The 131,974-nt window shown below is 41.9% G+C and overlaps 1 protein-coding gene across 1 annotated transcript; it reads left to right on the top strand.

Annotated features, from left to right (window-relative positions):
* Positions 1–14,840: 14,840 nt before the first annotated feature.
* Positions 14,841–103,177, top strand: cps1 (carbamoyl-phosphate synthase 1, mitochondrial; the record flags this gene model as incomplete). Its single annotated transcript, XM_080412246.1, has 38 exons — positions 14,841–14,969; positions 21,306–21,415; positions 21,889–22,033; positions 22,711–22,800; positions 23,112–23,168; positions 23,574–23,666; positions 23,820–23,909; positions 24,313–24,441; positions 25,522–25,628; positions 26,353–26,494; positions 27,184–27,261; positions 28,240–28,347; positions 28,827–28,922; positions 29,280–29,469; positions 30,981–31,138; positions 31,655–31,783; positions 34,097–34,241; positions 34,663–34,873; positions 36,452–36,650; positions 37,953–38,129; positions 39,603–39,721; positions 46,165–46,310; positions 46,891–46,952; positions 47,644–47,707; positions 51,727–51,908; positions 58,547–58,741; positions 60,972–61,039; positions 63,008–63,083; positions 65,381–65,458; positions 70,874–70,981; positions 72,253–72,342; positions 73,252–73,422; positions 83,270–83,344; positions 83,608–83,706; positions 91,240–91,299; positions 91,703–91,812; positions 100,115–100,244; positions 102,160–103,177. The coding sequence occupies 38 exons, from the start codon at positions 14,841–14,843 to the stop codon at positions 102,274–102,276; spliced, it is 4,533 nt and encodes a 1,510-aa protein (XP_080268372.1). The 3' UTR covers positions 102,277–103,177.
* Positions 103,178–131,974: the final 28,797 nt, after the last annotated feature.

Below are 131,974 nucleotides of genomic sequence, written 5' to 3'. Positions count from 1 at the left end.
TAAACAGAGCTGATTGGAAGAAGTGGGTCAGGTCAGGTAGCAGATTTAGATTTCAGTCTCTCATGTTCATATTTCCCAAGCACTATTTATGGCAACAGTGAAAACCCAAGGCACCCACTTGGTCTTTTGATTATTACATATTTTTCTTGAAACACTTACTGTATACTGTGATGACAGACAAAGAAAACTGTGCCATGCTAACTGACACTAGTAGTGTGTAACAATAGTATTGTGTGACAATACTTTGCATCATTGGCATGCAGAAGATTTTCCAGTGAAAGAAATATAATAATAATAATACATACATACAATTTATATCGTGCTTTTCTAAGTACTCAAAGTCGTTTTACAAAACGGAAGCAAAATAAAAACAACTTTACTAGGAGAAACTAGTTAAAAGGTTAAAAACAATAGTAATAAAGGTAAAACGGGGGAAATATGATTTATTTTTTATTTGTTTTTCATACTCAAAGGACCCACAGATTTTCTCCAGCTATTTGGAACGTGCCCAGCCGTGGGTGATGCCTCCAACAGTTAATTGCCCCATGCAGTCCCTGTAGCTGTCTGATGGATATTGAGTGAGAGTGACGACCACCATCATCACATCACTATAGCCTCTGAGAATGTGGAAGTTACCAGAAGGATGAAATCTAATGTGGAGCGTTCAGCTGCCAACGACCACTGACCCAGGGCAGGGCTAACAGTGCAAATTCTGTCCCCCTTAATTCTTGTCTATATCTGTCTCCAAGTGGCAGTGCTGCCGCCCCCCACCCACCCCTCCTCCGTTCTGCCAGGGCCCGGTGGTGATGCAGGGACTGGGATACATTCCTCCACCCTTTTCCAGCCCATTCTCCCTCCCCACTAGGTTTTAGTGACCCCATCTCAAGGGGGGCACGCCAGAGAAAGCCTCATTCCCTCAGCTGTCAGCCAGGCTCGCCTCCTGGCATCCGACATCACCTTTTCCAAGACTGACTTTCCCTCCCCCCTCCGCCATAGAAACCTTGCCCCTCTTCACTGCACCTGTCCTTGGAGTCAAATGCTCCATTCTAGTATACTAATGGGTTCACCAGCTTTGAGCAAACAAGTATGGAGGTATAGCATGGATTTGATAAAGATTAGCTGACAGGATGTGATACTATATCAGTATGGATAATGTTAACTCTGTCATGGTTTGAATGGAGCAGGTTGGTTGGAAGGTTTAGCGTCAGTTATCCATTAAGGACAGCTTTTTCAATACAATGACATATTGTCATTTGTAATGCCAGTGTCTCGCAGTCAATACGAGTATGTCCCACAAGAAGTCACCCAAAAGCACTCTCTGGAGTGATATTCTATAGCCAATGTTTGTCCCAAACTTAAGTGACTTGATGCCAATGGTCTAAATACAGTATGCTTCATCACACTGGCAAGGAATCGTTCTAAGTATCACATTAGCCGGGACTGAATCGCCTACAGTAAGCGTCTTGAGTAAACATGTTACTTATTCATAAACAGCATTGCACACCCCTAGCGGCAGCTCCAGGCATGAGGTCAAATCTCGGACCCTCGTTGGGGGGGAGGTGACTTCAAAATGTACAGTAAAGGGCAATGCAGGTTTACAGTCGCATGTCAGCTGTGGCTCGATTTCAACAACCGCCCAGAAGATCCAACAGCCTCGATCCTTCCAAGGGGTGGTGAGAGGTCACACAAAGCTGTGCTTTTGGACACCCCCAACAATCAGTGGTGGAAACGTAACCAAGTACATTTACTCAAGTACTGTGACTAAGCATCATTTTGAGGTACATTTAGTTTACTTGAGTATTTACATTTTTTTTTTTTTTTGGCATCTTTAGTTACTAGTTCTTGATTTGGATGATTATTACAAAACATACATTAACCAGTTAAGCCCAAATTTTTCTTAGGTTATTCGAAAACAGCTGATCTACAAGTTTGAGCTTGTACATCAAATTTTGAAAACATTTAGTATGTTTACTCTTGGTACTCATTTTGATACCAATACTTTTGTACTTTTACTCAAGTACATTTTTGAATACAGCCTTTTACTTGAAACAGATTTTTTTATATTGTGGTAGTGGTTTGCTGCAGAGCTTGTACAACACAATGTCACACAACGCTCCTGTGGCAGCACTTTTTTATTGAATATTTTATTAAAATCTTTACAGCAGTACAACGAGTTAAAAACGCCAAATGGATGATCCATAGTTTGTGCTCCATGGAGAGACCCGGTCCGCAGACTCCGCAATCACACGCTGTCCATGGAAACCCATGCGAAATCGGAGACACAGAATATCCGGGAAGCGGGTCCCCAGACGCTGAGTTAGTGACAGGCCTATAGGGCAGGAGTCTTCAACAGGGGGGTCCGGGACCCCTAGGGCGTCCTCAGAGTTACTACAGGGGGGCCGCCAAATCTTTGTGTGATATGATTTATTTATTTTTTAATAGATCTACAAGTTCACAACGCCTAGCACTGCGAGGCGCTGTGAGCTTGTAGATCTGCTATTTTTGGCAAATAGGCATGGGTGTAGAGGGAAAAAAGAGCAGACCAAGTTAAAAAAAAAGTTTAATCTGAAACACTATTTTATACAATATGTAGTGGGGATCCCTGCTTCATCTCTCTCTCAGCTAGGGGGTCCTTGGCCTGAAAAATGTTGAAGACCCCTGCTATAGGGCATAGCAGTGGCTATACAGTAGGCCACTGCTTATATACTACAAAAATGGCCACCACTGCTATGCCCTATGGGGGGATAGGCGAAGGCGGGGGTTTGTCTAGGGGTTATTTTGCACACCAGAATGTCTGGGTCCCTTTTCTCTCACCTCATTACGGAGCGCTCTGGCCACAGAGGAGGAGCAAAGCGAGTGGATTTCATAACATTACTTCCAGGGCCAGTTAAGGACATATATTATTTAAGCGCTCTAGCTCTTTGCATTACTCTTCCACTGACAGCATTTATCGTTAAGATCTAGAACGGCGGTTTTCAACCCTTTTCATATGAAGGTCCATTATTTATTCGGCATTTGAGCCACAGAACCACCATTTGATGAGATTTAGACTCTCAGACCTAAAACTTTGAATATTTTGTTGTCATTGGATAAGCTTGTTTCCACAATTCCATGCTGTATTGATGTTGGTACCATAGGAGAGATAACAGGCAAATGTCTAATCGTGTAGACTTTTTGTAAATTAAGTAACGCAGATGTTTAACAATAATTTAATTCTTGAGAGCGTAAAATATCCCATTTTACGCTCTCAAGATTTAAAGATCTATAAGGGTCCATTTGGTTACCAACTAATTTAGCTGGGAACCACCTGGAACCCCCTCAAGGACCACTGATCTAGAAGCTTCTCTGAGTGTGTGTGTGTGGGCGGGAGCACAGAGACCTCTCATATTCTAGACGCGAGCTCCATAACATTGGCCCTGAGAATGGGAGCTGTGCCGTTAAGTTTGTGAGAAGCACCAGGCCATTAGGATGGACACACAGCCAGTCCACATTGTGTTGTCTTCCAGGCCTCATGTGACACTGGTTCTCAAACTGATTCAAAATGACGAACAGTTTAAACACGTATGCTCTATTTTTTATTTTATTTTTATTGAATAATTGCTGATCTACGTGTCGTGTATATTTTCGAAATATTTTGGCAAATCTTCTCTTACGGGAGTCATCCCTCCCTGGCACACAGTATTTTCAGATGGGGGTCTGCAGCCAAAAACATATACAAATGCGGAATTGTGCATTTGAGAACCACCGGTTGCAGGGTCATGTATATGAGTGCAGTATGGCATAAGACTATTAAGATTGTAGATGCTCCCAGGTCACTGGCCGATTGATTGATTGATTGATTGAGTGATTGATTGATTGATTGATTGATTGATTGATTGATTGATTGAATACTTTATTAGTCAGAAATCTAAACAGGATGTGGTACAGTCAGACATTAAAGCTAAAAGGATAACACAAAAGAGTCCTGGGGATTTGTTTCCGTGTGTGTGTGTGTGTGTGTGTGTGTGTGTGTGTGTGTGTGTGTGTGTGTGTGTGTGTGTGTGTGTGTGTGTGTGTGTGTGTGTGTGTGTGTGTGTGTGTGTGTGTGTGTGTGTGTGTGTGTGTGTGTGTGTGTGTGTGTGTGTGTGTGTGTGGCTGGCTGCGTGCGTGTGAAGGAGTGTGAGAGTGGTTGCTTTGCAGGCTCGCTGCAGGGAAGCCACTGGAAACATACTATGTGGCTTATCTTGTCACCCATCCCTACAGTCCATCTCCACTGTCACACGCGACAACGACAAGGGTCAGACAGTCAACTATGATGACTAGAGAGTATAGGATTTGGACTGGTTCTACACACACACACACACACACACACACACACACACAGGTTTGCGTTACCATACTCGTGAGGACATCACCTATTTAAGAGGTTACGACAGCAGCGTAGAACTACTGTAAGTATAAATCAAGCCTAAACATGTTTTTTAACCATAAAACAACCACTTTTCTTGTGATGACCACAGCAAATTATCCTCACAATGTCTTATGAACTCATGTTCAACTTCACTTGTGTGGGGCGGGTACTTTCGGACCTCGCAAGTATACAGTAGCAATCCAAGTACACACACTCACGCACTCCTTTGCTCCTCTGTTCCCCTGTCAAACCCATCCCCCCCAACGCCCCCCCCCTTGCCTGCCCCGTCCCCCCTGGAAGTCCAGGCTGCTTCCAAAAGGCATGAGCCTGTAACCTAGCCTGCAGGGAACAGATGGAGGCTATTAATAGAGCCCCAAAGAGAGGTGTGAAGTTTCTTGGGATTTCTAAGAGTGGGGCCATGGCTCCTTGAGGGGGGGCTGATGCAGCCTCTGTGGCCCGCGGGCCGCACACACACTCTGTCCGTCAAAGAAAGCCCTCCACCGGTACAGACAGGGGATTAGGCAGAGGGCAGGCTAAACAAAGGCCCTCGCTGCCCTTTTGCTTTGTGTGTGACCGTACATTACTGCCGAGGGAATCCCATACGACCTTCTCCCTCTCACCACCAGTGATTTCTGTCTTCCTCAAATGCATGTGGGTCTTCAAAAGGGGTTCCGGGACGCGTGTGTCCAAATGACGCCGCACTCGCCGGCAAAGCCTCGCCCCTTGAACCCAAACACGCCCCCCACGGCTCCCCCAGTTCTCTATAAGCCTATCTATTATAATGTTTTAACTCAACAATAGCTGCAATAGCAGAATGATGATGAGGCATGTTAATTAATTTGAAAGATGCGGGCGTTATATAGGCTATTCCATTCTGCATTGTATTATTACGTTGAGTGGCATATAGACCTATACTTAATATTATCCTACAATTTAGTGAGACTAAACAGCGGCGCAATTACTTCAGACTAAACTTGCATTCATTGGAAAATCGTCCAGAAGAGAAAAGGGGGAAATAATAACTGTGAAAGGCAGCAGTAAACAGAAGGGTGTTTTAAAAGGCGATCTAAAATAATTAAGAGTGGCAGCGACCTGGCGCTTATGTAATATAAGTATAAATATAAGAATTGCATCGCGTCATCACCTTGCTAACTGCATTAGCCTATGTTCTCATTGCAAACACTGAGGTCAGCCGTGGGGGCGTGTTTGGACGCATCGCTGTTACTCAAGACGGCCGTGGGGGCGTGTTTGGGCTCAAGGGGCGTGGCCTTGCCGGCGAGTGCGGCATAATTTGGACACACGCTTCCGGGACCCCTAGGCCTAGGGTCGGGTGTCCTCAGAGTTACCACAAGGGGTGCGCCAAATCTTTGTGTGATAGGAACTTTTTTTTTAATACATCAACTACTTAACCATCTACAAGCTCACAATGCATAGCAGCATGACGCATTGTGACCTTGTAGATCTGCTATTTAACGTGCAACCAAGTCAGGTGATTAGAAACAGTTCGTATTCACTCTCTGGATGTAACTTTGAGTGTCACGTTGATTGTACGAGAAGTGTTCTCTGCCAGGAGATTCAGTCTATTGAAATGTCTGTGTGTCTGTCTGTCTGTCTGTCTGTCCGCTGCTAATCTAGCAAACAACTAGGCCGGACAGCATCATAACATAACAACAACTGGTGATTTGACAAATTCATAATCACAGAGCAATCATCCTTCCAGGCTATGGGAGATGTGTTCCGCCAGGCTATGGACCGGAATTAGCCAATTACAGCAGGCTATGGGATAAGCTTCCCATTGCCCGAAGTGACGGTGGCGTTGCTATACTGTGCATAAACACACCCAGCCATAAATCATTACAGCAGCTGACTAAAGTGCCTGTGTTTATGGCCGTCAGCTATGTTTTACAAGTTGACCTATTGAAATGGATAACAGATATAGGCTGCAGAACATGCCAGCCTCTTCGTACTGATGCACACACACACACACACACACACACACACACACACACACACACACACACACACACACACACACACACACACACACACACACACACACACACACACACACACACACACACACACACACACACACACAAGGCTTGCAGTGTCTCCAGGACTTAGGAAAGAGTGACTAAGCTGATCTTCTCTGCTACTCTGTATAATTAAGCCACTTAAACTTCGTAGCGAAACCTGAGTTGCAACTGTTTGGTTTGCTGTTGTTTCCTTCTACACCGAATTTCGTCCCCAGAAATATCAGATCTACAAGATCACACGCCTTGTGAGCTTGTAGATCGGCTATTGAATGCCCCCCCCCCCCCTCCAGAATAGTGGGAGTTGGGGGTTCAAGTACCTTACCTGTCATACTGTACCTGTGCGACAGGTGCTTTAATAATGTATTGCCTTGAATACACAGGGAAAGGCAATAACCTCAGTACTGCCCTCTAGTGTTGTTTACTATGTGTTTATGTGTGCACTATGTGTTTATGCCCATAGCATCCTTGTCCTCAGAGGTAGGGCAATTCAACAATATCCTTGACAATCTCGACAATCTTTAAAAAACCGATGATCCCAGAGGCATCTCTCATCTGTTTCATCTTAAGGCACCAATCATGTGTTTGGAAACCTGGCAAAAGGAGAGCGACAGAGAGGCTGCCGTGTCTATTTTCTGCCTCTTCTCAAGCACTGTGAGCGCCCGAACCATGCACTTGCGACCGCGGACAATGTCCTCTCTCCCACCCGTGGTGCAGACAGACACTATAGCTCATTAAGGCCTTCGCCAGCCAATAGGCAAAGGCGTTTTTAAAAAAAGTCACTAATCACGAGACACCCAATAATAAAGGGCCATACATTGCACAGGCTTCTCATGTTCTCTCACAATCATCGCCCAGCAATGTTTCCATCTTGTGTGAGTGCCGTTATTATGGACAGAGAGCTTTTTGTGGGGCACTACTCTCTGAGAATAGAAACAGTTAGGGCCACCATGCAGCTAGCTAGGGACAGAGCTCATTAGCTGCTGGCATGTTTGTGTGAACTGCTCTATTGCCTTTGCCGCTGAGCCCTGTGAAACCTGTCATTTAGTGTGTTGACAGTCTCTTCCCTTCCTAGAAATCAGCTGTTTCAAGGAACACATTCTCTATGCATCCTACTGTATGTTGTTGCTGTCGGACAGAAACCTCTTATCTCCAAATTCTAACTTGTTGTGTTTATTTTTTTGTAAATTAACGCCCTACTTGATGATACTACAGTGTCACACACAAAAGTATCAAAAGAAGCAGTTATACAAGCTCGAAACCCTGCGCGAAACGCTGTGCGAAACGCTGCGCACCAAATCAATTTGCCACAAGGCCACAACTGCCATTTCTTCCGAATATTCCCACCAGACCAGAATGGGTCTAGGCTACAAGTGTCAAGTGGTTCATTTAGTATAAATAATGAGCCATTTTCAAATGGCTACATAAAAGGTATAGAATGACACAGTGTCGAAAATGACACTTCTATTCAAACGCTGTGTTTCAGTGTCAAACACAGAAGAGGAAGTGATCAATTCTTGGGGGGGAGGGGCTCCCAGCGGGGCCTCTCTGACGCATGTGTTACATGTCGTCGCTGTCAGGTGTCCAAAACCCTTTCTTTTCAAGAAATTGAAAAAAAAGAACCATGGATCAAATAAATGTAGTTATTATTTTTGTCACAAGCTCTTGTTTTTTCATTGGTTACATAAAACCCACGGACTAAAATTGACAGTCAGTGCCGCTTCTCACCTCTGTTTCACATTCATTTGTTCATTCATTTATTAGTTCATTCAATCAATGTTAGAATATCAATCATTCTAACATGAGGAATCATGTCTTGTGAATGTGCATCAAAAAAAAGTACACACTCATTTCACTGCTCTAGTGTAACTTGATCCTCGATCAATGGACCCTTGTTGTGCATTTTTAAACTCTCTGAGTTAACCCCTTGAACCCTACAGTCACTATTCTGGGCATGTCATAATAGGCAAACATTCTGTGAACATAGCAGATCTACAAGCTCAACAATGCGCTTTAATGCAAGCAACACATTGTGAGCTTGTAGATCGGCTATTTTGGGTGAAGAGATTTGAAAAAAGAAGGGGGACCAAGTATAGACCCCTGGGGGACCCCAGGCAACAAAGTATATTGGGGGTTCAGGCACCCCCTGCAGTGGTACTTGAGGGGGTTCCAGGTGGTCCCCACCAAAATGTGTTAGTATAGCATCAAAATCAGTTTAAAATAAGGTTAACTACTTTAACCTTATTTTACACATAGCCGAGCTAAAGATTTTAAAAATGTGGAATGTTTCTAATACATTTGAACGACACAAATCTTGTATGGGGGTCGTGGCACAAAATGTTTTTTAGATGGGGGTCCATGGCCTTGGTCCTTGACATGAAAAAGTTTGAGAACCACTGCTTTAAGTATTTCTCAAGTGGTTTAAGTAATTAACACTCTTTGCTGTGGAGCTGCTGAGTGGGTCTAAGGATACCCAAACACAGATCAGAAGCAGGCGTGACGCATTTTGATGCAGTGGGAATATTGCTTGGCTTCTCCTATTTCTTCATCCGCAGCCATTTGGATGCTCTCTCGGGCTCAGTCCTATAACAGATGGCTATACCCTCTGAAAAATTCAGTACTTTTACTTTGGTACTGTAAGTACATTTTGATGGCAATGCTTTTGTACTTTCACTAAAGGCACATTTTGAATACAGGCATTTTACTTTTTATATTGCAGTATTGATACTTTTTTACTTAAGAAAAAATATCTGGATCTAGATACAGTAGAAGGAAGAGAGGTGATGGCACACTCAAGTACTCCAACTGGATTTATTCAACAGATGCTCCATCATGCTACTCCCTCTCCTCACTTCACTGGAAGGAATTCCATTGGCCTGGGACTTTCGATCCATCATCCCCTGGGGCTATTGTATGAGTCGTGGCTTTCCATCCCCAATGCTATCTGTCACGCCAGAGGACATTTTGTCACTTCGCCTTTCATATCACATTATATAATTGCTACATTAGCCTGTAAGCTACACTAAATATCTTCGCCACAAATAGCCAATCTGCAAGCTTGTGAGCTTGTAGATCGGGCAATTTTTGGCCGAATGTTCTCTACAGAATAGGGACGCTAGGGTTCATGTGGTTGTCTCATCGCAAGGATAGTATGCCAACGATGTTTGGTCTGATCTCCACCTCTGTGCGAGCCTCTATTTTCCATGTTTCCCATACATATGATACCTTGTTAACATGTCACTTGTCACCATGTCTCTTTTCATCTGTCAAATGGAATGCATCAATTATTATTTGATTGCATTCCTGTTTCATTTGGCTGAGTCCTGACTCATGGAATTCACTGCAGCACTTAGTAAGCAGGCTGAAGAACGCTTTCTACATGCGTCACGTCTTAGTGTAAATCCGTCACAGTTTTTTTTTTTACTACAAGCATGGCATCTGAGTCATGCTGCAAGCCTCTTCTCCTTGTAACATACTGTATAGGCAGTGACGGCTCAGGGGGGCCCTGGTGAAGGCTTAGCCCCCCTAAGCCCACCCTCCCCACAAACCCAATTGTGATGAAAGATAGTTATGGAATAAACAAATAAAAAATATATAAATATGTGAAAGACAATTGACTGACTTCTATGTAAACCATACTATAAAATCATACTTTTTATTTACGGAATGATGGATAATGCTGATAAATGATCTTTGCTACTCGTTGTAGGATTATTGAATCTCGTTTGTCGTATTAGTATTATTCATTATTGTTTTTTCATTAGCCCCTGCTCTAAAAAAAGCCAGCCCCCCCAAAGCCCCCCAGTCACAATTCTCTGTAGCCGTCACTGCATATAGGCCTATATATAGTGTCACATAGGACACATGGTGGCCATTTTGCTCTCACATCATTGTCGGGTGGGTGGGTGGTAACCCCATGGGGTGGGGTTTCCCTCAACCCCCCTCCCCGAGTATGACGTCACGTGAGAGCAAAATGGCTGCCGTGTGAATATGGTCAACTACCACTTAGCACTTCACTGCTTACTCCCTGCAGCTGTGTGTGGCTGGCATGGGACCAGTGTTCTTTTGCCTAATTCCATTACACAATGAGACATTTCTGTAATAACGTTGTGCTTATACAGCACAGGTTTTCTCCTTCTGATATTGCTTGCAGTAAACATGATTAATTTAACATAATAATTGTATTTTGGTGTTTTCACTGTTTGTTTTGGTTGCCCAAAAACATCCCTGTATACCAGAACAAACTGTGAAAACTTCTAAATACAGGGAGAGGGTTTCTGCAGATGAACACCACCACACTACTCCAGTGGCTGATGACTGCTGGTATAGAGGGGAACAAATGTGTTTATTGTTTGTTATGTAAACACAGGCCAAAGTTACATACTATTCTTTTTCTTTTTTTATTGGTCTGACTATTGAGGGCCAACGTCTATATGACAATTTTGTGGTTGAGTGATACACAATAAAGTACTCTGAATTTTTATCGGAGGAAACATTATATTAACACTTGTGGCCTTGCCATAATTCCACAGTCTTGTTTCCTCCATTATTTCCAAAGTGTAGGAGCTGGAGTTGTAGGAACAGCGGTGGATACATTACAAGTACTGTACTTAAGTACAATTTTGAGCTACTTTTTCTTTATAAGAGCATTTAAAAATGTCAATACTTTATACTTCTACTCCACTTCATCTCAGTTTTTATTCTACTACAATTATTTGAAAACTTTAGTTACAAGTTACTTTGCAGGTTATTTATTATTACAACAACACATATCCTAAGCCCTATATTATACTTTCTACTATATATTTTTAATACTATTCAAAAATAGCCAACCTACAAGCTCAGAAATGTTGCACCTCTTGAAATGTTATATTTGTGGATCTGCTGTTTTCAAATAGATTTGAACAATTTGAGTATTTTTACTTTGGTACACTGTAATTGTGATGCCACTACTGTTGTACTTTTACTCATGTAAATTTTCAAATACGGAATCATTTCTAGATTGTGATATTGTTACTTTTACTTTTAAAAAAATCTGAGTACTTCTTCCATCACTGTGTAGGAATATAGCCATCATTGCTTCAACTTGTTGTGAAAAGTAACATAATCACTATAACTGCAGCATCCTAACTGATCACCAACCACTAGGATGGCATAATGGTGGGTACAGTCAGGTGCTCAGTCAGTCACAAAGCGTAATGCTGGCTTTACAGAACTTCTGACTGCAGTATTCAGGTTAGGTCAGCCAATGTCCACTAGGGGTCACCAGTGCTCTACAATAATAAAAAGAAAAGGGATAAATAATATTTAAATATAGATGGGGAGGTTGATCTTTTAGATTTGACTGACAGGAGGAGACCTACATGTGTAGGATTTCACATGCTAGGGTCTAGGGGCCCATACAAATAAAACTTAACACGCAGATGTGTAGAAGCCATGCATGCATGCATGCATACATACATATATACATACATACATACACACAAACATACATACATACATACATACATACATACATACATACATACATACATACATACATACATACATACATACATACATACATACATACATACATACATACATAGATTTGATTGATTGAATACTTTATTAACAGTTTGCAAAAAGTACAGATGTACAGTTATACGATCATGCTAAAAGGATAACACAAAAAGACCTGAGGGCTTGTTTCCATTGTGGTCCTGTGTATTCAATTCATCGTGACATATAAAGACATACAATACTATACAATATAGGAGCAATAAATGTATATTTACAGAAAACTGTTGGGGGGGGGGGTCATTTCTTTTGGCAAGCTAGAAGACTTGTCTAGGTCCAGTTGCAAATTGCAGACAGGTTCTCTTTTAGTGCGGTTTTGAAAATGTTCAAAAAGTGCAGTGTGAAGTATATGAACTAAACTAAAATTTAAGAGAATCAATAATACAATTTCATCATCTAAATTATTGTTGTGAATTTAGTTGACCTCCCACGAGGCCCTAAGAGTCTCCCTCTAACTAAGGTTGGTGAGTGATGGTTCAGTTGAGTCATCGCGGGCGTGCAGAACAAGATGATACCAGGCAGTATCACACGACAAGTTGCAAAGTTTAATACACTCATAGAGCATTCGTTCTCAAAGTGGGGTCCGGGGACCCCCAGGGGTCCTTGGGGGGTAACAGGGGGTCCCCAGCTAAACTAGTTAATATAACGTCACAATAATAGTAACCACTTTATCCATATTTTGCTTTGGCTATTCAAAAATAGCAGAAATACAAGCTGTGAACTAGTAGTTTTGAAAATTGTGAAAACAAATGTATGATTTTTGAATAATACAAAAATATCATATGCATATCATTGTGCACAGGACGTCAGTCTGTCTGATAACCCATTAAAACTGGGAAATCATCTGTCATGTTAGGTTTTAGCCATAGTAACTATAAGTTTTATCAGAAAACTCTTAGGATTTAGCAGGCCTAGCGGTCCGGGAACCTAGGCTACAAAGCAGCCTGACAATGCATCGCGAGTTCGAGTCCTGTTCCCGACGATCTTTACTGCATGTCTCTCCCCGTCTCTCTCTCCCTGTTTCCTGTCCATCTCTACTAAATCTATCCACAAATTTCCTAGGGAATTATGGGCATCACCTCCTGTCGTCAGTCTGTCTAGTAGAGTGACTGACAACAGGAAGTGATGCCCATAATTCCCTCAATGCCCCATGCAACACTGGAAACTTGTGGATAAATAAAGGCAGAAAAGCCCCCAAAAATATCAACAACAAAAAAAAAAGGATTTAGAACAGTGGTTTAGAACAATAGTTCTGAAAAATAGCAGATATATCTCACAGCATGTCACTTCGTGCCGCGATGCGAGCTTGTACATCTGCTATTTTTGCAAAATATTGAAAGTGTTTGAATAATTTCTTTGTTTTAACACAAATCTTCTCTTCTGGGGGTCCCTGGCACAAAACATTTTCAGATTGGGGTCCGCGGCCAAATATATATCAATTTGGTGGTCTTTGGCACAAAAAAGGTTTGAGAACTATAGATTTAGAAGGGATTTGTAGAATCGGCCTCAGGTCTTAATGGGGTAAAGCAGTTGATGCTCATGGCGTTCAAGTGCATCAGTAGGCCTATGTGCTGCTTACGCAGATGAGAGTAAAGTATTTACTGGCCAAGCAGATGAATGTCAATTCTGTATCAAACGAAAAGCTAAAAATCCAGTGGGCTGCATCCTCCACACTTTCTGCCACAAGTCATGGTATCAAAGGTTTGTTCAGGTCACAGACAATGGGGGGGGGGGCTGGCTGGCTGGCTTATGGTTCCAAGTCAATTGTAGTGTGGTGTAGAGAGGTATTTCCTGATGTGACCCCGGCAGGTCACAGCCGGTGCGTTCAGACTGCTGAACCCAGCAGAGTGGCAGCAGCCAGTCACATTACAGCCTAGTCTCCTCTCCACTGAGAGAGACACAGTCCTGCCACCGTCAGCAAATACAACAGCCACCAGCTCTAATCCCACTGCCATGGAGCCTCTCTCCATTGTCACACTGTCTGTCACTGGCTGCGACTGCTCCAGGCTCTCACTCAGTCACAAAGGAAAAAGACCCTAATGAGCACTTCACTCACAAAAAGTAAAGAGAAAAAAAAGTTTGCTATATAGGCATAGGGACTGTGCCATGTTTCAATTTATTTTGACTACCTCCATGTATGAGGTAAAAAAGTAAACTTAAGTAACTTGATAGCCTATACACCTCTTTCAGAGACTTATTTGAAAGCCACAAAGTTCATGGAACTTGGCCATTCTTGTTGCACCAGCCAGGAGACCCATTTTGACACTTGCCAGTTTATTGTAAACTAGGATCATTTTTTTTATGACTTGCCTGGATATTAAAATAAAATAAAATAAAATAAAATAAAATAAAATAAAATAAAATAAAATAAAATAAAATAAAATAGAATAGAATAGAATAGAATAGAATAGAATAGAATAGAATAAAAATAAAACGAACAAACAATTCGAATGTGCATTCGAATGTCCTAATAAAAAACATGAATCAGTTCTTTGACAAAAAGCTGCGGGCGACCCAACCAATCCAAACCAGATGCGCCACAAAACCGATGAGAAAAACAACTTCCTGTCAGCCACTCAGTCTGGTCTCCGCTGACCCTCCTTCCCACGTCCATCTGATTTGGTGTACACACGCTGTGTACACACAGTCATACACGCGGAGCAGCCCTGTAGCTCCAACAACCCCAATTCATTCATCAGACAAAAAAAATAACAAACACAGTTTATGCAGCAATTTGACGACTCGTTTGGGAGGAAAACTAACAACGACGCCAGCTTGCTCTAGTCGGGCAGCCAACTCAACCCCTGGCATAAAAAAGAAACATTTATTAAAGGTCAACTTCACCAGGACTACTAACTATGACCAAGATTCTCTCAGCTTGCAGCGTTGTGAGGTCTGTGAGGAGAGCATGTCTCCTGGGGAATGGAGCTGCTGCTGCTGCTGGGACCGCCTGGCGAAGACCTTCTGCTAGACTGTTCAGCGTAAAGGTATTTAATGACAGACTGACAGTACAAAACTTTGAAATGCTTTAATCTGTTATAGTTGGTTGAAAACTAGCCTGTCATGTCATGAGTGAACTTCAACCTGGTGTTTGCATTTTCTCCCCTTTTGGTCCGTACATCTACATAAACGTTCATATTCCAAATATAAAGTGCTTAGCCCATGGCCATGGATGTTAGAATTATGTACGGGTGCTTAGGAGTACCCGTATCTTCCGTATTGTTAAATAAAAAGCATTTTAATCCGATCGGTGGCCATTTCTCCGTATTTCCTCCATGTGCTTTCAACTACGTGACCCTATCGGTTGGGAGGTGTATTGCACTCTGATACATTATAACTCTGAGAAAATGTCCACCAATCGGATTAAAATGCTTTTTATTGAACAATACGGAACATAGGGGTACTTTTGAGGGCCCGTACAGTATTTTAACATCCATGGCCATTGGGTAAGCACTTTATATTTGAAATATGAACGTTTATGTAGATCTACGGGCTGTAAATGGAGAAAGTGCAAACACCAGGTTGAAGTTTATCCATGACGGTCGTGAAAGACGATCGTCGTGTGATCCATGGCTAGTTCAAAACAAACTTGTCTCCTGTTGCTTGCTCCACACAGACGTATAGGCTATAGGCAACGTGTTGTTGCGTCAGGGGGGGGGGGGGGGGGGGTTGTTAAATGGCAGCAGCCAGCAGTGGTGTCTCTACTGCAGATGTGGCCAGTGGTTCTCAAACCTTATAATTTCAAGGACCCACCACTTTGGTCTGTGGCTAGCCAGTCATTGTGCACATAGACAAAAGAAGTTGAAGGGTATTTTGGTATCCTATGCATTATGCCACAAACCCCCATAACTCAGAGAGTGTACAAATGGAACCAAATGGACCTGTGGGGGTCCATTTGGTTCCATTCGTACACTCTCAGAGTTACACACCTGTAGGGGTCCATTTGGTTCCTTCCTAAAGTTCTTACTTCCTAACTATCAATAATTTTCCCGGGGACCCCCTGGAACCCCCTCAAGGACCCCTGGGGGTCCCCAGACCAACACTTTGAGAACCATTGGCATATAGGCTGTCCACGTCTGCTCAAAAGGAAGGAAGCTGCACAAAAGTCTTTTAGTCCTTTAGTCTAGTTCACTTGGTAGACTCTTAGACCTGCCATTCAGGAGCGACAGTACTGGGTCCTTTGCATTCCTCTTTACACACATTGCATCATGTTTGATACAGAGACAACACCTGACTTTGTCTGGTGTGGCATATGATGGCTCAATGAATGGGTTATGGACCAAGGCCAGTGCCCAGCCAGAGGCCCTTTAATACCAGCGGCCCCTGGGCCAAGGCACATCGTCAATTTACTTAAAGCAGGGGTCCTCAACAGGGGGTCTGGGACCCCTAGGGGGTCCTCAGAGTTACTCCAGGGGGTCCGCCAAATCTTTGTGATAGGATTTTTTAACATTAATTGAACCCTAGCATCTCTATTCTGAGGAACATTAGCGGAAAATAGTCTAATCTACAAGCTCACAACGCCTCGCAGGCTATTTTCGGCAAAGAGGTTTGGTGTTGGAGAAAAAGAAGCAAATCAAGTGCCAAGTATTGAAGGTTTAAGTGGTTAAATGTCTGGAATGAACAAAAAACAACAATTTACACAGCACTGATGATAGTCAATGAAGCTATCTATGAAATCTATGTAAAAATGTTTAATCTGCAACACAATTGTATGCAATGTAGTGGGGGTCCTTGCTTCGTCTCTCTCTCAGCTATAAGGGGTCCTTGGGCTGAAAAACGTTTGAAGACTCCTGACTTAAAGGACCACTTCACACATTTTCAAACTTTACGAGGCTATTGCGTCTAGACTGCACCTCACAATCCCTTCTGGTGACGGCCCTTGTACTGACGGCCATTTACCATGTAAAGTTTTATACACGGCACATGCCTGTTTAAGTACTGATCAATTATAATGTTGAAAATAGGTGAAGTGCTCCTTTCAATTTAAAATAATGTACGTATATTTACATTAAATAGGTATTTAAATATAGATTAATGCTCAAATCATATTTGTACTGTTGGGTGAGAGGTCCACATAATATGTGGACCTCTCACCCTACTGTACAAGTGCCCTCCTATTTTTTACAGGCAAAAAAAACTTCATGTACATACTGTACGTTATAGACTGTTAATCATGTAAGATACAAATTTTGTGGCACAGGATTTGTGTTTGAAGAAAGCACCTGTGGACATTTATGTATACATTCTTGACCCACACATGCCTTACAACTCCAGGAGTGTTTATGTGTGCCCACTTGACTGCCAGTTCTGGGTAGCATGGGGTCAGGGAGGGGGGTCCCTAAAACAGGGGTTCTCAAAATGTATTGCGTCAAGGACCCCCAAATGAATATGCAATATTTTTCTGCGGACCCGCATCTGAAAATATTTTGTGCCAGAAACTACCCATAATACAAGATATGTATTGTTGAAATGTTAAAAAAATATTCCAAATGTTTCAAGTTGTTTTTGAAAATAGCTGATGTATATAGGTTTAAAAGGTTAAACTGCTTTGATGCTCAAAGGCATTATGAAACTTTGCTTCGCTGTATTTTGGTGTTTTCACTGTTGTTTTTGGTTGACGAGACGTTTTTTGGGGCAAAGGTTAGGTGAAAACACAGGGCAAAGCTACATACTAAACCTTTAACAAACCTAGCTGGGGACCCCCTGGAACCCCCTCAAGGACCTCTGGGGGTCCCCGGACCCCACCACTGCCCTAAAATCTAATTCACCTAGGGGCTTCTTAATCTGTCCCTGAAAGCTCATACTCATAGTCATGCCAGAGTGACAGATCCGCGTTTGCTGTTATAATGTCATAATGCTTTGCTGTCTCCCACCCTTTTCCCCAATTGTCCTCCCAGGCACATCATGCCAGGAACAGAACTGTCATTCACAACACAATAGCTTTCCCTCTGAGCATGACATCTGGGGTAGGGCTGGGCGAGATGACTTAATATTAATAATATATATATATATATATATATATTTTTTTTAATGGTTTTGCACCTTTCAAGTGCTTCACAGGCAAGAACGTGTTCAAGTAGCTTAAAAATTAAAATGGATGGAAGTCGGTCTCGTCAGGCTAGTCAGTCAATCATGGTCAATCAGTCAGAACAGTGTTTCTCAAACCTTTAAATTTCAAGGACCCCCTAGCGGGTCTATTTGGTTTAATTTGTATACTGTCAGAGTTACAGACTTGCAAGGGTCAATTTAGAACCCCCTTAAGGAACCCTGAGAGTCGCTGGATCCCACTTTGAGAACCAATGAGTTAGAACAAAAAGACCCGGGACGCTCCACACATCCCAGACTCTTCTCTCTTCTGGCTCCCAAACTGTGGTACAAACTCCCCTTGTAGTCAGAACATCAGACTCACTCCCAATTCTCCGCCGTAATCTGAAGACTCACCTCTTCAGATTCCACCTCACCCCCTTAGCCCTTCCTGCCAGCCTTCTGCTCGACTGATGCTAGCGACTACCATGCAGACATACCTAGGTCATTCGTTCACATGTTTTTGTTACTTGGGGTGTTTTTCTTGAATGTAATTTGGATAATTTAAACAGACGCTAGGTTCTTGGTTTACCTGAGGCACTACACTGTCTCTCTGCATTCTATGTACAGTATATGTGATTACCTTGATTATTGTAAGGCACTCTGGATAAGAGCCTCTGCTAAATGCCTACATGTATAGTAATTGTAAATTCAATTGGGCATACAATTAAAATGGCAAACACACACCAGGTAAAAACACAACATAAAACATGAGGCATAGAAAGACGGGCATACAATTAAAATGATAATAAGACAAAATCCCATCATAAAACACAGTGGTGAGAGAACATTCAGCTTCCATGGAACATGTTGAGGCCTTACAGCAGATAAAGAAACATTTTATTGAGTTGTGAGGAACCATATAATGTGCCAAGAGAAAGCTAGCCTAAAGATGTGAGGCTTTAGCTGTTGTGTAAACATTTCAGTGGAGTTGGCCTCCCTAAGTTCCACAGGGAGTGTGTTACACACTTTGGTGCATAGATAATTGAGAATGCTGCCGCTCCTATTTTCAGTAGACCTGCATGTGGAAGATCTCAGAGCTTTAGATAGAATGTAGGGCAATACGAAGTCGGTAATACTGTATAGGAAGGGCCTAGGCCGTTGAGTGCTTTATAGACAGTGAGCAGAAGTAACAACCTATTGTATGAGCGACCGGTCCCGAGTCAATGGGACGGGACTGGTGTGATGTGTTCTCTTTCTTTGGTTTTGGTTTATAATCACCACTGCTTTGTAAGAGTTGTAGTCTGTCTGTGGCCTGCTGTGGGAGAACTGTGAGCAGGGCATTGCAGCAGTCTAAACGACTGGTTCAATGCATTAATGAGTTTTTCTGTGTCTGGTTGTGACATGAAGGGTCGTACAATTGCTATGTTTCTAAGATGAAGAAAAAAAAACGGGAAAGCATCTGAATAATTTTAGATTTTTGCTATAAAAAGAAAAAAATTATCTTAGGATTTAGAACAGTGGTTTAGAACAGTGGTTCTCAAAAATAGCAGATATACAAGCTCACAGCGCTGCAAGCTTGTACATCAGTCAACTCAGACCACGTTTAGACGACAACGCTCTCTAGTGAAAACGTCAAAGCGCCGTTCTCACTTTTAATTTTGCCTTTAGACGGTGACGCACCAGTGATAGAAAACGCTGTAGTGTACGCAGCTGATCTGTGGGTTGCCATGTCCGCTTATTATAAGCGACTTTGGGCTTGTTTTTCCTGTAAAGTTGCTTGTAAATATTGGTTGTTGCGTGTTGCGGGTTTTTGGGCTTTTATTATTGTTTAACAGTCCTCAAACATGTGCATCTCAAATTATTGTATTTCTTTGCAGACCCCCATCTGAATTAATAAATATATATGGTGAAAATAGCAGATCTACAAGCTCACAGTGAGCTTTGTAGATCTGCTATATATATATATATATATATATATATATATATATATATATATATATATATATACATATACATATATATACATATACATATATATATATATATATATATATATATATATATATATATATATATATATATATATATATATATATATATATATATATATATATATATAATATACACGGTTGCCCGACTGCCCGTGGCGAGTAAATAAAACATTCGGTTCAGTTTGCTTTCAGGTTGCCCGACGCGCAAGTAAAGTAAAAAAAAAGAAAAGTGTTAAAATGAACCGTATTTAAAATTTTACCTATCACGATTTACTTTTCGCCTCTTTGGGGCTTGTTTTCATAGAACTGGCTGCTTACTTCTCTTACAACATCTGGCAACGACACACGTTTTGCCATTTCCTCCATCTACTGTACATGGAGACGAGACACAGAGCGTTGTCCAAGATTTTCACCCTGGAAGGTGGTTTCACTTAGTTGCGGATTCAAGCCCCACAAACACCGTTCCCGTGTAAACGGACGGCACATCTGATACTTTATTTTGCCGTTTTCTGTAGAGACCGTTGTCGTGTAAACAGGCCCTCAGTGCACAACCCCTTCGATGTTCAAAGGGATCAATTAAGAGCTCCGGCCCAGAGCCGTATAAGAGAGTTATGACACTAGCGTTGACTCCCATTGTAAGAATGGAATGCGGAAATGCTCTGCCTTTCTTAGTTCCAATGTTTGGAACTATAGCCCATAGCGGCCCGCTTTGCGGCGAGATCAAAGCATCAACATAAACAGTGGAACAAGAGGGATGTGTCTTTCTGCAGGAAAACACCCCAGCTTAATATAGTGGCTGATAAAGGGAAAAATTATATATATATATATTAGTTTAAAAAAAAACTCTAGGCTCAAAGTTACCTAATATGTATAAGTATATTAAGTATAATACAAGGCTTAAGTAGTTAATCAGACTAATACATTTAGTCGATTATAGAAAAATCTATTAAAATTGTTTCATGTCAATTCATTGCTCTATAAGAAAGAAAGAAAGAGAAGGAAAGAAAAAAATATATATAATATATATATTTATAGCCTATATATATATATATATATATATATATATATATATATATATATATACACTGTATATAAACCCTGCATCCCGTTTATTTGATTAACCTACACGAGCAAGATTTTGTGGGTTATTGGTTCTAAATGTCGGTTTCAATATATTTTCGGTGAATTGCCCAGTCCTAACCTGAGGCTCTTTAATGAAGGTATTTGTCTGTCCTAACTGGAATGTATGTTCTGTCCTGACTGGGAGGGTATGTTCTGATGTGTCTAGTCTTTCTCCACTCCCAGGCCCAGACGGCCCACCTTGTCCTGGAGGATGGTACCCGGATGAAGGGCTTCTCCTTCGGGCATGAAGGCTCCACAGCTGGGGAGCTTGTCTTCAACACTGGCCTGGTGGGGTAAGAAGGACAGGTGCCTGCCTACGTGTAACTTATTTCAAAGGTTCTGGATTTGTTTTCCACTTACGCTACGGCTCGGTTTCAGATGAGGTTCTCAGAACCTAATTTGGGCCCTGCTCAGGAGGTGGTACTAACCTGAGACCTTTTCTTTTCTAAAATAGTGAAAATAGTAGATCTACAAGCATTGTGAGCATGTAGATCGGCTGTTAAATAAATATATTGTTGCTGTCGGGCAGAAACGTCCTATATCCATATTCTAACTTTGTGTGTTTTTGCGTAAATTAACGCCCTACTTGATCATAATTCAACGTCACACAAAAGCACCAAAAGTAGCAGATCCACAAGCTCGTTTTGAGCTTTTAGATCTGCTACTTTAGCTGTTTTTGAATTTGAATCCTGAAAAGTGACAGTTTTTCCACCCGACAGAGACGATATCTATATTATTAATGTAGAATGGTTCCGTTATGTTCCAGGTATCCCGAGGCTCTAACTGACCCCAGCTATAGAGGTCAGATCCTGACCCTGACCTACCCCATTGTGGGGAACTACGGTGTGCCCAACACCCAGGAGGTGGATGAGCTGGGCCTGAGGAAGCATGTGGAGTCAGACCGCATCCAGGTGAGGCAGGCGCTAGGCTACCTGGCAGCCAAAGCATCTGAGGCCCTATGTCCACCAAGATGTTTTTTCCTGAGCGCAGCGCATGTTTTTAATTGTTTATAACGAGAGTGCCGTGTTTTTGGAAACTCCAGCAGCTTGGCGTTGCGCTGGCATTTACCTTTCGCTTTCCCCTTTCTGCCGAGAGCTCAAATATTCTCAACTCGGGCGCCTGAAAGCGCTTTTAGGCGAGCGCCTTGGCGTTTTCAGCCGAGAAAAAAAAAGCCCAGTGGGCACGGGGCCTTTTGCAGTGGTGGACAACGTACTCAACCCCAGTACTTGAGTCAAAGTATGGATACTCCTGGTCAAGAAATATCAGCAGAGTTAATCTTGCAAACTGCCAGACCGTTTAGCGCTTAAATTCTTGTGCACACTGCAGTAGGCCACACCTTCATTAAATATTTTATACTTTTTGAAATATTAAACTTTTCATAATGGGGCTGAAACGGTGTCCAAATTTGGAGTCATACTTTACATTATATTACATTCTATGTCTCTAGAATATAGTCTATACGTCTATGACGTATAAACTGATATAACAGGCTGGCCACATGCAGTCAGAGATCCGCACTGGAGCCTTGCCGTTCTTATGTGGATCCTGAGATCCACATGATGTTTGTTTTTTGTTTTGTTTTTTGTAGGTGTCTGGTCTCCTGGTACAAGACTACAGCATTGAGTACAGCCACTGGAACTCAGTCAAGTCCCTGAGTCAATGGCTCCATGAGGAGAAGGTAGGGATCCAACATACTATACTAATTATGATGCAGGGCGATTAACAAAAATCTATTGAAACCGATATTTAGAACCAATAACCTACTTAATCTTGGTTAATCAATCAGTTTTATTTTCAAAAATGTATATTGTTTAAATTTCTTAGTATCAATTCAAATACATATTTTTATTATCGATTTAAAATAATTGGGATATTGATTTGAAGTCATATCGCCCAGCCCCCTACTACAGTATGATGCTTGATTTCATATCAGAAATGGTGCATATGGCAGAGTTCATTTTCATTTTGTAATCTTCCTTTCATTTCAAGGTTCCTGCACTTTTCGGGGTCGACACTAGAATGCTGACCAAGCTGATCAGAGACAGGGTAAATACATTAGCGTCAGTACTATTAGTATGCATTAAAATAGCTTTGTAATTAGTGACATCTGTTCAAATAATAATCAAATATAAATATTAATATTAAAGTAGACCGCAGATATCGTCTGCATAGGGTTTACCTCATATGTCCAAAATTTTTACTTTCCAGGATTCAAATTCAAAAATGGCAAAAGTAGCAGATCGACAAGCTCATTTCAAGCGTGTGGATTTGCTACTTTTGATGCTATTGTGCAACGCTGTAGTATGATCAAGTAGGCTGTTAATTTGACGAAAAAAGTTAAAATATGGAGATGAGAGGCTTCTGCCCGACAACAACGATATATTGACTGAGGTGACCAAAAGACTGATCATTTGTTGAACTTGAACGGCTGCTTTCTGTTCCTCCCACCAGGGTACAATGTTGGGGAAGATTGAGTTTGACGGGCAGCCTGTGGAGATGTTTGACCCCAACCTAAAAAACCTAGTGGCTGAGGTCTCTACCAAGGTAAGAGCTGCTCACCATTATTAACATAGAATAGGGGTAAAACAGTTATATATAGATATCTTTGATTTTTTCCCCCCTCTCTTCTCCCTCCTCTGTTCTTTTCTCTTTCTGAAAACAACTAAAATGATGGAGCTTTTGTTTGTTCCCCCCCAGGAAACCAAAGTGTTTGGAAAAGGCAACCCTATCAAAGTGGTGGCTGTGGACTGTGGCATCAAACACAACATCATCCGGCTGCTGGTGAAGGTAAGGGAAGAGAAGGCAAAATGTTTGCAAAGCTAGCACATCCAAAGACATCTAATCTCAAGTGCTGGACAGAAGAACCCGTTAAAATAGATAATGAAATATAGCACACTGGGTTAATGCTCCCTAGTTACAGTAAGGTTGAGAATCACTATAATAATCCCAATTTCAATTCCTACCTAATTCTAACCTATTCCTAAAAACTGGTGTGGATTTGAATACTTAATGAATTGTGTGTGTGTGTGTGTGTGTGTGTGTGTGTGTGTGTGTGTGTGTGTGTGTGTGTGTGTGTGTGTGTGTGTGTGTGTGTGTGTGTGTGTGTGTGTGTGTGTGTGTGTGTGTGTGTGTGTGTGTGTGTGTGTGTGTGTGTGTGTGTGTGTTCTGGTGTGTGTGTACTACTGTGTAGCGGGGTGCTGAGGTTCACCTCGTGCCGTGGGATCAGGACCTGCTCAGTCTGGACTACGATGGACTCTTCATCTCCAACGGACCAGGAAACCCTGCTCTGGCTCAAACTCTGGTCGACAACGTACGCAAGGTACTGGAACACACTCAAACAATACAAGGTACTGGAACACACTCAAACAATACAAGGTACTGGAACACACTCAAACAATACAAGGTACTGGAACACACTCAATCAATACAAGGTACTGGAACACACTCAAACAATACAAGGTACTGGAACACACTCAAACAATACAAGGTACTGGAACACACTCAATCAATACAAGGTACTGGAACACACTCAAACAATACAAGGTACTGGAACACACTCAAACAATACAAGGCAGAGTCCTGCACGGGTCCAATTTTGAGAACCCGCGCCCGCCCCGCCCGTCAATCCGTGGACCGACCCGTCACCCGTGATTATTTCAAAATACGAACCAGACCCGCCCCGCCCGTCAAATAAACGACCCGTTGTCCGCCCGTTTACCCGTGTAAAATGTAAATCCTATTGAAAAGTGAGTTGAAAAAGATAGCAGCCTTCAACAACAGTGCTACATACAGTGGTCAGGTTTGTACAGAAATCAAGTGAAGACGGAGGAGCGAGCTTAAGCCACGCGCGCGAACGCGCATCTACGCAGCACACATGTGTCGTTGTTTACGTCATCATATGGTTTTAATTTGAAGGTTTAACAGGATGTTCAATGTGTTTTTGTGAGTTAAGATAACTGACCAGCATGCTCCATGCGGTTGTGCTGTGTTAAGTTACACAAGTGACGTTGTTTGGGCGGAAACGGTGCTCTCTGATTTTCACAATAAAATGATACCCGCCCGCGATTAGTTCAGTACCGCCCGTCCCCGTACCCGTGATCTTATCAAAGTAAAATTTTCACCTGTTTTTACCCGTCAAACGCGGGTACCCGTCGGGTATCCTCGGGTACCCGGCCCGTTGCAGGACTCTGATACAAGGTACTGGAACACACTCAAACAATACAAGGTACTGGAACACACCCAAACAGTACAAGGTACTGGAACACACTCAAACAATACAAGGTACTGGAACACACCCAAACAGTACAAGGTACTGGAACACACCCCGGTTGTTGTGAGCTTGTAGATCAGCTTTGCACTACCCTACCCAACTTTGTGTGGGTGTGGGTGTGTTGTGTAGGTGCTGGAGAGTGAGCGTCCCCAGCCTGTGTTTGGCATCTGTATGGGAAACCAGATCACTGCTCTGGCTGCAGGAGCCAAGTCTTACAAACTGCCCATGGGCAACAGGTACGCTGTACATACTGTACCAATGAACTATACTGTATATGAAGTCTCTTCTGTTTTTATTTTCTTCTTACTTCAGTTTTATCTCACTACATAAAATAAATAAATAAATATAAATTACATTTCTATCTCTGTCCTATGATTTACACCTACAGCACTGTTGCTGTGACCCTGAATTTATGCACAGGGATCAATACAAATCGATCCTGTCCGTCTTACCATTCTGTATGTCGATTCACTTATATCCCCATTCGATACCATCATGATACCTGGGTGCCAATTCAATATATATTGCGATTCTATGATTATTGCAATTCGATATCACATGTATTTATTTATTTATTTAGCTTTTTTTTTTCACTAGAACATTTTACAAAATTCTAAACAATTTAAACCATGGGAAACGTGGGAAAACCTGAATCATGCACTTCTAGAGACTGTATCTCATGAGTCATATTTCAGTCATATTTCCCAAAACAATGCAGCCAGATTATGTCAGTCAGCCTTTGTGAGATCAGCAACATACAGAGTGCCAGTGGTACAACATGCCACATTTAAATTACACACCGCCATCTGCTGGATGAAAGCGGTAACTTATTTCACGTCATCAGAGAATATGCACACACAACAAAAATGATTTAAAAAAATCTTGTCATAAAAAATCGCGATACTTAAGTGAATCGATTTATATCACATAGTAAAGTGTGTGTGAATCTCTCCTCTCCAGAGGTCAGAACCAGCCGGTGCTGAACGTGATGACGGGCCAGGCTTTCATCACGGCACAAAACCACGGCTACGGCATCGACAGCACGTCTCTGCCGCCGGGCTGGAGCCCGCTGTTCGTCAACGCCAACGACGGCACCAATGAGGTTGGTTGATTTAATGCTCTGTTTCTCAAAGTGGGGTCCGGGGACCTCCCTTAGGGTCCTTCAGGGGTTTCCATGGGGTCCCCAGCAAAATGTGTTGATATGGAGTCACAATCAGTTTCACCACTTTAACCCCATATACATCTGGAATTTTCAAAACATCTTGAAAAAAATAAATATTTTTGAAACATGGTAGTCTCAGATGGGAGTCCGTGGCCAAACACACAAGTTTGAGAACTACTGATTTAATGAGCCCTCTGTGTGTTCATAAGCCAATTTACAGAAAGATTGTAGGTGTGAAAGTCAACACTTTATTGTGGAATTAGAATAATCTTCAAGTGCTTTTTTTTAAACAGATTCTTTTATGATCGACTAAATCAATGAGTCTGATTAACCACTGAAGCCCTGTTTTATACTTCGTTGTACAACAGTGTTGTGCAACAATAGCCGATCTACAAGGTCACAGTGCTGAGCTTGTAGATTTCCTGCTATTTTTGTAGATTTTTGAAGATCTTTATTATTTTTTTACCCCCCCCCCCCCAATTCAATTTGTATGAAAATAAAAAAAATGCAACCCTTATAGTAATCATTGTGATAAAGACACAAATGAACGTTTTCTAATAGCATTGTGTTTTTCTTTTCTTTAAATTTGGAAGTGTTCCTTCTTATTGATTTTCTTTGTGTTGTTACAGGGCATAATGCACAGCAGTAAGCCGATATTCACTGCCCAGTTCCACCCTGAGGCTAAAGGAGGTCCCACAGACACAGAGGTGAAGTAGGGAACTTCTTCAGACCACTCACACACACACACACACACACACACACACACACACACACACACACACACACACACACACACACACACACACACACACACACACACATCCAACTATCTGTCAGTATGAAGCCCTTCTAAGCTACGTATTGATCTTAAGCCGGGCTTGATAATATCGTTGGTGTCGGCAGAAACCTCTTATCTCCATATTTAAACTTTTTGTGTTTTTTCGTAAATTAACGAAGCCCTACTTGATCATACTACAGCGTCAAACAAAAGCATCAAAAGTAACAGATCGACAAGCTCGAAACGCGGTGCGAAGCGGAGCTTGTGGATCTGTTACTTTTGATATTTTTGAATTTGAATCCTGAAAAGTAACAGTTTTGGACATATGAGGTTTCCACCCGACAGAGACGATTTACTTTGTTGCGCACTGTGTCACGCTCCGGAAACAGCAGAACTAAAGCTCACAACACTCAATGTTTTAGCTTGTCGAATTTCTGTCTTTTCCCAATGCACGAGAGTACGGTCTTACAGAAAATAACTTCTGATCACGGATAGCTTTCTTAAAAGCTCCCTAGGCAGTATGAACGTTGTTGTTTTGTTGTTTTTTTCATTGGATTCAATAAAAACAGCTGGTAACCCTTTGCTATACATCCCATGTCTATAATGCCTTATAATCCTACTCGGTGCAATGGTGCAACTCAGGAATGCATCATCTTTTATTTCTTCATATATCGTCGCTGTCGGGCAGAAACCTCTTATCTCCCCAATTCAAACTTTTTGTTGCACAAAAGTTTCAAAAGTAGTAGATCCACAAGCTCGAGCTTGTAGCTTGTAGATCCACAAGCTCACAGCGAGTCACTTTGTGCCGCGCTGCGAGTTTGTACATATGTAATTTTTGAAATGTTTAGCAAAATATCTAAAATGCTTGGAAACTTTTGAATAGAACTTTATTTTTTGTTTCCCGCAGTTCCTCTTTGATGCCTTCCTGTCTCTGATCCGGATGAGCAAGGAGGGCAAGGATGTCAACATAGTGTCAGTCATGCCCAAGAAGCCTGACATTCCTCCCAGAGCTCAGGTGGGTCACAGTGGTCCGTTTACCCACTCATACTGTAGGACGACACTCCAATGGACACTAAATCACTGAAAGTGCTCTTGTGGCTGTATGTGTAGGCCTGCAATAGTTAGTAGAACTTATCAATTCACTCGATTATAAAGAATAATAGATTTTAATCAAAATAATCAATTTGGGGGAATCGTTTTTTTAAATGTATCTTATTTTTTTCCTCAAAAGATTAAAAAAATAGCAAAAATAGCTGGTCTACATGCTCACAATGTGTCGCGAGCATGTAGATCAGCTATTTTCATACAAATCAATTTTGTCAATATATTAAAAACGAAACAAATTATCCCAAGAATGTGCTTCTCAATGAATCGAGAAAGTAATCGCTAAGAAAATAACCGATAGTTGCAGTTGCAGTTGCAGCCCTATGTAGGTGCATCAGCGAGGTTTGTTATATGCGTGTGTGTGTGTGCGTGTGTGTGCCTGGGGTGTAGGTGTCTAAAGTGCTAGTGCTGGGATCTGGAGGCCTGTCCATCGGCCAGGCTGGAGAGTTTGACTACTCTGGATCTCAGGCTGTCAAAGCCCTGAAGGTGAGGGGGAAATTAAGGTCTCTCTGCAATGTCTTTGTTCAGTGTTTATTTTAGAGCCCGACCGATGCCAGATGGGCTTGTTTTAGGCCGGTCTTTCTTAACCACAGTGTTAAATAAGATTAAGATTAATTAAGATTAATAAGAATTTAAATAGCATGTTATTTAAACAGATGCTCGGTTGAATTTGTTCTACTGCTATGCCACCAAAATATGGAATGCCAACCAACAGTCATAAAAACATGTGAATCCTTACTCTCCTTCAAAACCGCTCTAAAAGAGCACTTACAGGAGGTGGCTGCGATTTGGAACTGGTCCCTGTAAAAAGTCAAATCCTACCTAAATTGTAAACTTTTGCAGGAGGAGAACGTGCAGACGGTGCTGATGAACCCCAACATCGCCTCGGTGCAGACCAACGAGGTGGGCACCAAGCAGGCCGACTCCGTCTACTTCCTGCCCGTCACGCCGCAGTTCGTCACCGAGGTCATCAAGACGGAGCGTCCGGACGGCATCCTGCTCTCCATGGGGGGGCAGACCGCACTCAACTGTGGTGAGGAGGACGGGGGTTTCACCTGTTCGTGTGTCGAGAGAATGTGGCATTTGTGGCCATGAGTAAGTCAGTATAAGTTTTTACCAACATGTTCTCACTCCCAACTTGTCACATAGGGCAGTGGTTCTCAACCTTTTCAGGCTGTGACCCCCCCAAAATAATCATATTTGAACTGGGGACCACCGCACCCTGACAAGCACTTGGATTGTAGGAGTTGAGGCATTACATTTAGTTTGATTCGGTTCCACACATTAATATTGTGAAAATAGCTGATCTACAAGCTCTGCATTGCGAGCCGTTGAGAGCTTGTATATCAGCTATTGTCACAATTTTTGCCTCTTTAATATTTGACAGTTTGGCAAATGTTGGCCAGTTATTATGGTATAGTTTGTTGATTACTTTTGATGCAGTAATGGTCTCTTTTCTTTTTTTAGGTATTAAAAAGGCATTCAATAGTCCTTAAATTGTCACTTTATTGTCACTTTATTCTGGGGACCCCCCCAAAATTATGTGGGGTCCCGACCCACAGGTTGAGAATCACTGACTTAGGGCAGTGGGTCTCAAACTAACTATTATGGAAATGAATGTACAGCACGTGGCCACGGACCCCTATCAGAAAAGATTTTGTCCACAGTACAGTACAAGATTTGTGTTGTTAAAATGTTTCCAAAATATTCCAATGTTTTTAAATGTATTCACACATAGCGTCGCAAGCGAGCGCTGCCTAATAAGGAAGATATCAATGTAGTCTTTGATTTGATTCATCAATGCTTCTCAAAAAACATCAAGGATAAAAACACAAAGTCAGTGACTTATTTCTATTGTGGTCCTTGGTTTGAGACAAACAAAACATTACAACATAGGCATTGCAACAATACATAAAACACTCTAGAACACTCCTAGTAGTCGTGCTCATTTTTTACAAACCCAGTGGCCCCAATTGAAATCTGACCACCACCCTCTCTCGCTTTTAATAATAATAATATATTTTATATAGCGCTTTTCTTGGTACTCAAAGTCGCTTTGAGTACCAAGACACAACCGAACAAATACAAGAAACAAATTAATTAAGAGAATAACTAGTTAAAAGGCTAAAAACTAAGCAAAGAAAAACATAAAAATGTAAAGGTAGAAAGGGGGATTTGAATTATGCGGGGAAAGCGAGTCTGAAAAGGTAGGTTTTGAGGTAGGCTTTGAACAGGCCGAGGTTGCGTTTCTTTGTTTTGGGGATGTCCAGGAGGTTGGCAACATCAGACGGGAGCGAGAAGCGGCGTGGCGTTTGAGGAGTTCAGAGAGGTAGCGGGGAGCCTGTTTGTTGAAGGCCTTGTAGATGGTAATCAGTATTTTGAAATCTATTCTGTGTTTGACTGGGTGCCAGTAGCTTTTGGCTGCACTTTGAAATTTCAGCAGCAGGAGGGGTACAAAATGGATAGTTGCAGCCCTATCTTCCAGTACCGTATGTGGGTGTCTTGTTCCTCACCTCCCTGTGTGTGTACTTGTTCTGTGTCCAGGGGTTGAGCTGTTTCAGAGCGGCGTCCTGCAGAAGTACGGGGTCAAGGTGCTTGGGACCCCCGTGGAATCCATCATGGCCACCGAGGACAGACAGCTGTTTGCTGAGAAACTAATGGAGATTAATGAGAAGATCGCTCCCAGCTTTGCTGTCAAATCGGTACGGTCCAAAATCTGATATACTGGCCTCTTTTTAAAGTTTTAGGGCTCTGCGATATGATTTCAAATCAATGTCACGATTATTTAAAAGTTTTGTCTCGATTCTCACAAGGTCTGTTGCACATAACACTCATTATAAATGTTTATAATTATGCTTAACAACTTATAACAAGGTTTATGAAGTATTATAAGGGCTGGTCATAATGCATTAGAAGCTCAGCGGAAGAGCTTTTTTTGTGTCGATTCGTTGATTATATAAGAAGGAGGGGGAAAAAACAGCTTCTCGATGAACTGATTAACCTACATGATCAAGATTAAGTCGGTTAGAGAGGTTCTAAAAGTTGTTTTTTCGATATATTTTTGGTTAACTGCCCATCCCTACTTTATTTATTTACTATAGTCTTTATCTCTTAGCTATGAATTGTTTCTTTCTAAAGGAGACCTGTAGTCAGTTGAGACTGTTAGCCCACAACAAAACAAAAGATGAATGGCTGTAATTTGTGTTTTTTCCCTCCAGGTGTCAGATGCCCTGAAGGCAGCGGAGACCATCGGCTACCCTGTGATGCTGCGCTCAGCCTACGCCCTGGGAGGCCTGGGCTCTGGCCTGTGCGCCAACAAGGACAAACTAGAGGACACCGCTCGCAAGGTGGGGAACATGTACACACCTTTAGCAATTATCACATAATCGCTAGGGTTGAGTACTCTGAATTCGATACTTGTAGTGGTACCGAACGAATTATGTTGGTACTACCGAGTACCGGTTCACTAAAAAACAAACGGTACCAAATTTCGGTACTCTTGAACGCATCTTGACAGAAAACGAGCGAGCGGAAATTAGACACACTTGACTGATGGAGATAGAAAACAAACTCGCATGGCCAGCCGAAAGCGTCCTAAAGTGTGGCTACACTTTAGAAGAAAGGTCCTTGCGTCTCTGACGCATATTTGTAAGAAAGGACGCATTAAACCAACCATCCCTGCGTCCGCGGGTCGCATACTTTACCCTGCTACATTGTGAACTAATTCAGTACTTATAATTAGAGGTGTGGAAAATAATCGATTGTAAAAATGCATCGCAATGCGGCCGTACACGATTCTGCATCGATGCCGTGGCGTGACACAATCGACTATAGCCTATAGACGTTTATCGTTGTTTTTCCTCTGAAGGCTGCCTTGTGTTAACTCATTGACTGCCAGAGTTAAAACCTCGTTCATAGCAGCCCTTGCCAGCGATTTTCGTGTTTTTTTGTTTCGTTATTTTGTTATTTAATTCACATATAGAAAGTCTAACTTGACACTTGAATCATTTTGATCGTTCCACCACTAGAGTGCAGCACATACCAAGCTTGATCGCCTCTCGATCACACTCGCCCCCTCCCAGACCCACTCACACAGTGAAACACATGAACCGGAAGTGAAATGTCTCAGATTCTGTTATCGGCGAAAATTACTTTGTGTTACACAACGGGGATGACTGTTCGTCACCCAGACCATAGATTATAGGAGGGGAGGTCTCCGATCGTTTTTCATAGCGTGTGAAAAACAGTTTGTTTCCCTATTATGGTCGAAAATGACTGGGGGGAAAAATGTAAAACCGAAAACGGAACCCAAGTCATGGAACCGGATGCAGTGGTGGTTGAAGTAAGTGGAACCCGAAACTTAGCCTGATTCATAACAGAATAGCGTGATCAGAGCATAAAGATCAATAAAGACCATAGATCGCATTAACGCGATCCTGGCGGCCAAGCGCGCTATTTATTAGATCGCGTTAATGCGATAATGGCGGCCAATGAGTTAAAGGAGTAGTTCACCCCAAAAAACTCATATTTTCTATCAATTCCACACCCCATGAAGCATTGAATTCATTATTGATTAGATTATTTTGTTTTTGTCACATTCCTAAGCCAATAATTTGATTACCGGCGGAAAGATGCTAATGTATCCGGTAGGAGACTCAAAGAGACTGTGAGTCTCCTACCGGAAATACACCTAGTCATCAAATAATTGGTTTAGGAATGCGACAAAAACGAATAAATCTCCATGAATTCAATGCTTCATGGGGTGTGTAATGGATAGAAAAGAAGTAATTTTTTGGGTGAACTATTTCTTTAAGCCGTCCGATGGGCGGGCCTGTGAACGCTTACACAATTTTAAAGTAGGCCTTGATCCAGAAAAAGGTTGAGAACCACTACTGTGTTGGAAAGATTTGTACTGAAAAAAAGATTTAGAATTCTGTGTTGAATCATCTCTAAAATACAGAGAGGGATTGGTTTTGTCTTGCCCAGTGCCCCACTTTCTGAAGCTGTCAAACTGATCAAGTCCACATCAAATAATTAAAACCCAGATCTACAGTAATGGAGCTTCTGGTCAAATAGATACTGTTCCTTTTTGTTATGCCAGGCATAGAAAGATACAATAGACGGTCGTTTCATTTGCCCATTCAATCCCGGAACGCATCTGTGTCATTTTAAGATGTCTCTGGCTATTCAAAAATAGCAGATATACAAGCTCATAGTGCGGCACCAAGTGCCGCGCTATGAGCATGTAGATCTGCTATTTTTGAAAAATCTTGAAAATTTGTGCAAATCTTTGAATTCATATTTTTTTAAAGCGAAAATTTGTAACTAAAATCTTTGCTTCTGGGGGTCCCTGGAACTATAAATGTTGAGATGGGGGTCCGCAGCCAAATACATATCTAAAAATGTTTTCTAAATGTTGCTATATCAGTAGTGCTCCAACTTTTCCATGTCAAGGACCCCCAAAATGATACAGTATATATTGAAATATTTGCACACATTTTCCAAGACTTTTCCAAAAATAGCAGATCTACAAGCTCATAGCGTGGCCGCGCTATGAGCTTGTTGTTCTGCTATTTTTGAATAGCCAAAGAAATCTAAAAATGACACAGATACTTTCCCTGTCATAATGTGTGTGTGTGTGTGTGTGTTCGTTCATGTAGGCGCTGGCCATGAGCAGTCAGATCCTGGTGGAGAAGTCTCTATTGGGATGGAAGGAGGTGGAGTATGAGGTGGTCCGGGACATCGCTGACAACTGTGTCACTGTCTGTAACATGGAGAACTTTGATCCTCTGGGCATACACACTGGTACACACACACACACACACATAGATACACACACACACACTTCATTTGAATTTAATGGATTCACTCAGATTTCGTTCTCTTCTCCCTTCTCCTCCCTCCTCTTCTGTACGAAAAGCACATCTCACAAAACCCCAGATCAGACTCCACATAATTCCGTTGCTTTTTTGTAAATGAATGCCCTACTTGATCATACTAACTACAGCATCACACAAAAGCATCAAAAATATCAGATCGACAAGCTTGAAAAAGCGGCGCAAAGTGCAGAGTTTTGAGCTTGTCGATCTGCTTGCCGATCTGCTGTTTATTTGAATCCTGGAAAGTAACAGTTTGTGACATATGAGGTTTCCACACCGAGAGAGACGTTGCTACACTAAATCCATGTTTTTTTACCCTCTGACCCCCCCTCCTCCTCGGCCTCCAGGCGACTCCATCGTGGTGGCGCCCAGCCAGACGCTGTCCAACGAGGAGTACCACATGCTGCGCGAGACGGCCATCAAGGTGGTGCGCCACCTGGGCATCGTGGGCGAGTGCAACATCCAGTACGCCCTGCACCCGGCCTCTCTGGAGTACCGCATCATCGAGGTCAACGCACGCCTCTCCCGGAGCTCCGCCTTGGCCTCCAAAGCCACCGGGTAACAGACGTAACGTACCACATACACCTGGGCTTTAGTTTAGTTTATTTTAACTCATTCACTACCAGAGTTTTTTTTCTGGCAGTGTGCAGCCAGTACCAGTGATTTTGAGCATTTTTACTAACCTTTCAAGAGCCACAGAATCTTTCGCTCCAGGACGATCGGCACACAGAGTGTCGCAAAAGACGGAGGGGTTTCTTTGCTTCCTTCAGGGAAAAAAGTGTGTCACCGCGACGCTCCGTTCTTTAGTTATTGGCTGTTGAATATAGCTTGCTCTCGCCAAAAATGCAGAAACAAACAAGAAAGCAGAGAAATTTGTATTTTTCTAAATCCTTTAACATTAGATCTGGGTTTGTTGTGATCACGTTATTTTCGGGTCTACTCTTCTCCGGAAGTCATAGGATCACTCATAGGTTGGCAAACAGCGCCATCTAGCGTAAACACTGAAAACACTGTTTTGACGTGTTACACTTCATCGGCACTGTGGGCTTTGGGAAAAAAAATGGTGTTACACATCATTGGCACTGAATGAGTTCAAAGTATTAAAGGTAGGGTAAGTGATATGTTTTGGTTAAAACGGTACGTGCAGATGCTGGTGGCGGAGGGATGTAGTAGACAAACAAAGGAAACGAGCGAACAGTGTTGCTGAGGTGCCGACCACGGTGAGATAGATCAATATTAAAAGGAGGAAGTCGCACCGGTAGCTACGATGATGAAATGTATTAGAACAGACCAAAGTTGCGATTACAACTTGTCTCAAGGGACAAGAGTGTAGTGTGTGCATTGAGGAAAGGAGTCACCTTGTGGCGATAGACTGTAATAGCAGCCTCTGACTGCATTTCAGTGAAACGGCTGTCATCTCCGGCCAAGTAATGCGGCCGCCGGCCACGTTAATTTATTTAAACGGTTAAACGGAAACCAGGGTATTTTGGGGGGCATTTCTTTCAGTTTAAAGTTTTGGAAACCGCCAAACTCTAATGTGTACACCCTCTGAGTTACAGAACCATAAGGGTCCTGTTGGTTAGTAACTATTAATCTTTTAGCTGGGGACCCCCTGGAACCCCCTCAATGACCTCCTGGGGGTCCCCGGACCCCATGTTGAGAACCACCGGTATAAGACACACAGTCAATGTGTGTCTTATATTACGTTAGTTTTTGTTATGAAACGAAAACGTTTTATAACATCGCTGTGGCCTTGTATGTCCAAAATTGTGACTTTTCAGGAAATGGAAAAAAGGACTTCGATCCAATATGGTTCTTATTTTAGTCACAAGCTACGCTTATTGATACTTTTCATTGGTTAAAAAAATATAAAACCCAATTTGAATTAAAAGACATTCTAAAGGAGCTAAAATAGCAGATCTACAAGTTGTGAATTTTTAGATCAGCAATCTTTGCTACTTTTGAGTGACACTGCAGTGTGACAAAGTAGGGCATTGATTTACGAAAAAAAAAGTTTAAATATGGAGATACAAGGTTTCTTCATGACATCGACAAATTATGGATTTACATATGCTGGACTGTTAAATGAAGTAAACAGAGTTGGAAAGTAAACATCGTCATCCTCCCCTCCTACAGATATCCACTAGCGTTCGTGGCGGCCAAGGTGGCGCTGGGCATCCCGCTGCCGGAGATCAGGAACGCGGTGTCAGAGAAGACCACGGCCTGCTTCGAGCCCAGCCTGGACTACATCGTCACAAAGATCCCCCGCTGGGACCTGGACCGCTTCCAGGGCATGTCCCTGGAGATAGGAAGCTCCATGAAGAGTGTTGGAGAGGTGTGTGTGTGTGTGTGTGTGTGTGTGTGTGCGTATGTTTGGTTTTTTTATATGACAACTATCTTACTTAAGGGAAATGGTTGAATTACCTAAAGGTTAATTCAAAGCCATTTTATCAAAACTTTAGTATCGTTTTGTGTGTTGGATGATTGTTTTTGTCTTTTCTATTCAGTAGTTCACTTTGTATGACATTAGCTAGGGTTTTAAATCTGGTATGGGAATGCTGTTAGCCTGTTATTGACAAAGCATATTGTTTGGACTATGCAGACGTGTGTGTGTGTGTGTGTGTGTGTGTGTGTGTGTGTGTGTGTGTGTGTGTGTGTGTGTGTGTGTGTGTGTGTGTGTGTGTGTGTGTGTGTGTGTGTGTGTGTGTGTGTGTGTGTGTGTGTGTGTGTGTGTGTGTGTGTGTGTGTGTGTGTGTGTGTGTGTGTGTACTTGTACTACTTGTTAGGGACAAATGTCCCCACAGGTACAGTACATTTTGAGAAACAACCATTGTGAGGACCATTCTCCCGGTCCTCATAAGATAAATGGTTTTTTTATTGTTTAAAACATACATGTAGTTGTTTTTTTGTCTCACAATTAGGAAAAAATTCAGTTTAGGCATTTAGAGGTTAGCTTTTTTAGCTTTTTTCTTTTTTTAGCTTCTTATGCCTTTATTGATAGTACAGTAGGTAGACAGGAAACAGGGAGAGAGAGATGCGGAGTGACACGCAGCAAAGGTCGTCGGGATCGGGACTCAAACCCGCGATGCGCTGTCAGGCTACACTGGAGCCTAGGTGCCCTGGGTTTATGCCTGATTTATACTAAGATGCATGCCTGTTTCATGCACCAAACATAGCAGATTGACTATTAGTGGTGGATGGAATTTTCCATCCTAAAATATTGATTTCCTCACAAGTATAGTATAGTAATACAAACGTGTGTGTGTATACAATCTTGTGGAGCAAATTTTATTTACACCCTATATACTTACAGTAGTTTACGGGGGTCCCCAGGGGTCTATCCTTGGCCACCTACCTTTTTTCCCCCTACACCAAAAAGGGAAGCAAGAGTTTATTGGGTTAGTCAAACTTGAGTGGAGCTTAACAACTTGAACCCCATCCTCCCTATTCTGGGGGGAACATTTGCGAAAAATAGCCGACCTAGGAGCTCACAACGCGTCGACGCATTGTGAGCTTGTAGATCTGCTATTTTCGGCGAAGTGATTTGGTGTAGATCGGAAAAAAGAGGGTCTAAGTGGTTGATAATGTCGATATCTTCTTGTCCTTCTTGTGTGTGTGTGTGTGTGTGTGTGTCTAGGTGATGGCAGTGGGTCGTACCTTCGAGGAGAGCATGCAGAAGGCCCTGAGGATGTGTCACCCGTCCGTGGACGGCTTCATGCCCCGGCTGCCCATGGGCAAGGCCTGGGCCCACAACCAGGACCTGCAGCAGGAGCTGGCCGTGCCGTCCAGCACGCGCATCTTCTCCATTGCCAAGGTACGCCCACCTCGTCGCCTCAACGCCCTGGTTCGCACACATTTTCATGTCAAGGACCAATATGTATTTGTGCCATGGACCCTCCATCTGAAAAGATGCTATATTAACTAATTTTGCTGGGGACTCCCTCAAGAACCCCTGGCGTTGCTCACTGAGCGACCCCATTTTTAAGCCTTCTTCAGGGTTAGGCCTCTCTGGCTTTTGATGACGTCGTGGGGCCTTTCCGCACCATCAGAGTTATGTCTTGCATGCACAGTAGTGTCTACCTCCTTTCGCAAGCCTGTGCGTCAAGCCCATTGGTCCACAGCTGTGGTTAAGCTGCACTACCAGAGCACTTCACTACACGCAGCGTTTCACTTTTCCCTCCAGGTTCTGGGGGCTTGGTCTGAAGCCTTTTGAGGACGAGTCCGAGGTCGCTGTGTGTACGACTTATGTGAGCCTCTGGTCCTCAAATAGCAGACCTCAGTTCGCTATTTGAGGATCAGTGTTCTAGGTACTGTAGATTATTCAACAACAGTTCAAGTTACCGGGTTCACGCGGTTTGAAATAGTGAACTCAAGGCCATGTGAATGCAAGGTGCTCACAAAGTCAACTTTGTAGACTGCAGAATAGAAAAGGCCTTGAGGCTTAATGAAGTTCAAGTTAGTTCAGAATATGTTGTGACATTTCACCCTCTTTGCCCAGGGTTACTATTTAGTTTCACGTGGAGCAGCTCAACTTGCCTCAACATCCTCGTCTGCCTTTTTTAATTCCAACCAAACTTGTGTGACGGAAGGAAGGTGAAATAAGGAGCCCATTAACATTATCTGCGCACAGAATTAAGTTCCGGCTCACAAGCACCGAGTATACTGCGAGAGAACGACGGGGTCGTTGCTTTACCCCCCTACAACCCCCCTCCCCCCCGCGCGTCGCCGCCCTGAGGAGGCAATCACAGTAAGGTGAAGTCAGTGTCAGGCCTCCGTTGCGAGGCAAAGCTCGCCGTCCCAGCAAACCCCGCCGTGATAGATCTACCCCCCCCTCCAAACGCGGGATGAGATGGTTGACGCCGGTGGCAGCATTAAGGACTAATGGTCCATGTCTTATTGCCAGGCCATCAAACTTCAGTGATGACCCCCCTCAAGGGTGTCGGCCCAGACAGACACCGCTACAGTCACCTCAGCTCAGCTATAAGCTCATCTCTGCTCAGATCACGTCCCTTCTGCTTCCATAATAGACTCTTAACCACTTGAACCCCAGCATCCCCAATTCCGGGGGGCAACATTAAAAAAGCATTGCGTTGTGATCTTGTAGATCTGCAATTTTTTTCTAGGGTTCAAGTGGTTAAAATATGACTTCACAAGTTTTGGTCAACATTTTGTATTATTGGTTGTTTGATGGGTTCTGTGTGTGTGTGTGTGTGTGTGTGTGTGTGTGTGTGTGTGTGTGTGTGTGTGTGTGTGTGTGTGTGTGTGTGTGTGCACGAGCACGTGCCAGGCCCTCTACAGCGGTGTTAGTGTGGATGAGATTCACCAGCTGACAGCCATTGACAAATGGTTCCTCCACAAACTGCGTCGTGTCACACAGCTGGGTCAGCACCTGACCCAACACGACAGGTGATACAACACACACACACACACACACACACACACACACACACACACACACACACACACACACACACGGCTAAGCTCACTGCACAGTACAATCCACATCCAAAATAAAATGCAACCTTACAGAAAGGTCTGCAATAGTGCAAAGCACTGCTCCGTTGCACCGTTTCATTACTGCATGCTGATGTTAGGGGCCCACAGGCTGTTTCTCATACTGCTCAATGGTCAGTAGAACTTACACCAACCTGGGGTACCAAAGATCACAGGGGGGTGTGAGGCCTTGTCTGTTTGAAGTCCGAATTTGTTCCATGTTGCACAAAATCATACATCATTACATTTTTGAGCGCTGGTGTCACAATAGTGGTTCCTTCTTCCAGTTCCAGGACATTGATATATACGGGCCTTAACCACTTTTAACCTGGCATCGATATTTTGGGCATGTCATTATAGGCGAAACAATTCCAAATGTTTAAGATTCAAATGTATCAAAATGTTATAAAATAGTCAAAAACTGTTTATAACCTGGATAACTGTGAGTTACTAACTCCATGTCTTGCCTATTCAGTTACATTTTACAGTTTTTGTTTGAGGTTCTGAAAATGTCTTTCACTTTATGAGACAAAACACATTTGGAAGAAAATGCTTGTCATCTTCCTCCACTAGATGTCACTATAGTGTTTAGAAAGCTGGTCAAATTAGTTTTGTGTGTGTGTGTGTGTGTGTGTGTGTGTGTGTGCAAGAGTTAATCGAACAAATACATTTAATCAATTGTGAGAAATAATCAACAATCAATTTTAATAAAAATATATAAATACAAAATACAATTTAGCTTGCTGCAATTTTACCCCAAGTCCTGGGTTTCCCTGAAGCGTTATTATTGTTAATCTTCATCATCTATAACTTCCATAGATTAATTAACAGGAGCTTTAAACATAGCCTCTTCGTTTCAACAGTGGTAAAAATCAGAGAGCTTGAGAATGAGGATTTTTTTAATAGTTGCTGAAATATTTATATGCGTTAATCTATAGGATATGATGCCACACTGGTCCCAAAGCACAGCCTTTCACATTCACAGTGGTGTCCAATCTGTATGGTTGAGCAGTGGTTCTCAACCTTTTCAGGCCGCAAACCCCCAAAAATAATCATGTGTGAACTGGGGACCCCCCACCCTGGCAAGCACTTAGATTTGTAGGAGTTGAGGCATTACATTTAGTTTGACTTGGTTCCACAGATACATTTTGTGAAAATAGTTGATCTACATGCTCACAACTCCTCTCGCTGCGAGGCGTTGTGAGCTTGCAGATCTGCTATTTTCACACATGTTTCCTCTTTCTTATATTATTAGACAATTTGGCCAATGTTTGACCTTAGTGGCTTAGTCCTATAGTTTGTTGATTACTTTTGATGCAGCAATGATCTTTTTTCTTTTCTTTCTTTTTTAGTTTTTTGAACATTAAAAAGCTCTTAAAAGTCCTTAAATTGTCACTTCACTGTCATCTGAGGACCCCCCCCCCACATACAATACAATATAACTTGTATTTTGTCATTTAGGTGTTGTGTCTGGTTGGTATACTGCTTGAAGGTCAAAATAACATTTCTCCCCAGAGCAAGCAGGCAGGCTCTATTAGCTCGGTGGTAAAAATGTCATTACTTGGCTGCACAGGAGACCCGGGTTCAAATCCAGGGTAGGACATGATAGTTACTAGAGTGCAACTTCACGTACTTGAGTAAATGTACTTAGTTACTTTCTACCTCTGCAATTCCATATTCTTTCCTCACCTCACCTTACCCTCTCTCTCTCTCTCGCTCTCTCTGTGTCTCTTTCTCTGTGTCTCTTTCTCCTCTTCTCTCTGTCTCCCTTTCTGTGTCTCGTGTATCTATGCTTTTTCCCCCCCAACTACTCTCTCTCTGTCTCCTCTTTCTCTCGCTCTGTCTCTCTCAGTCAGCAAGTCTCCATCTCTTTCCCCTCAACTCACCTTACCTCAGATCATTTCATCTCTCTCTCTCTAAACCGAATCGGGCCCACGTTCGTCTCTCTAAATGGGTCTCTCCACGCCTCTTCTCTCTCTGTCTTACACCTATTCCTGACATACAGCGAAGGAACGCACAACTTGTCCTGATATCGGGGCGTTCTGAAGTCACGGTGGGAGTATGAGATGATGGGCTTAGATTAGCTCATATACTGTCTGAATGGGAGTTCCTGAAACAAATGGCCCTCCAGCTGGCTCTCTGTTTTCAGCTGGCTCCAACCACTCTTACCTAGACACACAGTAGCAGTAGTGAGTCCAGTAGGAACCATTATGGACCCATGGATACATCCGTTATTAAGACCGGGAACACATCTGTGTCATTTTAAGATGTCTTTGTCTATTAGAAAATAGCAGATATATATATATATATATGCACATTTTTTTTTAAATCTTGGAATTTTTTAGCAAATCTTTCTAATACTCTATAATCTTAAAATAACTAATAACCAAAAATAGTCTAAATCTACAAGCTTACAACGTGTCTGCTACACGCTGTAAGCTTGTAGATTTAGCCATGGAAGACATGGAATCCAAATGACTGAAATCTGTCCTGCCAGTGAGCACTTTAACTCTTTTAGACCTGGTCTGTGTCATTTTTAGATTTCTCTGGCTATTAAAAAGTAGCAGATTTACCAGCTCATAGCGCTACGAGCTAATTGATTGAATCGATTAGAAAAAGGAATCAATAAATGATAATTTAATAAAATAATGGATTAATAATCAATCCCTATTTTGGGTAAAAGAAAAAGATGAAGAAAAATACTTAATAATAATAATAGCTGATAGTATAAAATAATGCTTAAGTGGTTAAAAAAGTAATCAATAAAATAATCACAAGCAAATAATTTTTTTTTTTTACCAAGTACTCCAGTACTTTAACTCAATTGTATTTTTCAACTTCAATTGTAGTTGTGTTTGACCAAGAGTATCTATAATTCGACTCAAGTACTTGAGTCCCCCACTGCCATTCAGTCTTCTTGGACAAGCCGGATACTAGCCCCTTGGTTCTGAATGGATGTCACTCTGGCTCAGCTGCTCTCAAAGCTGCCACAGTGTGGCTGCAGGCTGTCTCACAGACAGAAGCAGATCAAAGCCGCCACACGCAGGACGCACGCTTTCCCACCTCCAGCCTCCAGCAAACCCCTACCCTGACTCAGCTGTTCAATAATTAATGTCTAAGCGTCCCGCCGCCGCTATACGGGGCCCAACACATTGTAGTTTTGGGCCGGAGGAGGAGAGGACAGGTGGCCGGTGGGATGGGGAACAGCCAGGTTGGACCGATGGGCTGCGGGCTCCGCCAGGTACCTACGTACAAGAGTCCTATAGAGCAGGGGTCTTCAACATTTTTAAGGCCAACAACCCCTTAGCTGAGAGAAAGATGAAGCGGGGACCCCCCACTACATTTATTGTTTGCGCTATCATCAGTGTTGTGTAAATTTATGTTTGTTTGTTTGTTTGCACAATATTGTTTCTATTAACCTATTCAATCCGGGAGCACATGTGTCAATTTAGATTTCTTTGGCTATAAAAAAAAATGCCAAATTTGTGCAAATCTTTGAATATATATATTCTAATGCGAACATTTGTAACTCAAATCTTTGCTTCTGGGGGTCCCTGGAACAAAACATTTTGAGATGGGGGTCCACGGCCATATACATATCTGAAGATGTTTTCTAAATCCTAACAGGTCAATGTATCAGTGGTGCTCCAACGTTTCCATGTCACAATCACCCCCACAATGATATGTATTTGCCCGGGGACCCCCATCTCAAAATATGTTGTTCCAGGGACCCCCAGAAGCACAGATCGGAGTAAAATAATTTAGCTTTAAAACATATATATATATATATACTGTATATTCAAAGATTTGCACACATTTTTCATGATTTTTCAAAAAATTGCAGATCTACAACTATATCTACTTGTATATCTGCTATTTTTGAATAGCCAAAGAAATCTTAAAATGACACAGGTGCGTTCCCGGTCTTAATGGATTAATATGTTCCATTATACACATTGTGACCTTGTAGATTGGCTATTTTCTGCGAATGTTTCCCCCATAATAAAGGATGCTAGGGTGGTTAATGTAAAAAAAAAAAAAAGTAAAAAAGGGTCCCATCACACAAATATTTGGGTTCTGGGCATTACCAGCGGTCCAAATGGACCCTTATGGATTCATAACTCTGAGAGTGCACAAATGGAACCAAATGGACCCGCAGATTTTTACAGTCTATAGATTGGGGGTCCGGTATAGTTTAGGTCAGTGATTTTCAACTTATTATTTTATTTCAAGGACCCCCAGTTTGATATGCATTTGATACAGTATTCATTTGCTCTAGGACCCCATGCAGGTCCAGTTTACTAAGTCTAGAGGACAGCAGTGGTTCTCAAACCTTTTCATGTCAAGGACCCCCAAATGATATGTATTTGGCTGCGGACCCTTGTGCCAGGGACCTCCAGAAGCAAATATTTGAGTTTTTGAATAGCCAAAGTATAAAGGAAATGTGGTACCCCCCCGGACCTCACTTTGAGAACCAATGAACTACAGTACTCGAGTACATTTACTTAGTACTTTCCACCACTGATACTTTCCACCCTCCCGATCAAACGCCTGCAATTTGAAGCTCGCACTGTAATTCTCGGGACTATGAAATCTTAGCCCCTCTATTCCTATCGTCGTCTCGCGGAAGATTGTTATTTTTCTTCAGCCCCGGCCAACTGCGGTGGGAGAGTTAAAACACACTTGACATTTCCAATATCGTTACGGTACCAGGCCATAAATAATTCAAATGGAGGAAAGAGAAGAGAAGAGGCAGAAGAGGGAGACTGGCGTTTCAGAAGGAAGGAAGACAGTTTCCCGGCTCTCCGCTTCCATTTTTCACACACCTCTCTCTTTCCCTCTCCCTTTAAAATTAGTTTTAAGCGGCTATGAAAAGTAACTAAATACATTTACTCAGGTACTATTATTATTTTCCTTCTATGTGTCCATTTATCAATACTTACATCTCAGAGGCAAATTTCCGTCCTTTTTACTCCACTGCACTTATTAGAAAGCTTTAGTTACTAGTTACTGTGTAGATTTAGATTATTATTACATAATAGAAAACATACATAAACCAATTAAGCACTATTTTATATTTCAGCTATTCGGAAATAGTAGATCTACAAGCTCACAAGTCACATTAGATCGGGTATTTACAAAAAAGTACTACTTTGGGACTGTAAGTATTACTTTCATGCCAGTACTTTTGTACTTTTACAGGCCCCTTTACTTGTAACAGATTATTTCTACATGGTTGACGGTGGTATTGCTACTTTTACAAAACAAAATCTCCCACCCCTGCTGCACCTTGGCACGTCTGTGGATGTGATATTGATTGATCCTGTCTGCCCACTCTACCATGGATGACCAGCCATGACCTGACCGCTGTACTGACCCCCTCATAGTTCACTGAACACACACACACACACGCAGTTAAAATAAAAATAAATAAATAACAACTTTTGCAACAAACTCTGAGATTCATTACGTCTCATTATTGTCCTATTTTCTCTAGGCTTTTTCCTCAGTTACACAATTTAGAGTATGTTTTCACTGTGTCTTTATTTACTGAAGTCGGACTGAATTTCACATACTTTAGGGAAAAGAACTGAACAAAAGAGAAGACGCGATTTAAATTACACTGACATATGAAAACGTAACAGTACAATCTCACCATTATCTTCACCTCTATATCCAAGATTATTATAAACATAAAACAAAAAGTTTTGAAATTTGTGTTTGGTAGATACATTTTCTGTTGTAACAATGCTTCTTGGCAATAACTTTTATATACATACATATTACATATTGTATATATATACATTTGTAAGGACCATGGGGGTTTCCACATACATTAACTACTTTGAGCACATTTGTGACTATTTAGAAAATAGCTGATCTCTAAGCTCAGGACATGCTGTGAGCTTATAAATCGACTATTTTTGAAAAAAAGATATGAGTACTTTTACTTTGGTACTTTTAAGTACTTTTACTTAGAAGTTGGGCCTTTTACTTGTAACAGAGTATTTTATATTATGCTATTGCTACTTTTACTTACAGTAAAGTACTTGTTGTTGTGGTGCGAATACCATAGACGCGGACAACTTCTTTACTTTGCAATTAACATTACTTTTATTGCCTATGCTAAAATTAAGGGGAAAAGGGAGGTGGAACAATAATGGCATGTCAAGTCACAGTGAAATCAAATCTGAATGCAGGTGTCTCTGTCTGCCTAATAAGCACAGATAGGCTCAATCCCACTAATTAGGGATGACACTAGGGATGACAATGGCTCTATTGTCCTAAAGTGCTGATTCTTTTTTTCTTTCACAACTATCTTAAACACTTCTTCCACCGCTGTCCCTTCCATCCAGCGCCTCGGTTCCCAGGGAGCTGCTCCTCAAGGCCAAGCAGGACGGCTTCTCAGACCGGCAGGTGGGCCAGGCCCTGGGCTCCAACGAGGGGCAGGCCAGAGAGCTGCGGCTGGCGCAGGGCATCAGACCCTGGGTCAAACAGGTTAGTGCTGACTGCCTGCTGGAGCTTCTCAGGGCATCAGACCCTGGGTCAAACAGGTTAGTGCTGCCTGACTGCCTGGAGCATCCACTGTTGTTAGCCAGTGGTGGGAAAGTATAACTAAAGTACATTTCATTGCTATCTCCACTTTTCAGTACTTTAATACTTTTTTTGTTTTACTATTTAACAGGTTCTGGGTTTGTTATTGGCTCAGGGGGTGATACTAACCCTGAGTGCTGGGTGGGAACTCAGAATCTATTCTTTAAAATAAAAAGTTAAAAAATCGCTGATGGTCAAGCTCACAACGCGTCGCTAGGTGACGCGTTGTGAGCGTAACGATCGACTATTTTCTGCGAAAGCCTTCCTCACAATAAGGATACTGGGGTTTAAGTGGTTAAAAACCATCACAGAACTTCATGGGTTCTGGAAAGTTCCAGGTTATGAAAGGTTCTGGTTCAGCCTTCCTAGTCAAAATAATAATAAACTAAAGTGTTGTTACTGAAGGAAGAGGTGACTGGACGTGTTTTTTTTTTTTTACTAACTTTTTGTTCTCTTTTGTATTTTCCTCATTGTGTGTGAACAGATAGACACCTTGGCAGCAGAATATCCTACCAAGACCAACTACCTGTACTGCACCTACCATGGCCAGGTGTGTAGCTTTGGCTTTAGTTTTCTCAGAACATCACTGAATGGAGTGCTCGGGTGGTGCAGTGCTAAAGTGCCTGCCCAGTGCCCACCACGGCAGAGGTTGTGGGTTTGAATCCAACGGCTTCGTTGAGTGTAGTGTCTACGCGAACACAATTGGCACGTGTTCGGGGGAGGGAAGCCGGGTCGGGGAGGAGGTTGATAATTGTCACTGCATGTAGTCCTACGGGCTGGGGCGGGCGGTACCTGTCAGCAGGGAGTGTTGGGCGGGAGGAGTTGGACGAAGGCTCTACGTCCTCCCGGTGGGGGCTCCTCACTGGCAGGTGAGTCAGTAGGATACAACAGCAGGGACAACACAGAAATGTGTGTGGGGAGGAATCAATTGGCACGACTAAATTGGGGAGAAAAAACTAAAAAATATAAAACATCTGAATCACTGAATGTTGTCTCTGTCGGGTGGTTCATGTTGTGAACTCTTGTACGACAAAGTAGGGCATTAATCTACGCAAAAAAAACATAAAAATTGTTGAAATGCAGAGATACAAGGTTTCTGACAGACAGCAACGATATGCTATGTAAGCTAAAGAAAATCTTTGCATGTTGCAGATAAAAACATCAATAAAAAGAAAATCACAGTTTGATCAGTAGTTAAGGATGGTAATTGGAATGTGACATATTTGTATTCATGTCAACAGGAGCATGACCTGGACTTCACAGACCATGGAGTGATGGTTCTGGGGTGTGGACCGTACCACATAGGTAAGAGAGACTAGAAAAAGCCTATACCCTTCACAATCTCTTCTGGATCAGGGCTCGTTTGAAAATCTAGAATGTGTTGCCGGCCCAACCATATATCTTGCCATCAAACTGGGGGTCCTTGAAATGAGATAAAGTTTGATAAACACTGGCTTAACCCATTCAATCCGGGGACGCATAGCGAGCTTGTAGATCTGCAATTTCTTTTTGAAAAATTGTGAACATTTGTTCAAATCTTTATATATTTTTTTTAATCGTTGCTTCTGGGGATTCTGCAAATGTCTTCTAAATCTTTTTTTTAAACTTATGTTGAAACTTTGTCATGTCAATGACCACCCAAAGTGATATGTATTTGGCCGTGGACCCCCATCTAAAAATATTTCGTTCCAGCGGGACCCCCACCAGAAGCAAAGATTTGATTAAAAAATATATGTATTCAAAGATTTGCCCACATACAGTATCTGCTATTTTTGAATAGCCAAAGAAATCTAAAAATGACACCGATGCGTTCCCGGATTGAATGGGTTAAAAGCTGCAGTGGAGTAGTGTGTTTTGTGCAACATAGAGCCCTCAACCAGCTCAAGAATAAATAGAAATGACACGAATGAAATGAATTCAGTGATGCCGAAATTGATGAGCACGGTTACATTTTGGGAGGGACACGGTGCAACTCAAAAACTGACAGAAATTGGATTTTAGGCGGCTATTGCTCATAAAATAAAAGCTTTTCAGAGTCACAAAAACAAACTGAAAAGATATGACAGGACTGGCATTTGGTGCATCAGATAATATGACATAATTATGCATTTTCTTGTTTCTGGAAACGTGTAAAAAGGAAAATAAATATTCTCCTGTTTCATTAGCAAGGACAATTCTACCAATCAATATGCGTTTTAAGGATTTTATTTGTTGGAAAACTGGAAACTCGTGTACATAATCTGTCTGTATGCTGTAACGCACTCAACAAAATATGTCAAGGATTAAAGTTCTCAGTCGTAGGTCTGTCACAATTATTACATAAGATTTTGTCTAATCGCAATTATTTGAGATAAATTGCAATTATTTTTGCATAATCGTCATAATCGTTCCCATGTCGAAAAATGTTCATACATTTTCAAATACAAAAAAAAACAGAAATAGAAATCTGCAAGCTTACAACACGTCACGACTATTTTCACGGAATTACTTTCACAGAAGGTGAATAGGTTATTTGTCATATCTGCCCTGTGCAACTTCAAAGTCTTCAACTGCAACGACAACGACACAATTAAATCATTAATCAGCCATATTGGAAATAAATTGTGCCACTTCTTACTTCCTTCACAGGTGTTACCAATGATACTAATGAAGGCTCTGTTCCATTCTGGTCAAACAGAGTCAGGGTGCTGATATTGTCCATGTTGGCTCACTGGAGACTCTCCAGACCCTCCTGACCCTCATGGTTCCTTAAGAGGGTTCCAAATGGACCCTTACGGGTGTGTAACTCTGAGAGTGTACAAATGGAACCAAATGGACCCGTTCCATTTGTACACTCTCAGATGTGGCCACATCCACACAGAGACGTTTTTAGGTGAATCCGCATACGTTTTTAATCGTTTTGACGTTTCGGCCACACGGAGCCGGCGTTTTAGGTCCGCAATACGCTTATTTTTGAAAACGGGTCCCAGAGGGAATTAATCTGAATATGCTACCCTTGCGTCTCCGTGTGTACACCTAAAGACGCATCTTTCCTGAAACCGATGACGCCATAGCCCCCCCCCTCCCCCTCACCCCCTCCCCCGCGCATGCACCGACACCCCGTCGGCGCCTTATTGATCAAACTACAGCTTCACACAAAAGTATAAAAAGTAGCAGATCTACAAGCTTATAGATCTGCAGAAGCTACTTAACGCGATGGGGCTTTTACAGCACTGCTCCTACACTACTAGCTCCATAAAGAACCTCTCACTCCGCTATACAGCTCCGAGATGAGGTTCTATGTCGTTACCTTCCAGAATCGGGTATACGTCCGCCAAGGCTCCGCTGTTTACCCTTTTGTATACGTCGTATCCCAAAACGAATGGTAGATTCCAAGCCGCACGGATGTTTAAAGTTTGGAACGGAATGGAAAATTTTAGGAACGGAGCGAAACTACCCATTTAAATCGCTTATTTAGTCAGCCTGTGGCCATGTTTCCCATTCAACCCGGAAAACCCCCCTACGTCCGCTGCCAGTACTGCTCCCGGTTTGGCTACAATGGGAAACATGGCCACAGGCTGACTAAATAAACGATTTAAATGGGTAGTTTCGCTCCGTTCCTAAAATTTTCCATTCCGTTCCAAACTTTAAACATCCGTGCGGCTTGGAATCTACCATTAGTTTTGGGATACGACGTATACAAAAGGGTAAACAGCGGAGCCTTGGCGGACGTATACCCGATTCTGGAAGGTAACGACATAGAACCTCATCTCGGAGCTGTATAGCGGAGTGAGAGGTTCTTTATGGAGCTACTACACTACCACCGTCAGCAACAAGTGGACATGGAGTAAATGTACTTAGTTACTTTCCGCTTAGTTACTTTTTAATGTATATTCACGTGCATACAAATGAGCCATGCGGTCTTATAAGAATGAAAACAAACGCCTTGGTGCTAGCCATGGATCACATGACGGTCGTCTGTTACGACGGTCATGGATGAACTTCAACCTGGTGTTTGCATTTTCTCCATTTACAATCCGTACATCTACATAAACGTTCATATTTCTAATATAAAGTGCTGACCCATGGCCACGGATGTTACAATTATGTACGGGCCCGCATAAGTACCCGTATATTCCGTATTGTTCAATAAAAAAAAAAATTATCCGATTGGTGGCCATTGTCCGAATTTTCTCCATTTGCTTTAATTTACGCGACCCTATCGGTTGGGAGGTGTATTACACTCTGAAACATAACTCTATAAGAAAATGGCCGCCGATCGGATTAAAATGCTTTTTTATTGAACAATACGGAATATACGGGTACTTATACCCACCCGAAGTGAATTGTAACATCCATGGCCATAAGGTTAGCACTTTATATTTTAAATCTGAACGTTTATGTAGATGTACAGGTTATAAATGAAGAAAGTGCAAACACCAGGTTGAGTTCAGCCAGGACGCTCGTGACGACGTTCGCAATATGCCGTGCCCCAGCGCATCTTTATTCAGTGGTGGAAGAAGTACTCGGATATTTTACTTAAGTAAAAGTATCAATACCACAATATAAAAATACTCTATTACAAGTAAAAGGCCTGTGCTCATAATGTTACTTCAATCAAAGTAAAGGTACAAAAGTATTGGCATCAAAATATACTTAAAGTACCAAAAGTAAAAGTACTAACATTTTTGAAAATAACTGATTGACAAGCTCACATTGCGTCGCGATGCGCGTTGTGAGCTTGTAGATCGGCTATTTTCAAATAGTCTATGTATAAAATAGGGCTAATGTATGGTTAATGTGGTTGATGTGGCTGGTTAATGTATGTTTTGTAATGTAATAATTTATATCTGCAAAGTAACTAAAGCTTTCAAATAATTGTAGTGGAGTCAAAATACAATATTTTCCTCTAAGATGTAGTGGAGTAAAAGTATTGAAAATTGGAAATACTCCAGTAAAGTAAAAATACCTCAAAAGTGTACTTAATTACTGTACTTGAGTAAATGTACTTAGTTACTTTACAGTTACACCACAGCACCACCCACAGGCCGGGCATATAAACTACAGCGTTTTCGTTTTGTGTTGTTTTCAGTGGTTTCGTGTGGACACACATATTTCTTGAGACGATTCCGTGTGTACAGTAAACTTTTTGAAAACGTCTCTGTGACATATTTTAAAACGTCTCTGTGTGGATGTGGCCGGAACAGAGCCTTCATTAGAATCATTGGTAACACCTGTGAAGGAAGTAAGGAAGAGGCCCAATTTCTTTCCAATATGGCTGCTGTGCATGGAGCCTATCGTGTGACAGCCCTAAAGTGACCGCCTCCCCTCTCCTTGTCCACCAGGGAGCAGTGTGGAGTTCGACTGGTGCGCGGTGTCCAGCATCCGGGCCCTGAGGCAGCTGGGGAAGAAGACGGTGGTGGTCAATCACAACCCAGAGACGGTCAGCACCGACTTCGACGAGTGCGACCGCCTCTACTTCGAGGAGCTGACCCTGGAGCGCATTCTGGACATCACTCAGCAGGAGGTCAGAGCCCAGTGCTGGAAAGTAGCAGTGGTGTAAAGTAACTAAGTACATTTACTCAAGTACTTTACTTGAGTACACTTTTGAGGAATTGCTACTTTGCTTGGAGTACTTCCAATTTTCTGTACTTTTACTTGTACTCCACTACATTTCAGAGGCAAATATTGTACTTTTACTCCACTACGATTATTTGAAGACTTTAGTTACTAGTTACTTTGCAGCTATCAATTATTATATTATAAAACAGACATTAACCACTTTAGCCCTATTTTATACATGGACTATTTGAAAATAGCCGATCTATAAGCTCACAACGCGTCGCATCGAGACGCGTTGTGAGCTTGTAGATCTGCTATTTTCAAACATTTTAGTACTTTTACTTTTGGTACTTTAAGTATATTTTGATGCCAATACTTTTGTACTTTTACTCAAGTAACATTTTGTTTGCTGTCGGGCAGAAATCTTTATTGATCTTTATTTTTTTGTAAATACCCTTATTGATCATACTACAGCATCACACAAAAGCATCAAACGTGTCGAGCGCTTCGAGCTTGTAGATCTGCTACTTTGGCTATTTTTTTATATAAGGAGTTCCCAATGCAGCTACACCCAAATATGGAGTGTGTTGTCTAACATCAATCAAGCGGAAAGGACTCGAGGGAATGCGGTGCCCGCCGTCGAGTAGTTCGGATATCCGGTTGTCCAGAACTGCCTATCCAACCAATTTGCCCATATATGGGCATTCCAAAATATGGGTATGTACTGATGACACCAGGGATCTCCATATATGGACATAAAAGGGACACGGGTAGACAGACAGAAACGGACATAACAGGGACACCGACAGATGGGTACAATGGGTACCCATTTGGGGGCAGATGGGTACCCATTGTACCCGTCTGGGGGCACTATCGGATCGGCAGTGCCGACGTAAGTGTGAGGGCCGGATTTGGCGATGCAATGCGTTGCGTGAGCTTGCAGATTGGCTCATTTAGAAAAAAGTTTGTATACTATATAACTTTGGTGATATCAGAGTATTTTTATATTGTAGTATTGCTATTTTTAACTAAGGCACACTCAAGACAGGCACATACAAAACATACATACATACACATACACACACACACACACACACACACACACACACACACACACACACACACACACACACACACACACACACACACACACACACACACACACACACACACCACAAATTGGTAATGAAACGATTATTAGATTTCATCTTTAGGGGGGAGCCGGGGGACACTTCAATATTTCAAATTCAACCGACTTTATTATTAATCCCACTAAGGGCGATTAGTTTTAGACGATAGCATTAGAATGAACTTCATTCCTCTGTGAGAGTCTTTTTCCGTAAATAATAAATGAAATCCAGTGTTGGTTTGAAAAGGTCCTGGCTCTCTTAAATGGATCACTTACTACTTCCTCTTCTGCTTACCTTTTTGATTTGCAGTGATGTGTGAAAATGCCGCTGCCAGTGGCTGCCTTGAAGAATAGCTTTATAAAAATGACTTATCCTAGAAAGGAGAATGTTTTTGCCAAATGTTCTGCAACTTAAAGCAGTTTCCACAGAAACGCGCCGGACCGCGAGCCATTCGTCTCCCGAGCGTCGAGCAAAAACAAATCCTCTGCTCACAGCGGCATGGATGAAACATGGCCGGCAATAATATCCATATCCTCTCTGTTTACTCGTATATATTTACTAAGCGGAGAAAGTAGTGGCTACGTGGCCAGGCTGTGAGAAGTTACCCAAACACCGTTCAACCTCTCTCCTTCTCATGCATACTTTTGGACTCAAACCTGAGGCATTTTTGTCAATCCGTGCAGTATACTAGATTTAAGAGCTTAAGAGTTTTTATAGACAGACAGACAGACAGACAGACAGACACACACGCACACACACACACACACACACACACACACACACACACACACACACACACACACACACACACACACACACACACTCACTCTCACTCTCACTCTCACTCTCACTCTGTCTGTCTATTTTAACCTGTTAAATCCTATACACTTTGTTGACTTTTGTTGACCCCAGGTATCTATACTAGGCCCCCTCCTTTTTCCCTCTACACTAAATCTCTGGGGCGAATGCTCACTCTAGAAGGAACGCTAGGGTTCATGTGGTTCTAATATTGCGCCGCGTTGTGAGCATGTAGATCTGCTATTTTCTGCAAAGATATCAGATATAGCTGTAGAAGCGAAAACAGAAGGGGGGGGGGGGGGGTCTAGTATAGAGCCCTTGGGAATCTGGTCAACCACTGTAAGTATAGAGTTGAAGTGGTTAACCCATTCAATCCGGGAACGCATCTCTGTCATTGTAGATTTCTTTGGCTATTCAAAAGTAGCAGATATGCATGCTCATTCCAAAAATACCAGATCTACAAGATCATAGCGCGGCACTCGGTGCAAATCTTTGAATATATATTCTTTAAAGCGAACATTTGAAACTGTCATGTCGTCTTATTTCTTCTGAAAAACTATTGTTGCTATATCAGTGATGCTCAAACCTTTCTTGTCAAGGACCACCCAAAATTATGTTTTTTTTAAATGTTATTCCAGGGACCCCCCCCCCCTCTTTAAATAAATATTCCCCCCTGTCAGGTGACAAGAAGGCCAGTTGACTCTCATGCATTGTAGGAGGCATGAGCTCGGCCCTGGGCTCCCTAGGCTGTGGGGGGAGTGTAGCGCCCAGGATCACTTAGAAAATTGGCACCGGGTGAAAGAAAAAGGGTGACAAAATCGTGGGATAAAGAATTTAAAAAAAAAATATATATATATATATATATTCAAAGATTTGCACAAAATTAATGTTCAAGATTTTAAAAAAATGGCAGATATACAAGCTAGTGCCGCGCTACGAGCTTGTATATCTAAAATGACACAGATGCGTTCCCGGATTAAGATGACTCGGCTCTACTAGCCAACTAAGTGTTATTTCAAGGCAGGGGAAATGTGGAGCTTTTCCAGAGATGAGGTTCTAAAAGTTAACGTCTACTGTATACCATTGGTTCTCAAAGTGGGGTCCGGGGACCCCCAGGGGTCCTTGGGGGGATACCAGGATAATAGAAGCATTTCCATGCTTGGTGGTCCATGGAAACTCTTATAGTTCCTCATTGTTCCTCATATTGTCCTTCCAGCAAAATTAGTTAATAAAGCATCACAATCGTGTATCCATATTTTATACTTTGGCTATTAAAAAATTGCAGATGTACAAGCTCAAAGCTCACAAATCTTTGCTTCTGGGGGTCCCTGGCACAACATTATTTTCAGGTGGGGGTCCGCAGCCACATACATATACATTTTGGGGTCCTTGGCACGAAAAAGTTTGAGAACCACTGCTGTATACCGTAGCTATAACCAGCTATAGAAATAAGAAAAATACACATTTTGTAGTCGGCATGTTGCGAGTGTGTGTGTGGGTCGTTTAGTGTGTTCCTACTGCCCAGCTGCGTTGGGTATTTCAGAACATGCTCAAAGCCCTGAATATAAGCTCTGAGCTAGTATTTTTTTGTGTGTGTGCATGTTATTGTGTGTGTGCTAATATTCATGGACGCTGGTGTTCCGGAGGAATTGTAATCCAGTTAATGTAGCGATGGGATCTGGAGTGTGATTAAGTGTTTGTTTGTTCAGGCAGATAACATTACCATCATTCCTCTCTCATGGCCGCGTTTTCCCCTTGCACACACTGTGTGTGTGTGTGTGTGTGTGTGTGTGTGTGTGTGTGTGTGTGTGCGCGTGTGCGTGTGCGTGCGTGCACTTGTATTTATTTACTATACTTGTGAGGGCCATAGTAGAATTTGAGAAATATATATTTTGAGGAGCGTTTTCCTCGTCCTTACTATTACAAGAGAAATGGCTGTTTTATGATTAGAAAATAACATTTGAAGAGTTAGACTTAAAATGAATAAAAGATGGTTGGGGTTAGGATTGGGATTAGACAATCAGAGGTTAGGTTTAGGAGATGGGGGCAGGGGCACAACTATAGTTTTTGATTTAATATTTTATTGGGCACAAATTTAAAACCGCACAGTTACATTTAAAATACTTTGTCTAAAAGGTCAGTTCAAAAAAGTCCTTGCGGTTTTGTTTCCATTGAGGTCCTTGGTATTCAATTCATAATCATATATAGTGGCACCAACAGTTCAAATATCAACACAAAAATACAGAAAATAACACTATATGTACAAGTTAGTTGTGCACCGGTGTCGTTGAAAGAGTGCGACCCGTTGTGAGCTTGTAGATCGTCTTTTTCCGGATTTAGGGCTAGAATAAAAGATTCGGGGGGGAAAAGCGGAAAGAATGGAACTCATAAAATCGGCGTCCTAAAATGTTGATGTCCTCACAAGTATAGTAATGTGTGTGTGTGTGTGTGTGTGTGTGTGTGTGTGTGTGCGCGTGTATATGTGTGTGTGTGTGTGTGTGTGTGTAATAAACAGAGCATTAGAGCAGGCAGATAAAGCCTGGACAGGAGCGGCCGAACAGAGCCATGAATTATGAAGAGGTACGACCTGGCGTTGCCTTGGAAACCGCATCCCCCTTGGATCAAGCAGACAGGGAAAAGGGGTGGTGGGGGGGGGGGGTAGCGGTGTTATTAAAGACAACACACACACACACAAAGTCAGTCAGTCAGTTTGTCTGTCTTGATAATGCCATTGCACGTCCCAGATCAAGTGTCTTGCATGGCATTGTTTCAGCAACACAAATGTTCACGATTTTTCAAACATAGCAGATCTACAAGCTCATAGTGCGGCACTCGGTGCCGCGCTATGAGCTTGTAGATTTACTATTTTTTAATAGCCAAAGTATAGAAATAATGATTATAGCTGAGTGTATATATGGTTATCCACAGCTTCAGTACACATGCGGCAACAGGTTACACCACTTGTTTGCCGGGAATTTATAGATCGATTATAGAGCTTTATTGATCCCACGAGGGAAATGTAGTTGCCATGGCAGTTACAGCGGACAAGCATAACAAAAGACAAAAAGGACAGATAATGAGAACACACAGCAGGAATGGAAGACACGGAGACACCAGTACGACCGCGACCACATACCGGGGCAGGACGCCCGGTGGTGGATCGAGCATCTGCGTCATTATACAGCTTCATGGCTGTCGGCACAAAGGGCTGTACACCAACAGAGCCATCCTTCTTCACTAGCTTGTTCAGTCGGTTACTTCCCCTTTTTGTGACATAACCAGTGGTGGAAAAACTACATTTCTTTACTTAAGTAAAAGTATCAATACCGCAATGTAAAGTCCAGAGTAAAATAATTCCTTGAGTAAAAGTACAAAAGTATTGGATCAAACTGTACTTAAAGTACCAAAAGTAGAAAGTACTCATTGTGCAGAATGTCCCATTTGACACGTTTTCAAATGTATAAAAAATATTTTGAAAATAGCCGATCTACAAGCTCACGACGCATTGTGAGCTTGTAGATCTGCTATTTTCCAATGGGCGAAAATTATATAGGGTTTGTGGTTCATTTGTAAAAATGTACAAAGTATCTAGTACCTAAAGTTTTCAAATAATTGTAAAAGTATTATATTTGCCTCTGAGATGTAGTGGAGTAGAAGTACTGAAATTGGAAATACTCCAGAAAAGTAAAAATACCCCAAAATTGCAGAGACGAGGACGCTGGCCACAACAGACTGGAAGAACATCTGCAGCATCCTGTTAACAAAGGATCAGATCCAAAGGATCTGAGCCTCCCCATTCTGGCCATTCCTCTAGAAGGATCATTCCCGTTCAGCTTGTTGCTCATGTGTAAAGCCCAGGAACGTGTAGGTTTCCACGAACAACTGACTCTCCATGAATGATGCAGGGGGCTGGGGGTCTCTTTTTGCTACCGGCGGTTGTCCACCACCATCTCCTTGGTGTCGCTTTCGTTGAGGCCAAGCTAGTCATCATCGCTCCACTTCACGGAGCTCTCCATTACAGTGTTGTGTTCCACCGTGTTGTCATACGGCTGTGATACTACAGCTGACAGCGATAGGCTGACAGCGATAGGCTGACGCAGAACGTACAGAACGTACAGGTAGAGAATTGGATGAAAGTGTTCTGTGTTTATCCACTTGAACTCTAGCATCTATATTCTGGGGGCGAACAGTTGTGCTAAAATTGAAAGTTGATCTACAAGCTCACAGCACGTCGCAATGAAGAGATTTGGCGTAAAGGGGAAAGAAGAGTGGATCAAGAACACAGCCGGCAGTGATCGCTGCTAGTTCACTAAGGGTTTAAATTCTTAATGCAGATGATCAGAGCATAATCCTCCTCTCCTCTCTCTTCTGATTGATTGATTGAGTACAGAGGTACAGTTATACAATCATGCTAAAAGGATAACACAAAAAGCCCTGAGGCCTTGTTCCCATTGTGGTCCTGTGTATTCAATTGACCGAGACATATAGACATACACTGCTATACAAGAAAATCATCAATACTAGGAGCAGTAAAAGTATATTTACTCTCTCCTCCTCCCAGGGTGAGGTGGACTCTCACAGATCAGACAGAGAAAATGCTAAAAAGTATTGAGTTTCACAAGGCTGTTTGATGCTAACTCCACCTCCATCTCTCCCATCTTCTCCTCTCTTCCAGGGCGTTTCTGGCAGCATAGTGTCCGTGGGGGGCCAGATTCCCAACAACCTGGCGGTGCCTCTGCACCAGAACGGCGTGAAGATCCTGGGCACCAGCCCGCTCCAGATCGACCGCGCCGAGGAGCGCTCCGTCTTCTCCAGCATCCTGGACGAGCTCGGCGTGGCGCAGGCCCCCTGGAGGGCACTCAGCTCGCTGGTAACTATATATATACAGAGCCATGATGGAAAGCATTTGTACACGTGTGTGAGACAAAATGTGGTGAAAGTAAGAATCATAAAATGCAGGAGTCATGTAAAAGTACCTGCACTCTATGCTACAAAAGATGACAACCGTAGCAGGAAAGAGGAAATGTATAATAATTATTGATCTAGGGTTATTAATTGATAATTTTCAGCAATTATTCTGCTCATTTCTTGTTCTATTGATTCTAATATTTTAAATTGTTTCATTGTTATTATAACATTATATGAAGATAATATAATTATTATTTGGAAATTGTTGTTATTGTCACAATATCGATATCGAGGTATTTGGTAAAAAAAAAATTGACATTCGATTGTGCCCATATCGCCCAAGCCTACGCCACTATTTTGCCGCTTAGTATTTCTCTGTCCCATTCCCTAATCCCATCCTCACGCGCACACACACACACTTACACACTTACACACTTACACACTTACACACTTATACATACACACATACACACACACACACACACACACACACACACACACACACACACACACACACACACACACACACACACACACACACACACACACACACACACACACACACACACTTACACACACACACACACCGAGGGAGACTCCTCCCGGAGTGCTGAAACATGTCGACGGCGAGCCGCCGCCGAAGCGCGTCTCTTCCATTAGCGCTCGTCCTCCTCGCCTTCCCTCCCAGGCTTCCAGGGAAAAGGCAGAGCGGTGGAGGGAATTAAACTGGCGTTGGAAAAGCCACAGTGCGGAGGAGGAGGAGGAGGAGGAGGAGAGAGAGCACAGGGCCAAGGAAAATACACTCTCCGGAGCCTGTCTTTTAATGCGTGCTGCGGCCCAAACCCCCCCTTCCCCTCCTTGATCAGCAAAGACACAGTTTGCTTTTTAATAGGCTGGGGTCCCGCCAGCCCGCCGCGCCTGCGGGACACGGCGTTGCTGTTAATGGCCCTCCGCCTCGCCTAGTGTACGCTAGGTAATGATGGAGAGAACAGAAAGTGGAGGAAGGGAGAGGGAGAGGGTGAGGGGACCAAATAGAGACCCTTGGGGGACCCCGGTCAACGAAGTGTAGGCTATAAGTTTTAAGTCAATGGGTTCGATTCCCGCCGGGGACGCTGTGGGCGCTGGGGGCGTGTCTCCTCCTCCGCTTCATCAGCGCCCATACCCTAGGTGGGGTTGGCGAAAGGGCCTACTCTGTGTGAAGTTTGCATGTTCTCCCCGTGTCTCTCAGGGTAGTTAATACCCTCACAAAAACATGTAGTAATCCTGGTCACTATAACTCCTCCCCCATGACAGCCGGGGCGCCTGATGGAGGGGAAGGGAACTGGTTGGAATAACTTGTTCCTTCCACGCACTACGTCCAACCAGGGAAACTCTCCCCTGTCAGGTGAAAAGAAGGTCAGTTGGCTCTCATGCATTGAAGGAGGCATGAGCTCGGCCCTGGCCTCCCTAGGCTGGTGAGGGGAGTGTAGTGCCCAGGATCACTTAGAAAATTGGCACCGGGTGAAAAATAAGGGTTACAAAATCGTGGGATAAAAAAAATAAATAAATTAAGTCAATGGACCCACACAGGTCTGTAATTCCAAGATTGTCGAAATGGAACCAAATTGACTTGTAAGGAGTTGAATACCATTTTTAAACATTTTACAGTGTAGATTGGTGCCCCGGATATTAAAAGATGTTTGTGGCCTAAAGCTCGATTCATACTTCGTCGCACGACAGTGTCGGACGTTGAAATTTAGGCTTAATGCATATCGTTGCTGTCGGTTGGAAACCTTGTACGGCAAAATGTTTTCCTTTTTTTTATCATTATTAAAAAAATAAAAAATAAAAAAAATTGCTGATCTACTCTACAAGCTCGGCTATTTTCACTACTTTTGTGTGACACTCTTGCATGATGAAGTAAGGCATTCATTTACAATAAAAAATAAAAAATACAAAAACACACAAAGTTAAAATATGGAGATACGAGGTCTCTGCCTGACAGCAACAATATCAAACTGGGGGTCCTTGACCTAAAATGGGTTGATACTCACTGGTTTAAGTGGTTATCCACCTCAATTTTACACTACAAGTGTAGAGAAACCCATCAGCCTGTTCCAGATGTCACTGGTGAGAATTGAATCGATTGAATACAGAACAGAGCCAAATAAACCTTTCCAGCAACTCCTGTTCATCTTGTTTTCCCATTCCAGGAAGACGCCTTCACCTTCGCCAACCAGGTGGGCTACCCCTGTCTGCTGAGACCCTCCTACGTTCTGAGGTAAACTGTTCCCTCTTCCTCTCCTCTCCTCTCCTCTCCTCTCCTCTCCTCTCCTCTCCTCTCCTCTCCTCTCCTCCAGTGTTGATTTCGTCGACTAAAACTATGACAGAAAATGTCTGTCGACAGCCTTTTTTCACTTGAAAAAAAATACAACAAAATAAAAACTAAGCTATGATGACTAAAACTATGAATAAATATATTGACAATTTTGTCAACAAATAAAAGCTAGACTAAAATGTTTGGGAGGGACTAGTGGAGAAGAGATCCAGCAGAACTCTCCTCTCCTCTCCTCTCCTCTCCTCTCCTCTCCTCTCCTCTCCCCCCTCCCCTCTCCTCTCCTCTCCAGTAGTAATGTGGACTCTCACTCAGACCTCTGCACTCCTCACACACACCCACAGCTTTTAGCTCTTCACCCTGACATACTAGCTAATCGTTTCGGAGTGTTCTCCACGGGCTGTGTCTGCACACACAACTCCACACGTGTGTACACGCACACAGCGCGCGCGCACCCGCACCCAAATATAGTCTGTAAGTTTCTCTTTACCAGTGGGGGGAAGTAACTGGTGTTACTGTGCGCTTAACTGCTGCCTGTAAAGTATTCAAAGCTTTCTATAACCAAGCACATGCATCACATTGTGACACGTCATTCAGGTAAATACTGTATATTTCGTTGCCATACTTTAGTATTTTTACTGAAGGAAAACGTTGAATACAGAGAGTGGTGGTATGCTACTTTTACTCAAGTAAGGAAAACGATCTTAGTACTTCTTCCACCACTGGTCTTTATACAGACTGTGATGATTCATGTGTTAATCATGTGGGCTAAGTGTTCATGTAAAAAAAGAAAAAGAAAACGTACGGTAATCATATCAATTTGCCAAACAGGGAGCACATTAATGCAAGTACCCACTGTGCGTGTGCGTCATGCAAAGTCATAACGCGTGTGAGTCATGAGTAATGAATATCACTGCTGTAGGGCAGAAACCTCTTATCTCCATATTTTTACTTTTGGTGTTCTTTTTCGTAAATTACCGCCCTACTTGATCACACTACAGCGTCGCACAAAAACATCAAAAGTAGCAGATCTGCAAGCTTGAAACGCGGCGCGAAGCGACGCGTTTTGAGCTTGTAGATCTGCTACTTTTGATTCTGTTGAATTTGAATCCATGTCCAAAAATTACAGTTTTGGACATGTGAGGTTTCCACCCGACAGAGACGATATGCATCAATGGAAAATTGAAGGCAGAGAAGAACCAAAATGAGAATGAAATTAACCCCGTCACACTTTTTGAAGAATAGAATTATTCTCTTTTTCTGTCATGTCTGTCTGTCTCTCTGTGTCTCTGCTCCCCTCTCTCAATGTCTCGGGGAGGGGAGAGGGGCTAATAAAATAAAAATAATGACATAATATAAAAAACTATGCATAATTTCAATTCAAAACTAAGAAAAAATAGCAGATCTACAAGCTGACAGTACGTCACATCATGAGGTTGTATATTGGCTATTTCCACTGTTTTATTGTTTATTTTTATTTGTATGGCATTTCTCTATAGGGGGCTGTAGCCCCCGCCTAAAGTATGCCTATGTGGGGGTCCTTGGCACATATGTCTCCAAATCAGGTGGATTAGCCTCGCCGGTTCAATTGGCTTCCTAAAACTAACGCATCAACCAAAGAAAATCTACGTAAATCAGTTGTTTTTCAATGACTGATTCAGATGAGTTCTGAACTGATTCTGAAGACCCTGGAGTGTTTTGTGACCTAAATCTCTCCATTTCACCTCTCTCTCTTTTGCTTTCTTCCTCTCTGGGCTGTTTCAAACCCCTCCCTGTTGCATGTGATGCAACAGGGAGATAATAAGTGGTTTGTGCAATTAACTATAACAGATTTTTTCCCCCCCTTCTCTACTCCTATCCTTTCCTTTCTTTCCTTCCTTCCTGCCACGGCTTCCTCTCGCCATGCGTCTACAGTGGATCTGCAATGAACGTAGCGTACGGAGAGGCGGAGATGAAGCGCTTTTTGGAGGAGGCCACTCAAGTTTCCCAGGTGAGATCCAACGTTTCTCCAACAGAAACTGTGTGTGTGTGTGTGTGGGGGCACTCGGGTTGCGGGGGTTAAAAGTTCCATGCCCGCTCGCTGTGGTGGCTAGGGTTTCAAATCCTCCACAGGCCTCTGGCTTGGCCGGGTGTCCATACCAAGCCACTAGTACTTCCACTTTCCAGAAGGTGGCATACCTATTTCCTGTTACAGTTCATTTCCCCATAGCTTCGTTTCATTGGCTCGGCAGCAGGCTTGAACCTAAACACATTACGCAGAGCCTCTGCCACCAAAATATGGAATGCCCTGACGCCATCCATCAACCTATTCAATCCGGGAACGCATCCGTGTCATTTTAGATGTCAGCTATAACCAGTATTTTATACTTTGGCTATTCAAAAATAGCAGATATAGGATAGGATTTAGAAGACATTTTGTAGAATCCCCAGAATCCCCAGAAGCAAAGATTTGAGTTAAAATGTTCAAAAGATATATTCAAAGATTTGCACAAATGTTCACGAGTTTTCAAACATAACAGATCTACAAGCTCATAGCGCGGCACTCTGTGCCGTGCTATGAGCATCTGTGTCATTTTTAGATTTGAGCTAAAAAGCATTATTTTACACTTTGGCTATTCAAAAATAGCAGATATACAAGCTCATGGCGCGGCACCGAGTGCCGCTCTATGAGCTTGTAGATCTGCTATTTTGGAAAAATCTTGAAAATGTGTGCAAATCTTTGAATATATATATATTTTTAAAGCGAACATTTTTAACTCAAATCTTTGCTTCTGGGACCCCCTGGAACAACATATTTTGAGATGGGGGTCCGCGGCCAAATACATATAATTTTGGGTGTCCTTGCCATGAAAAAGATTGAGCACCACTGATATAGAAACATACGTTTTTTTCAGAATACTGTTGGGATTTAGGAGACATGTAGAATCGGCTTCAGGTCTTAATGGGTTAATGTTACATTATCATTACAATTTTAGCTTTTTTTGCCAATTATTTGGGATCCCACTTGCAATATCCTCGCGGAGCACCAGTGGACCCCGACCCACAGGTTGGGAATGGCTGAGATAGAGGTAAATAAAGAGGAAGGGCCCAGGGGAGACGTATTGCTGCTCTTAGAAGCCATCACCTTCTCACATTAGCCATTAAACCTCATATGGTTGAGCGAAGTCCCTCAGGGCTCTATGCTAGTGTCTTTTCTGTTATTGTGGGGAAGGCTCTCCCACAATACGGATGCCTAGGTTTAAATGGTTAAACTCCAAGTGTAACTTCTGTTATGCTTTATTTCAGGCCTCTGGACAAGTGACACGCACGCACACACACACACACACACACACACTCACACTCACACACACACACAGCTCGCACACACACACAGCGCGCACACACACCCACACACACACACACACACACACACACACACACACACACACACACACACAATCACACACAGATACAGATAATACTCACTCTCTCTCGCTTCCTTCTCTCGTGTTCTCCCTCTGCTCTCAATTAGCCATCACTAGCAGCTGGCATGGCTGCTGGCTATAGTGTTGTATGTCTCTGCTTCACTGCCCCTCTGGGTGGCACTAGAGCACCTGGCACACTGGCAGACACACACACACACACACACACACACACACACACACACACACACACACACGCACACTTATTTGTAGTGCACACTTCAAGGCAATTCAGAGTGTTTAACACAAAACATGAAGCAGTGCAAAAGAAACATCATACAAATGACATTTGAATACAATTGAGTGCCAGAATTAGTTAATTTGTTATGTCAGCCAGTGCCAGCGTCTTTGAGCATTTTTACTAACCTTTTCAAGAGCCACAGAATATTTAGTTCCAGGACGATCGACACACAGAGTGTCGCAAGAGACGGAGGAGTGTCTCCGTTTCCATTGGGAAAGCGTGTCACCGTTTCTTTTTTTTCACTCATAGGTTGGCAAACAGCGCCATCTAGCGTAACCACTGAAAACACGGTTTTGACGTGTTACACGTCATTGGAACTCTGGGCTTTGGAAAAAATTGACACGTCATTGGCACTGAATGAGTTAAATGGCGTTAACCGCTTAAACCTTGTTCGTATTCAGCAGAAAACCTTTGCAGAAAATAGCCAATCTACAAGCTCACAAAGCGTAGTGTTGTTGTGAGCTTGTAGATCGGTTATTCATTTGGGGGTCCTTGACATGAAAAAGGTTTGAAAACCACAGTCGACCACTGTCTCTCCTGGGGTTTTGTTGACGAGCCGTGTCTTATTGTCTCTCTGTCCTATAGGAGCATCCAGTGGTCATCACCAAGTTCATCCGCGGTGCCAGAGAGGTGGAGGTGGATGCTGTAGCCAAAGCTGGCAAGGTGAGACATTACTATTATTGTGTCGGTACTTCTTTTTATGCACATTAATTGACATAGTATGGCCCCGTTGACCATATCGTTGCTGTCCGACAGAAACCTTGTATCTCCATATTTCTACTTTTTGCGACACCAGGCGTCGCAATGTCACGCCTGGTGAGATAGTTGTACAAGTGTGTTTGTGGGTTTTGGAAACATTGAACCAATGCAAAGTACCAACATGAGCTTGTGATTAAATAATAACTACATTGGAACACAGGTTATTTATTTATTTTCTTCCAATTGACTTAAAAGTAACCGTTTTGGACATACATATAGAGGTTTCCAGCCAACATCGACAATATTCAATATTCTGCTGTGTGAATATTATGGTCCGTTGACTAATGTGTGCCAGCTGATAGTAGGCTAAAACTGTTATGGGCGGAACGTATTGTATTAGTAGTTAGTTATTTGCATTAGTCTCTGTCGGGTGTCCAAAACTGTTACTTTTCAGGATTCAAATGAAAAAGTATAAAAAAAATTACAGATCTACAAGCTCAAAACGTGGATCTGCTACTTTTAATGCTTTTGTGTGACGCTGTAGTATAATCACGTATAGGACGTTCATTTACGAAAAAACACAATCATGGATATGGACAATGGAGGTAAGAGGTTTCCTCCCGACAGCAACGTTGTATATAAAGCGTAAACCTCAGTGACTCATAATCCGCTGTTCAGCACTTTGTTTGGCCCGCCCAGCGGTTTGTATAAATCTTGTTCTATATAATGTCGCCACATTTTTCACAGTAATTCAGCATCCCGAGTATAACGGGGGTTATCTCTGCCTTGTTTTATTCAAATCTCCACGTTTCACATTTAACTCTGTGGCCCTTATCAATCATACCGCGCTGTAAACCACGGCATTATTCACTCTTTCCCACCATTTCATTGTGTAAATGGAGAGGTGGGACAGATAATACAGCAAACCCGCAGACAAAGAGAAAAAAAGAAAGTACAAGTAATCTCCTTCATCTTTTTAGTGAAAAGACATTACAGGCTTGATAGATTTGATGGGGAGAATGGAATGCATTAACCCATTCAATCCGGGAACGCATCAGTGTCATTTTAGATTTTTAGCTAGAACCATTTATTTTATACTTTGGCTCATAGCTCGGCACCGAGTGCCGCACTACGAGCTTGTAGATCAGCTATTTTTGAAAGAATCTTGAACATTTGTGCAAATCTTTGAATACTATTTTTTTTTTTTTTTTTACTCAAATGTTTGCTTCTGGGGGTTCCTGGGACAACATAATTTGATGGGTAAAACCATCATACCCAAAATGATATGTATTTGGCAGCTGACCCCCATCTCAAAATATTTTCTTCCAGGGACCCCCAGAAGCAAAGATTTGAGGTAAAAATGTTGTTTCAAAAAATATATATATATTCAAAGATTTGCACAAATTTTCACGATAAAAAAAAATAGCACATCTACAAGCTCATAGCGCGGCACTCGGTGCCGCACTATGAGCTTGTATATCTGATATTTTTTATCAGATGCGTTCCCGGTCTTAATGGTTTAAACCACAGAGCTGAGCGGAGAATTGAAGGAGGTGCGGCTCTGACAGAGTTTATATTTTTCAGATTACATACAATTCACAAACAGTGTTGTCTATCTTTCTCTAAGACAGCCATTCCCACCCTGTCCTGTGGGCCGGGGCCCAACATTTTAGCGCACTGGGGCCAACATTTCAGGCAATATGACATTTTAATGACAATATAACATTAATATGAATATATATATTTTAAATGTCCTGTGCAATTTTTCACAATGAAAATTTACTTTTCATTGTGATGCTGATCAGATGTGAGCTTTTAGATCAGCTATTTTTGTATGCTACCAAGTGTAATACTTTACTTTATTTATTTCCGGGACAGTGCACATTAATGAACATTTCAATCAATAAACAATAATCAATATCATAAATATATAAACAAATTCCCATCCTTAGTCTCGCATACAAATACACCGCAGCAACAACATGACAAAACAGAGAGAACATACAACTGCCTACAAACACATTTTAAGAATACCATACCTAGATTAAACCCAACTAAAAACCCAACTAAAAACTACCCAATCTACAAGCTCACAACGTGTCGATGTAGATCGGCTAGTTGAACAATTTTAAAATGTTTTTAAAAAATGGCAAAGAAGTTAAGGGATAATGGGTAAGGCGGCGCCCAAAATAGGGCCCTCTGTCTAGTCTTAGTCGACTAAATATGAAATATTGTTAATCTTAATATTTTAGTCTTAGTCAACAAAATGTACACGAAACAAACACACACATAATATGTGTAACATATATAATCATAATATATAAACCTTGATTTTTTTATTAACCTACATGAGCAAGATTAAGTGGGTTATTGGTTATTTGCCCACAGCACTATCATCTGTACAACACTGTGGCTTGACTCCCACTTTCTGGTAATGACTGCATGTAGTCATAGTAGTGTGTAGTTATGCATACTGGAAGTACTTCACTTCAGCTCTGCAGCGAGTGCGTTTTCATGTTTTCAGCACACAGGCTCGTTTGTTATGCAGCATGTGTAGCGGTGGTACACATTTTCACACATACACAGGCACTTTAGCGGCGGTGGTGTTCATGCATGTCTTCATATGGCCTTTTCATGTTAAACCGATAAAAAACGAGAGCCACCAGACACAAGAGCCACAGGGGTTTGGTATATCGTTGCATGTTCAACAACCTGAGATCAGTTTCTTGCCGCGGCCATCGTTCTTATTACCAAATGGACCCCGGGTCCATTTGTCCCCTAGAAGTTACAGACCCATAAAGCAGTTGTCTGTCTGTAACTCTTGAGAGTGTACAGATGGAACCAAATGGACCCTTATGGGTCCATAGACCATATTCACACGGCGGCCATGTTGCTATTAACACATTGATTGCCTAGATCCAGTTAACTCGTTCTTCAAATCCATCACTTGATTGCCTAGATCGAGTTAACTCGTTTAAAAAAAATATATATATATATATTTTTTTTCTTTTTTTTTAAATTAAATTTGACCCAAAGACCAAGGAGATATGATTTTTCGAAGATCTAGACTCCTATCCACTTCCTTGTTAACTTAAAACTTAAAAATTCTGTATCTCGGCTCCTGAGTACTTATTTTTTTTCAATTAAAAATCTCTGGCATAAAACTGCAAAAAATCTGAAATAATTCAGGCAGTGAATGTGTTAAGTCAATGAAGTGCCACCCCGATTGCCATGGCAACGGGGTGGCACTTTCAATGTTAAATTCCAAAATGGCCACCGTGTGAATATGGTCTATTGTAAGGTGGTCCTTCAAATAAATAAAAAGAGAACCTCTACAGTAAGGCAGTGGTTCTCAAACTTCTCAAAAAGGCATGTTGTGTCCCAAATTGACACTTATTAGCCCTTAGGACCCCCATAAGAGAACATTTTTACAGCTCTGGCAGTGATTTTTATCCATTTTAATTTTTAAGGACCCCCAGTTTGACATGCATTAGACTACGAACCCCCATTTAATGGCATTTCTATCTCTGGGACCCCAATTTATATTGTAAAATCAATGTTAATGTAACTCTGAGAGTGTACAAATGGAACCAAATGGACCCTAACGGGTCCATTTGGTTCCATTTGTACACTCTGAGTTACAGACCCATAAGGGTCCATTTGGTTCCTAACTATCTATCATTTAGCTGGGGACCCCCTGGAACTCCCTCAAGGACCCCTGGGGGTCCCCTGACACCACTTTGAGAACCACTGCCGTAAGGGACCATTTCGACCGCCCGGTGGTCCCCGGACCCGACGTTGAGAACCAGTAGCCTTAAGCAAAGATGGTTTATTATATAGAAAGATACGCCATCACAATTTGAGCCACTAGAGGGCGAAATGGATACAAATGGCATACACATGGTCTCAAAAGTGGGTGCCGTCTGACGGCAGATCTCGCGAACGTCCTATGTTTACTGGTGCTAGATCCCACGAGACTGTGTTGCTGGGACAGAGAAAGGTCGATAATAAAGTAATACGTTGATTTTCTCCTGATTTGCCTCTCTGAAAAAAGCCATTTCAGTGTCAAAATCTTAGAAAGGTTGTGTGACTTGTGACCAGGCCCGGCGCTAGCCGACAACGGTGGGGCTTTGCGTGCGCGATTTAGGAAAAAATATTTATTTTTATCTGTCTGTCTATCAGTCCCTCGTTTTACACACAACTGACCACTTTCTTAACATGCTGAGGAAGGCTTGATGCCGATACGCTATTACTGTAATTAAAAAGTACCAGAATGTTCTACTCCACGTAGATACGGGAAGTAAACTTTCTTTTTTGTCTTGGCCTTACGTCTCCTCTCACTTTTCCCCCGGACCACTTCCCTTCCTTTCTCTAATATCACATTAACACAACCACGGTGTGAATGCCAAACAGCTCTCATTATTCCTGACCACAGTCTGTGTGAATGCGCATGTGTACGAGAGCAAGAGAGAGAGAGAGAGTATTAATTACTATCTCCATCCAAAGTGCACTAATGAATGCTGCGATTAGCAGCAGTTTAAATGAGGTAATGACACAGCGAGGCAGTGAAACGCAAATGCTTTTTCCTGCGGGTGAATAGCAGGGTGTTTTATCTGTTGACGCTGACATTATCCACACACACATAGTCTGGGCAGAGCAGGAGGCTGCTGCAAAACAGCTTCAGTATTCTTTAAACGATTCTGTCTGGGGTCATTACTACAGTCCTTGCGTGCTCCTAAAGCAGTCTTTTTGTCTGGGTATAGAATACGCAGACACAAAGTCTCATATTTCATTCTTTTATTATAAAGATGGTGGCCAGTCGGGTCGTCAGCCCTTCGGTGCAGTGTCATGGATTAAAAGTTCTCTGTCACCACGGCTGATTCCAGTCATTTTGGATTCCATAGAGATGAACTCTTTGCCTTTCTCTCTAAAGGAGGATTTATACAGTACTTGGTTGCGCCGAAAATAGCAGATCTTTAAGTACGTCAGAATTAGTTTAGCACAGATTTTTTGTCTTTATCTTTTGAAAAGGAAAATGTGACAGCAATAACAATATGGGGGGAGGGATGGGGAAAGGGAGAAAATGAAAAAATGCCTGACTGACTTCATGTCAATACTGTGAATCAAATAAAGATATTTGTTAAAAAAAAGAATTAGTTTAGCCACTTTAACTCTATATTCATCAGCTATTTGAAAATAGCTGACTATTTTCACAAAATCTTGAAAATTATTTATAAATATTTTAACTACACAAAACTTGTATGGGGGCCCACGGCACACAATATTTTTAGATGCGGGGGTCCGTGGCCAAATAAATATTAATTTGGGGGTCCTTGAAGTTTGTGAAGCTGTGTCATAAAGGAGTGGTTTTGTCACCAGGTGCTGTGCCACGCCATAACGGAGCACGTGGAGGACGCTGGAGTGCACTCAGGAGACGCTACCCTCATGTTGCCTACCCAGTCCATCAGCCAGGGGGCGCTAGAGAAGGTATGCACGTCACCACACTGCACCTCACACAACCACAATGCACCCTCACACCAAATCTCATACAGTAAATAACTGAGTAGGCTACATTTATGCAAGTAAATATTGCCCCTTTCTTTTTTTACTCCTCTACAATTATTTGAAAACTTTAGTGAGTAGTTACTTTGTAGGTTTATATTATTATTACAAAACATACATTAACTAATTAGGCCCTAATTTATGGTTTGAAAATAGCCGGTCTACGAGCTCACAACACTGTGTTGTGAGCTTGTAGTTTTGCTATTTTCTAAAACATTTGACAAATGTTGACAATTTTTTATGCTTTTACTCGGGCACTGTAAGTGTATGTTGATGCCAATACTTTTGTAATTTTAAAGTACTGTGGTATATATTGTGGTATTGCTACTTTTACTTAAGTAAACAATATGACAAACTTCACCAACCTGTTAGTGGCACTTATAGTGGCACTATACTGTGTAATATTTAAACCTTGTTTTTGCCTCAGTTGATATTCTGTTCGACGGGAGCCTATGATGGACTGTGTGTGTTCCAAGCATGACGTGTCACATCAGTTACCCTTCATTCTACGCATACTATGGAAAATAGTCGCTCACTGGTTAAATATTCATAAAACCCACAGACAGACTTGGCCACGTTCATTTTAACTTTCAAAAATATATCTGATCAACAAGCTTAAAGGGGCACTTTTAACTTTTTTTTATGAATACATTTAAATGTTGTCCAATCTGTATTGTAGAGTATATTAATACAATATAACTTACACAATCGGGGTGGTTGTATTTTGTCTCCCTGCTCTTCTATTGAGACATTTAGATCGTGTTAAAGGTCATGTCTCACCTAGACACAGGATCTGACATCAGATCTGACATTTTGACCTGATGGTCAAGATTCAATTTATCCCCTGAGCAAGCAGACAGGCTCTATTAGCTCAATGATAAAAATGTCAGCACTTGCGCAGGAAACCGGGTTCAAATCCAGGGTAGAAGAGGAAAGTTACATAGTGCAAATGTGTCACGAAATGACATAGGCTATTGTGAGATTGTAGATCAGCTGTGGCACTCTTGTACAATGAAGTAGAGATTAATTAACAAAAAAAAACTAAAAGGAAACATTAAAAGTTGAAAAATGGAGATACAAGGTTTCTGCGCAACAGCAATGACATGCCAAATGATATAAACGTTTTCTCAGCTGACCTCATATTTTGTCTTTTTCTCTTTTTTCCCCTCTCTCTCTCCTCGTCATTACACACACAGGTGAAGACTGCCACTCGGAGAATTGCGCAGGAATTTGAGATTTCCGGGCCCTTTAACACTCAATTTCTGGTTAAAGGCAACGATGTCATGGTAAGTAATGTGCTCTCGGTCCCGTGACTAAATGACGGATGGACATTTTCACAGCGAAAGTCAAGGCAAAAGCAATCCGCCGCTGAGCAGAAATAACCGTGTGATGCCCGCAATGAATTACACAAAGCTGGGATGGATTTCATGATCAATATTGCCTTCAGTGGTGATTTCCCAAATACATCAGCCAGCTGTGTGTGTGTGTGTGTGTGTGTGTGTGTGTGGGGGGTTGTGTGCGGATACTGCGTGTGCAAATGTAAAAGAGAACATGGAGGTGTTTGTGTGTCTTGTTTACAGCTATAAACCGACAAGTCCTGCAATTATCTAACGTCTAAACTACTTCTCCCTGTGATTAATGAGAACTGATTTAATTTGTTTTGCCGAAAACAACATTATTTTGGATTGAGTCCGACCGGCGCCAGGTTTTTGTGTGATTTTGGAGCACTGATTACTGAAGTTTTGAGTGATATTTTGTACAGAAAATTGCAAAATGTTCTAATCAATTTGAAGATCTTTGATTTGATTACATTTTCTATTACAGAAATTTTATTTTTTTATTAAAGTGAACTTTATTTTATTTAACCACTTAAGCTCTGTTCAAAAACTTTGTGAGCTTGTAGATTTAACATAGATGTATAAAATAGGGCTAAAATGGTTAATGTATGTTTCATGATATCATAATTTGTATCTGAAAAGTAACTAATAACTAAAGTTTTCAAATAATTGTAGTGCAGCAAAAGTACAATATTTGCCTCTGAGATGTAGTGGAGTAGAAGTAAAAGTATTGGAAAAACTCAAGTAAAGTAAAAAATCTACTTCAGTGCAGTACTTAAGTAAATGTACTTAGTTACTTTCCACCACTGGATATACCTTGTCTGTCTGTAATTGTGGATCGTTTCCCTTGCCTCTCAGGTGATAGAATGTAACCTGCGAGCGTCGCGTTCCTTCCCCTTCGTGTCCAAGACCATCGGGGTGGACTTCATCAACGTGGCCACCAAGGTGATGGTGGGAGAGCCTCTGGACGAGGCCAGTCTGCCCTCCCTGGAGAACCCCATCATCCCTGTGGACTATGTGGGCATCAAGGTAAGAACTAGAGTTCTCAACGGACCTGAAAATTAAGGCTAGGCCCTAACTGGGCCCTACTGGACCGGGCCGAACAATTACCATACTTTTTGCTCCGATCTGCTCCAAACTTGGCAGAAACACTACTAGTCAGGGGTCTGCCATGAGAATAGCACCCTCTAGGGGCCACAGGTGCACAGTTGCCCCCGAACCACACCAAACCATTTTCGCAACCACAGGACAGATGGGTGGGTTGCGAACGCTTTCGCGATTTAGTGTTTTTCTTTCTTTCTTATTTTTGCCCAGCAACAGGGTAAAGTAAAGGCGCAGGGTACAGCCAGTTTAAGCTAGCTCTTTATCTACCTACCTCTCCTGGTAACAGCGGGAAACATGAAAAAAATCCATTAAAATGTAATAGCCACCTGTAGTGGCTCATCACCCAAGTTCTAATAACCACTACTTAAGTCACTGTAACTTCTTTCAGCTCTTTCTGTTCGGTATGACAGGTAAATTAAGAGTTTCTATGAAGAGATCTGTGGAACATTATTACAACCACCGCTGCTGCTCCAAATCGTCCCTGTCGGAGGGGAACCTTGTATGTCCAAAACCTGTTAACATTTTAGGACATGGAAAAAAGGATTTCAACATTAATTCAACATAAAAAAGCATATCTACAAGCTTACAACGTTTCACCAAGCGACACATTGTGAGCTTATAAATCGGCAGTTTTTTGCTACTTTCTTCATACAACAAAGTGTAAAATATAGGGCACTTATGAAAAAGATGAAATAGCGGAGATACAAGGTTTCTGCCCCCACAGCGACCAAAGGAGTGTTCCATTTGGTTTTGAGTAACAAAAGCAGTAATTATCTTTCCATTCCTCCCAGGTTAGAGAGCGGGGGTGGTGGGGTTAGAAGCGAGTTTGTTGTTGCGATGACATCCTCCGTCTCGCAGTCTTACCCCTCAGAGTGGCTGAGTGGGAGAGAGAGAGTGCGTACGTGTGGCCAGCTGTTCCTCAAAGCTGTTTTCAACCCAAAGTCATTTCTCCCTCTTAATTATCATGGCAGAGCTGCCTTTAACAATGGCGCTGGTTGGGATTCAATGGCGCAGGATTAATCCCCCCTACCGCTGCCCAGCTCCCGAAGTTTTCAATTTCCCATTCTGCATGCTGGTGAGGAATATTAAGCAGAGAACCATGGATATCCCGGACGCCTGATGGAAATGGGTTCAATTTGCAAACAAAAACAGGAGGAGGGGGAGACACACATTTTCTTAACCACTTTAAACCCTATATACTTCTCCGTACGACAAATGTAGATCACTTGTAGATCAGATATTTTCGGTGCAGCTCTAGCAGTGTAGTACAGTAGGTGCACAACTAAGTATAAATGAAACGCAAGAATGTCTCTTCAACTCGGTGCGAGTTTGGAGAACCCTGTCATTGTGAGGACAGAGAGAGGGACATGATGAGACATTAAGCTACAGTGACCCCACTTCTGACCCCAGTAACGGTCAATGCACTGAATTTGGACACCTCTCTCATTTCATGTTTCGGTTGAGCAGAGGGGTGTTGTTTCCGCCGCGTCTCCTGACATCATTATATCGCATTATTAATGCTACTACTCCCGTAGATTTCATGCTTGCGTGCTTTCACTTTCATGCACGAGATCAGAAAAGCATGCTGTGCGTCTTCAGCTCTCTGCCACTTAGATAGGGGCTGCGTCTCACGCCAGTTGCAACCTAGTTCTAAAGGTGATGGCCCCGACACTCTTGATTTTATAAATGTAATGCCCAAAACCTACCCATGACTAATTCAGTGCCCTGTGCACCGGGTGCGCCCACCTTTTGGCGTCCTCTAGATGGGACCATTGCACTTAATTGGCCTCAGGTCTTAATGGGTTAAACAAAAACAAAAAAAGCTCTGTTGGAATGAAGTGCTCAGTCTACAAAAAAACACCTATAAAACACAGTCTACAACGTCAGTCTGCAAACATTTTCAGTGGAGTTGATCTGTTAAAGACATCACACAGATATCAAAGGCTTTATTCTCTGGTCTCCAGCTTCTGGGTGAGAAGCATTGATTGAACTGTCTGAGGCCATTGAAATGGCAGCACATGGATTTTCACGTTAACCAACATAAAAGATTGGCAGAGCATTGTCAGGCACAACCACAGACACTGTGTGAGCGCCACGGGACCCTGTCTCTCCTTCTGCATTAACCCATTCAATCCGGGAACGCATCTGTGTCATTTTAGATTTCTTTGGCTATTCAAAAATAGCCACTAGCCACGCTATGAGCTTGTAGATCTGCTATTTTGGAGAATAAAAAAAAAATGTGTGCAAATCTTTGAATATATACAATTTTAACTCGTATCTTTGCTTCTGCATGGGGGTACCTGTAACAAAATATTTTGAGATGGGGTTCGTGGCCAAATAAATATCATTTTGAGTGGTCCTTGACATGAAAAAAGTTTCAGAACCACTGATATTATAGCAACAAAATGTTTTTTTCATTTGTATAATCCCCATAAGCAAAGATTTGAGTAAAAAATGTTTTTCCCCAAAAAATTGTGCGGCACTCAGTGCCGCGCTATGAGCTTGTAGATTTGTTATTTTTGACTAGCCCAAAGTATAAAATAATGGTTATAACAAAAAATCTAAAATGACACAGATGCGTTCCCGGTTTGAATGGGTTAAGCTTGCAATATTTTTCTCTTTCTCTCACCCATTCTCTCTTACTCTCGCTCTCTCTCTCGCTCTCGCTCTCTCTTGCTCTCTCCATGGCTTCTTCCAATAAAGCAGGCAAGCTAAACGATGTGCATGCTTAGCATATGTCCACGCCTCGACGGCGGGCCGCAGCTGTAAACACATTGAGATGTATGAATCCATTAGGCCGGTCCCAGTGGTAGCCCTCGTCCAAATACATGGACGGACGCCTCCTCTCTCACAGCCAGCCGTGTTTTTCTGGAGCACCACACTCCACACGGCCCGGGACCACCCCCACCCCCCCACCCCCTCGTCGAGGCTGCCATGTTTCCGTCTTCACAATGGTGCCTGACGAGGGAGAACGGCTGAAGGAATTGTGGGTGACAGACATACATAAACATTGTCACTGTCGTCGGGCGGAAAAAACCTTGTATGTTCCAAAACCATTCCTGTTTTTCAGGAAAGGATGGATACAGTGTTGTTATTATTATTTAGTCACACGCTCTTTTTAATGCTTTTCTTTGGTTCAATGCATATTCGTAAAACTCACAGATTGAACCATTTTCACTTTCCACATTTGTTTCAAAAGGGCAAAAATTGCAGATCTGCAAGCTCACAGTGCGTCACTTGCCGATCTGTTATTTTTGCGTGACACTGTTAGCCTAAATAACAACATAGGGCGTTAATTTTGGGGCAAAAAACAAGAAGTTGAAACATAGACATATTATTGATTGATTGTATTGATTGATTGAATACTTTATTAACAGTTTACAAAAAGTACAGATGTACAATTATACAATAATGCTAAAAGGATATATTAACACACAAACCCCTGACAGCTTTTTTCCATTGTGGTCCTGTGTATTCAATTCATCAAGACATACTGTATACTACTATACAAGAAATCATCAATACTAGGAGCAGTAAAAGTATGTTTACAGGAAAACGGTGGGGGGTTAATTTATTTTGGCAAGCTAGAAGTCTTGTCTAGGTCCAGTTGCAAGTTGCAGACAGGTGCTCTTTTATGAGGTTTTGAAGGAGGGTAGGGAGTCACACTTTTTGATGGCTGGTGGGCATTTCACATTTTGGTGGCATAATAGTCGAATGAATTCATCCCCATGTCTGTGCCGAATCTGGTGGGGAATGAGATCAGTGGAGGGAATGAGATCAGTGGAGCTCCCTCTGGTGTTGTGCCCGTGGGCGTTTATCACTTATTTTGAAGTAGTTCGACAGGTACATGGGCACTGGTCCCTTGAGTATCTTGAAGACCAGGCCCATTGCAAGTTGCTGTACTCTGTCCTCTACCCTGAGCCATCCCACCCAAGCATAATGAGCAGGGGTTAGGTGAGTCCTAGGTGTGAGGTCTAGAAGTAGTCTGACTAGTTTATAAATAATAATAGTTAATATAATAAACACTTTATTTTGTTTTCAATTGCTAGTTTAAAGTATTTTTTAAATCATCATGATATGTGTTTAGTAAATTATGGTCCCATTTATTTTAAATTGAATGATAAAGTTTCTTTGAGTGAAGACCCGCCCTCGCTGCGGTTGCAGCCCAATAGCATTCATTTCCGGTTGCATTTCGGACCGGAATATAGAAAGATGGCGGATTTGAAATCGCTGTAAAACCGGCTTCATTTACGGTCTATAGAAACCAACGGCGTAACGTTGTCCATATTTTTGTTTTACTGTCTACGAGGAAAACACACTCCATTCACCGGGGGACACGCTGCAGGGACTCGCGTACTGTATGCTATAGATGCTCCTTTCCACCAGCAGGAGAGTGAGCACTGTGGTGGAAGACACCTCAGCTTTAGTTCCCGTTTTCCACTGGAGCTCAGCTGGTACGCCAAGATAACACTGTTGATGTTTGTTGGAGCTCCTCGACTCTGCTGGGATACTACCTGCTGTTGTCTCTCAGGTGTGGATGGTCATGTTAGAGAGTGTGTGTGTGTGTGTGTGTGTGTGTGTGTGTGTGTGTGTGTGTGTGTGTGTGTGTGTGTGTGTGTGTGTGTGTGTGTGTGTGTGTGTGTGTGTGTGTGTGTGTGTGTGTGTGTGTGTGTGTGTGTGTCCTCACGCGTGTGCGCATGCATGCGTGCGTGTCCTCACAAGTATATAGTATAATTTCAGAAATAGACATTGTAGGGACTCTAAATTGTTGTTTTACGGTAAAAAAATAATTTAAAAAAAAATTACAGATAGGCATTTAGAGGTTAGGTTGAGGGGTTGGGGTTAGACTGTTGATTTATACTTGGTTGCATGCAGGTTTCGCTCACCGAAAGCTATTTTTGGCTTTAGGATTTAAAATTGCAAAAATGAAATTGGCATCCTAAAATGTTGATGTCCTCACAAGTATAGTAATACAATCTTGTGTGTGTGTGTGCGTGTGCGTGGGGAGTATTGAAATAGCTGGATGGTGTGGCTCTCATGCCAACCACAGCCGGTCCAAAACCACAAGACTATGGGGACAAAATTGTCCCAAGTTGAGGAAGCGTGAGTTTTGGGGGTTAGCGCCTGGGCATTTGTCGTAGCCCTCGGCAACCAACCTAGAGCCCCGGCTGAATACGCTGGCCCTTGGCTGAACCTCCCCAGGCAACAATGAATGCTCAGGTAATAATCTGCATTATACAGTGGTTCTCAAACTTTTCCATGTCAAGGTCCCCCAAAATTATATATATTTAGCCGGACCCCCATCTGAAAATGTTTTGTGCCCCCCTTGAGAGGGGGTTTCAGGGAGGTTTCAGAACCTCCGGAAAACAACAACAACATCGAGAAGCCATCCCACGATTTCTATCTCCACTGTTCATTCGATTAATATTCATTTTCCTCCGCCGTTATATTAACCTTATGCTCAATCTCTTTCTCTCTCTGTCTCCATGTCTCTCTCTTTCTCCGTGTCTCTCTCTCTCTCTCTCTCTCTCTCTCTCTCTCTCTCTCTCTCTCTCTCTCTCTCTCTCTTGCTCTCCTCCTCTATACTTCTCTCTCTTTCTCAATTACTTTTCCATTTTATCTCTGTTCACAGTTCTGTGTCTACCCCGCCACCCCAGCAGCTCTGGCTCTTTCTCTGTGTCTTTGAACAAAGCCCGTGATAAGACTTTTCCCTCTCCTCTTCCCCCGCCTTAACATTGGCATGCTAACATTAGCGCCGCGTACATTCACTGCTGATTAGATAGCCAGCTTCAAGGATGAACCCCACCCCTAGTGGCCCTTGGCAGACTGTGCGTGCGTGCGCGCACGTGTGTGTTTGTGTGTGTGTGTGTGTGGGTGTGCGTTTTCTTGCATTACTATACTTGTGAGGGCCAAACGTCCCTACAAGTATAGTAGAATGTGAGAAATAAGCCATTCTGAGAACAATTTTAAATGGCTTTTTTTGTTAGGTTAGGAAAAGTTTCCTGTTGTGTTAAGTATTTAGAGGTTAGGTTTAATGGTGTTGGGGTTAGAGTTATCGAAGCAGTCGCAACATTATGTCCTCACAAGTTTAGTAATGTAATGTGTGTGTGTGTGTGTGTGTGTGTGTCTGTCCAGCACTCTCTGCCACATAACTGCTAACTGCCACCTCCTTCCTCAAGGTAATGGGGGCTGTCTGCTTCTAATTGGAGAGATAAGAATGGCTTCCCACACTGGGGCAGTCAGCGAGGCCCACACGCTCTAATATGTGTCGCACACAATAAAGAAGAAGCTCCTCTCCTCTGTCTCCTCTCCTCCTCTCCTGTTGCTGCTCCTCTCATTGGTAGCTACCAGTGGTGTAAAGTAACGAAGTACATTTACTCAAGTACAGTAGGTACAATTGAGGTACTTTTACTTTACTGAAGTATTTACAATTGTCTATACTTTTACTTCAGATATACACTACATCTCAGAGGCAAATATTGCACTTTTACTCCTCTACAATTATTTGACAACTTTAGTTACCAGTTACTTTGCAGATATAAATGATTATATTATAAAACATACATCAACCACTTTTGATCTATTTTATACCTAGGCTATTTGTAAATGGCCGATCTACAAGCTCACAACGCGTTGTGAGCTTGTAGATCGGCTATTTTCAAACATTTTAGCACTTTTACTTTTGGTACTTTAAGTACATTTTGATACCAATACTTTTGTACTTTCACTCAAGTAATTCCGGACTTTGACTTGTAATAGTACAGTACTTCTACATTGCAGTATTGATACTTTTACTTAAGTAAAACATTTGAGTGCTTTTTCCACCACTGGTCGCTACTGATAGCAGTGTGTGTGTGTGTGTGTGTGTGTGAACACAGAAACAGCCAATCAGAACAGGCTGATAACAGGCCTCAGTGGGCTTACTGCGCGGAGGAGCCGCTCGCCCTTCCTTTCATCCTTCCTCTCTCTCCTTTTCTTTTACTTTGGGACCAGGTAGTCGTCGCACGTCACCTCTCTCTCTCTCTCTCTCTCTCTCTCTCTCTCTCTCTCTCTCTCTCTCTCTCTCTCTCTCTCTCTCTCTCTCTCTCTCTCTCTCTCTCTCTCTCTCTCTCTCTCTCTCGCCCCACCCACCTCTTTGCACCTTCCCCACGCAGCTGTTGTCGTCGTACATATAACGAAGGCTAGGTAGTTGTTATGCGAGGAGCGACGCTGGATTAACACATAATATCGATGCACTGGCTGGCTGGGAGAAAAAAAACACACACACAACATTCTAATTGTAGGTCTGTGTGACCCTTCATGCATCATTAATCGCAGGCATAATAATTAGCTTTCTCCGCCGTTTCGACACAGTCACGTGGCGCTGCGCCGCAGGCTCCGTCCAACTGTCATTTTTTATAACGTCGCTGTCGGGGGCAGAAACCTCCTATCTCCGTGTTCTAATAACTTTTTGTGTTTTTTCATAAATGAACGCCCTACTTGATACAGCGTCACACACAAAATCTAAAGTAGCAGATCCACAAGCTCAAAGCGTGGCACGAAGCGACGCGTTTCAAGCTTGTAGGTCTGCTATTTTTGAATTTGAATCCTGAAAAGTAACAGTTTTGGATATGTGAGGTTTCCACCCGTCAGAGACGATATACCCTTTTTGGGGGGTTTCTTAAAGGAGTAGTTCACCCAAAAAATGACTTATTTTTTATCAATTACACACCCCTTGAAGCCTTGAATTCATGGATGTTTTTTTTTTTTTTTACCCATTCCTGAGCCAATAATTTGATGACCGGGTGCGTTTCCGGTAGGAGACACAAAGAGTCTACTTTGTGTCTCCTACCGGATACATTAGATTAGCCGGTAGGAGACGGTAATCAAATTAGTGGCTTACAAATGAAAATCCATGAATTCAAGGCTTCATGGGGTGTGCAATTGATAGAAAATAAGTCATTTTTTGGTGTAACTATTCCTTTAATGTTTTTGTTAGGGGGGAAAAAAGTATTACCCACTGTGCCCCCTAGGTGGCAGCCTTGTCATGAAATCCCCTTTGAAGTGGAAGTGGCACTTTGGGTACATAGAGACACACGGGGACTACAAATTTCACGCCCACTTTTGAGACAGCGCCGCTACTCGAGGTCCGTTAGAACGATGAACTGCAGCTGCCAATGCATTCCCTATGAGAGGATATGAAAGTTAGCCTACTTTTAAAATTATCCTGCATTAACTGAAGACGATATTGATTTAAATAAAAATATGTTTCCAAATGTATGGAGTGTCTTTGTCAACATATCTTCTTGTTTTCTTAATAGTTGATGTGTTTCACATTTAATTTGCCACTTTAACGAGTTACCCATAATGCTAACACAGCAGAGGGTAGACAGCAGACAGGCATTTCAGTGACATCACTGTCTTTACGAGCGCCGAGCGCCGACTGACAGCGTACCCACTGTAGAGGCAGGAGAGGCGGTCGCCTGCCCAACTAAGATCTCGCCTCCCCTAAAAAAAAAAATAACCCGAAAATGTGTCATTGCGTGCTTAATGTCCTCAAGGTCACGCATCCAACAAGCTTTGAACTGAGCAGATTGGACCTTCTGTTCCAGAGATAATGACCAAAACCTATTGAAAACGGCCACTTTCGCCAGTTTTCTGGGTATTGAAAACCTCAAGGGATGCGTCCGTGATGCGACCACTTAAAGTCTGGATCTCCGATGCTAGCGGTTTTGACATACTGATGGAGTATATTATAGTATATTGTGGGTAGTATATCGAGATGAAAGATATGGGACATTAAAAAGGACAAATTAAAGAAATGGGACAGATTATTAGAACACAAAAAAAATCGCTACAGCCTCAGTAGTTAACCAGTGAAATGACGGTATTTTACAATGCCTCTCATAGAGATTGCATTGAGAGCTGCAGTTCATCGTTCTAACGGACCCCGAGTGTCAAAAGTGGGCGTGGATTTGTAGGCCTTCCGCTTCCGGCCGTGTGTCTCTATATCACTGCTGTCGGGTAGAGAACTTGTATCTCCCTATTTTCTCCCTATTTTTTATGTAAAAAAAAAATCTCGTAAATGAATGCCCTAATTCGTCATACAAGAGTGTACCGCAAAAGTAGTGAAAATAGCATATCTGCAAGCTCACAACAGATCTGCTATTTTCACTATTTTTATTTTTATAATAATAAAAAAAGGAACGGTTTTGGACATACAAGGTTTTCACCTGACAGCGTCGATTCAGTGTAGGAGTGCCAGCATGCACGTTGTTAATATACGGGTGTTTGTCTTCATATAACCAACTTCCTCATCGTATTGCATTGCATCATGCCTGTGGAAGGCAGGGAACAGCCTCCAGCCTGTGTTCACACCACTATGAATAGTACATTTTGTTGCTGTTTTATCTCCATATTCTAACTTTTTGTGTTTTTTCGTAAATCAACGCCCTAGTTGATCACACTACAGCGTCACACAAAATCATTGCAAGTAGCAGATCTGTTTCGAGCTTGTCGATCTGCTACTTTTGCTGGTTTAGAATTTTTATCCTGAAAAGTAACAGTTCTGGACATATAAACACCCGTTGACCCCAGCCTGCAGTATCACCACGGCCCAAGAAACCTAGCCTGGCATTGGCCAGACTGATAACGTGGATTCACTCTCACGTTCCTCTCACATTCACTCTCACGGTTTCACACCCGACAGAGACGATTATTTGCGGTTCTGATTCTGAATAGCACACTCAACTCTACTTGTCATCATCCCTCTACTCCTTCCTGTCTCTTCTAGGCTCCCATGTTCTCCTGGCCCCGGCTGACGGATGCAGACCCTGTGCTGCGATGCGAGATGGCCTCCACTGGAGAAGTAAAAACCCTCTTTACTATCGTTAAGCCTTAAAGAAGTCCTTTTGTTCTGTTTCACTTCCTTCCAATGCAAACGTGTGTGTGTGTGTGTGTGTGTGTGTGTGTGTGTGTGTGTGTGTGTGTGTGTGTGTGTGTGTGTGTGTGTGTGTGTGTGTGTGTGTGTGTGTGTGTGTGTGTGTGTGTGTGTGTGTGTGTGTGTGTGTGTGTGTGTGTGTGTGTGTGTGTGTGTGTGTGTGTGTGTGTGTGTGTGTGTGTTGCTTGCAGGTGGCCTGTTTTGGACCGAACATCTATTCAGCCTTCCTGAAAGCCATGCTCTCCACGGGTTTCAAGCTGCCACAAAAAGGCATCCTGATTGGAATTCAGGTGAGGCAGCCATGCCACAGGGTCCCCAAGGCTGTGTGCGCGTGCTTGTGCGCCGACATGTACCTTGCATCTCAGCATGTGTGTGCTTGCGTGTGTGGACGTGTAGCTCGCCTCTCAGCATGTGTTTGTGTGTGTGTGTGCTTGCGTGTGTGGACCCGTAGCTCGCCTCTCAGCATGTGTTTGTGTGTGTGTGCTTGCGTGTGTGGACGTGTAGCTCGCCTCTCAGCATGTGTTTGTGTGTGTGTGTGTGTGCTTGCGTGTGTGGACGCGTAGCTCGCCTCTCGGTTTGTGTGTGTGTGTACGCACAAAACAAAAGAGATGAAACACGGATATGGCTCACATCTTTTTTCTTTGATTAGATTTTGATCTTTTTCGACATTGAAGATTCGCAAAAGTTCACAAAATGCTCGATGCCCCCCCTCCCCCTCCTCAAAAAAACATTATTTTACGTTCGGTTGATGTGGAAAAGTTTTTGTTGCTGAAGGAAATAACCCTTTAAGACCGGCAACGCATCTGTGTCATTTTAAGATTTCTTTGGCTATTCAAAAAATAGCAGATATACAAGCTCATAGCGCAGCACCGAGTGCCGTGCTATGAGCTTGTAGATCTGCTATTTTTGAGAAATCCTGAAAATGTGTGCAAATCTTTGAATATATATATTTTTAACACGAACATTTGTAAAATATTTTGTTCCAGGGACCTCCAGAAGCAAATATTCCAGAAGAAGAGAGTTACAAATGTTCGCTTAAAAAATATATGTATTCCAAGATTTGCAAAAATAGCAGATCTACAAGCTCATGTGCCGCCGCGCTATGAGCTTGTATATCTGCTATTTTTGAATAGCCATAGAAATCTAAAAATGACACACCGGTCTTAATGGTTTAATGTGATAAACAGCGATGGAAACACTTTTGTTGAATGAATAATAACACAGCTGCTTCTTTAGCCCTGTCGCCTTGATCAATTGAAACCATTTTTGCTGCCGATGAATGTGTTTGTTGTTGTTTAGGAGGGGAGGGGCTGTTCTACGTTCACGAGGCCCATTCATCTGCGAGTCCATTACGTTGGAGGTGTCATTTGCATACATTTTTTGTTGTGGCCTTGCAAAAAAGTGCGCATGAAAATTTGCTTGACTTTTGGGTACAAACAGTTTAAAAACTAATAGCAATGAACCCCTCTGTCCTTTTCAAACACCAAATCACTCTGCCCACCGAATCAAACCCGTTCCAACGAAAAATAAATTATACATTTTATCACACAAAAAAAACACACCAAACATTAGTTGTTCATTGTAAATGAGGTGATCACCTGATCACAATTATGTGAGCTAATCACAATTATTTTGCTTCATTGTTAGAATTGTTTCCATTTATGTGTATGAAAACAGCTCGATGAAATTAACGACTATGATACTTTGATTATTTTCTCATCATTGTCCATTCTCTTTTAACCACCATTTGAGGCAAACATTTTCAAAACCTTTGAAAACTGTTTAAAAAATAGTAAAAAAAAAATTGTCATAACAAGTTTATGGCCTGTTTTGGCCACAGATCGTTGTCTACAAAGCCTAAAAGCCAAACAAAAATGTAATTTGTATTTATATGTTCCAATATTCAATGCCAAAATGTACACGACCCATAAAAATGGGTCAGCAACCCCAAAACGGGTCCCGATCCATTGTTTGGGAAACAGCATTTTAATGCGTAGAGAGCGTTCCCTACTCTCGACGTCTCTCTCTCGCTCTCTCTCTCTCTCTCTCTCTCTCTCTCTCTCTCTCTCTCTCTCTCTGTTGCGCTTTCATCACTTTGATTGTCTCTACCTGTCTGTCTGCCTGTCTGTCTGTCTGTCTGTCTGTCTGTCTGCCTGTCTGTCAGTCTGTCCTGCTCCATCGCCCTGCATGTTAAATCTGCACGGTTGCAGATGGGATCTGACAGCTTTTATTTCCCATCATGTCGTGGAGCCATCTACATGTCAGAAGCACTCAGCCGCACGCACGCACACACACACACACACACACACACACACACAGACACACACGCACACGCACACACACGCACACACACGCGCAACGGGAGGGGCTACATATCATTGTTGAAAGCCTGCACGTTGTAATAAAAAAGGACTTTAATACGGCCATATATGATGGGGCAGATGGACATACCCGTTGCCGTCAGGCAGAAACCTCTTATCTCCATACTTGTTAACTTGTTGTGTTCTTTTCGTAAATGAATGCCCTACTTGATCATACTAGATCATATTTTTGGCTATTTTTCTATTTGAATCCTGAAAAGTGGTGTCTGTCTGGCCTCCTCCAGTCAAACGCTGCTTCTGACTCATCTCCTGTCTGACTCACCTCCTACTTCCTGTCATCGTGCACACAGAAAAATAAACGTGCCAAATGGAACTGTGGAATAGAATACACATTTCTCTCTTGGGTCACGGGGCTGAACAATTTGGGAACCCCTGCCAGCCTTTTTTCAGACCAAGGTTCTGTGTAGAACCAATTTATTTTAATAATTCTATAAATAACCCTTAAAAAAAATGTTCTTTAGTACAGTGGTTCTCAAACCCCAGGAGGAGACCCCCATTGTGTCCTTGAGTACGTTCAAGGGGGTCCTCAGCAAAATTAGTTAATATTGTTTTGTTTATATATCTTAAAAAATATACGTTTTTTTTTTTATATTTGCGAAATATTTTAACAACAACAACAACAATTTTACAAATCTTGTATTCGGGGTCCCTGGCACAACATCTTTTAAGATGGGCGGGTGGTCCGCGGCCAAATCCACATTAACTGGGGGGCGTCCTAGACATGAAAACGTTTGAGAACCACCACTGCTTTTAGTTGAACCATTATTTTTCCTGTGTGTATTATTTTTCCTGTGTGTACAGTAAGCTACCTCGTTTTCACTCGCTCGCTTCCCCCGCCCGGGCGCCCCATCATTGCTCAGCATTCACACAGAAAAATTTACCCGGCGAGACGGCAAGTCATCCCAGGAAAACAAATTGTTTGCTGAGCTGAAGGGTGCACAGTTTGAGTCTAATCAGTTGCAAATCAACAGCAAACACTCACAGAGGAGTGTTCAGCACTTTTCAATATGCTAGATGGAATCCATTAAAGTGGGTCATTTGATGCCAAAATGCATTAACCCCTTCGATCCGGGAACACATCTGTGTCATGTTAAGATTTATTTGGCTTTTTTTTTTGAAAAATCTTGAAAGATTTGTGCAAATCTTTTAATATATATATTTTTAAAGCGAACATTTTTTACTTAAATCTTTGCTTCTGGAGATTCTAAAAATGTCTTCTAAATCCTAAAAGTTTTTTGAAAAAACTTATTTTGCTATAATATCAGTGGTTCTCTAACTTTTTTTTATGTCATGGACCCCCAACATTATATGTATATGGCTATATATATCCACATATATATATATATATCCGCTAATATATATATATATATATATATATATATCCGCTAATAAATAAATATATATGTATGTATGTATGTATGTATGTATGTATGTATGTATGTATGTATGTATGTATGTATGTGTGTGTGTGTGTGTGTGTGTGTGTGTGTGTGTGTGTGTGTGTGTGTGTGTGTGTGTGTGTGTGTGTGTGTGTGTGTGTGTGTGTGTGTGTGTGTGTGTGTGTGTGTGTGTGTGTGTGTGTGTGTGTGTGTGTGTGCGTGCGTGCGTGCGTGCGTGCGTGCGTGCGTGCGTGCGTGCGTGCGTGCGTGCATATATATATATATATATGATTTTTCAAAAATAGCAGATCTACAAGTTCATAAAAACTCAGCAAAAGAAATCTTAAAATGACACAAATGCATTCCGGGTTTGAATGGGTTAAAACCCAGCCATTTTTGGATGCTAGCTTAGCTGGAAGACACTCAATTATAAAGACTTTGAGTTCATAGTGTTTTCCTGTCATGGAGAGGAGTCTATGTGAGAACATTCAGCCCATCACAAATCTGGAACTGTAACTATTTTGAAGCTGCAAATCCTGCAACTTATTTTAATGAGTAAAAACGTTACTTTAACCAATCTGTATGGAGTATTGATAGACTATACAGTATGTATCCCCTATCCAGTATGACCTTATATTCATCCACATATATTAATCTATCATTTATAATCAGTGCAAGCAAAGCATTGTTGTCGTACAGAAACCTCATATCTCCATATTTATTATTATTATTTTTTTAAATCGTAAATTAACGCCCTACTTCAGATCTGTAATTTTTGGCTATATCAGAATTTTCTTTAAAGTACCAAAAGTAAAAGCTCTAGAATGTTTGAAAAAAACAGATCTTTAAGCTTTTTTTCAGTAAAGTTTGTCTCTAAATATAGAACCAATGAAAAGTATGAACAAGAGCTTGTGACTAAATAATAACTACATTGGATCCATTGGAACGCAGGTTATTTTTTCCATTTGCTGAAAACGAACCGTTTTGGACACAAGGCTTCCTCCCGACATTGCCGGTTTCTCTCTAAAATGGTACGCTACAGCTTGCTTTGTAAGCTTAGCTTTACACCTGGAATGAATAGCATAGCGTTGTGTCACAGCAAGACATCCCTCGACCTTTTAAAAACTTGTGCTATGGTGGGAATCTGCTCACTGGCTTGTGTTCGTGTGTGTGACTGCGAGCGTGTGTGTGTCTCCTTAATCCATCACCCTCCATCTCGGGGAGCGGAGCAGCAATATTAGTCGGCGGGGGTCACTGTCCGTGATATTAGCACGCTGTTGTTGTTCTAATCAGAGGTACAGGTAGGGCACGATGCTGTGAAATCTCCATTAGTCACCCAGGCTGCCTGCCTGCCTGCCCCTCGCCTCGCCTCGCCCTGGCCTGCTAGCAGCGCTGGAAAGTAGCTATGTACATTACTCAAGTACTAAACTTAAACCCCTGTAGTCTTAGAGAACTGGACTTGAGTTACAACAGTAACTCAGACCACTTGTTTCCTTCTACACCAAATGATCTACCCCAGCCAGCATGCCCACGTTGGCCCAACAGGGTTTCAAGGTGGGCTGAACTACGTATATGGGCCCCAAGTGGGCAATGTCAGCGGGATCGACATGGGCCCTACCTGGGTTTGCCCATGTGGGCTTTAAGTGGGTTCTACCTGGGCCTTGTTGTGGGCCCCAACTAGGCAATTTTCTGAGCTTTTAGATCTGCTGTTTTTGGCTAATGTTCCCCCCAGAATATGGATGCTGGGGTTCAAGTGGTTAAAGGACCATTTCACCCATTTTAAACCTAACTTCATAAAGTTGGTCCTCACTAGTGCTCATTATAAATTGGCGCCATTTCTGTCTACTCACACTGTGAGTAGACAGAAGGAGGGCTGTGGACGGTAGTCAGTGTTCAATTCAGTATTTGATCAATCAATCAAAAGTTCAGAAACCTGCCTACCAGGGACGTCATCGGCAGGCAGGTTTGGACATTTCAATCAAGATTTTAAACCGTTTAATTTTTTTTGTTTTATTAACAATGTAATACGAAACATGCATTAACCAGTTAAGCCCTGTTTTATAGACTCCTCCAAAAAAGTTTGGAAACTTAACTTCCACCGATTATTTGTTATCGTTTATTAGTCAGTGGATAGCGCCCCCCCCCCCCCCCCCAGCACACACCTGCTAGCAGTGTGTCAGTCACAGGTATGTGACTGGCACCTGAGCATGGGTCCTGCAACTTTGACAGAGATCTGTCAATCTGAGGCAGGTCGCTCAAAACGAGAGTGAATACCAACAGAAGCATATTGGGGGATTTGGGCAAACTTTTTTTTTGGGGGGGGGGGGGGGGGGGCACTACCCATACTTTTAGCGGTGTTGCTCATTCCACGATCCTTACAAGTTATACCTCTTTGTAAAGGTGACTAATCAACAATATAAAATACAATACCAATTGGTTTTATTGAAGAGGAGAAAAAAACGACCAAAGTTAAGTTTCCAAACTTTGGAGGAGTTTTACTTTGGAAAATGGCAGAGCACACGCATCGTGAGCTTCCAGATCTGCTCATTTCAAAAGTTTTTGACACATTTTGAACATCTTTGAATGGGACGTTCTGCATAATGAGTACTTAAGCATTTCTTAAGTACAGCATTTGAGTAAATGTACTTAGTTACTTTCCACTATCGTGTCCAGTGGCAGATCGATATGCGTGCTGTGTGCACTGCAGTCATATCGCCTTAACTGTGCAGTCATATCGCTTTAACTGTGACTGCTGGTAATTGAGGCTGTGGATCCGTGGCCAATTCCCCCCGGCTGCGTCGGCTCACATGTTAGATGGCAGTGGTGGAAGAAGTACTCTGATTAGTTTAACCTAAGTACAATTTTGAGGTACTTTTACTTTAATTGAATATTCCAATTTTTCCAATACTTTATACTGGCATAATACTCCACTATTGTATCAGAGGCAGATTTAGGCTACAGATTTAGGCTACTCAACGCCGTCACATTCGCGACGCATTGAGTTTGTAGATTTATTTTGTATTATTGTTTTTATACATTATAAATCTTGAGTACCTCTTCCACCAGTGCTGACTGCACAGCAGGGCTATTGATGTACCAGTGGACATAATTGAGAGAGAGGGGAAGTGAGGCCTTGCTGTGAGCTGGAAGAGGATCATGCGGCAGTGGTCAGTGGGTGATGGACCGTGTGCCCCCCGCCCCCTCCTCGGACCGCTCTAAAGGTCCTTGCACACTGGTGCGTCTTTTCGTTGCGTTTTTTTTTTTTTCATTGTTTTTTCAATTTTTTTCATTGTTGTAAAAAAAACGCAACGAAAAGACGCACCAGTGTGCAAGGACCTTTACTGTGAGCAGAGAAAGCTGCACATAAATGGCTTTCTCTATATTTGTCTCTCTCTGTCATGCCTTGCTTGTTTCATGTAGAACTGACTGAATGATGCCAGATTTTTGGGTCCGAGTTTTTTTTTAAAGTCCTAACCCATCTCACCCATATTTTGTCTGGGAGACAAAAAAGAAGAAAAATCACTCAGCTTTGCATGGACGGAAGTTCTCAGTCGCCACGACTGATTGATTTCAGTTATTTGGAATCCATAGATGTCAGCATGGGGGCTCCTCACTGGTCGGTTAGTCAGTAGGATACAACAGCTGTGACAACACATAGAAAGTGTGTGGGGAGGAATTAATTGGCATAACGACTTGGGGAGAAAAAGGGATAAAAAGCACAAATAAATAACAAATCTGGACCCATCGGCTGCATAAGTGCCTATACCTTTGTCATCAAATAACCCATGTAGACCTGAGGCCGATTCTAAAAACGCCTTCTAAATCCTGACCTGACCTTTTCTGAAAAACTATTTACAGAAAATGTATGTTGCTATATACCGTACTGCAACAACAACCCCAAAAGGGGTTCCCGGATTGAAAGATATAGTTACGTATAGAGGTTCCCGGTCTAAATGGGATAATGGCCAATACATCGGTATACGGTATAGTCATGCCTCTCTTGTTCCGTCAGTCACTTTCCTGTCTCCTCTCCCTCCTCCCTTCCTTCCTCCCTTCCTTCCAGCAATCGTTCCGGCCTAACTTCCTCGCCACGGCCCACCAGCTGAAGGAGGAGGGCTTTAAGGTGAGTACTGCCCCCCTGTGGTGGCCTCCTTTTTCTGCAGAAAAAGACACACTCTGTCTGTTTCTACAACACATCGTCGCTGTCGGGCAGAAACTTCGTATCTCCATATTTTAACTTTTTGTTCTTTTTCGCAAAGGTGGACAAGAAATCAAAAATAATTGCTCCATTGATTTGAGTCAATGAGGAGCATATTTTGAATTATCAATTTCTAATCAATGGGGCAATTATTTGTGGTTGTCCACCTTTGGAGTTACATCATGGCAAGGTAACTTCACAACCCAAACCTCTACCAAAGTGGTCTTGCCCTTTAAGTGTAAACCTACCTCAGTTACCTACGAATAATGTTGTGACATAAATGGTTGTTCTTGGGAGGGAACCTCTGACCTTTGCCCTCCATCTCCAGCTCTATGCCACGGAGGCCACCTCAGCCTGGCTGTGTGCCAACGATGTGCCCGCCCTGCCCGTGGCCTGGCCCAGTCACAAGGGAGAAACCAGCCTACCCACCATCAACAGGTGGGTCAGTTACTGTACTTTGAAAGTTCCATACAAAAGATTCCCAGAGGTAAGCGATAAGTGGGACAATCAATGTGCTCTTTCGCAAAGAGGGGATAGCTTCACTTAATTAAACTAAAGGTAAAAAGGTAAAGTGATATGTTTTGGTTAAAACAAAAATGTTTTTTAATTTGACAGCGTTTGAATCTCTATGTTCTGATAGAAATCATTGCTATATAGTGTTTGTTCAGTATCAGGGGTCTCTCTGTCTCTCCTCTTTAGTAAAGTACAGTAAATGTTCAGGTGGGTTGCCAGTTTCAGCCAATCAGGAGAGAGTACCAATTTATCAGCTTCAGTGTTATACTGGTAGTGATCCAGTTAGAATTTTGTCAGCTACTTCTTTGTGTCATCACTTCCAATTTCACTTGGCTATCCTGTATAACTTCTCTATTCTGAAAACACATTTTCTGTTTACTTAAGAGCTGGAGAGACAGGGGGGAACACGGACCCCTGTCACTGTACAGCAATGATTACTCGGAATATAGAGCTATTCAACACTTATCTTAACAAAAAATAAATAAAATAATACATTTTGCCTTTATTTACTTGTTTCATTCTGCGGTTGAATGCTGCCCCCCCCCCCCCCCGTTCCTGTCATCAACTTGTTTTCTTGTTCATGTGACAGACTTACTGCCACATTCACGAGTTGTAGCAAAACATCATGACAGCACGCCTTCATAAACAAGTCATCATCACGGCAAAAGTGAAACCATCTGCACCAAAGGTTGGACATGTGTGACAGGGAAAAATAATAACGCAGATGGAATTAAATAGTAATAACACACACACACACACACACACACACACACACACACACACACACACACACACACACACACACACACACACACACACACACACACACACACACACACACACACACACAGAGAGAGAGGAAGCTGTTGTCAGCTGGAGAAGGCTCTCACAACAAGTATCTTGTTGACAGACGGTTTAAATCACTTTTGTTGTCTTTGATGAGTGTTTGTGTGCGTGTGTGCGTGCAAATTGGGGTGCCTAGTCTAGAACCCTGGCCCCTGGGGTACTCCGGGTTTAAGTGGTTAAAAGAGAGCCGTACACCCTTGAATTGCTCAGATAACATTTATTGTCTCCGCCAGACCGAAAAACATGTCCGAGACTATGTTTTGCACCTTGTGTATGTGTGTCTGTGTGTGTCTGTCTGTCTGTCTGTCTGTGGACAGCTACATAGTGTGTGTGTGTGTGTGTGTGTGTGTGTGTGTGTGTGTGTGTGTTTGTCTGTGGACGCAGCGAAACTGTGCACACACACTCCCTGGAGCAGAACCTCTGCCCCAAATGTTTTCACATGGGCCTGTTATAGCACCACCAGGAGGCCGATTTTTGCAAAACAAACTCCTACAGATTTTGTCCAAACATCACGCAAATCGGTACACAGTATCTCTATAGTCATTAAACCAAACAGGATATGACAGATTTGTCATATTCCATCCTGTAGCAACTCATAATGTAATAACGGCTCATAATGTAATAACGGTTCATAATGTAATAATTTAAATGTAATACAAACTCATAATGTAATAATCAGCTCATAATGTAATAAAAAAATGAGCGCATAACGTAATAACAGATTTTTCTATAATGTAATAATGTGTAACATTATAAATCTCACGTAGCCGCTTATAATGTAATAAAAGTTCATAATGTAATACTGTCTCATATTGTTGAGAAAAGTAAAGTGTTACATCATAATAATCATTATCAGTACCATGGTCAGTACCATGGTCAGTATCATGGTCAGTATCATGGTCAGTACCATGGTCAGTATCAGTATCATGGTCAGTATCATGGTCAGTATCATGGTCAGTACCATGGTCAGTACCATGGTCAGTATCAGTATCATGGTCAGTATCATGGTCAGTACCATGGTCAGTATCAGTATCAGTATCATGGTCTGTATCATGGTCAGTACCATGGTCAGTACCATGGTCAGTATCATGGTCAGTATCGGTATCATGGTCAGTATCAAGGTCAGTATCATGGTCAGTATCATGGTCAGTATCATGGTCAGTATCATGGTCAGTACCATGGTCAGTATCAGTATCATGGTCTGTATCATGGTCAGTATCATGGTCAGTATCATGGTCAGTACCATGGTCAGTATCATGGTCAGTATCGGTATCATGGTCAGTATCATGGTCAGTATCATGGTCAGTACCATGGTCAGTATCATGTCAGTATCATGGTCAGTATCAGTACCATGGTCAGTATCAGTATCATGGTCAGTATCGGTATCATGGTCGGTATCATGGTCAGTATCTTGGTCAATATCAGTACCATGGCCAGTACCATGGTCAGTATCAGTATCATGGTCAGTATCAGTATCATGGTCAGTATCATGTCAGTATCATGGTCAGTATCATGGTCAGTATCAGTATCATGATCTGTATCATGGTCAGTACCATGGTCAGTATCATGGTCACTTTCATGGTCACCATGATACTGACCATGATATTGATATGATACTGACCATAATTAACCATGATACTGGCCATGATACCGACCATGATACTGACCATGATACTGACATTAAACTGACCATGATACTGACCATGATACTGACCATGATACTGACATGATACTAACCATGATACTTATATGATACTGACATTATATTGACATGATACTGACCATGATACTGACATTAAACTGGCCATGATACTAACCATGATACTGACCATGATACTGACAATGATACTGACATTAAACTGACCGTAATACTGTCATGATATTGACATGATACTGACCATGATACTGACATGATACTGACCATGATACTGACATTCTACAGACCATGATACGTACATGATACTGACATTATACCGACCATGATACTGACCATCATACTTGCCAGGAAACAACAATTTGAGCCGTTATTGTCTCCGCCAGGCCGAAAGGCATGGCGAGGGAGTATGTTTTACCCCTGTCCGTCCGTCCGTCCGTCCGTCCGTCCGTCCGTGTGTCTGTGAACAGCTAATCTCCGGCAATTTTTCAGATTGTCCTGTTATAGCGCCACCAGGAGGCCGATTTGTGCAAAACACATTTTTGGATAACACTCCTACATATTTTGTCCAAACCTCACGCTAATCGGTACACAGTATCTATATAGTCATTTGATCAACACGGATCTCTCCGATTTTTTATATTCTATCCTGATTGGCTAAGATTGGCTTCCAAAGTTTGCAGGATTGGTTCGTTTTTAACAAAATGCCTCAAATCATCAACGGAGCGTGCGATTGCCGTGAAATTTTGCGCACACCTTCCCACTAGGCCGAGGAAGAAATGCCACCCTTTTCACATTGGCCTGTTATAGCGCCACCAGCAGGTCTAATTTAGTAAAACACATTTTTGGAACAAAATGCCTCAAATCATGAATGCAGTGTCCAATTGAAAGGCCTAAGAAGAAATGGCACCCTTTTCACATTGGCCTATTATAGCACCACCAGGAGGCCACAATAACCTACCTGACCTGGCGGAGACCTGTGCTCCGAGGAGAACTTTTTCTAGTTACATTATGCAGTGTTATTACATTATGAGTGGCTACTTAAGGTTCTTAACTCATAGGCCGCCATTATCGCATTAATGCGATCTAATAAATAGCGCGCCTGGCCGCCAAGATCGCATTAATGCGATCTATGGTCTTTTTTGATCTTTATGCTCTGATCACGCTATTCTGTAATGAATCACTTTAAGTTTCAGGTTCCACTTACTTCACCCACCACTGCATCCGGTTTCATGACTTGGGTTCCGTTTCCGGTTTTAATTTTTTTCCCCCAGTCATTTTCGACCATAATAGGGAAACGAACGGTTTTTCACACGGTATAAAAAGCGATCGGAGACCTCCCCTCCTATAATCTATGGTCTGGGTGACGAACAGTCATCCCCGTCGTGTATCACATCGTAATTTTCGCCGATCAGAGAATCTGAGACCATTTCACATCCGGTTCATGTGTTTGACTGTTTGAGTGGGTGTGGGGGGGGGCGAGTGTGTCAGCGAGCTGATCAAGCTGGGTATGTGCTGCTCTCTAGTGGTGGAACGACCAAAACGATTCAGATGTCCAGCTAGACTTTCTATATGTGAATTAAATAACAAAATGACGAAACAAAAAAAACACGAAAATCGCTGGCAAGGGCAGCTATGAACGAGGTTTTAACTCTGGCAGTCAATATTAATGTAACACATTATTACATTATGGGCTCATGTTTTTATTACATTATGAGCTGATTATTACATTATGAGCTTTTATTACATTTAGTTTATTACATTATGAGCTTTTATTACATTTAGTTTATTACATTATGAGCTTTAATTACATTTAGTTTATTACATTATGAGCCGTTATTACATTATGAGTTGCTGTAGCAACTCATAATGTAATAACGGCTCAACTCATAATGTAATAACGGCTCATAATGTAATACATTTACAGTAATAAAAGCTCATAATGTAATAATTAGCTCATAATGTAATAAAAACAACAATTTGAGCCGTTATTACATTATGCACTGTTATAACATAATGAGGGGCTACGCAAGGTTCTTAATGTATCACATTATTACATTATGGGCTCAAGATTTTACTACATTATGAGCTGATTATTACATTATGAGCTTTTATTACATTTAGTTTATTACATTATGAGCTTTTATTACTGTAAATGTATTACATTATGAGCAGTTATTACATTATGAGTTGCTACAGCAACTCATAATGTAATAACGGCTCAACTAAATATAATAAAAGCTCATAATGTAATAAACTAAATGTAATAAAAGCTCATAATGTAATAAACTAAATGTAATAAAAGCTCATAATGTAATAAACTAAATGTCATAAAAGCTCATAATGTAATAATCAGCTCATAATGTAATAAAATCATGAGCCCATAATGTAATAATGTGTTACATTAAGAACCTTGCGTAGCCACTCATAATGTAATAACACTGCATAATGTAACTAGAAAAAGTGCTCCTCGGAGCACAGGTCTCCGCCAGGTCAGGTAGGTTATTGTGGCCTCCTGGTGGCGCTATTATAGGCCAATGTGAAAAGGGTGCCATTTCTTCTTAGGCCTTTCAATCGGACACTGCATTCATGATTTGAGGCATTTTGTTCCAAAAATGTGTTTTGCTAAATTAGACCTGCTGGTGGCGCTATAACAGGCCAATGTGAAAAGGGCGGCATTAATTTCTTCCTCGGCCTAGTGGGAAGGTGTGCGCAAAATTTCACGGCAATCGCACGCTCCGTTGATGATTTGAGGCATTTTGTTCAAAACGAACCAATCTTGCAAACTTTGGAAGCCAATCTTAGCCAATCAGGATAGAATATAAAAAATCGGAGAGATCCGGGTTGATCACATGACTATATAGTCATGTGATCAACCCGGATACTCTCTCGCCATGCCTTTCGGCCTGGCGGAGACTAACGGCTCAAATTGTTGTTTCCTGGCAAGTATGATGGTCAGTATCATGGTCGGTATAATGTCAGTATCATGTACAGTATGTATCATGGTCAGTATCACGGTCTGTAGAATGTCAGTATCATGGTCAGTATCATGGTCAGTATCATGTCAATATCATGACAGTATTATGGTCAGTTTAATGTCAGTATCATGGTCAGTTTAATGTCAGTATCATGGTCAGTATCATGGTCAGTATCATGTCAATATCATGACAGTATTATGGTCAGTTTAATGTCAGTATTATGGTCAGTTTAATGTCAGTATCATGGTCAGTATCATGGTCAGTATCATGGTCAGTATCATGTCAATATAATGTCAGTATCATAATATGATACTGACATGATACTAACCATGATACTTATATTATAAGTATCATGGTTAGTATCATGTCAGTATCATGGTCAGTATCATGGTCAGTATCATGGTCGGTATCATGGCCAGTATCATGGCCAGTATCATGGTTAATTATGGTCAGTATCATATCAATATCATGGTCAGTATCATGGTGACCATGAAACTGACCATGATACTGACCATGGTACTGACCATGATACAGACCATGATACTGATACTGACCATGATACTGACCATGATACTGACCATGATACTGACCATGATACTGACATGATACTGACCATGATACTGATACTGACCATGATACTGATACTGACCATGGTACTGGCCATGGTACTGATATTGACCATGGACTGACCATGATACTGACATGATACTGATACTGACCATGGTACTGATACTGACCATGATACTGACCATGATACTGACCATGGTACTGACCATGGTACTGGCCATGATACTGGCCATGATACCGACCATGATACTGACCATGATACTGACATTAAACTGACCATGATACTGACGATGATACTGACCATGATACTGACCATGGTACTGACCATGATACTGACCATGATTATTGGTAATTATTATTATGATGCAACACTTTACTTTTCTCAACAATATGAGACATTATTACATTATGAACTTTTATTACATTATGAGCAGCTACGTGAGATTTATAATGTAACACATTATTACATTATTACATTATAGAAAAATCTGTTATTACGTTATGCGCTCATTTTTTTATTACATTATGAGCTGATTATTACATTATGAGTTTTTATTACATTTAAATTATTACATTATGAACCGTTATTACATTATGAGCCGTTATTACATTATGAGTTGCTACACATCCTGATTGGCTAAGATTGGCTTCCAAAGTTTGCAGGAGTACTTCGTTTTTAACAAAATGCCTCAAATCCTGAACACAGCATGCAATTTCCGTGGAATTTCACACGCACATTCCCACTAGGCAGAGGAAGACATGCCACTTGAACATTTTCAAATCAGCCTCATGGTGGCACTGTAACAGGCCGTTTCGTGTTTTTACCTATAACTGCACTGATCTGTGTAAAACTTTGTATGCGCACTCCCTAGAGGCCAAGGTGGAGGCCGACATATGTAAAACACTTTTTTTTTACTCCTTCAGATTTTATCCAAATTTCATGCAAATCGGTACACATGATCTCTATAGTCACGTGATCAAGACAGATCTGTTTGATTTTACATATTTCATCCTGATTGGCTAAGATTGACATCTAAAGTTTGCAGTAGTGGCCAGTTTTGAACAAGATGCCGCAATTCATGAATTTTGCACGCCAGCTTCCATTCAAGTTCGTTCCATTATGATCAAATGAAAAGTTTTTTTTTACTCCTGTGCAAAACATATCGTCGCTGTCGGGCAGAAAGCTCTTATCTCCATATTTTAACTTTCTGTGTTTTCATAAAGTAACGCCCTACTTGATCATACTACAGCGTCACACAAAAGCATCAAAAGTAGCAGATCCACAAGCTTGAAACCTAGCGCGAAGCAACGTGTTTTGAGCTTGTAGATCTGCTACTTTTGATATTTTTGAATTTGAATCCTGAAAAGAAACTGTTTTGGACATTATATGAGGTTTCCAACCGACAGAGACAATATTGTAGTTTTAGGATGTCTGTTTAAGAGTACTGATAACTTTACAATGTAATGAGCATTTACCATCGTTGTGTACTTCTGTGGTCTAAATTAATCACAAAGACTAATTCACACTGACCAATAAATCCAAGAAGTAACTGACAGATTTATAAATGAAGGGAAAAAATCTTAAATAGCAGCGCTAGAGTGTGTATACATGTGTCTGTGTGTCTGATGATTATACACATACTACATGTGTGTGTGTGTGTGTCTGCTTCAGTCAAAGGCCTTCATCTTGTTTAACCATGTATTCTTTTTCATCTCAGTGGGCAGTCGTGTGTGTGTGTGTGTGTGTGTGCTTTTGATATTTGCCAGCTTAGGGCATGTCCATAATAAGATGTGTGTGCGAGGACTACAAATTGTCGGACTGGCTACAAGAAGGGATAAAACAGTTAGTCAAATATTGTTCTGTGTCTGCCATTATTGGCAGTCAGTTAATATGGAAAAGCGACGCCCACTGCACTCTGGTTGGTTGGGAAGTGAAACACTTCCTCATACCGAGTACACCGACGCGCTGGGCCAGGCTTTTATTTTTTAGCAAAACTAAACAATAAAAGCCTGGAGATCGAGGCTAATATATTCATAACTGGTAGTCTGCTTGTGTATAGCTTATACAGTCAATTATGATCATGAACTTGCATTGCATTTTGACTTTGCATTTTGACTCTGATATGTTTTGATTTTACCAAATAGAGAAATAAAAAATGTGTGTGTGTGTACATGTTAACAGTCTAATCAACGAGGGCCATATTGACCTGGTGGTCAACTTGCCCAATAACAACAGCCGGCACCTACGGGACAACTTCTTGATTCGTAGGATGGCCGTTGACCATGGAGTCCCCCTCATCACCAACTACCAGGTAGGACACTCACACACTGCCAGCGTTGGAACTAACGCGTTTGCGATAAACATAACTATTTTTTTCCTTTTTTTCCAGTTCGGAAACGCTCTATAGTACAGATGCCTGTAGTTACGACCGTCTGGCAAAAAGTAATTGATGGGTTGAAACAACCTTTTAAACCAGGTTTTTAGCCAGCCTGCCACTCCATGTTGAATATACTGTAGACGCACGCTCATGATCAGGAACGCTCATGCACTGACGCTCATAAACGTCCTACATCGGACGAAAAATGGACAGATCTACAAGCTTACAATGCAGCGGGACGCACCCACTTGATAACTTGTAGATCAGCGCAAGCGAACGTTAATAATGTAAATGGTCGACTCTCACGTGTAATGAGAATAAGAAGTTTGTGTACAAAGTTTAACTTCACGACCAAAGGCTAATACAACTTGGAATGGATATTATATAAGCCCTTTCTACTGAACAATTGCTCACTCACCTTTGCCGAGGTAAAAAGCTAATGCTGGAATCCGCCAATATCCGATATTTTTTTATCAGAGCTTTATTGATTACTGAGGAGAATCTGTCCTTTGGACGAACCCTCCACTGTCCTTCATCGGAATTGGAAATGGGGTAATGGACACAGCTAGATTTCACATCCTGTGATTTGGTCTATATTATAAATGAATAGCGCGCGACATTGGAGTTGGCATGAAAGCCCAATAGGCGAAACTGTGGCCACACAGCAAATACGCAGAGGGATCTAATAATTCCACTCCAAAATAACAAAAAATCAGTTGAATTTGCATCAGGTCTATAATATGCATACAAGCAATAGATTGTTCGACATACACATACAGTATACATATATATATATATTTTTTTAATATGTGTTGACTTTTGGGCACATACATATTTAATTTGAGGTGCTTCTGTGTTTATTCCTACTAACAACAACACTACATGTTTAGGGCAGTGGTGCTGACAGATTCTGCTGTTAGCTATGAAGCTTACAAAGCTATCTATGAAATCTATGAAAAAAGTTTAATCTGCAACACAATTTTAATATAAGATATTGTGGGTCCCTGCTTCATCTCTCTCTCAGCTAAGAAGTCCTTGGTCTGAAAAACATTGAAGACCCCTGCGATAGAGTGTTTGTTTATACTGTGATATTTCGGGGTGTTTGTTCCAATAACTTCTCTTCAGCTCTTTAATAAACAGAAAATAAAGTTTCATGTCGGTGTACCTAGGTTTGATGTTTAACAAAGCAGCAAACATCAAACCTAGCATCTTTCTAAACAATATGCTAGCTAATTAATATTCTTAACATGTGTGGTCAAGGTGACGAGATACAAGGAGAGAGGAGAATCTGACTCCTCTGCTGCTTATTCATTTGCATCTGTACTTGTTGCTTATTTAGATATATGCTAGTTACAGGACGTTATGTTTACTTCACAGGGGATATGCTAATCATATACATAATTTAGATGCATGTGTGCTTGTTTGCCCACAGATGAGTTTGTTATATTATTTAAACAGATGCTGGGTTTTGTGTCTGCCTGCTATCCTAGTACATTGTTGCCTACTCAATTGTTTTCTTTGCACCCTATTTACCTGGCAACTTGCCCTGTTGTCGGTTGACTAGGGCAGTGGTTCTCAAACTTTTTCATGTCAAGGACCCCCAAATTGACACTTATTAGCCCGCAGACGCACATTAAAAAGATGGACCCCCATAAGAGAGTAAATTTGGTTCCTAAATATCTATCATTTAGCTTGGGACCCCCTGGAACTCCCTCAAGGACCCCTTTGCCCGCCCTTTGTAAGTCACTCTATATACTGTAAGACCATCTGATAAATGCCTAGATGGGATCGCTGCGCCCTGCGGGATTGGAGAAAACATATTGACTGTGTGTGTGTGTGTGCGCCTCAGGTGGTGAAGCTCTTTGCAGAGGCCGTCAGCTACGCCGGCGAGTTGGACACCACCAGCCTCTTCCATTACCGCCAGAAAGAGAGCCAAAAAAGAGAGGCTGAGAAGCGAGTGGTGTAGAGCCTACACCCACGACCACCCGACCACCGTGCCCCTCCTCAACCTCTGCCTCCCTCATCCGACCATCGTGCCACAAGCAGCATGCAGGGGACCTCGTCACGACCTCGACAGATAAATGCTTTCTTGCCACCAAAAGCACTGATAGAATAATCCTGATAATTCAAACGATTATTCCACATCTGCTGGAGAACTTTCTGCATGGGGTTGGAAAGCACCGAGTGGCTGCGTTGCTCCTCCAGTGTTTTTTGGGGTTCCGATGCCGAAACCAGATTTTTTGGAGACTCCTAGAGAGTGATGAGAATTATCATTCATTGCAGTTGACTCGAGTCATTTTGTTCCTGTTCACCAAAACAAAAGATTAGTTCCAATAATTCGTCCACCGTTCCGCACTTGCCCCGACTTAAATTAACGATTCGAGGAACGATATACGTTTGAGGAAGTGACCAAATCACTTTGAACTAATCGCTCACGAATGAAGACCTATCACTACTCCTAGACTACCGATCATCGATGTTTAGACGGGTATTTTCTTGAAATCAGTTAGAAAAATTCATGAGCAAACAAAAAAGTTATATAACGACTGATCCAGTATATTGGGCTGGGCTCTACTTCGCCTCTTAAACCCCCATCATCCGTTTTCTGGGAACACAATGCGCCGGCTATTTTCAGCAACCGTATTTAATGTCGAGCGAAAACTGAAAATACACTAGTATAGAGCCCTGAGGGACTCCTCTTTTTTTTTTGCGAGGCATGTTGCCTGTTTTGTTTCCAAGCCTGTGATGTTAGGGGGGAGACATGGAACCATTTCAGCAGCAGGAGTGACAGCCCAGTTTTTAGTTACCAGAGCCAGAACACAGTGATTGATACCAGACCTTCAGGGGATTGTGCTCCTGCTGGGTTACATGGGATTTTACATCAGGGTTAGAAATGCCGCTGTTACATTGCCATATCCTTAAAAGTAGAACCCCAGGCCAACCTTTGTCTTTTTTTTATTATTTGTTTTTTATCGATTTTTGAGGTATATGATATTTTTGCCTAAATCAGCTCTTCATGACACTGGCCACCTCTTGTAAAATCGTCTAAATCCTAATTGAAAAGATCATGCTGTTCCCCGACCCCTTTAGTATAATGGCCTATCTCAAGAGTGACATAACATGTGAATTGTGCCACTTTTTTGTGACTTAGGCCAAAAAATTGCCTAAGGCTGGAGTAAGTCAGTTACTCCACAAATAATTTGGCCTAAGTCAGGTTTATAATTGCCTAAGTCAAAATAGATTTAACCCTCTTATGTTTCATAACTGGCAGACAGTGTAATTTTTATGTCAATAGTCTTATATTGTTATAAACTTTTTGGGTGAAACGATTAATAATAATAATAATAATAATAAACTTTATTTGTATAGCACCTTTCATGACATGAAATGCAGCTCAAAGTGCTTTACAGAGCAAGGATACAATTACAGTTAGAACCAATTTAACAATAAAGCAAACAAAAATAAAATAGAATAAAATAAAAGCAGTAAAATGCAGTAAAATGCAGTGGCCCTCGCCACTACACAACTACAACACAAATGGATATAACTTAAATGTAGTGGCCACTGTCCTCTACAACACAGCTAAAGAAATATCCACACTTCACACAATTGCCAATATTACATGTGTACCTTGTGTACCTTAGTAATATATCTTCACACAATTGTCAATATTACACCTTAGTAATATATTTTCACTTAGTAATATTACACCTTAGTAATATATTTTCACCATGTTTACCACGTGTGGACTAGCCCAGGGGATCTGCTAACTTATCACATCCAAACCACACACCGTACACCCCTGAGAATGATATCGGGGTTATACAAGATATATAGAATAAACATAGACAAAAGGATCTGCCCTGGAGGGTCCACCACGTGTCGACGTGCCCCAGAGGATAATTCACTAAATCCTCCGGATGGAGTTATCAGACTCTTGTCTTTTAACTACCGTGACTTTCTCTTCCACTCACACAAAACAAAAGCAAAGGCATAAAACAACATTAAAATAGGGAATACAGTGAGGAATTAAAAATCAACTAATCAACTAAATCAATTAAGACATATCATATAGTTTGTTTTGTTTCATTTTTTTTTTAAACTTAAAAAAATTACGTGGGCCATTAAGAAGGTGATGTCATGTAACTTTTCCCTGTGTTTACATAAAGCAATATGTAAAAAAAAATTAACCCATCATTTCCATCTATACCAGCAGTTATCAGCCACAGGGAGTAGTGTGGTGGCGTTTACCAGCAGAAACACACTGCCCTCTCAGTGTGTTTTGGTGTTTTGACTGTTTGTTTGGGTAGATGGATGGAGACGTATTTGGTTATTACCTTTTGAGAGCTTCCAGACAATAACGGTGCAAGGTTGTGTTCAAAGGGATTTTATTTTACACTCCGGCGTGAATGCAATGGAGAATGTGATGGAGATGCCAAGCGAGCGAAATGCAAGAGAGCGAGCGCCCCAAGTTTGAATCCTTGTTTACAAACAGATGGCTAGAGAAGTTACATAGTATACTTTAACTCTGACTACTGCAAGGCATTGTTCCAGTGCTACCGCAATGTCTGGTGGCCCTAACCCAGGAGTAGGCAACCTTTATTATCAAAAGAGCAATATTTGGCCCTAAAGATGATTAAAAATCTGTCTCGAGCAGCTTTTTTTGTGTGCTTAGTATACCAGTAAGCCAGCAACGTTGGTGGTGAAAGCAAACAAACCAAGCATTAATAAATTATTTATTTTCCTTCAATGATTAGTTTCTTATTTTTATCTGGTGTATGGGCGACATGTTTTCTTTACTAATAACTCTACTTTAATAACTTAACTTTATGCCTAAAGTAAAAAAAAAACAGAAAGAAAACCTCTTATTCCTTTGCATACTTCTTTGCCCAAGCAACTGGGAGCCACGGCAGAGGGCCCAAGAGCCACATGCGGCTCTAGAGCAGCAGGTTGCCTACCCCTGCCCTAACCGCATGAACCCCGGTGACCCTATTTAGGGCATGTCGTTATAGGCGAAAATGATCAAATGTAGCCTAGGCCCATATCGTTGCTGTCGGGTGGAAATATTGTACGCCAAGAACCGTTCCTTTTTAATTAACTATTTTAAAAACATTTTTAAATAGTGAATCTAGCCTATCACGACGCGTCGCATCTGCTATTTTCAATACTTTTGTGCGACTCTGTTGTATGATGAAGTAGGGCGTTAATTTACCACAAAAACAAAGTTGAAATATGGAGATACAAGGTTTCTGCCCGACAGCAACAATACTGTATGCTTAATTTATACATATCGTACGCCTGTGTTGTGCCGCAAATCTACAAGCTCACAACATTGCGCATTGTGACGCGTTGGGAGCCTGTAGATCAGCTATTTCCGTGGCGGTTCTGCCAAACCCATGCCTAAACCCATGCCTAAACATAAATATCTGTAATCACAATGTCTCGAAAACAACCATTTAAACGTCATTTCTGAAGTTAGTTTGGCGTTGCAGACCTATCTATGGCTGTTCGCGCAATGCATCGTGGGTAAGGTCCAGATAGTGTCGTTATATCATGTGCGGACAGCTGTTTTCCAAAGAGCTCAAAGTCTTAAAACATAACTTCAATGTTTACAGTTTTTTTATTTGAAGTTTTTAGATTTGTATGTGTATATTTGTGAGAAACTGAGCCTGCATATCACACTGCTCTTCATTTGAAGACATCTTGCATCCTCTTTTCTGCATCCAGACCACATATTAAAGTATTCACAAGGGATCGCTCAGTTTTGGATTTCATTTGTGTGTGTGTGTGTGCGTGTGTTGTAATGTGATTATTATCCCAACCTATACCACAATGTGTGTTATATTACGTGTTATCTCAGAGGAAAATTTCCCTCTCAGGGTGTGAGTGTGTGTGTGTGTGTGTGTGTGTGTGAGAGAGAGTGTAACTGTAAGATGTTTGTAAGTTGTTATTGTGTGTGAAAACTGAGTTATTGTGCCTGTGTGTGTGCGTGCGTGCGTGCGTGCGTGCGTGTGTGTGTGAGTGAGAGAGTGCAAGCGTGTTAGGGATGCATTAGAAACAAGCAGGTGTTCTTCCTCCCACACCAAAACCCCTGAGCTTGAATCGAGCTACACAATAAAATGCACAGCGTTCATTTAACTCTGGAAGTGTACAAAATTAAAGAAATCATTTACACACTCTTTAAGTGTTCAAAGAGCACTCAGGGGTTTCCAGTGCAGTCAGGCCAGACACAGCAATGCAGCGTGAATGTGAGCTGCTGTGTTGTCATGCCACCACAGTCACAAATAATGTGGTATTACAACAACACAATGCTACGGTGATTTTCTGACAACATGAACCATGACCCCCCTATTGTGTGGACGAACATTCGCCGAAAATAGCTGATCTACAAGCTCACGACGCGCTGCATCGGAAGCCGTGCATTTTCATAGCATGTTATTTTAACTCTTTGACTGCCAGAAATAAAACATAATTTGAGTGTTTTCACTAACCTTCGAAAAATCTTAGAATATTTATCTCCAGTATGATCGATCCCCCGATCACTTTAAAGATCATCCGTTCCATAATTGTGGACAGTAGGCTGTTTTTGCCAAAAAGCAACAGAAACGGAGAAAAGGCAATTTTTCCAAATCGAACAACACGGAAATGAATGGGCAGTTTTTTTCGATCACGTGATTTGCTGCTGCTTCTCTGGGAGTCAAATTGTGACTCCCAGGTTATCGAACAGCGCCATCTAGTGGAAAACCACTGAAAACACGAGATCTCGTCATTCTCAACATTGGCAGGCTGCACCTTAGCAAAATATAATCTCTCAAGAACAGATTCTGCTCTGCGTTTGAATCTGTCGGGTGGGTTCGTCATATCACGTACGCACTGGCCTACAAGTGGGCGTGCCTTCAGATCAGGAAGCAGGCCGCGCTTTACCCAATCAAATGTAGTGGGCAGGATTTACGTGTCCGCCGATCCTTCCCCACTCGAAACAAACCGAAACTCATTTAACAATAGCGTCCTCGGAGCAGACAAAACCACAGAAAGATATTCACATTTTAACTTGCTCTTTCATCATAGAAACAAGTGGGCTTATAACCAAAACGATCCATGTTCTCTGGGAGAAGTGGTGTTAGTGTTCCGTGTAGAAATATTGTTAGTGGGAATGAAAACATAGTCGCACCACCGGAAGTGAAAGGCTGAAGGCAGACCAAAACCCCGGTTTCCTTGCGCACAGGTGCTACGTCAACTTCCTCCCAGAGCCAACTGAGATAGTAAAAAACAGCAGAGGGTGCTGTTTTTCCTTTTCATTTGGCGATGGGTTCCCAGATTGAGCAAAATATGACAAGAAATCTCGTCATTGACAGTCAAAGAGTTAATAATCGATTGTGTTCCGGCTTGGATCAATATACTCTAAAAAGTGCTGGATTATTCCTGTAAACACTCTATGGGTTGATTTTGCCAGGTCGTAATTCTTATTAAAGGGGTTAAAAGGGCTTCAATTGCAGGTGAACAGCTGGCTGGGTTATTTTTCTCCATTGTTGAACTTTCTGGATTATGCTGAAGCTATTTTGTTGACAGAGGATATTATGGTAAGTTGATTTAAATACTTTAACTATTTTAATAGTAACAGCATGATCTTAAGCTCATTTCACTGTAGAAATACAAGAATCATGACGGGCTGCATGGGCAGTGTGTATTTGTTAACGGGTAACCAGCTTAACATTCCAATTACAGTGCTGTACCTGTGAGCTTTTAGATCTGCTATACTCAGCCATTCTCTGCGCATGACACCATCGCGTGACGGAGCATAAATTAGGCTTTAGGAGGTGATAGTACCAGACTCATTCAAATATTGTGGGAGAGATATCTGACTTGAGAGACTATAGTGGCGAGACGAGTGTTGCATTTCTGGATCCACTAGAGTTATTATTTTATTGAGAACAAGACTCAAAGGCTACCTTGATCCTGAGGGCGATGTTTCAATCTCTGTGAGCTAGACTGCATGTTTGGCAGGCAGATGTAAGATGTTCTATCCCCCCAAAAGACAGAAAGTCCACAGTTCTCTGGTTCCTTGTGGTTTGGCTGGTGTTTTTTTGTGACGCTGCCTTGGGAGTGAGAATGCCCTGTCTTTGTAATGCCAGTGTAGGGGCGACCCTTATTTTTATTTATTTATTTTCTTGTTCTTTTTAATTATAAATCAGGCTGGGACTTGAGTGTATAGAAAACTCAGCCTTGTCTGTCCCTTTCCTACAACACAGCCCAGTTTGTCTCAGCAGCTGTCTGCTCTATTTTGTTGCTGCTGTTCAGCAGAAACCTTGTATCTCCATATTTAATTTAATTTTATGTTTTTTGGTCAATGAATGCCCTTGTTTTGTCGGTCACGCAAATATATTCAAACAAGTTAGGAAGTGAAAGTGGTTAATTGTATAAATACTAGAGGTTCGGGCTCCTACGCGGCCCTCACATCTAGAGTTCGGGCCTCCTCGCGGCCCTCACACCTACATCGCACCGCTGATCCGATCAATATGCAGATCCCTGATGTCATCATATGGGCATATCGGTTATATATATATGGAGCGGACTAATTTGTTTGCACCTGATGTCATGACAATACACTCCTCCCATTATCCAATTTTAATATAGGATTGAACCATCGAAAAGTTTTAACAATAGTTGTTTTGGAGATAGTTATTCCACCCTACAGCGACGGAAACCTTGTACGTCCAAAACTGTTCCTTTTTTTATTAGAGAAAAAATTATGTTAAATAGTGAAAATAGCTGATCTATAAGCTCACAACGCGTCTCATCGTGCCACGTTGTCAGCTTGTAGATCTGCTATTTTCAAATCATAAATTTTATGCAACACATTGTATGATGAAGTAGGGCCTTAATTTACGGAAACAAAAACATTAAAAGTTATAATATGGAGATAGGAGGTTTCCACCCGACACAGCGACGATTTTTTACCAAAGACCACCAGAGTCACGATTTACTGCAGGCACAGTAACTAAGCAACAGGGTGGGTACTCGTGCTCCGAGCTCCGATGAGAGCTCCCAGGAAGGCTCATGCACAGCGTACCGTACCAGCGGTGGAGTCTGGCAAATCCCACTTTGATTAAAGTGTGGGATCGTTAAGTTTAACCTTAGCCTGTTGTCTTGAAAAATTGCTTTTCAAATTAACAGTGTATTTTGCATTCTACCACGAGTAGAAGTGTTCTTAGCTTTGAAAGTGTGCTCTCTCCCATGGGGCTTGGAACAAATTAAAGCCATAACTGCAACCTGATTACCAATAACAACTGCTTCATGAAAGTCTAGTATAGGGACAGAGTTTGTATTGGCTGTGACAAAACGGTTTGTGGTCGAATACAAGAACGCTCGCCCCAAAACACACTAAACGTAACCTCAGTAAAACTATGCCTAAACCTAACGTTATTCCTAAACGTAACCTCAGTAAAACTATGCCTAAACCTAACCTTATTCCTAAACGTAACCTCAGTAAAACTATGCCTAAACCTAACCTTATTCCTATACTTAACCTCAGTAAAACTATGCCTAAACCTAACCTTATTCCCAAACTTAACCTCAGTAGTAGTACGAGGTTAACAAGAATCGCTGGGGGCGAGCACCGGAAAAAAATGGGGGCGAGTGTGTTCCGTTTACCCTGTGGTCTTGGCCTCGCCACGGGACCAGTGGTGGACAAAGTACTCAACCCCGGTACTACACTCAAATACTAGTGAAAGTTGCTCAGGCAAATTTGTATTCCAGTATTCAAAAGTACGTGCTTTTTTTTTCAAATTTAGATGTACATTTTGTTTTCAATATCAATGCATTTCTGAATTGAAAGGTAACCATTTTCCCCCCGAAAGATTTATCAGAAGTTTTCAACAAATATCAATACTGGTGATCTACAAGTAACAAACAATTGTGTGACATTACATAAATAAATATACCATATCTATCAACTCATTCATTTAATATTCACAGTAATATTGTGTGTATCAAATGTATTAACTGCAGTATAATATCAAAGGTGTTACTTAACACATCAAGTGCCAGAGGTGCCAGTAGTGAAATTTGTTGTGTTCACTTGATGATGTCAAGTACAACATCCCAGGAAAAGGCCGTTCGCGTAAACATCCCTGTTAGGATTAGGATCAAACTTTTAGAGGTTAGGTGTAGGGGTTGGAATTAGAGTAAAAACAGCATGTTTTACACTTAGATCTGTAAGCTTGTGGTGAGCTTGCGGATCTGCTATTTTTCGGCTTTTGTGTGTGAGTGAGTGAGTGATATTTTCAAATATTTGTAGTGGAGTAAAAGTACAATATTTTCCTCTGAGATGTAGTGGAGTAGAAGGTAAAGTACTGACAATTGGAAATACTGAAGTTAAGTAAAAATACATCAAAGTTGTGCTTTTTTTTGTAACCCCATTTTTTACACCCAGTGCCAATTGTCTATGTAATCCTGGGCACTACCTTCCCTCTGCCAACCTAGGGAGGCCAGGGCCGAGCTCATGCCTCCTTCAATGCATGAGAGCCAACTGACCTTCTTGTCACCGGACAGGGGAGAGTTTCCCTGGTTGGACGTAGCTCGTGGAAGGAACATGTTATTCCAGCCAGTTCCTTTCCACTCCATCAGGCGCCCCGGCTGACCAGGGGGAGGCAGTATAGTGACCAGGATTACTGCATGTTTTGGTGAGGGTACCTACCAACCCTAGGGAACACGGGGACTCGGGGAGAACATGCAAACTACACACAGAAAGGCCCTTTTGCCAACCCCACCTAGGGTATGGGCACTGATGACGCGGAGATGATGTGCTTAAGTACAGTACTTGAGTAAATGTACTTAGTTACTTTACACCACTGTCTAATTGTGTAGGCCTACATGACCACATTTGGGGAAACGTTTATGGGCCCTTGTGGATGTAGCTTTGTCAGCCCCACCCACATTTATAATTACACCGGTCTAACTCTGAGAGTGTACAAATTGTAACCAGAGTTAACCCGGTAAGGGTCCATTTGGTTCCAATTTTTACACTCTCAAATAGACCCTTGCATTGGCGCACTGGTCTAAAAGGAACCAAATGGACCCGACCCCAACAGGTCCATTTGGTTCCAGTTGTACGGTCAGAGTTGAAATGTAAAAGTTTAAGAACCATTGGTTTAGATGACACTATGAGCCATTGGAACAGAAAGTAGATTGAAAGAGTTTCCTTCACTCTGTTATAAAATATAATGCCTCAATGGCTGCGGGTACATGGACAGTTTCATTCGGAATGAATACACTTCTATTCGGAATGAATAATAATAATAATAATAATAAACTTTATTTGTATAGCACCTTTCATGACATGAAATGCAGCTCAAAGTGCTTTACAGAGCAAGAATACAATTACAGTTAGAACCAATTTAACAATAAAGCAAACAAAGATAAAATAAAATAAAATAAAAGCAAAGGCAAAAGCAAAGGCATAAAACAACATTAAAATAGGGAATACAGTGAGGAATTAAAAATCAACCAAAGAATCAGCTAAAAGCAAGAGTGAAGTAATAGGTCTTGAGCTGTGCTTTAAAGCTATCGACAGAGGCTGCCTGTCTTAGGTGTAATGGGAGTTTATTCCACACTGTCGGTCCGTAAAAGCAGAATGCTGCTTCACCGTATTTTTTATATGTCATTGTAGGCACCTCGAGCAGGTCAGCACTTGAAGACCTGAGGGCCCGGTTTGGAACATATCTCTCTAGGCAGTCAGAGAGGTATGTAGGTGCCAGACCATTTAGAGCTTTATAAACTATTAAAATAATTTTAAAATCAATCCTAAAAACAACCGGGAGCCAGTGTAGTGAAGCAAGAACTGGAGTGATATGTTCTCTCATCCTGGTTTTAGTTAAAATTCTGGCTGCCGCATTTTGAACAAGTTGTAATCTGTCAGTTGTTTTCTTTGGCAATGAATGGATGAATTCATTCAGAATAGAAATGCTCATGTAAACACCTCAATTGGAATAGAATATTCCATTCCAGTCTGACCCGAATGAATTTTCATTCGGGTTAGGAGGGGTGGTATAGACCGTTTGAATCGGGATATACCAATCGGAATTGACCATGTAAACACTTTATTCCAAACACTCCTCTCTGTTTGGAATACATGCATTACTTTGTGCATGTCCGTGCTTAGTAGTGCTGTCAGAATTGTCCAAAAATGACCTATCAAATCTCTAATTCGGCCACGGTCGCTCCTGCGGGATAAAATGAATGATTCTATTCTATAGCGTCATTTAATAAGCCTGTAATGGTTAAGTCCAGACTTGTCCAGGAGAACGGACGCTCCGAGGATTGCTGGCCTAGGCTACACTTATATGGATCTTTTTCTAAACGGGTATTTTAGTCCTCAGTTTTTAAAAAGAATCCCTGGCCACATGACAAAGATTTTTTTTTTTTTTATCCCTGTCCACACGTAAACGCAGAAACGCATTGATCAGCTGCAAGTTTCAATTTTAAATCAGATTTTACATTTATTTTATATATGAGGGGCCAAATACGTATACATTTTTAATCACATGTTAAGGCCCAATACTGCAATAGCTGCATTGTTTTAATTGCATACGTGAACAAAAATAAATGAAAACAACATTATTAGGGCGCAGCTGCAGCGAAAACAGATGAGTTTTACTTAATCAATTCATTACATGGGCAGCCGGAACGGTCGTCCCAAAACACCACGCCCCACGCACCTTTTGAGCGGGCCAAACCACGGCCGCTCCATGGTCGCTGGATTTTGACCCGGGGCGATTGTGTTTTAGGGCGACAGACCCCGCATTCACCCGTGTGCGCACCGCACGCTACTCGGCGCAGAAAGAGGGTTTTCGTCACAGTGAATGAGTTACAGCATGTTTCAAAGCTTTTTCATAATAATACAAGAAAAAACGTGACACTCGGTATAATGAGTAGCTTATACTTTCTACTTAAGTATATTTTGATGCCAATACTTTTGTACTTTTGCCATAAATGAGCGTGCCTTGTTTCATAGACTCTCTCTCTCCATTTATTATTATAATGACCATGAGCGGTCCGGTGTTTATGTATTATTATTTATTATTATAATGACCATGTGCGAATGCGCGATGACGTCATCGTACCTACATGAGAAATGTGACAAATAGTATAGGCTAGCCTACGTTTTACCGTGTCTGGTACCAATACAAAAAAAGAAACTGGTCTGAACTTGTAGATCTGCTACTTTTGCATTTAAACGGCGATAACAAAGGAACACAGGCTTGTACCGCATACAACGCTGCCTGGCCAGGAGTCGGTGCGTTGCTTACCGGCCTGTCTACGACCGACAGACCTCCGCCGCGGAGGCACAAGGGGGCTATTGCCTCCTCCCATGCCCACCAGGGGAAGCTCTGCTCCGGGTAGTGGCCCCTGGTCCATGCCCAGGCGTAGGCGGGAACCACTTTGCGCATGTCAAAAGTTATATTCCGAATGAATGCTTTGGTCATGTAAACGAGGAATACTTTTATTCAGGTCCCATGTAAACAGGTGAGTGGATCAGATTCCTCTATTCGGAATGAGTACATTCGGAATGAATTCATTCTGAATGAATACATGATGGTCCATGTACCCGCAGCCAATGTGTCCATTTCAATGTCATTCAATCAGACTAGTTCCCCCAACTGAATTATTTTAAACAAAGCTGTTAAAAGTTAGTGGTTAACGTGTTTAGTTACCTGTTTGCAACTGTGTAGAGCTGAGTTCCATCTGAACTGAACCAAACCAACACCTGGAGCCTGTTTCACACCTGAGCTCTATTTATACCTAATTAATCACTGCTCCCCACGCCTAGAGCCCACACCCACAAACCCCCCCCCCACCACACACACACACACACACACACACTTGTATGACCATACTTGTGACGACATGAGCAAGTGAGGGTGGCAAATGCCATTTTTGCCATTTTCAACCGTAAGCTCAAAGCCGAAAAATAGCAGATCCACAAGCTCACAACAAGCTTGCAGATCAGCTATTTTGTAGCGCATGACACTGGCAGGCAACTAAGTGTAAATCATGCTGTTTAACTCTTAATTCCAACCCCTACACCCAACCTCTAAAAGTCTGATCCTATAATCCTAACCCCAGTCTGAATCATTTTCTTGTAAGCATTATCTCTAAAAAAAAAAAACATTTTTCAACTCTGAACCATTTTTCTCGTGAGGACCAGGAAAAAGGTTCCTCAAAACGTCTATTTATCATATTCTGAGGTAATTTTGAGGTATTTTTTTTCTTTTTACCACCACCACTCATACCACCCCATAGTTATTAGATCTGCAGGCTGACCCATCAATGCATAAACAGTGAGGGCGGGGTGGTCCCCGTCATACAGACCTTTCTATTGGAGGATAGTACAGTGTCATACAAACCTTTCTATTGGAGGATAGTACAGTGTCATACAAACCTTTCTATTGGAGGATAGTACAGTCATACAGACCTTTCTATTGGAGGATAGTACAGTCATACAAACCTTTCTATTGGAGGATAGTACAGTCATACAAACCTTTCTATTGGAGGATAGTACAGTCATACAGACCTTTCTATTGGAGGATAGTACAGTCATACAAACCTTTCTATTGGAGGATAGTACAGTGTCATACAAACCTTTCTATTGGAGGATAGTACCGTCATACAGACCTTTCTATTGGAGGATAGTACAGTCATACAAACCTTTCTATTGGAGGATACTACCGTGTCATACAAAAGTAGTAACGCTGGTGTCAGGCAAAAATCCCAATAGGGTGTCGTGACACCCTAATAGGGTGTCATGACACCCTAATAGGGTGTCCATAATTATGTAGCTATTTAAAACTGTTACTGAATGTACAATCTATTAGCCTGATTATCAGCCTGAAGCTGCGTGGAGCTGTCCACTCAGAGAGTGGGCGGGGTCTATGGTTTGGAACCAGGCTAACAATCTCTAGCAATGAAGTCAGGACAGCAGGGGGCAGCAGAGTCAGTCACACTCTACAGCAGCGAAAGAGAAAAGTCATATCAACCTATTAAGCCCCATTTTCTAGCTTGTTTATTCGAAAATCTCACAACTTTGAATAATTTGAAAAAGTGTGATTACTTTAGCTTTTGTACCGAAAGTATATACTGATGCCAATACTTTTACACAAATAAAATAATCGGAATACAGGACTTTCACTTGAAACAGTGTATTTCTATATTGTGGCATTTCTACTTTTACTTGAAGTAAAACATCTTCTCTACGTAACCTTTCCACCTCTGAGTCTAGCAGTCTACTTTAAATGAATTAATCTCAAAATGTCAGTTGAATTATTTTGGATAGAAGAGGCCTTTTTGTGGCAAAAGGCATCCTGGCGTCTGTTTAGTCTCTCTTTGTCACCGCAGCCATTAATTCCTTGCAAAGTGGATTCGCTTTCAAAAGGCGAGGTTGTGACGCATTGAACAGGAGGCCGTGTGGAAGAACAATGGAGACAAAAAGTTAATAACCCACTGTGGCAGCATACTGTAGGTGGACTGAAAATGTACTTCCACACTACACATCCCCGAAAGGACAAGCTCACTCCAGTCACACACAATAATCAGAGCTCCCATTTAACAACAAGGGAGAGGTGTCATTTCACCCAAAAAAAGTGACGTAGGCACTTAAAGCAACACTATGTAATTATTATTATTTTTTTAAATGTAATGTTGTCTTATCTGTATGGTAGAGCATTGGTTCTCAAAGTGGGGTCCGGGGACCCCCAGGGGTCCTTGAGGGGTACCAGGGGGTCCCCAACATAATGTATTAATAAAGCTTCACAATTTTACACCTTTATCCATATAAATAATCCAAAAATAGCAGATATACAGCTTGTAGATCTGCAATTTTTGACTCTTATGGATATGAAGCATCAACTGACGGTGAGAAAAACGCTAATGTTACTTCCGCCGAATTAGTTACATTTTCGCCAGAAACAGACTATCAAATATGAGTGACTGACTATCGTAAACGATACAGAGCCACCTCCCTGACAATATCGCCGGGACGGTTTGTTTATTTTTGGATAAAAATTCTTATATGAGACGATTCTAAGATGACCCAATGTTATTCTCCATAGAGGAATTACTTCGCGACCCAGGGGATGAACGAGTGACGTCAGGACTTCTGTACTCTGATCTGACACGAATTTTGACCTGTTGGTCAAGATTCAATTCACCCCCTGAGCAAGCAGGCTGATATAAAGGAGTAGTTCACCCAAACATAGACGTATTTTCGATCAATTACACACTCCATGACGCCTTGAATTCATGGAGATTTTTTAGTTTTTGTCACATTCCTAAGCCAATACTTTGATGACCGGGTGGCTGCTCAGTAGGAGTCTCCTACCGGATAGACTCCAATCAAATTATTGGCTCAGGAATCCGAATGTGACAAAAACAAAACACCATGAATTCAAGGCTTCACGGGGTGTGTAATTGATAGAAAATAAGTCATGTTTTGGGTGAACTACTCCTTTAACATTGTGGGCACCTCAATGTTTAGGTGCCCATGCACTCTTCCGGGTTACTCACTATTTTAAGCACACGGCGACACGCAGTGGTGGAAAGTAACTAAGTGCATTTACTTAAGTACTGTACTTAAGTACAATTTTGAGGTACTTGTACTGAGTCTGTCCAGTTTCCAAAACTTTTACTTTTACTCCACTACATCTCAGAGGCAAATATTGTACTTTCACTCCACTACAATTATTTGAAAACTTTAGTTACTAGTTACTTTTCAGATATAAATTATGATATTATAAAACATACATTTACCACTTTTGCCCTATTTTATACCTGGGCTATTTGAAAATAGCCGATCTACAACGCGACACGTTGTGAGCTTGTAGATCGGCTATTTTCAAACATTTTAGTACTTTTACTTTTGGTACTTTAAGTACATTTTTATACCAATACTTTTGTACTTTTACTCAAGTAACATTTTGAATGCCGGACTTTTACTTGTAACAGAGTAGGCTACTTCTACATTGCAGTATTGATACTTTTATTTAAGTAAAACATTTGAGTACGTTTTCCACCACTGACGGCGACACGGCGGTACGACGGGAGTATATAAAGCAGGCTTATGGCTGGTATGTCTCAGCAGCTGCCTGCAGGAACGTTAAATAATGCACTGTGTCAGTGTGCTCCGCTGGCATGAGGGCCGGCCTGCTGCTTCTCATGAGGGGAGAAAATCAACCTGGCTAATTGACATGCGTTTGTCACGCTGGGCCTGAAATGAATTATCTATGGAGGTGGAAAGGAGGGGTGGGGGGAGGGTGACGTCACCCTCACTGACTCAGTGGCTCGCAAACTTTTTTTTATGACCCCCAAATGTATGTATTTGGGCCGCGGACACCCGTCTGAAAATACTGTGTGCCAGGGACCGCCCCAAAGCAGCCAATCTACAAGCTCACAAAGCATCGCGTTGTGAGCTTGCAGATATTTGGGCTATTTTTCGTCTATTTCCAATTCTGTCCGAAAATGTTGAAGTCAATATAGTCAAACGTGTGTGCGTGAGTGAGAGTGTACGTGAGAGAGAGAGAGGTTTGACATGGTGTGTGTATACTACATTGCAAATGTCTATATTATTTTTCTGTTATTTTCAGAGAGAGAGAGAACAGGTGTGTGTGTGTGTGTGTGTGTGTGTGTGTGTGTGTGTGTGTGTGTGTGTGTGTGTGTGTGTGTGTGTGTGTGTGTGTGTGTGTGTGTGTGTGTGTGTGTGTGCTCTGTTTGAGATGTTTGAAAGGGTGTCTTTGCTACATTGTAAATGTCTACATTATTTTTCAGAGAGAGAGAGAACAGGTGTGTATGCGCGTGTGCGTGCGTGCGTACTGTTTGAGATGTTTGACATGGTGTCTTTGCTACACTGCAAATGTCTACATTATTTTCCTGTTATTTTCCAGAGAGAGAGAGAGAGAACAGGTGTGTGTGTGTAGGAGGAGTGCTACGGTGGGATGCTGGTTCGTGACTACACATTAAAATGTAATTAGGGAGCTGCTTATGCATACATTATGAGTATGGATGTGAGACACTCAACACTACGCACCACAGAGCCACCCTGACCCGCCAGACTGCAGGTTATAAGCATCTCCTGGCAGCACACAATACGCACATTAACACCCACACTGAACGTCCTACTAGACTTGAACACAATGCCAGCATGTGTCACCGTTGCCGACTGCCAATGCTGTTACTTTTCAGGAAATGGAATATTTTTTTAGTCACAAGCTCTTGTTGAGTATTTATAAAACCCACACAGACAGAAATATCCACTAAGTGTCTTTCTTTTCTTTAAAAAAATAGTGAAAATAGCCTATCTACAAGTGTCTATTATTCCTGTTATTTTCAGAGAGAGAGTGAAATGATGCTTCACACTATAAAGTTTTTTTTTTTCTCCTCCATTGTAGTGCCTGATTTGCCTTTTTGTGAAAAGAGGCCATTTCGCACCTGGCACCATTTCACACATGGCATGTGCTTATGGCAAATAGTTGTTTGTCGTTTTGTTTGGTTGTTTGTTTGTTGGTTGTTCATTGTTTTTGATGTAAAGCGTCCTTGGGTTAATGAAAGGCGCTTCAATCTATTATGATCATTATCTGTGAGCTTGTCGATCTGCTATTCCCGATACCTTTGCACGACACTTGAAACAACAAAGTGGAGCGTTACCCCAAAACATAAAATGTTGAAATATGGACAATACAATGCTTTCCGTCCGACAGCGACGCTGTGTTGTTGACCCGTTTTCCCTGCAGCATCGGTCCTTTAGGCTACTCTCTCTGCTCAACACTGATTATTAAGCCTGTGGTAAACATTATACACTGCTCATTAGCCTTAATGGTCTTTCTGTGATTGTTCGGCTTAATTTGTTCCTCGAGCAGTCAAGAGGTTGTTCCATTTGTCATTTTGTACAAAGAGGCGTTTGTACCGCGATGCCTTTTCCACGCTGTTGCATCCCAGCCACCTGGTTAGGTTTCACTCACTTGCTGTCTTACAGTACACGTCCACTACAGTGATTCTAAGTGTCATGTGTCAGCTGAGCTCAGTGTGCATGGAATATCGTCTGTCGGGTGGAAAGTCCAAAGCTGTTACTTTTCAGGATTCTAATAAAAAAATATCAAAAGTTGCAGATCTACAAGCTCAAAACGCGCCGTTTCTAGCCGCGTTTCTAGCCGCGTTTCTAGCTTGTGGATCTGCTACTTTTGATGCTTTTGCGTGACGCTGTAGAATGATCAAGTAGGATGTCAACGGGAAAACACAAAAAGTCTCTAAGTCTATAAGTTTGGGTCTCCCCGAGACCCAAACTTATAAAAAATACTTTAAAATACATTATGAATGAACATAAACATTAAAATAGCTGATCTGATAAGCTCACATAAAAAAATAAAAACGTTTTAAGAAATAGTGAAAATAGCTCTTGGGAAATACTGTATGGTTGCACCAATTGACACAACCCAGATACACCACTTGACAATGTTGTGTCTACAGTCACATTCTACTCTTTGCTGAAGAGGGTGACGCTGGAAATCAAACATGAGTGCAGAGCCGTCTGGGAGAAATGCGGGGCCCGGTGCGAAGTCGCGTGCTTATATTTCTTTTTATAACTCTTAATAAATGTGATTCTGTTCACTTAATTTTTTATTTTATTTTATTTTGCGGGCCCCCCCCCCCAAGCGCGGGGCCCGGTGCGGCCGCACCGCTCGCACTACCCTTCCTGCGGCCCTGCATGAGTGTCAATAAGGTCAAATGAACTTGGTGTTTCATTTAATTTCACCTTTTTAATTTCACAATAATTAATCAGGATAAAAAAACGTGTGTGTGTGTGTGTGTGTGTATGGTGCCTTTTCAGATGATACACCAAATGATGTTGTTTTTGACTGGACAGTAGAGAAGTGACCATTTTAGAAGTGAGTTGTACATTCGACCACAGTGCTGGAAGAGGCCTTCCAGAGGCCTTCCAAGAGGTGCTAAAGTAGCCTACCAACGTCTTAAGGATTATACAGCTTGGTTACAAATGTAAACTGCTTGTGTTAATATTTGGAAGCCTCCTGTAATGTCCATAAATTAGTTGTGAGAGGCCTGCAGATTGCAGGAATGCCCCAAGCCAAGAGCTGATAAGATATTGGCAAAATTCTGTTCAGTGTCTGTGATAATTGGCAGTCGCCACATATGCAGGAGACGTTGCTTCCTGTATCCGTGATATGTATCCTGAAACACTTGTTGAGTTTCCCAAGTTTGTGCATCTACTATTGATTGTGTTCAAGAATTTCTTGTTAATGTGAGCGTGTGTGTGCGCGCTGCACTTGATTTGTGTTCAAGAATGTCTTGTTAAATGTGAACGCAAATAAAGATGTTAAATGTGTGTGTGTGCACGCTGCACTTGAGTTCCTGTATGTGTGCTGCACTCGAGCTTGAGTTTGTGTGTGTTCGCTGCACTTGAGAGTGAGTGTATGTGTGTAGATACACATGTGTCTAGCCATGTGTGTAGCCATGTCTGCCTGCGTACCAGCAGCAGAGTGAGCGGGTGTGAACGTTTGAGTATCATCTGTATTTTAACGAGGGTAATAATGGATGAGAGGCTCTCGTCTCGTTATGGTTTTCATCCCCGTATGCCAGCAGCGAGCAGACACATTATTCCTGTGTGCTGCTGCCAGAGCACACTGCCTCGCCTCTCTAGTGCCAGTGGTGACTAACTAAGTACATTTACTCAAGTACAGTTTCGAGATACTTTCACTTAATACGTTGGTATTTACATTTTTCGGTATACAGTATCTCTGCTCTAGCCTGGTAAACCCTCCCTCCGGAAATCTCAATTCCATTTCATTTCAGGAGTGAGTCTGGCCTGATCCGCCTGTCTGCAATATTGGCTGTGCTGGAGTTGGGCGGGAGTAATACCGTTGACTGACAACCCCTTCAGCCAATGATAATTTTTCCCCTTCAGCCAATCAGCAGTTCACCAGTCTTAATGTGACGCGACGGGACTTTTGAGACAGCCATACCCAAAATGGGTTGCCTTTTTCGGGTACAATGGTGTCACTGCCCGCCCCTACCGGTTCTCTAAAAAATTTTTTAAAAATAGGCTTTGTCATGATTAATTGACCACATATATGAAGTTAAACAACTAAATTCTATCCAAACGATATCTTATAAGTAAATTCCGTGCCTCAAAATAGAAGTTAGAGAGCTTTTTGAAGTAAAAAAATAGCGGAGAATTGGCCGCACAAGAAAAAGATGGCTGCCGTTCGTGTTTTGGGCTCACTCGAACTCGCCACCTGATTGGCCAACGTAAGCTGTCAATCACAGAACAATGAGCGACGACGCTGATAGGCGCGGCCGTTTGGCATACACAGCCAATATTGCAGAGAGGCGGTTCATGCCAGACTCACTCCTAGAATCAAATGGAATTGAGATTTCCGGAGGGAGGGTTTACCAGGCTATCTCTGCTCCACTATCAGAGGCAAATATTGTGCTTTATACTCCACTACATTATTTGAAGTTTACCTTTTAGTTACTATTTACCTTGCAGATTTAGATTATTAATACAAAACATACTGTACATTAAACACTTAAGCCCTAGGAAATACTTACTGTAGGCTATTTGAAAATAGCCGATCTAAAAGCTCATCGCGCCATGTTGTGTGCTTGTAGATCAGCTATTTTTGAAAAAGTTTGACAAATTTAGAAAGGAATTGAGTACTTTTTACTTTGGTACCTGAAGTATGTTGATGCTAATACTTTTAATTTTCTGGATTCAAATTCAAAAATGGCAAAAGTAGAAGATCGCGTCGCGTTTCGAGCTTGTAGATAATGCTACTTTTGATGCTTTTGTGTGATTAAGTAGTATGATCAAGTGGGGTGTTAATTTACAAAAAGTTAAAATATGGAGATACAGTAAGAGGTTTCTCCCCAAAAAACAGTACTTCTTCCACCACTGTGTAGCGCCACCAACCAACCGACTGATCAAGCTGTCACACTATATAACCTCCCCCACCCCACCTACTAACACCCACTGCTGCCACCACCAGAGCCAGAGTGAGACGTAAAATATATTTTCTGTCGGTTAGAAACCTCTTATCTCCATAATATATATATATATATATATATATATATATATATATATATATATATATATATATTTTCTTTTTTTATTAATGCCCTCCTACTTAATCACACAAAAGCATCAAAAGTAGCAGATCTTTGTGCCGTGTTTTGAGCTGGTCAAACATTTAAAAAATATATATTTAAAAACATGTATTAACATGTTTTATAAACATTTAAAAAACATGCTTCTCGGCCCAGACGGCTGGCGTAGCGGTCCGGGCACGCGTGTCGCCGATTCGAATCCCAATCCAGATGACTTTTGATGCGTGTCACTCCCCATCTCTCTCTCCCCATTTCCTGTCAGTCTACTGTATACTATCAAATAAAGGCAGAAAAATACCCCAAAAATACAAATAAAAAAATAAATGTTCCTCAATTATCGGTTAATCGGAAAAGTAATGGATATAGAACAATCGCTAAGAAAATACTAGATCAGTTACAGCCCTAGAACGAAATGAAAACAACAACAAAAAGACCCTAGGAACTGAAGTCAAATTGAATAATGGCACCCATTGTGCAATTTGAACCAAGCACCTTCCCAATAAGGCGGAGGATGGAGGGGTAGGAAGGGATCAGGCATAATATACTAACAGTGTCCTATGGTGAAATATTTACTTGGCCCAGATTCATGCCTAATGAGTTCAAAGGAACCAGTTACATAACGGGGGCAGCGTTGAATGTTTAATGCTATCTGGAGTTGTTCCGAACGCACTGCTGAGACCCTGCTCATCTTTCAAATGAGAGCTCATCTCCCTTGGCCCTCATCCGGGCAGTCGCCCCCCCCCCCCCCCCCCCTCCCTTTAGCCACTTAAGCCTGATTTCGTCTCTGTCGGGCACAAACCTCTTATCTTCATATTCTAACTTTGTGTTTTTTTTCGTATATTAACGCCCCTACTTGATCATACTACAGCGTCACACAAAAGCATCAAAAGCATAGCAGATCTACAAGGTCGAGCTTGTAGATCTGTTGCTGAGCAGAGTTGTCGATCTGCCGCTTTTGCCGTTTTTGAATTTGAATCCTGAAAAGTAACTGTTTTGGACATATGAGGTTTCCACCCGACAGAGAAAATAGTCGATCTACAAGTTCATAATGTGTCGCGGACCGTGTGACACGTTGAGCTTGTAGAATTGATATAATATCAATTCTACAAGCTCAACGTGTCACACGTTTTTTGTCTGGGAGACAGTCATTTCGCTGGTGCCCATTCTTCAGGCAAGCAGGAAAAAAAATCTGCAAAAATGAGTTAATAGCCCAGTTAGACTCTTCACATACTAGAGTATGTCTAACATAAATGTCAGAGCTTAAATCGACATGTAAATATGAAATAAATGCATAAACATGTATCTAAGATATAAGGTTAGAGCTAGCAACCGCTAATTAAAGTGGTGTTTTCTCTACTGAAGAGTTTTAACTTGACTTCAGTTCTAAGCTGTAGTTTCAAAACTATTCACTAAATCTTATTAACCAATATATCATTATTTTTGCTATGATTCCCTGCTTTCATATGCCATGAAAAAAATTTAAAGAAAAAATGCTAGATGACTGTCTCCCTGTCAAATTAGGTCAGTGCCCTCAGTGGTTAAATTTTAACCACTTAAACCCTCTAGATTTGCAGACTGGACCTAAGCTGGCTCTACCTTGGACCACTTGGTTTTCCGTCTACACCAAATGTCTTAGCCAAAAATTGCCGAACGCGTCACAACAATCTACAATTTTTGGCTTTTTTTTCCTTCCTTTTCTTTATGTAAAGCGACTTTGGGTACTTAGAAAAGCACTATATAAATCTGAGTTATTATTATTAATTGTTCCCCCCAGAATATGGATGCTGGGTTCAAGTGGTAAACACATTTTGAAACTTGCCCGAAATATGGATTCCAGGTTGAAAGTGGTTAAGGCCTAAAAGCTCTATGCCAATAGTAGATCTTCAAACTACAGTGTAATTTTGATCAACTCTGCAAAACAGTACAGCTTCCTTTGGCACACCCCGGTGTAGACAGGTGTGACGAACACCAGGGGTCAAGAACACAGAAACCAAAGATACGGTCTTCTCCGCTTGAGATTAGAACCCTTTCATTATCAGTGAGAACAACGACCCTCATCATGTTATGGCACAGAACCTGATGTAGTTCCTTGCACCGAAACCGTTCTCGTTAATTAGAATTATGTTTCATCCGCGAGTGAATAAAAGACGGTGTGCGGGAGTTCCTTTGATTATTAACTCTGCCATGCGTGGCTTCAAGAGCCTAATTACTTAGAAGTTTGCCTGGTAAATGTCTGTTAATTGGCGATGAGGACGCCGGTGCCATGCCCCCCCTTGTAGTCTGCCTGTTCAGTCCCGGACCAAAGCAATTCTGAGCGCTCAGATCCTCCGAGGGCCTATGAGAGAGAGAGAGCGTACTGTAGGATCTCAGCTCGGAGAAGAAGGGGCTTTTTGATGAGGCTGATAAATCAACAAAATAATCCGTTTTCATGAAAGACTTGAGATTCTGTTTTTCCCCGCGTCTTCTTATTCTTCTTCTTCTTGCACGCGTCTCCATCACTGGGGGCGGAGCGTCAAATCTTGCATCTCAGGGAAAGGATAACATCACAGTGTTGCAGCCTGTCTCTTCAGAGCCAGTGTTGATTTCGTCGACTAAAACTATGACGAAAAATGTCTGTCGACAACCTTTTTTCACTGAAGAAAACTAAATAAAAACAAAATAAAAACTAAGCTATGAAGATGAAAACTAGGACTAAATATATAGACAATTTCGTCAACAAATAAAAACTAGACTAAAATCTTTAGGAAGGACTAGTGGAGAAGAGATCCAGTAGAACTAAGACAAGTCATCATACTGTACAGTAGGTGCGCGCGGGTGTCAGACCAAAAATCAAGATTTGCTGTCAAAATCAACACTGTTCAGAGCGTTGTATTTGTCGCGAGCACAATGGTTTGCCTGTGTGTTGTGTGTCCACAGTCGGTGCAACCTTTCCAAAGCACCCAAATGGTTGGCCTTTATTTAAATACCAAGTCACACCTCCTGTAGGTTATTGTCGTTGTATAAATGTAAGTAAATAGGTCGGAGAGGCTTATTGCCGAGAACGCAAGTCTATCCCCCGTTACAATGCGCTATAGACACCTGGGAGATGGATTGCTGAGGTGAAGCACCACACCTACCATGAGCTACCAGTACAGAACTTTACCGCACAACTTGCCGCACCCAAGCCGTGCTACTCATACAATGAGTTGGTGGGATCAAACCCATGACCTTGTGGTCTAAAGGCGAGGCTGAACTACCCGGACACTGTATAAATATAGTGGCGATTTATAGTCACTAATGCTTGATTTACACTTTGAGCAGCACCAGTGTTGTATGCCGAAAATAGCAGATCTACAAGATCAAAATGTGCCATGGTGCAACATGCTGCAAGCTTGTAGATCAGCTGTTCGTGGCGCAGCTGATGCACAAGGCTGCCGGAAGTTCCACCGCCTTCGCTCACACATGGAACGGAAGTGAATGCCAGACATGCACAACAATGTGACCGTACCCTACATCAGGGGCGTGTGTGAGCTGTCCGACAATTTAACCTAATGGTTAAATATCTGTGTGACAGCAGAAGGGGGTTTAGTGGCTTCAACAGTCCATATAAACTAAAGAAACGGCAGGTAGAGCTTTCCCTAGTGTGTGTTATAGGGCTTTGCAATGGCTTACTGCAGTTTTAGTAGGCTAGACAGGTTTTTCCCCCAGCAGCACAAAGGTGTGTGTGTGTGTGTGTGTGTGTGTGTGTGTGTGTGTGTGTGTGTGTGTGTGTGTGTGTGTGTGTGTGTGTGTGTGTGTGTGTGTGTGTGTGTGTGTGTGTGTGTGTGTGTGTGTGTGTGTGTGTGTGTGTGTGTGTGTGTGTTGTGTGTGGGGTGTGTGTGTGTGTGCGTGCGTGTACACGCTCTGAGCTAGCACACAGCACACCTCATCTTTGACATTCCAGACGAAGCTTGAGCTAAAGCCTTCGTTGGTCCGTACAGGGAAATCTGCGCGACGCCACCAGAATACTAAAGCCACCCCTCCATCATGTGTAATTGCAGCCCCTTCAAGCTAAACAATGGATGTGATGGAAGCTCGGCGCAGTTTTGTTATGCTGATTGCAAAACGCACCCTTTGGAGCCTTCAATCTCTCCCAGCCCACCCTCGAGGCCTTGGAAGCGAAGACATTACAAAAGGGAAAACTTTGCCATTACTCGTGATTCTCTCGCAAAGTATTCCTAATTGTACCTTTAACAAGCGATGTCTGCAATCTAAACGGCGTAATTTAAGTGATCTCGTGAAGTTCTGAAGTAGGCTTATTACATAGTGATGCAGAGGTGTGTGTGTGTGTGTGTGTGTGTGTGTGCGCGCGCAAGTTGTTGTGTCACAATCATTTTGTGTTGTGTTCAGCTCGTCGGAGATGCCACAGCTGTCCTGTCGTTTTGAGGGTCCAGCCTTCTCCATAATCAGCCGAGGAGTCAAGAGAGACTCATTGGGAGCAGATTGTGCTCACGTTAAAATGAGCTCTGCTGTCCTTTGTAGCGCAGTCATTCTGGCACAAAGAGTTATTGGCTGCAGCTGGTGCACCTCTCTCTCCTGACAGTCACATTCACATGAGAGCTCATCGTTATCATCTATTCATCCAGTCTTCTCACGCTTGAAGTTAAACAAAATTAGATTTTTTTTTGGTTGTCGTTTGTTTTCTTCCACACTCTTCAAGCAATTCAAGTCCCTGCGACATACTCCTTGGTGTAATTGTACATCAATAGGTTCGTGACCTATGGGCCACATGGCTCGGGAACTGCTGGTTATCAAGGCTAATTACTTTTTTAGCAATTACTTCAGATGTAAAAACTGTCTTGGTTAGTTTTTCTTTCAAGTATGTCTGCTAAGATGAACATGCCCAGGTGTCGTTACAGCATCTTTAAGCAGTAATAACTTGAGGGTGGTTAATGCTCAAGTTAAGCCGTATATTGTTTGTCATGTGGCAAGTAGCGAATATGTGGCTGTGTCTTCTCGGATTGCACATGCAAGTTTTTCAGCAGAGCATAAAAACTTCAGTTGAATTTGTTTCCTTCATAAAATGCCTGAAATTCTAGTCGGCAGAAATGGGCGGGGTCTATATGGAGATCCCAGGAATCCAGTGGGAAAAAAATTGTGATTGTACGAGCTACGGTTCAAGAGTTACTGTATAGGCAAAAAACATGAAACGTTGTAGTGCCTCAATTTTCTGCTACTAGTCCTACAGATGTTGTCCAAAACTCAAACAAATCTGTACACAAATCATGTGATCAAGATGTGTATGTCCAGTTTTTCAGATTCCATTCGGATTGGCTAGGATTGGCTTCACAATTTGGCAGCCATGTTGAAAAACACCACCACACCACATTTCACGCTTGTATCATAATGTGCATGATTCTTCCCAAATAGTGCTGTTATGCACTGCACCGGTGGTTCTCAAACGTTGTCATATCAAGGACCCCCAAATTGATGTGTATTTTGCCACGGACCCCCATCTGAATTCTGCAAATGTATGTATATATTTTTGGGAAAATGGCACCATTTCTGTCTACTTGGTCTGTGTCACAGAGGAGGACTGTGGACAAAACAGAGATCTACCAGTGACGTCATCCATCGATAGGCAGGTTCTGTCATTTCAAACAAGATTTCTACCATTTCAACCTTTATTTAATTTGCAAAACCAATGGCTTCTATTTCAACACGCTAACTTTTAAGGAAGTAAAAAAGTCAGTAGTTTCTACTAGCTTGGAATCCCCGTCGATGATGTCATTGGTAGGCAGGTTTCTGAACTGTCCATATAGCCCACCAATGAGACACACGAGTGGACAGAAATTGTGCTGTCTTATAATGACCATTAGTGAGGACCAATCATACAAAGGTACGGTTGGAAAATGGGTGAAGTGTTCCTTTAACATGCTCGGACTTGCAATGCTCTGACCGAAGGATGTCTCACAAGCGTGTGCATGTGTGTGTGTGTGTGTGTGTGTGTGTGTGTGTGTGTGTGTGTGTGTGTGTGTGTGTGTGTGTGTGTGTGTGTGTGTGTGTGTGTGTGTGTGTGTGTGTGTGTGTGTGTGTGTGTGTGTGTGTGTGTGTGTGTGTGTGTGTGTTTAGTGAAAGGCTTCCTGTAAAGAAGCCCTCGTCTGGAGTGTGTTGTTACACAAGCTATTGATTATGTGTTCTATGGTCAATTAACTGATGCACTCTCCTGCACTTATACAGTAGTGAAGCAGACAGGGAGAAAATAGGAGACGGACGGTTCAACCCTACTACTGTGGTGAGCAGCACAGCTGGTAGAAGGACAGGCCAGTTCTAGGAAATGAACCGCTTACCGGATTGTGCGAGAGAAACAAGCAACCAGGGGCCTATTTCACGTAAGCAGAATTAGGGGTTAAGCCTGGATTTAACACCTATCCTGGCTTAAATTAACCAGGATTAGCGATGAATCGGTTTCATGAAAGCTGAATTATCTTGCCAGATTAGTTTAGCCAGTGCACCCTGGGGCCTATTTCACAAAAGCAGAATTAGGGGTTAAAGGAGAATTTTGGACTAAGTTTTTCTTACCTTTTCTATGATGATATGATATCTTAGGATGAATGGTACAGTAGAAAAATTTCATAACTCCATTCCGGGTCCGCCACAGCTTAAAACGTGCGCAGATAGGCCTTGCGCTAGATCGCATATTTTAATAGATTTTTTTTTAAATTCTGACGATCTGACGTTCATAGTGACAGAACACTGCAACCAAAAAAAATAATCTAAGTCTCGCTAGACGAGATTGAAATCTGACGAAATAAAAAGAAAAGAAAATTGACGCAATCCTACCTTAGTTACCATGGAAATTTAGCTGTGAAGTTAGCCTGGTAGGGACCAGGCTACTAGCCAAGCTTACTGAATTCTTCACGTTTTTCCACAGTTAATTCAACACATGTGTTTGTATATGGACTCATTTTAATGACCCTGCATTCAAATAAAAGGAAATAAATACAATAAGATATAATCAATTTAATTATATTACTGAAATAGTGTGTGACCATGTATCATAATTGTTTCACAATGACTCATGTGATATGTCATTGTCACTCTGTTAACACTATAGTTCATATAGTTTTTTTTTTTATATTATAAAAAATTTCTGACAAAATGTCAGACATTTATATATATATATATATATATATACACACACACACACACACACACACACACACACACACACACACACACACACACACACACACACACACACACACACACACACACACACACACACACACACACACACACATTATTTTACGGGTTTAAAAGAGCCTCTTCACTGTACAATGGAAGTCAATGAGGAGCATATTTTAAATTATCAATTTCTGGTCAATGGAGAAATTATTTTTGATTTCTTGTCCACATTTGGAGTTACATCATGATGGCAAGGTACACAACCCAAACCTCTACCAAAAAGTCTTGCCCTTTAAGCAGTAAATCTGATCACAAACCAATGAGTTTCCCCACACTTATTCAATTCTTATGCGAAAATCAAAGATCTACAAGCGGGAAAAAAGTGCTTTTTTTTTTTTTTACCCCCGCTGCTGGGACCCCCGTTACGGCCGCCCCGTTACCGCCGCCGGTACCCCCGTTATCGCCACCGGGACGACTTGTGCATTTAATTTGTCGGCAATACGTTGCCACGCTTTCTCCCTGGATGGATCTATTTATTGCGGTCGCGTTTCCTTTCTTGCTTTATACATTTTACTTCCTTGTATCTGATTCCATGAGCTGCTGCAGTGCTGCTGTTCAGCCACAGAGAAGAACGCCGCTCTGGTTTTGGGCTCCATGATTGGTCAAGTTCAAGGATTCTGCTATCGACTTTCATGGTCTTTTATAGGAATACATGAAGCCTGGCTTTACCATCCTGGCTCGACACAGCCTGGCTTGACAAGGTTTAGCTCGACAAAGTCGCTCCTTTTCAGCCTGGCGTTCATGGAACGGAATAAACCAGGCTGTACGGACCAGACTTTGTCAAACCTGGATTTGACTTAAATCCAGTCTTATTCAATTCTCCTTTCGTGTAATAGGCCCCTGGTCTATGAAAACAATGTGACCATTTTCACTCCCTTTCCTGCTGGACACAATTCAGCTGCTCCATTCCCTAAATGGAAGAAAAACAAATTATTTCCGTTAGCCAGTTCCCTGTTCTATTTAACTCTAAACGTTTTTTTCAGGCCAAGGACCCCTTAGAGGAGAGATAGATGAAACAGGGACCCCCACTACATTTCCATCAAGCTATTGCTTTGGTTCAGACGGAGGCAAATGAAAAAAATGAGCAATGGAAAGCAAAATATGATAAGCTCTTTGAAGAATGGGAGGACAAGAGGAGAATAATTTCTGAACTTGAGAGCTCAAGTGCAAAGATGAGATCTGCACAAGAGAAAGACAGCCAGAAGACTGAAACAATATTATTATTATTATATTTTCAAATATATTTATGTTAAACTGTTTACACTGATTTCATAGATAGCTTCATAGACTTGTTTGACAGCACAATCATTAATCTACAAGCTCACAACGCTGCGTTGTAGACAGGCTATTTTCGATGAATGCTCCCCCTCAGAACAGGGATGCTAGGGTTCAAGTAATGTAAAAAATAGAGAAAAAGATATGCCGGCCCCCCTGCAGTAACTCTGAGGACCCCCTGTTGGAAGAACCATGATTTACACAGTGTGCAAATGAAAACACTTCAATGGCGACTCGGCAGCAATGTACTGTAGCTGGCCACGCTTGGCCGTTTTGTGAGCTTTTTGTCGCTGCCAGAGAACGCAGAATGACTGAGGATAAACACAAACGCTGGAAGTATCTGTTGGCATTTAGCGTCTGTCTGGGCTTGCACACATGGAGATACGCATGCTGAGCATTGTGAAGCCTCATCCCTTAGCCACCGAGTTGGACTGGTCGTTTTTCATTCGCTCTGCACTTTCATGGTGGAAGTGTTGACTAATAGGCCTAATTTGTGAATCTGTCTTAATTGCAGCGTGAAAGTCAGCATGGCTGATTTTCCCCTCTGCGGATCTGGATGTGAACCAAAGTGATGACAATGCTGCTCTGCGCAATGGTTCTCAACCTCATATCCATGCTGTCGGGCAGGAACCTCATATCTCCATTTTTCAACTTCTCTTTGTTTTCTTTTTAATTAATTCCCTTATTTCATCATACAAGAGTCTCACAAAAGTAGTGCCAATGGCAGACCTACAAGCTCACAACGCGTTGCAATGCAACACGTTGTGTACTTGTAGGTCAGCTATTTTCACTATTCTAAAATGATAATAGAAAAGGAACGGCTTTGGACTTACAAGGTTTCCACCCAACAGCAACGATACCCTTAATATGCACCAATTAAGGGTTTGATGGACAACGGTAATATAAGCCTCCCTCTCCAATTTCACGACTCGTGACATATTTGTTAAAGACCAAGTTATTGTATCATGAACCTATTAAAGAGATAGAACAGCATTTTGTAGCCTTTGAAATGGAGT

Source organism: Gymnoscopelus braueri, assembly GCF_963280865.1.
Source record: "Gymnoscopelus braueri genome assembly, chromosome: 18".
NCBI classification, from domain to species: domain Eukaryota; kingdom Metazoa; phylum Chordata; class Actinopteri; order Myctophiformes; family Myctophidae; genus Gymnoscopelus; species Gymnoscopelus braueri.
This window is presented reverse-complemented; position numbering and strand designations above follow the sequence as displayed.